This window comes from Bombus huntii, chromosome 6 (assembly GCF_024542735.1).
Source record: "Bombus huntii isolate Logan2020A chromosome 6, iyBomHunt1.1, whole genome shotgun sequence".
Lineage (NCBI taxonomy): Eukaryota > Metazoa > Arthropoda > Insecta > Hymenoptera > Apidae > Bombus > Bombus huntii.
In genome coordinates this window covers 7,632,254-7,759,775 of record NC_066243.1, presented here as the reverse complement: position 1 = coordinate 7,759,775, position 127,522 = coordinate 7,632,254, and the positions used below count along the sequence as shown (strand labels likewise).

Here is a 127,522-nt window from a genome sequence, read left to right as displayed (position 1 = left end):
CTTTATTAAAAAAGAAGAAGTAAAGAAATATAAAATACAATGTTGTAAAAATTACATACACCTGTTATATTTACATGAAAAATTTTTAAGTAATAATAAGCTTAATATTATATTTAATATGTTTTAGCTTCCTCCTCCTTTTCCTAAAGTAAGTACCAATAATGATCTGCTATTTCTTTCGTGTTGAAAAAATTAAAGGTTTTGTGATTTTTGATATAACTTTATCCTAAGATTTTTATGAATTAAACGTTTCAACTTTTTAAATTCCTTTTTAGTGTCTCTGGTTAGTCAGATACTCAAAATTCCATAGATGTATGTGAACTTTCGCGACTGTCTGTAATAAGTGTTTAGACTAACTTTTATTTCAACTACAAATAAAAACAAGATTAATTTTCTAATTAATTTATTTTCATCTTGAACTCACAAGGAATTAGACAAGAATGCAATTGAACAAGCTCTGTAGTTGATCTTTTTAGTTCGATTGTGTGTTACAATCTCATTAAAAACTGAAAAATAAGAGGATTTACTTTTTTTAGTTTTATCTCTAAACTTATTAGGTATAACCCAATGTTTATATTTTATGTATAAATTAATAACATGAACCAAAGTATCAACAAGCAAATTGATATTTTTAAATATTTTCTTTGAGCAAATACTTTGTATTAATTTGAGTATAAAATTAGAATCTTTTTAAATTGTTTCTCTATTTTGAAAAAAATTTCAGGTGAAGACGATAGAATTTGTAATACGATAATTTATTTATGATAAAGTCTGTCTACGACATATATGTACGCTAGTTCCAGACATCGCAGTTGAACGGATTGCAGATATGTAGGCGCACTGGCAATGAGTTAACGTGAGCAACGCAAGAATATACGTATTGTGATTAAAGTTGATATAATCTCTTTATATGCAGAATAAGTTTAGGTTGTGACGCGAAAGCTGATACGAAGTAGTACATTCTAATACGATCTTCATTAAATGACAGACAAGGTTGCTTACCTTATCTAAGGAAAAAGTTAAAAACTTCTAGAAGGAGGTTTATAGGCGGAGATGGATCAAAGTTTCCAAGTTTCAAAGAACTGTCGAGGTTCTCTAAGTTAAGTTTTGCGGCGCAACGAACTTAATCGCAGAACGTCCTGATTGGCTCATTATAGGAAAGCTTTAAGCATAACGTAAAGACGATTTATCGAATTTCCATTGACGTTGAACAAAATAGCTCTTAAGGTATTGCGTTACCGAAAATTTTCTCAATAAATCGAACTATTCCTCTCTATTTCCACACGTGATTCGAGCTCTTTCGATAAAGTATGATTGATCTTTGATCAACAGTATTTATAAAATTGCACTCTCATCTAATATTATATAGAAAACATAATGTTCCTTTACCATTGCAAATTTATACTACAGTACGCAAATCATTGATATTACTGAAAATAAAAAAATAATAAAATTCTCAAAATGGAATAATAAAAGATCACATTATACAGAACTTAAGAAATTGTTTAATTCTGCAATTATCAAAAAGATTAAATTTACGATTGCCACATATCGTTTTCATAACGTATCATCAAGGTATTTAAGTTAAAACTAAATTCATACTCACAACTGCCTGATCCCTAATCTAAAATTCTAAATTTATAAATTTTTAGTGCAGATGGTACGAAAAAGTATAGCATCGTAAGTAATATCATCTTAAATTAAATCGTTATTAAGGAATTTTACTAATGTACAATTTAAACAATACAACTAAAATACAGTTTAGACCACGACAAGGTGTTTTTAATGAGGCCTGTCAAAATTATAAGAGAATGTGATGGACAACATAAGAAATGTGGTGGAAATAACTCTCGATTTTTATTAATAGTATGCAATTCAAACTGTATCAAAACCGCGTACATTAAAATATATGTATATTAAAATATAATTCCACATAAAGGTTGATTTTACTGATTTAATACCAAGGTCATTCCATAAATTCCTATAATTCTCATTCATAATGAAGCAATAAAAAGATACGATGTTGTGATTCATTTCAATCAACGATATAGCCATTCGTCATTATTTTATGCAATTCCTCTGCATCTTGATAACAGCAGTTTCATTCTATCTTCTTAAAATGATTTTTATCACTCACTTTTTTTTAATAAGCCTAGAAAGGTGCATACAAATTTGTGGAATGATTTGATACAAGTATATATGTATATGCATATCGTAGTATCTATATTATGCAGACACGTCAATGGCTTTAACGTAAATTAAGAGCATTGAATCAATTCAGTTCTCCAATTCACTTTGATATATCTACAGTTTAGCTACTTTTCCCTTTATACTCATATTGCGATCCTCAAATTTTATATCTGAATCAGAAATAAGAGGATGTTTAATGTAAATATAAAACTCGTGCAAAAAAGATCAACTTGAGAAATTTGTTAACGATAAAAAAATGTGTTTAGGTTGTGGGTTGACGAAGTACATACACATACTACACATTAGAAATTTGTACGTAATATATAAATATACAAATTTATATATAACGACATAAAGACTCGTAAAATAAATCCTCAATTGCTTTTAAGTAGGTATATAGCCTTTTGTTTCTATTAACCCTTATCTAAACACTACAAAAGTTTATCTCATTTTTCCCTCTTTGCCATAAAGAAGATACATTCTGTCAAATCTGCAAGAGATTTAAACTTAGTCGCTAGTGCGTGCTACGTGGCACGAAGGAGCGAAACCGTCCATTAAGGAGCGGTACAGAAGTAAAGATTACATTCGTAACGTTTCGTCGGGTATTTTCTTGTTGGGGGTGTGAGAAGCAGACAGGACAGCCGCTTATCGCGGCAATAAAAAGCATCGAGCAAGATTGGCATGTTGCCTGGCGTAGACGACGCAATCTTTTCGACTCTTTAGGCATATTCGGATGTACACCGGTTCTCAGATAGCGCTATGAAATATGCTCATCCACGAAGAATGTTCTGACATCGCCGCCTCCTTAGCAGGAGAACGGTGTGACGATACTTAATTTGCACAGACATATACATAATATTTTTGTTATCTTTCATCGCTTTGATTTTAATAGCATGCTAACGATATTTAGTTTGGACAGTTCTAACGAGACAGTATGTTAGAAGATCTATTTTAATACATCTCGTTATGCTTGAAAATTTCAACACCAATTTCACGACTGATGTACTATATAGTGGAATATGCTACAACGAACGAATACTATAGCGAACGATTGTTACGAACAAAATCAAAGTGCGGAGAAGTAATATCAACCCTATCGATTTTCTTACGCCATAAAAGTTCCTGCTTATAATTAAATAGAAGAAATTATCAATCTTCATCGTTTGTAAAATAGATTAATAGTTTATTTATTTGTTCTTTAAAAATGTCCTAATCTAGTCTAAACATATTGTTTATTTATTTTGTTATATAATTGTAACCACGAGGAAAATATAGTAAGAAAGCTAATTGGTTCAGACATAGATACGACGTGTAAACAATAAATAAATTAATTTTACAGCATTTTTATAGCTATGTTTCTCACTTTTCGTTAACATTTTCTTGTTTAGATCTCGAAATATATAGTGCGTATTTCAATGTATTCTAGAATGGAGGAGGATCAAGAACGAATTAATTCGTTCTAACATAACAATTGTGGTTTTATTTAGTGACACCAATATTTCGAAAATGAATTAGCATTTTTCACTGTTTGAGACGTTGTTTTAACCAAGTTTTCAGGCTTTATATCTTGTATATTTTACATAAGTTCGATATAATAACACAATCAAACGAATCTGTATCTTCGAACTTTTTAATTCAACTACTATAAATATGTGTGAACCTTTCACGGTATGACAATTTATGGCAAGAAAATGCTACAATGTTAATTGTCAATTTATGGAAGTCACCAGATATAACATACAACAAATTTTTAGTGAACAAATTTTGAAATCAACATTCCAAGTAAATATCTTCCTTGAAAAAACCTTAATCTGAAAAAGTTAAATCCCGTATCTCTTCTTATTCGCGCAGAAATTGATGTATCTGTAAACTTTACCTGTAGATGTTTACCTTGTATCTGTATCATTTCATGTATATCATATATATTGTGTGTGTGTATGAATTACATATGATGAATGTTACTGGTAGTTTCTTTGTACATTTATATTATGTTAACAGAGAACTCTGGCTGACATTAATCACTGCTTACTTAATTGTTCTATTAGTTTATGTAATTATTTACTACTTATATTCCTTTCACAATGAATATACATATAACATAAAAAATATCTATATTTTGTTTACTAGCATTTCTCTTCTTAAACAATAAATTTCATCTACTTTCATGAAACAAGACATTTTTTACGTATTCACATAGTAATAATATAATTACTTCGACGCAAAGATGATAACCCAAATTAAAGTTATCTGCAAAATCTCCTAAATACACCGCGATGTGATTCGATATTCTATCTTCTTTAAATTTTTCCTTACTTACGTTTACACCACGCGAAACGATTTATTACCCAAATTGTGACATCAAAGTCTGATTTCCCTCGAATCTTAATTTGCACTCTCCTTAACGCGGCGCTTCTTCCACCTACGACCTTTAATCGTCACTCGCTCGAACAGGATCCTGTTTCAGGGTTACAGGCTTCGTGCGGAACTCCAATACGGATTTACATCGTCTGAGAGCAGGGAGACGAACGTAGGAAAGAGAAGGCGAATAGAAACGACAGCAAACGAAGGATAGGTCCGGACGACGATTAAACAATGCTACGGAAACATCGAGGATGCCAAGGTTTGGCGTGTCCTTCTCTTTCTCCATAGTTTGGGAGCACCAACAGATGTGCGCGGTATCACGGACCCAACGTATATTTTATAGACGTGTATACGTAGACGGAGACTCAAACACACGCGTATCTTGCTGTGTACGTTGCACCTCATCCTCGCGAGGGTCCCGCACCTCAATGTCTCTGATCTTGTTAAAGACGCACTGAACCACAAATAGCCGGCATCCATTCAAATATTAGCGAGAAATCTACCTACATACTTAAGCTAGCTAGTTGCACGGCAATAACAACTTAGTGGTGGGTGATATCGCAGCAGCAAAACAGAAAACGTATCGTTGGTTAACTTAACAAAGTGATAAATATGACAAAATTATAACGTAATCTGTTTGGTGTCTAATCAGAGTCTGGTAAAGATAGCTGATAAACTAGATAAAAAAAAACTTGACACTTTTGTAGTTTTGCGTATATTTCACGAATACTAGCAAATTGTTGTACTACGTAATGCAAGAAGTTTACTTACGATGTCTAAATGTAGCTAGTCTAATTACGTACATGTCTGCTATAGGAAGGTTACAAGGCTCAAATAAAGTTTCTTATATATTTACAATATCGATAATATGTGATATAATTAGATTGCAATTACAGATATTTTATAGAAACATTTAGTAACAGGTAAAGTATTAAAATCTGTCACAACACACACACGACTATACTAAATACATACGAGCTAAACAACTCCATTTCCTGAAAATTCCTTAATTTTAGTATCAACACTGGTGTTTAATTTACCTACAACGAACTAATTAATCTCGAAGGATTTAATCGGTATCACTGTTGTACGATTCGGATGTGAAGCCCGAAATTTAAAAATTTTATATATTAATTAAATTCGCATATTTTATAATTTTCAATCCACTTTTTCTTGCTGCAATCAACAAAAAAATCTTAAACTTTGTATATTACAACTTTAACTCTTTCTGTACTTATCACCTTCTGAAGAACACAAAAATAATCTATGTATATACATATATGCACACATTATCATCGAAAGTTCGTATATTATCAAAATATAGGTAATATATATATCATAAAACACCTATAATTTCATACCTTCAAATGAAATAATTTTAGTGTTTTTTATTTTTACTTGCAATTTAATTGTTTCTTTACCCCTTTCGTTAAAAAATCCTTGCATTTATTATGTATTCCGACTCCACTAATTTTAATAATGCATCAACACTTGGAATTACGATAACAATCCCAAACATTGGAACGTAGGGTAAACCCGTAGGACAAAGCCACGTACAGGATACCGTAAATCTGTACGTACAATCTGTGCATGCCTGTCGATGCGGAAAGACCACGACAAACCGCTGGATTTAATTCAGATACATGCCACAGCAATTACGAGTGCACGTTCCGAAAGACGTCTTCTTTTACGCGCCCCCTTACAAGGCATAAAAGGTGGTGGGTAGGGTCGTTCTGAGGAGTGGAGTTTGCCTTTGTACAGACTCGCAGTGGCGTTGAAGCCGACAAAAGATAAGCCGTTATTTATAACCGAGCTTAGAGCCATTGCGTGGCGGGGGTGGCTTTAGGGAAAATAAAATCACTCCGGAATCTCACAACTCGCGTGTATAACCCCCGCAAAAGTATCTTTTCCCCGTTTCTAATGTCGAAAGGTGATAAACGAGTAAGTTAAGCACGAAAATTACCTTAATTATAACAGTCAGTGCTTTTTGTAAAGAAAAAATAGTTTTGCATAGAACTTTAGGATATTTGTTCCTAAACTCCCGTCGAAACTAGTAGCATAAACTATACGTAAGTAATTAGAGATCGGAGAGATATGTATCTCTAAGATATATGTATATGTAAGTAATTTCAATTTACGTATCATTGTACTTTCGTATGAATTATCAAGGAATTGGCAATTAATACGTAGGATTTAATAGAAGACATTCAACGAATATGACACTCTCTTATTCGTATTTGATATCTACGAGTCAAATTTCCTGTCAGCATACTATTTTACAGTATACTTTGTTCTACGAATAGATAAAACTAAATCCAATGCAAAACTATTTGCCATCTTCTTTGCAACATAGAGTCGAAAATGATAAAAGTTCCTTGGAAGAGCAATTTTTTCTCAGGATAAATATGTAATAAGCATAAAAAGCGCGAGTTCGACCCTCCCGTCAAGCTTCCACGTCAGACGACTCTGTGGTTCCAAGCTTATCACGTTCGAAAAAAACAACTTGGATCTAACACGTAACTACGTAATTCTCATTAATTCGACGAAAGAAATATCATATTAAACACAACAGCAACGTAACATTCTGAAGAATTGCGGTTTAATCTTCAAAGAAATTCCACGTCGCAGTATTTCCAATTAAACGGTCCATAAAGTAGCTGTGGCAAATCCTGAAACGTCTCCTGAGAAGAAGCTACCGTGCAAACGATACCAATGCAAACTCGTCCCCGTTTTATTTCCGAAGAGCCTACTGAAGCGTAACCCGAAGATCCGAGCGGAGACGACGGCGATATCTAAAGATTCGTCTTCGATGGCTCGTAGCTGGGTCGCAGGGGATGGAGACACGGTGGGTGGAGGGCAGTTGAAACTGCAGGTTGGCAGAGAGAAGGGGATGGAGGTGGAGGCGGATGGGGGCGTCACGAGCGACGCCGGTAGCCGGTGGTGAGGGTAAAAGGGAGGGGGTCGGTACAGGGGTCGAAGCTTCCAGTCTGCAGAGGGTGCACCCCCACCCGCTGAGGGTGGGTGGTACCCAGTTCTCGAACTGATCAATACCTGAAACACCGCGAGGTATCGTCCCGCTATTTCCGGTGTCCCAACGTGGCCGGAAATGAAGGCGTTAAAAATATATAGAGAGATGTATATAGTATATAGATATATATATATATATATATACCTACGTAGACATACAGGACAGAATCTACCAGGCCAGATAGTAGCAACGTAATATCTTCTCCAGCAACTGTTTCGTATAGCTGGCCTCAATAGCGAGTTTGCCGGATGAATTTTTGTTGTCTGGGTGGGCAGTGCCTTTACGATAATGGTAACCGCGGCTTTGCCAGAAATACGCATAGAATACGTTTGTTACCTTTTGATTCTGTTACTAAACGGCTGACAGATGAGAATAGATATACTTGTTAATATTCTTCGAGATAACGGGCAAGAAGTATGTATTTTCTCTCTTGATTTGTCATACCGAGACGATACATACTTCGGTCTCTGCAAGATTACATATTTTTCAAATGAGTATCGACGCGTTGATTCGAACATTTGCAGGGAAACAGTTTTTCACCTAACAATGAAACGTAAAAGAACTGAACAATATTACATATAGCAACTTTATTGAGAATAGAAAAACGTTCACTTCAAATCTGTCGTGTTCGTTCGATTGAATTAGAATTGTCTATTTCCGTATATTCCAGTGTTTAACTAAGAAGTATATAAATTTTAAAATTTATATATGGATTGTCGCTTAATAATTTGTTAAATACTAAACACGGAATCGTGTCTTTGGACACCAAATTTACTTTTAATCAAATTTTATTAATCAACGCCACTTCACATTCTCCGTATTAAAGAGCGCCGATTTTTTTTTATTACAACTATACGTTGCAGTATATCCACCGGTTGTGACTTGAAATTAGAAATAGGAAATCGATACAGGCTTGATAATCAAACCCATACAGAAACCATTGAATAACCATCATCGTGATGCAAAGTACTCTTCGTTCCATAACCCAATATTTAACTTTTGCTTGGCGAATGCGTGGCGTTGTTCTAATAACGTAATGTTCGGCGTAAGATGATTAAAAGCTCGTAGCTTCAATGTTTGAAATTCATAGAATCTGGTTATAACGAGCCGGAAGAGTAGGTGGAAAGTAGCAGGTACAAGAATGCAAAGAATTCGTGTAATCTTCAGGTTGGAGGGCGTGACCAAATGTCTGGTGTGGAACTGTGGATTTGCAAAATCTCCACGAAGGGGTTGGTTTAGTATATCAACAGGTAGAAGTAGCGCGTCCTTGTCCCTACTGGATAAGCCGTCGGCTAAGCGCCGGCGCTGGCTAAACCGGTTGCACCCTCCCGAGGGTGTGACCTATCATCCCCATTGGACCAACCGGACGTGTGAAAAAGAGAGAGACACAGTCCTGCGCGGATAACGACTTTTTTAAATCTATCAACACGAAGGGAGGAGCCTTTATCGGTGCATGTCACAGCTATCTAACTTTAACTAAATTCTTATCGCATGCATTGATTCACACGTTCTACATTGTAGGTACTTGATAAGTAGCGAGCATTCTCTTTGTAAACTGTAGCTATTATTTTATTATGCTAGGCTGTAATCTCGGTAAATTTCTATACGTTGGTCGCTATTTGTTTCCTTACAGCAGCCAAGGATATGTAACGAGGTACGCGAATGAGGTGCTTCACTGAAATTAGAACTATCTTACGAGAAAGTTAAAATCGAATGGCCATATTCAGATACCAGTACTAACTGAAGTAAGGCTGTGCGATTAGAACTTGGAAATGAAAATGAAAATAGCAAGGAGAATTTTTATCCTTTTATTTCTTAAATACCTTATGGATTAACGTCCAGCTCATCGCATTCTTGCTACTGTATTGTATTGACGTTGGTTATCGACATAATTCCGGGTTGCGGTTGTTCCAGTCTGCAGAAAACCTTAGATGCTGCCCTGTTGGATTGATAAAAAAAGGTTGTAATACATCGACAGTAGTTGGGGAAAGGGGAAAATATCCGCATGGGTCAGCCGAAAGAGACTTAGACTGCGGAGATGGCCGCCTCAATATCGGCTTTTCGGATGCTTGAGGTACTTATCTAATGTCTTATATTTTCCACTGGACTGCCCATTCAAATTTCAATTCACAGACGATTCACTGTATTCTTCTGTCAGAAAAAGTTTCCATAAACTAGTTTTTTAAATATACTTCCTGTAATAGTCCCATTAATATTTCTCAAGTATCAACGATAATTAATCTTTCTATACTTTCCTTCATCACAATAAAATGTATAGAAGAACATGATATATTTGTAACAATAGGTAGTAGTACTTTTCTAATGATTTTTTAAATATTCAATTTTTGTACTTAACACTCCTCGAATTTTACCACCTCGTAATTTGTTCCAGTAAATGTAAATAATTCATATATAACGATGATCGTAATTTTTTAGACGAATAACAGGTGCATTTGTCGATATATCACTTGGATTTTTTTTTACTATCACTGGAAATAATGCTCTCCACACCTCGTTGTACGCGCCAGTTATCTTACAGAGATATCATGTGGCATATCCCACGTTACTTATCAAAGATAAGTACTCAGTAGTTTTCAGGACGGTTCCGAGTACTGTTGGCCCACTCATTGATCCGCAACCGTTCATCTTCATTCCACGAAACTTCAAAGAAAAGAACAGTGAAAATGTACAGTCGAAAGTTGACATAGAAATTCCTGCCACGTTTCTATTAACAAGAATCTGAGTCCGCTTCCGAATGAAAATGTGATTTCTATGGAAGTTCACGCGATCGCGTATGATAGTAGACAATATGAAGGACCGGATAATGTCGCCTCATGGTTTGCTATCTTTGTTAGCCACGTACTTAGGAATTTTCTCGATTTTCTCGATCACGATGTGTCAAAGTACTTGCCCTACGAGATGTTTGTGCCACCTCAGCCAACAACCAAGAACTGTCATGTGTTCAAAACAAGGCTTGGAAGTGTTTCCTGAAAATATAAGCGACGTGGTAGGTGAATTCTCTCTGTAAGATTAAGCTAATGACGAATTCATCTTCGTAGTGTTGGAAAGAAGAAAAAAAGTGTTTGCGAGTGTTGGTAATGGCGGTGTAACAGACATTTTCTATGCTTTATCGCGTTAATGATTAAAAAAGCAACTAAGAATGAGTCATTACTACAAATGTACCGGTAGAGAAAGGAAATGAGTATCTAACGAATATCTTGAAGAGTATTGCATATGTAAAAATATGTAAAAGTACTATATATGTCGAACTATGTAAAAATAGCAATGCCAACATACGTAGAAGTACTGCAGTATGAAAATATGCATGCATACACATGTACGAAATTTTTCGTTCGAATCATTAATACGTTTTCGCTTTGAGAATCAATCAACGTTATATAAATTGTATTCTGATATTATAAATATCATTTCACATGAAATTTTATATTATCTGTAATAACTTTGGACACAATGGATTTCAATCTTATGAGATATGAGCAATAATCTTTTATAGATTGATGTCATGTATTGATCATAAAACGTTACGTACAAGAAATGATGACATACCAGTTACAAGAATGTGCATTCGATATTGGCAACGTTTTAAAGAACGATTTATTAACTATTTCGTGACAATCATCTTTTAATTATGTTTTAGGTAGAACAATTAAATTTATCCAACAATCTATTAACGAATATCAGCGATGATATTACGCGACTCACAGATTTACAATATCTGAATTTAGCAAGAAATAAATTAAGTTCGTTGCCCGAGGATTTAAGGTCTTTGAAAAGTTTACGACGATTGGATCTAAGCGACAACAAGATAAAAGACGTCGTTGACATCAGATCCTTAGGACAACTACCATCGTTAACGGTTCTACACCTATCCACAAATCCATTATCCAAATTGGAGGGATTAATGAGCGCCAGTATCGAAGCTTTGGATGCTAGTTACTGCGGTACAATTATATTTCATTAATTATATGAATATTTTCATAATAAACTTGTTACGTACTCTTCAATTATTCTTTGTTCATCGTAAACATGAATTTTCCAAGGCTTTTATTTCAAATAAATTTTCAAAGATATAAAAACCGAAATTCCAAATACAAGTACCAATTAAATTTTATTTAATATTCGGAAGATTTATTTGTTTAATTCTTTCATTGAAAGCGACAGTAGCTAAATAATATATTTAATACGTATAAGGACACCGTAAATTTATTCCTCGATGTAAATACGCTTCTGAGAAGAAACTTTAATTGTTAACCATCGAGTTTGTTTTTAACGCCTTTTCATTTAACAGAGATACGGGAACTCACTAATACATCGTTGGATAATCTACCAGCACTGACTATGCTTACGTTAATGGGAAACCCACTGAAAAACATTGACAAAACATGGAGTCCAAAATTACAGTGGCTCGATATGTCTGACTGCCACTTAAATTACTTAAGACCCGATACTTTCAATGGATTTCCAGCGCTTGAAGAGCTTCGACTGTCCAACAATCCTACCTTAGTCTACAGCACGAGGTAAGCAATCGAAATTCTAAGCAAAGAAACTATTCCTTAAGCCGAGGACAACGTTTGAGAATTAATTGTAATACGAAAGATGATTCAGTTTTGGTTATGAAAAAATATCCAAAACAAAAAATTAAAATCATAGTCTTACATGTATAACTGTTTCTGCAACTCTGGTTGCGATATCAATTTTCGTTTGTATTATCGTACAATATGATCGTTACGTCGTTATTCGCATAAAAAGTCTATTTTTTACTATACAAATATGAAAAATATTAAGAACATGTGACATTACAGGATGACGTTGAAAGGAATAAGAAACTGTAAGAACGAAGCCAATTACTCGCAACTAATTAAATTTGCAGCCGTTATTCTAATTTTAATTAGAGAATGAACGAAATTTTATAATTTCCTCTTCAAATTAATATTATACGATCTAGAACATAATATTTTCTAAGAAGCATTAGATTCTTTTCTATTATTACCAGCCTATCAAGTTATTATCTTATTATATACACCAGTCTTTTTCTATTCTTTCTGTATTCTTATTATACTACTGAAGCTATTAAATTTAGAAAGATATTACATCTCTCTACGAAAAAGTAACACAAGTAAGAGGTAGTGAACCCCATAAGAAATATTGATTTTGTGTAAAAATATAAAAATTGCTATCCTTACAACTATTTCGTCTTTAACTTTTAAAAATAAAAAAGAAGGAAAGATAAATGAAACCCAATTTAATATTTTAACAGTTGAGTATGTTAGCCTATTTTACACTTACATAAACAATATCGTGAATATTTTATTTTCAGAAACTCGACATTGACACACTCGAAACTAAAGAAGCTGGATGTGTCGAGATGTAATCTGGATAGGCCAGGTCTACACGGATTTCCCTTATTGACTCAGGCTCGATTATCCCGCAATATGATTCGCATGCTGCCAGATCGAATCTTCGCTAAAAATAGAGAACTCGGCTTCCTCTACCTTAACGCGAATGGAGTTGAAAAATTGAATATGAGCACGTTCGAGGGTCTAGTGAAACTGCAAGTATTAGATTTGTCTGCCAATTACTTGGAAGTGATTCACCCATTGACATTTCACGAAAATGTTGAACTCAAATTGCTCAACTTATCCTACAACGTTTTGCACGAGCTTCCAAACTTCACGTCAACGGTAGCAACGTTAGACGCATCGTCAAACTTGATAAGTGATCTAAATGGAAATTTCTTGGCAAACATGCCAAAAATAAGGAGCGTTATTTTGAGTGATAATCGACTACAAAGGCTTCCAGCAAAATTAAAATCCACATCACTGAAGAATTTAGATTTAAGGCAAAATAGAATAATCGAGGTGCTCAACGATACGTTTCTTCAGTTACCGCAACTACTAAGAATCGACTTATCAGGTTTGATTTTTACCAGTTTATCGATAGATCTGCTACCATACCTATCTTGAGATCTTTAAGTATTTTTGAAACGTATCTCTTTAATGATTTACCTGCTCGTGTATCGTGTATAACTCGACCAATCGAAATACATCGTAGACGTTAATTTTCAAAACTAAACAACCGATAAATTTTTTTAACGATTAATGTTAATTTTAATTAGCATCTTATCACATTAAATTTATGACACAGAGGTAGCGAGGAAAATTAAATAACCGATTACTAATTTGCTCAGACAATAGTTGTTAATCAATTGTTTTGATAACGCTTAGAATTATTCGAATTTTTTTAATGATAGCAAACTTTTTAAATTTTTAGGAAATCGTTTGACAGAAGCTATAAATCCAGAAGTTTTTCGAAACAATCCAGATATAAACAACATAAAATTAGAGGATAACCCATGGCGTTGCGACTGTGAGGACTTATACATGTTGTATACTTTTCTAACTGAACGACCAGCAAAAACTGTGGAACAAACTTTGCTTTGTCAAAGTCCATCGAACGTATCTGGTTATACCTGGCTAACTGCTTGTTTCAACGCATGGAATGGATCTGTTTATTACAACAAGGACAGAACCTGGGGATTTGTGATGCTCGTTATTCTTACAATCATTGTTTTATGTGGAACTTTCATATCTATCAGACATATGATGAGGATTAAAAGGAGAGCTATCGAACAAAGACAACAATTGGAAACTTTAAGACTATTAAGGCAAAGAAGGTGAGGAAGACTCTTTTAAAGAATTCAGACTTACACGATTTATAAACTTAACTACACAAGAACTCTCTAAGAATAAAAAATATTATATTGAAATTTTTTATATACGATATTATGAATATCTAATTTGAAACGATTACTTATCCATTTAAAAATGACGATAATAATCACGAAAGTATTTCAATTCAGACGGATTGCATTATTAAAAAATTATTCGACTATAGCAAACAAAATAACTATTCTAAAAAAAGTGTTAAAACTTTATAAGCGATCTGTTTTAAATGAACAAAGTGTTTCCCCAAAGATAAAACAGATAGTAAGGAATTTTCTTTTAAAATTACGAAAACGAGAACTATACAAATAATTCTTTGCAATTTTTTCGATATAGTGATATTAACTACAAAATTTAAAATTACAGTTCAAGAACATTTTCATCTTTTCTTAATTATCATTTTATATCTGTCAATCTGTACAAATTACAATATTACCTATGTACAATAAATTAGAAATCTGTTTTACCTCAATGAAATAAGTTTATTTAAAAAGATCAAAGTATAGCTGCGGTTATAAATTAACGATTGTATACTTAACAATCCTTTATAAATCTCATTTACAAAAGCTAAGTGTCTCTTTTCGGAAGTTGTATTCTTTTAAAATCCATATTATTACAGAAATTTCAATGACTTCAATAGAAGTTATCATGGTGCATTCAACATAATTGATGAAATCTCTTTTAAAGTTATCAAGATAAGAATCCAAATATTTAATTGACTTTATCTATTCTCATTTCAATTATTTACTCTCAATTCAATTAAATCGTTTTTATTAAATATCTTTTTATCATGAAAAGAAAAAGTAATTGTTGATTGTTCAACAGAAACCAAGCTACGCAACAACAGCAACAAGAACATTTGGAACGTGCACCAGAACCAAGAATCCATCCTCTCGAATTAATAGGGCCACCTAGTTACGAAGAAGCAGTACAAATGCCGAGACTAGCCCGGTCCTTAGATAATTTGGATGAAATTTCGGTAGAAACAAGTTCTGCGCGTGTTATGGGTTCTGCTGATAACATAAGATATAAATATAGAAGAACAAGGAGAACAAAGAAGAGAATTCAGAGTGAGGATGATTTGCTTAGAAGGGAAGAGCGACGACACGAAAGAATCAGAAGAGAAAGAACTACCTCCGTCGATAACAGCGAAACCACTTTACCACAGAATCAGAAAAATTCTAGAGCCTATATGGCACGTAGAGCCAGAAGGCAAAGCGTGATAAGTGATTCTGTAGAATCAGGAAGCGGAAGAATTCAACCCAGACCGCAAACACCGAACTCAAAAAAAAGGCGACGGAGGTACACAGTTTACGACGGGCACTCGACCGATGACGAAGACTCAGATATTCAACCAGTCGGTTCTAGTAGATCGATTGTGATCAGAGAACTTCGAAGAGAACCTAAGAGCGGTTACAGAGAATCTACCGCAGAACAAGATTCTTGAAGAACTATCTGTTATCAATTTCATTAAAATATTTTTTAAACGAAATGTTATTATATTTTGATATTTTTAATACCTAGTTTTTACGAAATGATCACATTCATAATCATTAATCTACCATCGAAAGATATTAAATAAAACTGATTACTGTCAACGAAAAAGTAATTTTGTAATAACGCACTTGCATTATTCTTCAGAACGATCAAACATGTTGCCAAAATAGTTAAATAAAGATGAAACGTGCAATTAACCAGGATTACGAATTATTAGATCACGCAATAAAGGTATATTTCTCTCGAACGTCTTTTATGCTTACCTTTTATTAAATTTTATTAAATTCATATATTTAAAAAATTCAGTGGTGATAAATTATAACTGCTTAGGAGATTTATTATTTAAAGAAATTTAAAAGTTAAAAAGCGACGAACATAATGTTTTAAAGATCATACAAAATGATATAATGTGTAGCATTAATAAGTCCAAGTATTTATTAATAAAAATCAACGAATTAACACGACAAAGTTAGGATAAGGTAAATACAAGGAATCTCTTACACACTATGATTATTTTATATTTTTAATTGGAAATCTTTAGATTACGTTAAGTACTTAATTTTTGCACGTACGTATATCATATCACATTTATCTTATCTTTAAGAAGTCGTCATTCTCAAAATTGCAATATTTCTTTGTAATCTGCAATTAATTTTTTACACATGCTACATGATATATTAGAGTGGATCTAAATTTTTCGTAAGTAATAGATAATATTAGTTTAACTTATGTATGTAATAATAATTCAAATGTCTTAATAAAGAAGTCAAAATATTGTATAAAAATATTTTTCTATGGTTGGATGTAAAGATACATTCTTCGTTTAACACAATGCAAAAGATTTAAAAACATTATATATATATATATATGTGCGTGTGCGTATAGAATTAATAACGAAATGAAACTTACAGCTGATTATACTTTTACTCACGTGAAACAACATATTTCATTGAGGGATTAGGATTTAATCAAGGAACTGTAAAATTATAGTAATTTCAGATCAACTTGAATACAGTTAGAGTCAGCTTGGCACCGTAGCCGGTAATTTGAGCAATAAACGTACCATTTATCGTAACACATGAAGCGAAGAAAATTCCAATAGTTGTTCAGAAAAATGTAAATCTCTTAAATAGTAAACAATGATGTTAAACAGACATTTTGTATCTAGGAATGTAACGTATGTTGTCACCAAGTTGTTTTTAATATTCGTATAACAATCATTATATACGTATAATAGTCATTTTTGCATATTTTCAATATCATTTCAATTCTTAAATATTTCTGTTTTTCACAAATTTAAGTTATTATGAAAGAGATAATTATACATACATATATATACATACATAAAAAAATTTATACATAAAAAATATTTATATCCTTTTTCTTATCATTAACAGTTACAGTAGTCAATAAAAACATCATCATTATCCTTTCCGCTACTGTTTTATGTTATTTCTCCACATTTCGTACGTTGTTATTTATTTCCTTATGAATTATAGGTACTATGGATTAAGCATTTATACTTCATTATAATTAAACGGTACTTTAACAGGATTTATATAATACTGACGAAAACAACCATGTATTTTATAAATATTATCATTTTATTTCGCATCCATTGTTCAAAATTATAAACGCATGAAAAATATATCGATATGATTGTTTCAACTGTATATTCGCTATCATACAATTTGTACCTATATATATGTAACAATGTATATTTCATAAATGTTGCATGGGAAAACTTATCTAGGGAACAAAGTTAATGGCGAAAATAACGATGATATGTCGATGATAAAACGAAGGATCGAACATTACCTTCTCTTAGCGTTTCAGTGATAATCACAGTATCAATGAGATAATTCTCTTTGCTACAAGTTCAACTGAACACGCTTAAACGAAATCAAAACGCTTCGTGTTTTGCACAAATAGTTTGCTGCCATAATACAAGGACGCATAGGTTTTCTTTGGAAATAATTTTTACAAGGAGATTTGCGCTATCTTAATGGCAAATATTTCAATATTTTACGCATTTGGTTTGCAAAAGTTAATAGAAATTTGGTATAGAAGAATAAATATGATCAAAGCTACAAGTTTCAGAGAATTATTCTGAAAAATATTTTTTCCTCGTTTGAGAGGAAACCCATAATTTTTTTTAGCTGAATATTATTATCCAACAATTTTAACGATAATTCTCATTACTTTCAATGCACCGTAACAAATGTTTAAACAATATTTAACATTAACACTTTGTAATGTTGATTTTCATAAATAGATTATTCGCATTTAATAATATTTATCCTTATGGAATTTTAAGTGTAGTAAAAAGGTTGTTCAGCAGTTGAAGAATTGCTAAAAAATGCAAATGTTGAGTCTTATGCGAACTCGTGCGGATACAAGACACACAATTGACATTTTATATTTGAAACGTTGAAGTTTTAATTTCCTTTCCAAACAAATTTCAAATATACTGCTTGTCTCCAACTATAAATTACATATACTCTATATTATCTTACTTTATATCAATATTTTATTTAACATCATCGGTTCGATGAGGATGATATGATTAACTTGGAATGATTATTATAAATACATAGGATATAGATTTTATATAAATTAATTTTTTAATTATTAAGTGTTAAGTTTCGCTAGCGAAAGTCAAACTCTTTTGTATTCTTCCAGAAGAACATTTAATTTTTTATTTAATATCACAAAACGAAACATTCGTTTACTATCAATATATTATAATACATCTCAAGAAAAATTTAACGAAAACCGTACGTGTAGTATCATATAAAAATTGAATCGAATAGAGAAAGATTTTGACATTATATATGAATATTCTTATAGTTTTAGCATCACTCGTGTTATATTGCAACAATAATGGTATACTTCGCGTATAAAGAATTCTAATGGAACTTATCGTATTCAAATTCCATTCGAGTTTACACAGGAAGGAAGATGCTTAAGAGAACTGACTAGTGTGCTAATATTGCATAAACGTATATAAAATGTATCAAATAGTATCCATCCACAAACTTTGTTCAAACAGCGGAAGTATTATAATGTACGACTATTATTTGCAAATATGTACAAACAACATTTCGCAGAATCGTTCATTCCTCCTATTAACTCGATTAAACGAATCGTCAATAAACTGTACGTTTACAAAGCTGGACTTTCACTTAAAGCAATCCGTTTCTTAGTCAAAACACAGATTCGATGATAGTATAATTGTGTGTCTCACAGTATCTTAAAAATCCATTGAAATCAAGGCCCATTCGGCATGGATTTAGGAACACTGGTGGCATTATGAATCCGATAATTCGGCACACACGAACATACCGATCTCTTCTTCGTCTTCGTTGATTCTCCTGTGGATTCAAGTTTTTCATCCGATTAAGGCCCTTCGAATCTACTTCATGGCGTCTTGACTAGATTCTCACCAGCCATTGTTCTCGTGATGAGTATAGGGGTCCTTGGCACGCTGTCAGGATTTTCTTGCAAAGTAATCTTCACTCTCTGAGCACCGGGACTTAAGGGAGGTTGGATCTTTTCTGGTGAAATCGGGCTGCCATTAACTACTGGATCTATAGAATCTGTCCGTAACGACAACGTATCATCTTTCAGAGAATTTCCATCTTGACCGGTTGTCTCTTCAATTCGTTGATCGTTTTGCGGAGTAATCGCTCGCGGTGGTTTTACTGGTTCTGTACGGTCGGAAATACCGTTCGGAGATCGCGGTATTTCTGCCGTCACTTGGTAGTTATTCGAAATCCTTATCTCATCATGATCTGTCGTGTCTGCGACCAAAGGTGTGCTTTCCACGCTTCCGTTCGAAGCTATCTTTGGTTGCGTTGAACTTCCCGTTTCCAACAAAGCTTTCTGCATGTCTTTCAATTCAGTTCCATTTTCAACATCATCACGTTTTCTTCCTTTCCTGCAAAAGTCACCTTTGTAAGCTGCAAATCCTATGAGAGTCGCCAAAACCGCCAATAAAACAGCTAGAACAACGTAAGAACCCATTCCTTTCTTCGATTGTTTCGCTGGAGATACCGTCAATTCGTTATCCGCGTCTTCCTCGTTCACTTTAACTTTGCCTAATTTCGTCATCTCGTTCAACTTGCTGTCGAATAGCTCAACTCCATTAACAGGTGTCGTTACATCAGCTTTGGTACCGATGTCAGTAATACCTGGTACTGCTTCGTCGGAATCCTTTTTTGATACACCTACTGCAACCGGATTTGACACAGATTTGTCGACTAATTGTTCCTCTTCTTCCTCGATACCTTTAGTCGAAGACGCGTCGATAAATTCTTCCTCTTCCAAGTTAGGTTCCTTTTTCGTTTCTAAAGACGTCGTTGATCCCGTAAATATATTGTAGAATCTCTCAAAAAGAGAAACTTCCTTTTCTTCGTCGTTTGTTTCAGGTTGGTAACTTGTATTCCAGTCACCAGTATCCATGCCTGTTCCAGATCCTTCTCCAGAACCGTCTTCTCCATCGCCTGAACTTTCTGTCGGATAAAATAGACCATCTTGGTAGACTTTCTTCTTTTCCGTTGTCATATCCACCGTAGTAGGATTACTTTTTTCTTCGGAATCGAAAAAGATCTCATCGTCGTTGTTGTTTGTCGTTATGGTAGCATCTGTTGGTTTGTTAGCATCTGTTGGTTTGCTAGCGTCTGTCGGTTCGCTAGCAACTGTCGTTTGAGTCGAAAGCTGTAATTCAGTTGTTTTTGATTCAAAACTCGAAGCAGTAGTAGCAGGAATTTCTGGGAATGGTGTTTCAACTGCGATTTCCTTCGGCGTTTCGGTGGTTGAAGCTTCTATCGAATATTCCATGCTCTCTTCCTCTGTATCAAATAAATCTCCAGAGCCATAATCTTCCTCCGAATACGTAGATGCCTGATCATTTTGCATCTCGCGATCTTGTTCCTCGAATTCACAAATAATCGTGGTATCTAATTTGAGCAATGATGTTCCTTTTACATTTTTCGGACTAGCGCAGAGAACTTTCTTCGAGATTTTCACGCCTCTTTTTACGATTAGATCTTTTACTCTAAGTGTTGCACAATTACATTCCAATGGATTGCCTTGAACGTCCAGATGTTTCAGAATTTTTAAGCGAGCCAAGGCCGGTGGCAAGTGTCGAAGATTGTTCTTACGAAGATTTAAACTATGCAAATGATTTAAACCATCTAGAGAAGCTAGTTCCAAATGTCCAATACGATTATCCGCAAGGTTTAAACTTCGTAAATTCGTCAATTGGCTGAAACTTTTTGGTTCTATTTGTTCGATGGCACTTCCTGAAAGATCTAAATGCCGAAGACTGGTCAAATTGACGAAAAGATTTGGCCCGAGGGTAGATTTCTCCGTGGAAGCTTTCAGCAAATTAAGGGCAGAAGTGTCTATATATTTGACATCTTCGAGATCGTGGCAACGAGCTATTGTACCGTTCTCCAAAACGCAAAGCCCGCTGGTCCATCCTGAATAGCTCAAGAATGTTAAGAACAATGGCAACAGTATTCTTTGCATCTTTTTATCCGATTCACCTGCTAAAAAGAAAAGAGAATTTATAATTAGTTTATTTATAATTTTCATCGTTCTGATTTTGAGATTAATAATGGCAGATGTTAGAAAAATCATAAACAGAACAGGAGTGTGTTGTTATTAGTTCATATAAGATCATACATGTTCAGAATAGATAATCAGGATGATAAAATCATAGTAATATTTATAAAGTTATTTAATTTATCTTATTCTATAGCTATATTTCAATTATTTTATTTGACATAAATCTGCGTTAAAATTATAAATAACGATACTTTTTTATAAAACTTTGATAAAATTCTGTCTTAATTATAATTTTATCATAATATCATTTCATTTATCAAAATTGTAATTTATAAAAAGAGATCTTATAATCTTATAATCGCACACGTGAAACACTCGAATCGATGACATTGCTTCTTTAACGATTTCAATGCTAATTGATGTTTTAACACGAATAACTAAGAAAATTAATATACAGATATCTTGAAAACTTTTATATCCGCTTTATTATCGCCGATTATTTGCGAAGAAGTTGGAGTTCAGAGTTATTATTTTATGCAACAAACTTACATTTTCAGCCTCAAAAATTACCATAGAAAGCAGCCTCCTCAGTTTAAATTTTTTCAAACGTATGTTGTTTAACGAATAATGTTTGTGAATACTGGATATGCTTTGCACTATAGTAACTTTATTATCTACTATATTTTATTATTTACTGATAAAAAATTACATAATATCGTTATATATGTATGGATATTTATATACTGCAGTTTTTCAGTCTAAATTATCATAATTTCTTCTATCAATAGCTTTTTAAGAATAAATTGCCAAAACATATAGAAGCCTATCAATTCTATGCTAGAAATTATTTTCCTTCGGAATAAATATACATATCCTTGTCGGTAATTTATTCTTAATTGATTGTTTAAACGTAAACTGATTTTAAAATTAATAAACATCTCTTGGAAAAACCATAACTCAAGTAGGTTTGCAATCGTGAGAAACAAGCAATAAAATGGCGACTAGTTTTGTAGCCGTAAATGCCACATTAAACCGCTAAATCATCGTTCCAGTCGTTCTATAGATAGATGAACCAAAGGTGAGTCTATTACTTTCGGCATTACTACGTTATTCGCATTATTTTGCATGTTGCCCACGTTGACAACATTACGTGCCGCCACCAGTAATTACTATATACACACATCATCTTCTTCAGATGAAAGGAAAGGAAAACGTTGTTCGGTATGCGAAGCTCTCACGAGAATGCACAAGCACTGAACTTCTTTTTTCGATTATAATCACATTAATTTGCGACCACGATTGCACACACTACGCGTTCTTTGTATGCCTTGAAATTTCTCTGACTGCTAATATGCATATCAAGTGCCCTTTAATATCAGGGCGATAATTCAAATAATTGTGCCATTGTTTGCCTTTATTTTGTCCATTGTATATCATGCAAACTCTAACGTGAATTAAACGAATATAAAGATAAGGAACGAACGTTTTAAGATTAGTAAAGGTTAATGTATAGACTGGATTCTGAAGATGTTCAAATATTACAGAACTTTAATATAGAAATGTAAGATTATAGCTTTATTATATAAATCTAAAATTTCTAAATAATTGTTAAGGAAATAAATCAATCGAATGAATAACTTAGTTCTAGATAAAACTACATGATAAAGCTATATAAAAATACGTATATGTGCCGATGAAGTGTACTTTAAAAGTGTGCGCTGCCCATTGGATAATTCCATCGATTTAAAGTCCAAGTGACATGTGTGTGGGTATTCTTATGACAATTTCTGCGCCTGATGTGCAAACAGACGCGATCGGTTAATAGAATTTAAGTAGTTACGTACTGCGCAAAGCAGTCTCCAAGTGTTTTGTTCGGACGCGTGGGTGGAGATAGGTCATGGCCAATAAGATAAGGAGATTTTAATACAGATTCTGCAATCCTTTCTCGTAAGCGGTATAAAATTCAAGCATCTGTAGGTCCTACTATTTATTGATTCGAGAGTGTTCGTTTTTAAAATAATTTCGAGCACAGCAAGAGATATTTATAATAAAATACTCACGATATATTTGATCAGATGTAGCCTTAGCAGGACTGTGGTTTTGAAAGCATCTGCAGCAAAGTGAAAAATATAAGAATAGAATTGCTACGTGAATATAATTTATATCAACGATTATCAAATATACGGTGTTATAATAAATAGTTATAGGCATTAAGGTAAAGTAAGCGGATCTCATTAGTAGTTCAAGAAACTTTTCTCGGAAATGTCATCGTAAGAGATCAAGAGCCAACAGCTAAGAGAAATTCCTGTCGTTTAGTTTACCTTGTCACCAGCTTCATTATACATATGTTATACGACAAATGGATTCTTCTCGAATGACGTAACTTTTTGATAAAAATATTCGGTCCGCGGAAAAGTGACGAACAAAAGTGAGTAGAATCGAGAAATAAGTAACAGAATCGCGTTATGTTCTTCTATGCTGAACAAAATATTATAACAAACGATACGTTTGTATAACACCAAGCCACCGCTACTTTTATTTATCGTATTAATTTGTCTTATTCCATATCTCAAGAGTAGCTTATATTATTAGTTCTTCGTAAAATAATATTTATGAATCACAAATTACGTTTCGCTAATAATAAGTTATATACAATGGAATACACGAAAAAGAAGAAGAAGAAGAACAGGAGGAGAAAAGTAATACTAGTCAGACTCGCATTATAAAAGCATAAGTGAAAATAGTTGCCTCATACACATTCAGTAAAAGTTATTACAGGGGAACTACAATTACTGAACAAGTTAGTTTCTCTTAATGTTTTACAACGTTCTTACATTCTTTTATATTACTCAATTCTTACCGCAAGACAACGTTAACCGTTTTGAGTTCAAAGGATAACGTTATTATGTCTGCAACCGCTACTTATATACCGTACATGTTTAAACCTACTTATTTATATTCTCATGCTATACTCTAAGTAAAAATCCTTTTTTAATAAGTACCTAATCCTATTGAATTACACTTATTACAAATATTTATTGCAGTTAACATTGATTACAAAATAGTGAAACAAGAGATATAAATCAAACCTGTTATTGGAAATCATTCTATGATTATTAAGCATATGTATTCTACATAATGTTATGTAAATTTTTGTTGGAAATATTTATTGGACACCGAAAGGTAATACTACATCCTACTTAATTAAAATAAATTACGATACAGTTGAAATTTGTATTACTGTTACGCAAGCTTCTTTCGTTTCTTTTATTGCTAAGAAATTTATTTAGATTCACTACAGCTTCCACTTTCTGAATTATCATATAAAAAACTGATTTCGTTAAGAAGTTTATTAGCTAATACAATTGTTCAATTTAAAACAGTTAGAAACAGTGGAAAAGTATATAGAACGCTATACACGAACTATACTCCTCAGACATTATTCCCAGCTTCGAAAACCGCACTGAAAGCCTTCATCTATTTATTGCGATCTGTCGCAATCTTTTCAATATTGTTTACAGTTCCGAGATGAACAGTCCTTGAGATCAGCCCTAATATTTGAAAACAAGAAAACGGAGATACCTTTCTAGAAATCACATAGAGTGTGACAGAGAACGTTATTATGATACTTGGAACCTATTTTGCATAAATCTTCCTCAGTTCAAATTACTATGAAGAGCTAGCACGATTCAAAACATTATTTAGATTTAATGTACAAAAATATATTTAAGTGAACATAAGGTATTTTAAATTGACGTCGGGAAATTTCGAAAATTCTTAGAACTTTACGCTAATTTTTCTTTTTACAAAGACGACAAGCTTAATACAAGTTAAATAAAGGCTAAATATAAAGGTTAAATAAACCAAACGTCAGCATCTATTTTTCTTCGAAGTAGTATTATTTTGTTCACGTTCGATTGAAAAAAGGTATTATCGCGAACAAAAGAAACAACGAAGAACCGATCCATCCTAAATTGTACAATACGAATACAGGAAGTGACAATGATTCCAATAGGGCTGACCAGGAAATCCGAGGTTGTAATGAACGTGGCAACGAGCATACACACCCGCTTTGGTCATGCCTCTACTTTTTGCCGGTTGCGCGCTTAACGGTACCTTCGCGGCCTCGTGGTCCAGTTCACCACGTGCTTCTAACAGAGTCGGCAATTCCAGAAGTCGTTTCAAGAGGTCGTGTACCTTTCGATACGAGGAAGACGAAAGTGTCTGTGAAATTCCATCTGAACTCGTCGACCTCCATGATATCGATGAAAAAAAGTTATCGGCTTCATGATTTAATCGGCTATTTTTCTTTGTTAAACGATAATGTCTTGTCTACATCAATGATAAAGCGATGATATGGATCTTGAACAACGCATGCATAAATTACGCTAATCTGAGATTACATTCCACTTTATACCGAGACGTAGAATTATTGCTTTCCGAAAGATAATAAATAGTACGTAAATGAAGATTTGCCAAATTAGGATAAAAATTATTTATGTATATGTGTATACGTCGTTTCAGATCTGAAGCTACCAATAGTCGAATAGCCCTACGATGGGAAGTAATCTTCTCTCTTGCTAATGAGCATAGATTTCTTGTTGTTACCAATAGCCAACAAAAACTAGCTTTTTGTTTCTGTATCGTTTATTACATACTACTAAACAAAAAAAAACAAAAAAAAATAAATGTACATGTATCGTATCAAAAAATCTATTAATCTACAAAATTTCAACTGCCATACGCCATCAAACACTAATGAATCTAACCGATTTTTGTACTAAACCCTTCAATTACATATATAATATGATCTTTAACACATAGCTTATTCTTTAATTGCTTGGATAGTTACAACGCTAACGATTCTTAAAATAACCTCACGAAGATAGAAACCATACCAAAAAAGAAATACTTCTACAGTAGTATGTAATTAGAACGTGCTTAAAGCGTATCGAAATTTGTAATATAATCATAATGGGATACAAAACTCATTGACTATTTTCTACTGCTGCTATGTAATAGAATTACACCCTATTAAATAAAGCATAAGGTTACGTGATGATGTGGACGAGCAAATTATTGGACATAATGTATTAACTTAGCGGATGGAGGATGGAATGAACGCACCTGTATAATTATTACGCGGATGTTGCACGTATAACGTAACTACAGATTTAGTATCTGCAGTATCCATTTAAAGGAATGCCAAGGTGTTTCACGGGAGCTCGAAGACATGGTAGGACCCTGGCAGCGTGAAGCGCAACGAAGAGGTACAGAGGGGAAAAAAGGAACAGAAGCGGAACCGAGGAAAAAGGAAAGCGGCGCGAGGGAATGCGGGTTGGTATAAGTCAGGGGGAAAAGAGAGGGAAAGAGCGAAAAAGAGAGACGCAGGCCACACAGGGAGAGTGTCTTAACCACGCAGGTATCGCGGTATCGATGGCAGCCGGTCGTGCGAAACGATTAGCAAACCGTAACGCACCAGAAATCAGGATCGAACCATACGTCAGGACAGGTCAATCAACTCAAAGTAATCGGAAATAACGATTTCATATGTGCTATTCTAACGAGCTTTCCTATTTATGAATCGCCGCTTTCGATTAATCATTCGGACTCCGTGATTGCCGGCAAAAATGTAACGACGAGAGAGTTGTAATGTTTTCCATCGAATGACGGTACGAGAGAATTGTTTAAACTTGTTTATTGGTTTTTTGAGCATTATTAAGTAGAAATTAAGGAAATCGATAAGATCTCTGTATTGTGTCAATAATTAACGTAATACGTAATATCAAAGATTATAAGTAATGAAAATTAGTTGTAATTATCCGTTGACAAACGGCATTAACTTCAATTCGATAGAAAGAGTATTATTGTTGCATACGATTAATCAGACATACAATATAAAGACTAACTTTTGGTTCTTATCGATTGGAATCTTTATTATAATATATATCGAAAAAGAAGTCGAAAAAATATTACAGAAAAAAGTATATTCCATGATGCTTGATAATAAGTGAAAGTAAGTGAGTTTGCACATATTTAGTGCTCAGAAGAAACTGAAAAGTAAGAAAATTATGCCGAGGGAATGATTCATATAATTAGCAATATCAGTCATTTACTTCTACTATAAAATATACAATTTACAAAAAACAGTTTCTAAAAATAAATACAAAATGAAAGTACACGAGTGCTTTTGCAGCAAAAGGTAATGCGTGGATATAGTACATATTTCCACGAGCAGTGCTACCACTTGTAAAGTAAAATTTGTTTCTATAAATCTTAGCTACATCATAAAACCATATTAACATAAAATGTAGATAACACCGGTATAGATAACGATGATAAGGATAAATTAGCCAATTACCTAAAATTGAAACATTAGCGCTATCTTCAACTGTATAACGGAATATTAATGACATCTCCTATACAAGTACAAGATCAACAGCACTTTATCTTTTGTAACAAGAAAATTGCACAGAGGCAAGATCAAAGCCGATGGAACTTTAATTTCTCTTATACGAATGTGCTACTATGTAAATTAATACTAAAACTAGATTCTCTTGCATTCATATAGGCATGCAACATATTAATTATTAATTTTACGATTATCATTGACCGTTGACAAGTTGTTTGTAATACAATGAAAAAATAATCCCGTTATCACCATGAAAACTGGTTTTCCGTAACTGATGAAAGCAAACCAAATAGTATATTACTTGGTAACGTCAAAATTTTCGATAATGCTTTGCGGTTACACCAACGTCTTCAAATCTATTTGAATTATAAGAATCACATGGTCAATACTTTTGAAATAGTTCTTATTGACAACCAATGGAAGCAATTAAGGACGATATCTTGCTGCTGACATACATTTCGTAGCGAAGCAAGTGGTGTGAATGTCGCACGTGTCATTCGGCTAAGAGAGCAAGGCGAATATACCAAATATTTTTATATCTTTTTTCACCTACTAATAATAAATATGAAGAATTACAAAATAACGATATGTGATCTGACCCGTTGAAACAGTAGTTTTAAATCATAAAAAAAACGTATTCCATGATGATCGGTATATGTGTAAATTGTTTAAACTTTTTTTTGAAAGTTATCGTTAATAATTATTTCTTGTGTATATCTATGTAATTTCGTTTTCAACATTGAATTTTCCCAATGTTTCAGAAAGAATATAAGTTCTTAGGCATCTAATCTGATCAATTTAAACAATAATACTTGAAAACAGTAGATACATCGATGAATCTCATACAAAGGTATATATCTGTTGTCGATCAATTTTTAAACAAATAACTTTACTAATGCTCATATCCTAATGCTGTTACTATAAATCGATTGAAGTGTTCGGATAGTATGTATGTATAAAATACGGAGAATGACCATTTCTATATGTAAAATAAATAAATCAGTAACACAATACTAAAAAAATCAGCAAGAAAAAGAATGGTACTGAAAATTATTCATAGACTTAAATAGAAGATGTGAGTCACGACACTTTTTATAATAGAACAGAGGTCAACTCAATTTCCATACTATTTTAAGAGGTATAATCTAAGAACAACATCTTCAACTCCCTCTCCCCCACATAAGCCCGTTATCATTCTGATAACAATTTAATGTTAAGATCTCTTCACAATTATATTTAAACAGTTTACTAGTCGATCTTAACTCTCTATTTATTTGCGTGGATCAAACGTAATAAATCCGATGTTAGCAATTACCTCAAATATTAATGAGTGTTTACCATTGTATTAAATATATAATCATACTAAAATCAGCGGAAAAACGTAATATTATATATAAAAAAAAATAGTAAAAACGTAACAGATACTCAATTAATAAACAATACAATTAAAAAATTCAATTAACTACGTGAAAAACATGATATTTGTAATTAATATCCCTATAAATGGTAATGTTATAATTATTATCAAACGATTTTTAATTTTCAAGATTATTGGACTTTTTACTGTATGCGTTATTTATGGTAAAATGGAAAAGGAAATGTATTAATTCAAGATTCTATTTAAAAAAAAGTGTAAAGCATTCTCTGTGATATCTTTTCTTTCTCGACTGCATCTTTCAGGGAAAAAACGTCATTGGATATGTATAATGTACATACTGTTACATAAATACATACAAATTCGCAAAGCATCAAGGAAATACAGATATTTTATTTAAACTTTCTGGACGTCTTTGAAGTCTCGGAAAGTGGATTTCTTTGAAATTTTACATGTTAAACACAAATCGACAGAAATCTAACTGCATATTAATAAAAACTAAATTGTTCGCAGTTAAGTCTCGAAAGCTGATACATGTGTATGTATGTATATCGCACCTCATTAAAATCGATTTTTATATCACAGTAGAAAAGATCGTGTAACAAAGTCAAATCAAACCACTATGAACCATTTACTTCATTTTACTTTCATTCGTGACCTGTACAGGAAGAGATCCGTTGATCTCGTATACATGTAGATGGTGTGTTTTGGCATAAAATTAGATCTCAAAATGTTATTGTAACACGTCGATCGTTTTTCAGCTTGGCAATCGGCACGCGTCTATATCAAAAGGTTATGTAATTTAATCTGGTTAAGAAAAAAATATAACTTTTTACAGAGAGAAACAATGAAAAGTAACAACTAATATAATAGATATGATACATAATAGTAGATAAAATACCAATAATAACTAGTTATAGTTTTATTAAAAATTATTCCATTACTATTACATTATTAAATCACTAAATTAAGTAAAAATATTACATTATATTAAATTAAATAAATATTCAATCAAATAAAATTAGATCCTTATAATCTAAAATGCACTATAAGGAAATAATTTTTTTTATTTTCTATCTTAAATACTACAAAAAAAATATTAGAAAGCATATATTATCTCAGTAGAAGTGTTTAGAAGTCAGTGAATAACTGTGAAAGAATTTTATATACACATCTAAGGAATTAAACATTAAACACTCTATTTTATTTTTTACGATTATACGAAAAGAAATATATTTCACTATATTTTCATATTTATATTATTTCTTATCTATATTATCTTATATTATATGTTATATTATCTATATTATTTTTTTTCAACTCGAAAAAATCGTTGTATAAAATTGTTTTGTTAATTCAACAGCGAAATTGTAAAAAAAAGACTACATAAGTGAATATCGCGTTATATTGAGACATCTTCAAATGAGTGAAAAAGAAGTAACAGGCAACATAAGCAACATAAAAGTTATCTTATCTTATCTAATGCAATCTTTGAAAAAGTTGCCCTTTAAGAATAGTTTCTAGCACACGAGGTATCTGAACAATGAACCATTTCTATTAATGAATTATTTCCCATACATGTAATATTAACGCAAATAGTACACAGTTTTGTAAAAAATATCAATATGATGGAAAAAATATTTTATTTTATCTCTTTTGTTAATAAGCAATAATTTGTTAACGTGCAGATAAAAATTCAAGAAGAATATTTTCAGGATAATATTTAACATCTCCGTTAATATCATGTGATATAACACATCTATGTAATTTATAATCGTCGATTAAATGACGTCGATGTTCGATAACTCATAATATGTTTACTTCGTTTTTATATGATTTCGGTTTTTCTCTACTATGGTGAAGTATAATATTTGCATAAATTTCAACTTTGCACATCTTGATCCTTTGTGCTGAATAATTGTCACTTTATATTTAAATCAAAGTATTTTATTTATTATATCTAGACATATATATAAAGAAAATTTATAAAACACGGTCAATACATTTTGACGGTATTATAAATTTGTAGGATATATCTCACTTCAGATAAGACTATATTGCAGATTAGTAAACATGTAGTTACACTTCAAAGCTTTCAATTGTAGTAATGTAATACCTACTGTTCAATAATCACGTTACGCCTTCCTCATGTAACTGTAAAATTTTGAAAAGGAAGTTCCGCCAATAAAATTTTTCATAACTACATTGTTTATAGCTACATTTTATCAAACGAAGTATGTATTCTTAAAATAATTTGTTCTTTAGTTGCTTATAAATATTAAAAAACTAAAACGTATACACTTGCCGACATTCAAGTATAAACAATTATTTGCTTTTAAAATTCTATTTGAATTAGAGACTTCAGCATTCATATTATTTAGTATACTTTTAATAAATAATTATAATAATTTCGATATTTCAACTATAATACTTTCTGCCAATAATAAAAATCTACTAAATGTAAAAAACATATATCATTCGGAGGATTAAAATATTTTTAATTATCAAATCACTCTTTTGATATTACATACAATCGATTAATATTTCTTACTGTCTCTATCGAAGGTCAGCAGTACAGAATTTCGTTATCGTTCCCGATTCTTGAGAAAAATTCAAGGTGTTCCGAACATTTTGGCACGTTACGTGATTCGTAGGTTGCACAACATACTGTATCATGATATTACATCAGAATTTTGCTGTATACACTATGCTTTCGTTGTTCACTAGCGATTTCGTATACCGCGAACGGGAACGGCGAACGTAATGTGGATTGCGCACAGTGCCGCAAACGTTTGGAACTATGTAAAACACGAATACGAACAAAATAAAAAGAATGAGACCGACCGACAAAACTAAAATAAATATGCAGGGGTCGTAGGTCACTTTGTCGACTTCAGTGTATCAGCATTGCTAATGTCGTCAATAACGTCTATCCCTGTTTAGCCAGCCAAGTAGATGAAAATACACTATCCTTTTCCTTTCTGACATCTTTTACTTCTTACAATTACTTACGTAAATGTTATACAATGGGTATCGATGACTATTAACCTCTTCGACATGAGCGTTGGACTAAAGTCGACAATTGCAAAAAGCATACAATTTACCATTGCCTTCAGGCAACTGTTTATATCCTTTTGTTTAGTCATTCTGATCGCGTAACTATAAGTAATCTGTCAACTTTTGTACATATTACATTTAAATAATTATTACAGTTGCCGTCAAGTGACACTGAGCGACGGACGAGCGTCGTATGGAAGAAGTTAATTGGCATACGTTCGTTACAAAGTTACTTAGGTAGGAAGAATCTGTTTTACAATTATCTTGTATAATAAGCTTAACGCTTATTGCTAGGATGTTGTACTTTAAATTATTTTCGCAGAATATATTTTACATCATAAATCTACTTGGCTTAGATTATATTTTTTCACCATTTACTTTGTACAGAATGTATTTCAAACTATAAAACTGCTTAATTTAAACTGTACTTATTTCACTTATATTTTTACTTGTTTTCGCATATAGAATAACTTCTTACTGATTGTTTATTCATAGCTAGTCGGTAATTAAGTTTAAGCATAAATTGACGAGTTTTTAAACTCGTTTTTCTCGAAAACTGAGATTGGGACAAAAAAATTTTCTTCTATATCCTCTCCATTTTTTTTTCTTTTTTTTTCGTAAAGAATCGTCGCATGCTCGCTTATACATACTATTGAGCCTGCCTCTATATATTAAGCATTTTTAGTACAAAAGTAAATACATATTTAACTACGAAAGCAAGAGTCAATGTTGTTTTCTTTTCTTCGTTTAACATATATTATCAAATCCTTAATATTTCTTTTATGCACATGTCCATTATGTTATGGACTATTTTTAATATAAAATTTTTCATATGATGTTTAAATTTCTGACCATTATTATATCCATTCCTCTCGCTTGCTTTCTGTATTTTATTCTTCCTTTTTATTCTTTTTCCAAATTTCTTCTTCCTAATTGTATTTCAACATACTAGTTATTGCGGGCAATGTTTTCTTGTTCAAAGGCACATAATCTTCGTGAAAGTTCACAGTAAATGACACGTGCGTTGAAAGATCAGAGAAAATCATGAATTAACCAAGATCAACCGAGAAACAAGCTCTACAGTTAATTGCTTCCATATTTCTGTGTAGTTTGAGGTGTTGAGTTAACGTTACCTTTGACGGAGTATATAACAGATAAGCGGACTTGCGGTTTTGTGGGATATGTTTAATCGAGGATTTGTAATTAATATCGGAACGAGATTTCGATAAAAATGATAATATTTGAGTAATTTCTATATTAATTATTTGTAAATTGAGAAGGCATGTAGATCAAACATAAAGTCTTTAAGATTTTTAAGACAATATTTACAGAAGAATGTAGAAAATAGGTAGATACATACCCATATGTATCTATGTCATGTATAATCTAGATTTAAAACGATACTACTACTACCACCTTTTGAAATATTTATTACATTTATGAACTAAATTATTATTAAAATAGAATATTAAATATAAAAAGAATGACTATATGCTGCATTACATATTACAGAGTCGACATTACATGTATGTTACGTAACTGTCTTTAAACACTTGTTGTGAAACTAGAACATTTTCTTTTGGGTAACTCTAGAGTTTTGTAAGGTTGCTGCAATACGGTACCTCAAATCGCTACTATATTTGGCTGTATCTAAGAATTACATAACAGAATTACTTATATACATTTATATATAATTATTTATAATTTTTATGCCACCTTACGCGGTTTTTAAATAGCACTACATTTGAAAAATACTCGATTTCTCAATGAATTTTCAATCATTTTGATTATATAAGAGATATTAAAACGTTTTTATGTATGAATACCGATTAATTATTATTAATACGAATTATGAATCAATAAATTGATACAGTAACTGATTACACAAGTAGATATTTATGTTTAATGATTATTAAAAGTAAAGTTTTGCATAGATAAATGTCTGGAATTATGAACTACATTAATAATAGATTTTTTTATTTGTGAGTTAAAATCAGTGAACTTTTTAACTCCAATTCTCCATTTAATATTATGGACATATGTACAAATGGAGAATTTAAGGTTAATAAGTTATCATTAACACGAAGAAATAACATAACTTACGTGTGAAATTTTATAAATATCATATAAAATTATTGTAAAAGGTTATAGCGAATTAATCGCTATACTATTTTCTCGCTGAGAATTAGACAAATGTCTCGAAAATGACTATTCCTTTGTTATCTGTATATTTGTTTTAGTCTTAACAAATACAATACATACTAACACATATTTCTATATTACATAAATGAAATTGAAAATTTGTACTGTGAAAAAAGAAGATAAAAGTTGCGGTATTTTATGTTTATCACATATAACGATAACACGCATTGATAAATTTATGATAAAAGGTACGTAAAACCTGCAAACGTTCCAAGAAAGCCTCAGCTCGTTCAAATTATGATAATTACGCATGATGTCACATAACGATAAAAGTATGTTCGTTGGAAAACTTTCAATTTATCACCTGCAAGTATACATGAACCTCCATTAAATTAATAGCAACGCATTACATTTATATGCTTTCCATTATTATGCTTTCTAATTTCTATCACTAATTTCTACATCACACCATGATTCCGTCTACTTTTATAAATGTTATATTAAATTTTATGTGCGTATGTCAAGATGAGATGCATTACTCCCTAACTGACCCTCCAGGTCATTAACAAATAAACGACAAGAGAAACGTAAAGCAGATAATCATGAAATCTATAAGATTGTAACTTGCGTAATTATACAGAATATTACGTTTTCAAGCAAAAAAAGTAAGGTAATATACGCATTATCTTAATACATATTATCTCTTTACGTATCACAATCAATGAGTTGCAGAATGTACTACTTTGACAAGCTTATCGTAACAGCAAAAGAGCTGTATTACTTAGATCGAAGTTTTTTTGACGGAAGTAGTCACGTAGTCAGAAGTAAGAAATAATCGAATAATTGTTATCATATGTTGCTGCGATAAAACCTTGAAATTCCAGTAACATAACTGCGTAAGTGTGTAGATATTACATGATACAGAATGAATTCGTTTCAGAAGAATTTATCAATGCTAATGTAGTGTGTAAATATAGGATAAATATAAAATATAAAACAGATTAACAACGCAAGATTAATAACGCGGAAGTACACCAGAACATTTTTTTTGTTTCTAAGATTTTTATATTTTATATCACGTTTTATATTTTAACAACATACATAAGCAGTATTACATTAATAAACAATTTTCTGTAAGGTTATACGTTTCCTACATGCGCGTACTTGGAAATTTCCGATAAGAATAATCAAGAACTAAAGGGAAACACATAAATAAAAAGTAAGAGTAAAACGTATCGTACGATACATACAAACATCTACAAGGGGAAGACTGAAGTAATAAAAAACTGACTTCGATGACGTTGTTTGGTTTCGTTATACACACCTGAGAATTTATCATGATATCATAATATGGACATACTCTGAGTTACGTCAATTGGACTTCGAGTCAAGACTCCTTCAATTCGATTCGTTTTTGCAAATATTATTCGCACAAATCCTTACAAGTCGAAATGAGATAAAAACCAAATAATGCCATCAATGATTTGATCTTCACTTGTAAAATAGTTTCTCTTAATTCTTATTATATTATACTATATTCTTACTATATTATGTTATATTCTTATTATATTATATTATGCAATATATTATATTTTTCTTAATAAATTGAAGCTAAAATGCAAGAACTTCTCAACAATATCCGTCACATAACAAAATAATAAAATACTCTAAAAACATTGCAAAATATTACGATTGAACTTTATTTGTTCTTTTACAAAACATTTTTATTGACTATGACAACAAATATATTTATCGAAATATACTAGTATGCAAGGTGCTCAGGTATCTTCCGCAAAGCGAAGGTAGCATATTCTATGAATAAAAATGGAAAAAACGTTGTAGCATAAACATAGGCTCATAGATGCTCCATTAAATTCTTACAATAATAATACAAAATGGCTTGTTCTTTTGTTTGGGAATTGTTCCTCGTCTAACTCAAATGATCAAATAAACATCTATCGATCCAACCTATGATCGGGAAATCATTAGATCATTAGATTTCTCTTACTATGTAATTTAAAGAAAAGAATACACAAAAAGCATTAACATACGTTGTAGGAGTTAATATAATTGCAGTTCATTTATGAAAATTGAAGGACTCAATAAGAAATTCGCAGTATAATGAATTTAATTCATTTTATCCATGAAATATATTAATTTTATTATGCTGAAAAAACCTGGAGCACCGAATACAATCTAATTGTCACGTATTTTCATTATATGTACATATCAGCGAACGTTCCACGATATTATTTTATGCGTAGATATGGTTTCTTTAGATTTCTACTTGCTATAAATTCTTAATTGACCTATCGAAGTAGTGATTGCAAGGAAATTGCCCATAAAATATTTATAGTCGTGATAATAGACAAAACATTCATGTTTAATTTGAAAAACTCCCCCAGACGCAGCTATAAATATTTCTAAGGAATAAAAAATTGATTTACTGACAAGTTTACAATCATTACAAACATTAAGCTATTAAAATGAAAATATAATAGCTATAAATCTAACTAGACTGTGGATATTTACGCAAACTCATATTTTTCAAAATACAGTAAATATATTTTGTACAAAAAAGCAGAACATCGATAGGAAATTGTTTTTCCTACTAAGTATTATAGAAGGCACTATACTTTGGATATTTTATTTATATCTTTTCATATTATTCGTATCGTGAGCAATTTTGTACTTTCAAATTTCTCATAAATACATAAAAATCCGTATTGTCATAATTGTTATATTTATATATAATATATATGTATACTATATAAGTTATATTTCTGTTACAGTATTTAGCATCCATTATAAGCCAATTTACGCGTCACTTATATGAATTTCTATCAATTGTCGATCAATATCAGCAATCATTTTCAATCAGTATCATCCTAATTAAGTAATGGTATATCGATGCTTTAAAAGGGTTGAACATTTCACTCGTAGGAGAATATTTGCAACATATAAAGCTACATTCCCTTAATCGAACATATTTACAGTGGGATAAAAAGTTGATAAGATATTGTAGATTCACATATGAAAATAGCGATACTTCGCACTTTGGTTTCGATACAAATAATGTTTTTTTGCAATGCATTTTACAAAAGTATTTTAGCAAAAAAGAAATGTTTTATGAATTTTGTATAATCTGCAACTAAATTTTTTATTTACTTTTATAACTTTACTATTACAATAAGTAAAAATCTATTTTTCTAACAGATTTTTGTGATATTTTATCACTTATATTTTATTACTTTATTATTATTTTATATTATTAAGTTCTAACACAATATAATTAACATTAATGTACGTACAATATTGACATTAATATGATTAGCTAATTCCTGTTGTTTAATATTATTATTACTATAAATTATTAAGGTATTATTTTATAATTATGTTATAAAATATATAGAACTTATGTATTCTAGGGAAAACCTATATGGAATTGTGAAAAATATTTGTTTATAAGCATAAATAATTTTTTGTTTTACAAATTGCTAAAATACAAATTTCATGAAGAATATACATCTTTTATTAACAAGAACCAAAGAAGCTATATCCATTGGACATGAATACAATTTTCTTTCCATGCTTAACGTTTTGTGGAATATTTAAATTTTCGTCTATATAAATTTGGAAAGAGAAATTATTGAATGAAGCGATTTTACATATGTAGATACGTAGTTGCGTCTTCGGCATTCATTATCTTTTAAGCCTGTACTTGTACGACCTCAAGTTCTTGTTATGGCCTGAATAAGTATTGTGCAACATGTTAATCAAAAGCAGCATATAATCCTGAGCCTGCCTGTCTACAACAAATCCAACGTCATCGTATTCTCACATAGGAAAATGGAGAGTTCTAGCCTGTTTGCCCTTGAAATGGAATATTCGTATCTTTAGTGAAGCTATTTAGAACCAAAATAACTCACTATGGAACAAAACCACTACAAGTTGGGTGGCCTTTAAGGGATCTAATAATAGCTACATACCTTCGAAGAATGACAATGCAAATTTTCATACGAATTTTTATCGAGTGGTTTTGAACGGAATAGTACCGAAATTATTATTTATTTGTAATACAACTTCAGTTTTACTTGCAAGAATACATATACATTTAAAAGAAAAATAACAAATTGAACAGGTACTTGTACAAATCCAGGAATGCAATGTATCGTGACATAAATCCAAGATGATAACAATTTTTTTAAATTGCTTGTTTCCCAAGTCGAGTGGAAAGTATGCTTCGGTGGCGTGACTAATCATGACGTACGTGGCAATCCAATCACGCATATACCTGTTAACCCGTCAGTAATATCCCAATGTCGAAATAAAAATAATTTCCATTCACACGGTAAGAAAAAGTCATTAAATTCTACTTCCACCATCATTTCAATGGGAGCCGTAACGTTCGAACTGAAGAAACTATCAATCGGTGGATAACTGCATTTGTTATATTACGTAAAAATGACGAACGGAGTCAATGTCTTCAAAGAAGAAAAGTAATGAATGAAGTAGTTGTAGGAGTAACGGAGGTGTGTCAACCATCTGACATCATCATAACAGTTTTCCTTTCTACTACTGTAATTTATATATAAAGCTAGGTGTGTTAACAATATAGAATCATTTCGCAAATATTGACACTGATTCAAAGCTATCTAGTTAATATTAAGAAGCAATGTGCACTGCGTACAGTAAACTACTACAATTCAGTGTTCATAATCTATGGCAATTCACTGTAAGATGCCCTGTACATATTTTGAAAGTAATAATCCCCAGTACAACTTGGAGTACAACACAAATTCATTACAGGATTCAGTATGATTTTGATGATAAAATATAATCATTAGCCATTGAATATGAAATCGCTCATTTATTTTTTTAAAGTGTTCAGTAAGCATCCTTTAATTATTTAAAAACGTTACTTTTAAGGTAGAACATTGCTGATGTAGAAGTTTCACGTCATTATTGACGATTTTTAAGCTTGTGATACGAATCCAATATCAATGTGTTGAACATAAGAACTATGAATATGCTGATTTATAAAAAAAGGAATGAAAAATGGATCATTAGCATTTATAATTAATTTATTATGGAATTTATGCAAATGTTCATGTATATCGTGTTGAAAAAATGTGTCTTAGTAGTGTTCATATTTTTATATACATTCTGTGTTTGTATTGTTCATGGAATTAAGAATGCTTACTGAAATGTGCACGATTATGATGTGCGCTGGAGGCTTTTAGATAGATATATTAAATTAAAAGTATTAAAAAGGTAATTATTTTATTATTTTGAACCAGGTTTTTAAGTGTAAAATATAAGAATAAAATGAACAATATCTTAAAGATATTCAACACTAAATAAATTGTAGAAAGTTTGTACACTTTTCTACTTGTAAACGATTATGGGAGTAAAAGGTATATGTTACATAAATATTAGTTTTAATGTAACAATAAGCTGCAGGTACTTCTAATAGAATCTGGATAATAAACTTTTTCAAACTACCTTTCTATACCAAGACTTATCTCTTTATTTTATAAAAGTATTAATACGATCAAGGTAAAATCAGGAAGTACTGCACTATTACTTGTGCACAGTTGAATAATTTTAGAATGAAATAAGGAAGTAGAAGTAAAATAATTATTAACGTTGCTGTTTTAAAAATGTAGATTATTGGAACAAGTATTTATGCAAAAATTTAAACTAGGATAACAATACAAAGTAAAAGAACTCGTTGTTAATATGAATTAAAATCTTATTCAAACAAGTCGAGATTTATTAAGATTTTTATTAATTAGTTTAAAGTAAATCTGTTAATTTTGTAATGTTAAGACACAGAACCATAGCCTAATAACCTATTATTACCTATCATAAATCAAAATACGACCGAACTAGACTTCATTGACCGACCCTGACTGTCTCGAGGTTACGTTACTTGATCTCTAACGATTTATTCTAAGTTTAGAAAAATACAGCTCGACCGTCGATGCCGGAAATACAGTCTTACAAAAATCATGAGATGCAAGATAAGAATTGAATTTAATCTACACAGGACACAGGTATAAATAGCTATTCATTTGGGTTACAAAGAAACCAGTTAACTATAAAACTAATGGCTATGTTACATACGTATTATCAAGGAACTAGATTTAGATCACAACTAAGATTATTAAATTTATAATCATAGATCGTGCTCACGATAAAAGCGCCCGTTGGAAGTTCCTTTATCTTCTGAATTTTTCATGTCTTTTAAACTTTACATTTTTGTCAAAGGTTCCATTTCCGCGAAGCGTTCAGTCGATGAAACATTCAAATACGCTAATACGAAAATAAAAAATGAATTTCATCGTTCATTTCTGAGAATTTGCACAAAGCTGTATTCGTTACAATCATATTACATTCTGCCATATACGTACATACATACATTAATACCAACACTACTCGAAACCTGTAGCCGGCAAATGACAGAAAACTGACATAGCAAAAAATTTTAATCCCAAATTAATTGGATGTCACGATCTACTTGGAAACGCGATCTTCCATTCACACTCGATTTCTCGAATTGATTCGCTTCCAACTAAAATGAGGTTTCTCACAAACGAAGGCCAACTTCCCTAGAAGTCTTACGAAACCACGTGTCCTTACCTCCTAAGTTCCAGTCTTTTGGTATGTTATCCTACCAAAGAATCCTTGAGACAGCAAAGTATCCTTGAATAATTGAGTTCACCAGCACTCGGAAAAGAAGAGGAAAGAACCGTTTCGGCGGAACGTTATCGACGCGAGGCGCGATAAAAGGAAGGTATCGGTAGAGTTTCGATGATACTTGAAGGTCTTTCGATCGGTCGCAGTTGAGCGAAGAGGTCAGTCAGGACCGGAACAAGCTGACGCGCGCAAGATGAATTCGCGGCAAGATCGAACCGACGTAAGATACGATCTATCGTAGCCTGAGGCCGAGTTAGGACTGTGGACTCTGACAATCCATGAGCGAGAGAACGTAGTCAGCGGGCAGGCCTACCAACTCTCCGCTTGCTCTCTCGGCGGCCCCACCACGATTCACGATGCACACTTGGTAGCGATAGGTGTGCGCGATCTGTCTCGGGGAACCGGTGAAATCGTTTTGAAGAACGCCGATCTCCCAGGTTTGTCCTTTATATATGTATGATGAAATACTAAACAACTGCGAAATCATGTTCCCCTGTTCTTGTATCCTTTTTCTATTAATCGACATATAATATATGATTCAGCCCAATTTCTACTTAATCAATGTGATCAATTAAACTATTATTTTTATTTAGCTCTCTACCTTATTGTATAAAGTTACTTTATTTATCTTCGTAATTAATGAAACAGAGGAAAAAGAATTTAAGCAATAAGTTAGATTTGTTTGATTTAGTAATTGTAAAAAATGATGGGAATAAGATTTAACGTGAGTGAAATGTAAAATATGATGTATTAACTCAACCGATATTTACAAATAAAGGAAAAATAAAAGAAACATCGAATAATATCGAATTACAAATTCTCATCTTGTAATTTCAAATAACGGGAAAATATAAGTATGAAGATTCTGCATATACATAGCTACAAGTAACGATTCACAATAATTCTGATCAATCCATTACCTGGAATACCTTTAATCATTCAGTTACTGTTAGCAACCCACGCTATTTGCAAGACTGAAATTGCGTAACCCTAAATCATAGTGATTATAACATTCTAACGGTACAATTACATTTGACATTAATGCTAGATATATAGATATATCTGTATACACCCTCTTATATATGAATTATCTAGGCCATGTATATGCATAGGTACTTTATTAAAGAAGAACAACTGAAGAAAACAATAGCTATTTGAACCTGATAAAATAAAATTTCTAAATAAATTTTCTGCACGAATACAAAAATGTACTTAAAAGTGCGTGCAACTAATGCATAACGAGATTCAATGTCCATTTACATGTGTAGTATAAAATTCATAATAAAATCTGAGAAAATAAAGTTAATTGCAGCAATGTAAAATAAACAAGCAACATTTTTGTAACTGTGGAATAACACGTCTTCAAATGTGTGAGTGAATAAAATAGTAAAAATTTATATCTAATCTATTATACGTAATCCATTATCTGTAATTTCTTATACCAGAGAGTGAAACTTATAATATCGTAATTTACACAGATCTTAAATATAGAAATAAATTCATTGTGTTGAAAAAAATTTCATGAAAGTGACAAATATAATGATCTATTAATATTAATTATTTATCGTTTTATCTATTTTTGCTAAAGAAATCGGTAATATACTCTTAACTACGTAGAGTACAAAATATTTTATTCTAATTCAGGCAATACATTATTTATTCTAATTATCAGTTACAGGTACAAAATATAACATTCCAAACAATCACCGAAATCGTAATAGAACTTCAAGATACGATTAAAAGGAATAGTTCACGTCGCACAGTAACCATCCTAGTAGGATTCGCATCATCCACGGGCAAACTTCATAACATCCTACCCAAGATAAACTGCTCGTGCATAAAACAAAATTGGCAACGAATGAATCGTAACAGGACAACTTTACGACAAAAAATAGAAAAGACGTTAATTTTTCACACTATCCTCGGTAGTTTTGGTTCGCAATGACTGAGCATTCGAACTTAGGATATTCGATTATCGATTATCACTTATTCATGTCTCCATCATCTCAAGCACTGGCACAGCAGAGAGAATTCTCCAAGGTGGCTTCTGGTCTATGACTTATTGTTAGTCATATCGACCGACACTCGTCGTATATTTTCTGACCCAGAAAGAGATTCTTACGAGCGGAGAAGCGGAGTCGAGAAACAAGTAGTGGATCGAGTCGACCTAAACGCCTAACACGTCTATTGCTTTACTGCCGGTAAGCATACGGTTATTACAAATCAACGATTAAGGCGTTATTGCAAGTCAAACATCATTACGATGTGAGTAATCACTAACGAATTGCTTTTACGTCCAATATTTACTCATATTTTTTATTATTATTATTGATACTGAAACGTAAAAGAAAAATCAAAATTTTATAAAGTACTATCACCTGCACGCTGATATCAAATATCTTATCAATCAATGTTTGTTTAGTTTATTTATTTAATTTCCACGTTTAATTTCCTGTGCACACATGTGAAATGTATACATACATCCATTTCTTAAAGTATTTATATTTTAAATATTTAATATACATGTATTTCATACATTTTATGTCAACACCATTTAATATTTTATATAAATATTTTTTATTATTATATATTTACCTTTAAAACGTTATAATTTATTATCTTTATTACATAGAATAATGATACTGATAAAATATATCAGTATTATAGAAAAAAAATAGTATAAAACGAGTTAACCATCTTTATTTATTTTATACTCTTTACTATATTAGTAACACTTTTACTACTTTAGAAGAAACTTACAAATATCGTATAAATCGCGTATACATACATATATGTAGATGTCCGAATGTAAGATTTCTTTTATAGAGAACTGAGGAAATTAAATACCTCATTACTGCACAACTTCAGAATTCCTATTATTTAAGATTCACAATTTACATTACGAACATTTGGTCATAATACAAATACTAATGCAAATACTAATATCGTTTTGCGTTACAACCTTGGCATGTAAAGCAACCAGTAACACAGGTGCGAGCGTGATATAATATCATTTCCTTTAGCATCGCAACCTACGTTTGACTCACGAGATGATCAATTATGGTTTCTGTTAAGAGAAAACGAATACAGCAAGTATATATTCACTGACATCTGCTTGTTAATTTAATTGACAGATTATCGGAAGAAAAGGAGAAACAGAAGAAAAATATGGAAATATCTTTTCAAATTATACGACAGAATATTGTAATTCAAAGATTAAATTTTTTAACTGTATTTATTTTTTATTCTAATTTTAGATAGTACCTATTTGTCAGAATAAATATAGTAATGCAGCGTAAATACACATAAATAACATCTAAAGAAGATATTCTTATCCTTCCTAAAACAGCTCATAAAAAAATTACTTTTGTAAGCTGTTTAAGCGCGTAACGCGTGGAGCAATCATACTTTTAGAAGGGTTAGTTATAATACTTACAATCCCATTAAATCTACATGCAACCGATTACACGATAATGAGCATGAGTTTGACAAAGTTAGGGGAACTAGCAATGATTATAGTTTACTATATTACATATCGGGTATAATTTATTTTAGCTTTTTGCTATTTGCAAAATATTTCGGATTAACACTAATAACGTAGACTTTACAAAGTATTTTTTCCATAAAGAAGTTTTTTTTGTAAAAGAAAACATCTACTAAATTGTGTCTTTTAATCTAATAAACTAAATAAATAAATTTTAAAATCAACCTAATTTCTATATCTTCTACTTTTACAATAATCAATATATATGAAATGTACTAAACATGATCTTAACTTCGTTTATAATTGCACATCGTTGAAAACAAACTAACCGTAAAAATATCATTTTTATTTAAAAGCGTGTTAAAAGAGAAACTACAATACAAATGTAAGTTTCTTCCGCTTTCTTATTTTCTTCTTTTACGCGGAGTCGCTGGAACTTCTGAATACAGACACAGCTTGTACATTTTAGGCGACGTGTAATTGTGAAAGGTTCCTTCTGTGTTACAGCGTAATGAAATCGAAATAAAGAAATCGTTGTGAGCACACCTTTACACAGTGTCTTAGAGAGAGGAACCACTTAGGTAGAGCCATAGTAACTCTATAACATAAGCGTGCCAGTTGGTGGCAAATTTGCGGATGCGTGCAATTGGCATTGCCTATGCCCTGCGTATACCTATATGTTGGCAATGGCAAACCGGCTGTCCAATCGGCAGCTATGAAGCAGTTAACTTAATATAGGCGCACTCGGAATGTGTGCCATCGACGACCTCGAGGCCTTCCCTAGGTCAGTGCTAATTCTCCAGAACCGACCACCTCTTCCGAATTTCCGGTCAACCTTCAAGACGTCGCCGACGTTGATCAGAAGCCACTATCCTATTATAACCGATCTCTCTATCTTTCTTTCTCTTTTTCTTTTCTATCTTTTCATCCTATCTCTTCGAAATATGAGCAAGAATTTCTTCTCTAGTAATAACTATAATTCTATGAATTGATTTTCTATCGATGAAATCCGTATTTCATAGTACTTTATTATTCATTCATATTTTTCTCTGATAAATAGAAGTGGTAACTAAAGTGTAATAGTACAGAGCCAACGGTGATTGAAGAAATTTACTTTACACAGCGTAAATAGAAATGATAACGCGGAATATAGTGATTCACTGATTCCTGAATTAAAGTTTTATCAATAGCTGTTTATACAATATATGGAAAATATTATGAAAAACGCTTGTTCTGTAAATATCAAATGAGTATCAAAACTATTATACAAATATAGGTGTAAATTGTTACGTACGTGTAAAACTACATATATTCGTTTTTAGAAAATCAATGAAAGTTTCCAGATATTATTTGGAAATATGAAACATGCTACGATATATTAATTTTTCAAACAATTCAGTCCTCTGAAAATGTAGATGACGAAACATATACTATATGAAGATAAGTACTTTTCTTTGCGAATAGTGTCTCTTAGAAATGTATCAGTCTCCAACGTATGAAAAGTCGCGTTGTCTGATTCCAAGAATATTTCGTATTTATCCACCTACCTACTCCCGATATCGATATTACCAGGCAATCCAGGAAATTTGCAGCAACATATTTGCAGTACGAACAGTAACTAATAACAACGAATTGAAGAATGTAATTTCAGTCAAAGAATTGATGAGTTACTAATGAAATTTTCATGAAATCCTACAACAATTTCTGTACAAATTCTTTCATTACTATGTAAAATTGTATATATATGTATGATGTTAAATTGGTACAAGAATCGTTTTTTTCCTTTTCTTTGATCGTAGGTGTTTCTTAGCCAAGTTGCGTGTTATAACACCAAGAGGGTCAATTTAGTCGAGACCCATGTTTTCTCAGTAAATAGAATAATTGGAATAAGTGCAGATTTTTGTACGTAAAATTCAAGCTAATGTAATGATTCAATAGAAGATTTATAATTCGTAGAAATACACAAATGATAACATGATACAATACTATTACGCGTATCGTAAATTGTTTTCATCCAATCATCGTTTAAGTAAGTATAATTTTATACACGCAAATGCTTACAACACAGTTATTTAATAAAATTCATGAATGAGATTATCTCTTTGTTACGAAGCTTGCAATTCCCTATTTTATGTATATGTATTATCATTTTTGCTCAATATATTTTTACTGAATATACGTGTCATAAAATTGAGTTATATCATTGTTTTTGGCTTAGTGATTCATAAATCAATATGTATTTTGATATGTTCGAATACTTTACAGAGTTAACGATTCAAGGTGTGATAACAAAAATGAAGATAATATTTCAAGAATATTGCTAAAAGTTGTATTTATAAAAAATTTGAGGCATTATTGATATTATGATAATAATGTTTGAATAATTTATTTTCGAATGATGAAGGTAATATAGAAATATGTCAATTTATTTGAAACTAACTTTCACCTGACAAACCACGTTTTTAAATTATTACATAGCTTAGGCGAAGTCAAGATCAATTATCTTTTATTACTTTCCAATCTCTAACGTACTACCAATACTTCCTTACTACTAGTCATTCTTGACATCCTTATTGAAAATTTTTAATAATGAAGTCCCACAATTTATGATATACTGCCCAATAAAGATATCTGCGAAAAGAATTTTTAAATAATTATATTACATAATAGAAGATAGTAATAATTTTTGTGCATAATCATTTTCTATTTTTGATGTACAATGATGTGCAGAAGTCTTCGATATTCCTTCGAACTAGTTCTGACAGTCTTCTGCATATATACATATGCAAACATATATATGTATGTTCTAATAACTGCTTCCGCCTTTCTATCATAGGTCCAAAAAATTTTTAATTCAATATGAATTAAAATTTTTTTAATGTTTGCTATCGAGAAATATAAACGATTGTATTTATTACAACATTCATATACTAATTAATTACGCCCAACTATATTAAAAATTGGTATCGTTTAGTAGTAAACAATTATTACTGTATTAAAAAATTATTACTGTGAATTCGTAAGTTTATATCATCGTCTACAGAATGTTTTTTAAATAAAATCTAAATTGTTACTTTTTGATACTTTTTAAATTAAATTAAACTGCAAGCTTCTTCTCTTATAAAATTACTTAATATTTAATTGCGAAGCACGTTGTAATCTAAACTTACTTACTTGTATACATCATCGTACTGATTGCGAGTATCATTTACGTCAAGATTAATGACAAAAACATTACCACATGTACACAAATCATTATTAATCTAAATTATCGTTGTGAATGCGAATCGACTTTTACATAATGCAGCGTTCAGTCAACAGAAATTATACTCTTCAATTACAGACACATGTGCCATTTCGGTACAAAACATTCCTTAACAACAAATCCAATTACACGACTGGTCAATTAAAAGCAACCAGCGAAACCAAAGCAGCGAATCACGTCGGAAGTTGATACGTTAACTAAATTTTATTAATAGTACATCTTGATGTTGTTGTCATGCAACGAATATAGGAAAGATTATCGTGCCTTTTCCTATAGCCTATTTCAAACCTCGAGCCGAGAGAAGACAAATCAAAGGGAAATCTAATCTATCGTCGAAATTGCATTAGTTGTCCGTGGCGGTTGTTATAGATATGTCTTGCGTAACACTGTATCGCAGACACGGTGAGTAAAAGAAACTCGGATAGAACTCTAATTGTAAGCTTTAAAAGTAATAATAAAAAAAGGGAAACTGATAAACGGAATTAAGAGAGATAGAGAAAGCAATGTAAAAATAGAAGAATAAGATTCGTTATACTTGTTGTACTTTTGTTTGTAATGTTATACTTTTCATTATATTATTATTTGAGTTTCTCGATGCTGTATCTACTTTATGAAATAAGCTTTTATAATATGTATACATATATGTATACATATTCATTATTACACATAAAAAAATAAATGTATGTATATATATTGCATATTTGTATTACACACATATTTTACTAATTATATACTTGTTTCCTACGAATATTATTTTTATCGTATATTCTAATAATTATATATCTTATGTATTAAACTATTTTCTATTTTATGTAATTAATTTCAATATCTTTATGCAAAACAAACTGATATACATATAATTTTATATTTTAAACTTTCATAAGATGACATATTTGTGGTTTTTCGAATTTCAAACGTATCAGTAGTATATTGCGATTTTGCGACGTTTTGTGAACATTGCGAAATAAATTTTGAACAATTGAGGCCCGAAGCATCAGAAGTCACAAGTATGTTATGTAATTATTTTATATGAAATTAATATAAAAAATCATTTTCAAAAGTAATAAAAATAATAAATTTGAGAAAATGACATACCATTAGCTGGGAACAAGAACATGATAATTCACTCTAATGTTTAAATATCTCTACTTACAATTAGACTATATGAATTATTGTATTTAATAAAAGAAACAATGCTGCTGACTTAACAACAATCTTCCGTGTATGCGTCATGCAGGTAAGAGTATTTCACTTAGTATAAACATTTCAAGGATTTCGACTTTCTCCTTAAACATTTCGCGCGACATATTTTATCGTGTTGCTAACCGAAAATTTGTAAGTGTATCGCTTACTGCTTTTACTTGTATGAATGAAGACAGAATTATAATGATAATGCAATTGCAGTTTTCTACAAACAGAAACTTTAGTATTAAAATAAACTATTTAGATAGATGTATTTTACATGGAAGATGTTTATGACACCCTATCCCCCACAACCATGCATTTTATTCATAAAAATTATAATAATACTATGAAAAAAATACGAAAAATGAATCTCCGTAAAAAATATATCGTATTCTAAAAGTGTATGTCATAAAAATGAATAAAACATTGATAAATTAAATTTAAATAACAATCTAGAAAAGAGGAAAATGTATATTTTCTAAGAAACTTCATAAATGTTCATTTTCATATATTTTTACATATTTCCGTAAATTCGCTCACAAGTGTACATTTCACTACAAAACTAGAAGAAAAGAATTATAAAACTGCTCTTCATGAGATACTAATTATAAAGCTTCACGTAGTAGAGCAAACACTAATTGATAGAAAAGATTTAATATCCCGTAAAAGAAAAAAGATAACTTTAATTTGTCTTTCCATAATACAAAAGAAACATAGAATGGTACAATGATACAATAGTTCAAAGTGTTCACTAGTATTAGCTATTATGGCAGTATAGATATTTTTTAGAACTTTCTATTACGCGGCCATGATCATTTTGATTTAATGAATTCTCCAAAAAAAGAAATAAATTATTACTTACTTCTATCGGATATCGCGACGTGATTAAGGTGCAGAACAAAATACAGCTAAATGGTGCAAAAGCCTTCGAAGCTCCTTCTAAACGCTCGAACATGGTACCATTACATGACCTGAACCCGAAATTTCAAACAATCAATCAGTTCCGTGCTAGCCACCTTATAATATATTATGAGGAAACGAGTAATTTAATTCTGAAGAAGAAATTTCTTTTAGATATATTTTATACATTGATTTTAATATCAAATTACAATTAAGTAAGATAAACAGATAAACAAATCCAGAATCTGAAGTTGTGAGCTTTTACATGTTTTATCACTTGGTTGCTGACAATTCCAATAATTGATGTCGTAACGTCTACTTAGATACTTGGAAGTATGTGCCGTCTGATAAAATGGTCCACGCGAAGGTATTACGTTACGCCCACGTAATAAACGGCGTTAACGCGAGAATGTTAAGAGCTAATGGACCAACTTCCCGGACACGACGAGTTTCAACGGCCGCGGCCGTAGCGAATCCTCTGGCAATGACATTGCCGTCTGTCACGTCGTCGACGCCGAACAATTCCTCGTTATCATCTTACTGCGTTAACTATTTATATCATTGAAACCATAATATTTCTTTGCACTCTTATTTGTCAGCAAAGAAAACAATATCTTTCTGTTGCAAGAATAAATACATTTCGTTCTATCTTATTCCTAGCAGGCAATTTATATATCTCAATTTTTACTGCCTACATGTATATTTAACTGTAATGGGCATAATTGATTTTATCAAGAGATAATAAACTACAAATTTTAACTCAATTGAACTCAAAAAATGTGCTTTAATTATAACTTTAACCACCAGGTTAATTACAGCGCGAGTTTCAGTCAAAAATACTTTCAAACAGTTTTAATTGAAATTAAAATACAAATCTCCCAAAACAGCAACACAAAGCATTTTTTGATATCTCATAAATATTTTTTAATAACACCGTTTTTTAGGAAAGTTAAGTTCCCGTTAAACTGTTACAAATAAGGTGTACCTTTGTTAATTTTGAACTACAACTCCTTCCACGATTATGATTCAATAATGTAAAATAAAGGGTATGTATATGACATAGCACTATAACTAGCAATCATTTTCCTCACAAATTTAAACACGCCCGTGACTTACAATTTTACTATCACTTACCTTATTTATTCGTAAACTAGAAAATAGTTTTCTAACCACTTTTGAATGATTTTCACTAAATTTCGAGATTGTGTGTCTTCAAAAATATATGAAAGTGTACAGCAGTGTAATAGGACAAAGGTGTCCTTAATATGACCTTACCTGATGATACCGTTCGATAGCTCATCAAAAGAAAACATACACTAATTTTCAAGCTTTTACCTCGATCGGAAAGTTAATTACAGAATAAATTCTGATTGTCGGTTTTTACCTTACTTTGCCTATTTAATGGTACGCAAAAATATTGAAAAAATTCGGGAACATCGTAGAGGCAGTAATCCAAGCTAGAGAATCTTTTTAGATTTTTCTTTGCGAATTCTAAGTATACGAAATAGAAAACTCTAAAAATGCTGGAAAATACAGATTTCGCATTAAAGTTTTAGAACGATCATCTTTTTATTTCTACAGTAGCGATATATTAACACGATTATTATCCTCAAACTTCTTCAGAATTTTTGATAGGATGCGCCGTAATTAAAAAGATAAAAAACCGGCTTCCACGATGTGTTTCGAGCAAAAACGTGATCAATACTTTCGATTTTTGCATTTTTTTTGTCTGTATACTTGACTACATTACATAATTTTTAACATTCTTGCATTCGAAAGGATATTTATATAAATGAAAGAAATCAAGCTGGTTTAATCAATCGAAAATGTATCCGTTTGACGTTGTATCTAGGAAAGTACATTAGTTAAGATATCCGACTGCGGAACCGCTATGAACTTTTTTCCTCGTAGATTCGATGCAAAGCATCCCAATAAATCTCTTAGGAAATATGTATCTATATTTAACACGATGAGTCATGACCTTAGTCGATAAGAACATTTCCATTCTTCTGTGTATTGAATCGCAAAATATTCTACTATAAACCGTCGTACGAATCGAATTACTTAATCTATTCATGAAATATAGAGCGAAAAGGTATTAAATTTGTTTCTTGACTTTCTCGTGCATCGTGACATTTCGTCATACAATAATTGATATTAAACGTATATTGAATGTAATTTGATTCTCCACAAGTAACTTTAAATGTATAGAATTACATTACAAATGTACGACATCGTAAGATCTTTTGATTCCAGGAACCAAATATCTGAGAATTCGTTAAACAATTAGAATAGCATATAATGCATAAAATTAAAAGCATATAGTTAAGATTGTTGTATTTGTTGTAATGAATAATACAGAATGTCCATTTAAATCGAACATCTAAATAAGAAATAGACCGTGGATGATTATGTATCTATAAGATATTTATAAATATATATATGTATAGAATGCTACATGAAATATTCAAAAATATATAATATATCGAAAATAAAATACCCATTATAATATTTATTTGATAAAACAAACTTTTGCTTCAGTTCCATTTTTTGAGCTGTGTATATTCATAAAGCTAGATACATAAACATCCGCCATCTAATGAGAGAAAACGAATAATTGTAAGAGGGATTTAAATGGTTTCAAAGGGTGTATTTGATAGTAATAAAGAGTCCAAAGTCGTCTTAAAAGTTGCTCTAATGTTATTGACATTTTTTTACATATTAACATCTGCTTTGTTTAGCAAATGCTTTGTTCTCTAAATTTTGTTGTATTACAATGTTCTCAGACGACTGTGATTCGAACAGTGTAACGATATAATTCAAATATTTGGAAAAATGATGATATTAGATTGATGAAAAATTGCGTGGAAGTTTACTGATGACAAAATATATCATTATAGTGAAGAAGGAAAAATAAGTACCTATATATCAAGTGTATTATCGTTATCGTCTTCATAATTTGAAAACAAGATGTGGAGCACCAAACTCAAATTAAAGGTATTGTGTGTGTCTACAATATACTCTCATAACTCTAAGACATGAAAACAGAAGATAAGTATGAGAAAAGGTTTAATGTTAAAACTTAATTATGTAAAATCATTATTAAAGGAATATAAACAATAAGCAGACTAAAAAATTGATGAAAGCCATTCCAAATCATCAGAAATAATACAGTCTTTTAAAGAGCAATACAAAAGTGGTACGAAACAGGGAAAACAATAAGCTCATAGTTGCGAAGAAGAGATAATCTTCCACGAATGGTAAATGAATCATGTCACCAATTAATATAATATGATCAGTAAAATGTATTGTATCTTGTTTTTTCTTGCTATTCTTTACACTTAATCATTCTTTCAGTGGAATAAGCACAAAAATTTTACTGCAATCGCCAATCAGTTAACTTTATATATTTAGAAGAAAAAAAAAACTATAAAAAATTTCTTTGAATATTTTTTTCTTCCTGTTTCATATATTTTATTTACATATTTACTTCAAATGCAAGACATTCACGTGAGATATGTAAATTATTTATAGCAGGTATTCTGCATTTAATCATTAACCCAAACTAAATCAAGCCGAAATTAGTCGGTTAAAACGATTACATATTTACTCCTCTATACGTTTACCGATCAAGTTAATTTAAATTAACGTTGTACTGTAATAATATAGAGTTATAGGATACATTGTTTATCGTATACGATTACAGGAAATGTATAAGTTGGCCTACTTTGTAGCGATATTCAGGGAGAAGCAGGGTTTGAAAAGAATCTATAATGACAGTTGAATTGAAATTGATCTGACGTTAAACGGAACCCTTGGTAAAACTTGTCACGTTAGATTAAGCTTTAGAATTATGGATATTGTTAACTAACGAGAACATTAGCTTCAGCGATACCCGCGCTGGAAACGATGATTTGCGAATAAACATTCTAACATATCCGTCCGTAAAAAATACAAGCGGCATTACACAGTTCTATTGTAAAGTGATCCACCGTATCTGTGACCACTGTCTGAGGCCAGGTGTTTGTAAGTAATCCATTCCCAGACAAAAGTGCAAAATTCAACCATTCAACCACTCGAAAGAGACAAATTGAAATTGATCCTCGATTAGTCACGATATTTATTATTTTGGTTAACATGAATTTGTTACCAATGATACAAACGCTATTTTAAGAAATGCTGTAGTTTTGCACTTTTTTTCATCAAATACACGTGTTCCACTGCAAGCCTAAATATAAATTGCGTTATCTGATAAGAATCCTCGTGATATCATATACAAACTAGATAAAAATCTTTTCCTACTTGCCGCTCATATGACGAAAGAATACCAAGGATAATGATACTTTATCGAAAAGTTAACTTCAAAACTAACTCATTTCAACGTACTGTACAATGCAATAATATGCATTAAAACTATTTTTAATTTACCTTCCTTGTGTTGAATTCAAATACTTGTTAATGCTTTAACATCAAAAATTTAGAACGCTATAAAAATACTTATGTCAAAATAACAATATTTTACTGCATATAAAGAATATTAATAATATTAATACAGATTAAATATCAATGAAGAATCTATGATATTAATTTCATTAACCTTATCGAAATAAAAGTATCAATAAGATACGGATTAGATGTATGGTAGTAGATAGGTGTGTATAAGGTATTTGAGACTCATATGGGACTTTGTGTCATATGTTCTGAAATACCGATCGTGCAAAAAGTCAGAAGTGTTGTTATACCATTAACTAAGGATTGGATAGACGTGACATTAAATGGGACTTTGTGTCTCACGTTCTGGAATACCGACTTCGAAGAAGATTAGGATGTTTCTTGCGCCCTCTGAATTTGCTACGAGGAGCACAGAAATTATGTATATTCAATTTAATTTTCAGCTGCAGTTTAATTCTAACTCAAACGAAAACGAAACCACTAACTATAAAATTATCATATTTTCATCACTATAAAATAATCATATTTTTAATAATTCGTAAAAGAAAATTACGACATTAGTTGTGACTGGAATTAAAATTAAATTTTATTACAAAATTGTGAAGAATACAATTGCAATACGAATACTTCTACATTCATGCTAGCACATAATTAAATGTAGAATTTAATATATTGTAGGCTAAACTTCAAGAAATATAATGCTAACTTTTGAAATTTTTATGGATAATATTTTACACTACCATATTAGTGTGATATTGAGCATAATGACATATTGTTGGTGAAACTGCATCAGATGGTCCAGGAGCTGGAGCGTACTTCCACAGTTCAGTGGAAGAAGATTGGGCATGATATAGGCGCAACACTATTTTAGAAAATGCGAAGTTCATCAACGCAACTCTAACTAGAAAACTGATTAAAACAATCGCGATGTCATAATTCGCAACACTAAAATATACAGGAATATCATTTTTTCGCAGCACTAAGATATCATTTTATCAGAACTCCAATTCAGGCCGTAATTAATTTCTCGCAACACTAATAAAAAGACCGCGACTTGCCCAATGTAATGGAAGGACGACATATAGTACATAGTATATCGGCAAAAAAAAATGAGAATGACCTTCCATTCTCTGGATGGTCCAGAAGATAGGAAGCCATTAATAGTTGCTCTTTTCTATGGCAAACTTGCCGGGCCAGTTACCCGTATCGATTTGGACCTTTCATCCTATGACGTGGCTAAGTAACCAGAGGAACAAAAATGCATGTGACTCACAATTAAATGCGAAGAGCGTTGTCAACAATATTGTTGTACCTCAAGGGAAATTACCATCAAGCTACCATCAAATCGAAATCATCGAATTCAATAGAAGAAGTGAAGACTGGAAGAGGCCTAATAAAGCATAAAATATAATTATTCTCAATGACAATGCTAATTATTTTGAAAGTTTGAAATAATAAAAGACTGATCTCCACTAAATAGAAAATTTTAATAATAATATTCAATTCAAAAATGAAAGGTTTACACTTACCAAATTTTCAATCAGATTCTACCTTTTAATTAATAATAATTATTGTAAAACACAAGAAATAGAATTAAATGAAATACAAAATAAGAAGATACTTACATTTTTTACTTTTAAAGCACCATTAGGTCCTTTCCGAGGATCGAAAAGGAAAGGAAAGAGTGACATTCTTTTAACAAATAATGAATTATTATAATTTGTTCCCAGAAACATTAATCATTGTTCAAAGAATTTGAGGTAATAAAATATGAAATTCTATATAAAAATATGAAATATGAAATATATAAAATATGAAATTTATTTTTTAATAATAGATAATAATTACAGCAAAATATAAGAATATACAAATATTCTTACATGCTTAAAACGGAAGTCTTAATTCATTTCGACAACGAGTACATTTCTTTTATTCTAGTATAAAAAACGACAAATCGCGATAAATTGTATGAAATTACGAATACAAAGTTAATAAAATTAAGATTCTCACTATTTTGAAGCAATACTTTGGTGTCGTATATTAAATTTTCCATATTTATGACGAACTCTCTACAGTTGCTTTCTTTTCTCAATATGACGCCGCGCTAAATGATGTAATTTCAAATTTTAATCTTAAAATTTACCACCAGGGTGCACTTGGATCAGGAACGTATCACGTTCTATTAATACCCGGATATTGTGTGATTTTTTAAAATTTATTTCGATATTCGTCTATTTACATGGAAATACAATAAATCACTATAAATTATGTTTGCATGTTAACATATTGCGGATTAATCGTTTTTCCTACTCAAGATACAGTTAAACTGTTCTTTTCTAAAAGACAACGATGAAAATATGAAAATTTTCGTGATCGGCCTCAAGCATCGGAATAAACACAACAATTCTCACAAACATGATTGGTCCTTAATATGTTAATAACCGTAAATACAAAACGATTTAAATTAAGTTTCTCACCGTTTTGAAGCAATGTCATGTCGATGTGTATTAAATTTTTCACATTTATAACAAACTCTCTGCAGTTGCTTCCACCTTTCAGTACGACACCGCTCGAAATGATGTAATTTCAATTTTTAATTCCTATTTCTGCCACCAGGGCGCAGATGATTCAGGTACGTATTATATTATTATCAGTTATTTTATAAATAAATTAATTTAAGTCATTTTAATAGTATATATGGCTGTTACGAACAGAAGAGGTTGGTTCACTTGTGTTGATTTTATTAAGTTTGGCGGTTAGATGTAATATGATTTCACTAACCGCCCTAAATCATAGATGGCATAACAAAACCTGTAATTTTTGCGCGATCGATATTTCAGAACACACAAAATTCCATGATGCTGTCAGATTTATTCTGTCCTTGATCTATTATTACATTTGTTACTGATACATACATAATATAAACAAGAGAGTATTTAAGTAGTAAAATAATTTTATGCTTCTATCATATCTTATCCAAATAATTTTGTGAAGTTTATTTCTCGTACTTATCTAATAATGTAGAAGAATGCATAGTAAAAATGTTTACTATATAATGAAACAATCATTTTTCGTTAAATTATTGCACTACTTAAATGTTAATTTTCATGTTTAAAATTGTCATTTAACATAGCATTATGTATATACATTTTGTTGTTTGTACATATATTTTTAAAAAATTAAAATCTCATTTAATTTCTTCTACGATTTTTTAGTTTTCTGATGCAAACATTTAATTATAAGAAATATTATTTTTACGCTCTTATCAAAATAAATACATAATAAAATGTAATGTTTAATAGAAGATTTTCCAATAAAAATGATTAAATTAGTGTTTAATTAACGAAAATTCAATGAGATTAGCTGTTATAATTTCTCAATCATTCCGCACACCTTTATAATTACACATTTTAAAGAAAGGATCCAGATGTCTTCTAAAAAGTTTCAATATCAACTTCGCTAGATGGCACGACGACAACCACCTGTTACCTGACTTTTACCTGAACAACTTTAACATCAGGGACCAATTGACCAATCAGTGACGCGACCCTGGGGCCTTACTAATCCCCACTCTCAGCCGCCTGGCTTGAGTGCAACAGGCTACGTAGTCCACATATTAAAACCGTCGTAAGCACGAAAGAGGAACGTCAGGTTTCGGTGCTCGTTCCATTGTAGTTGCATTGTTGCATACGATCTTACGCGTGTGTAGTTTATCCATGTCCGTGGAGTACCAATAGCGGAAACGAACAGGTGAGTGATCTCTTTATATCTGTTAATGTTTTTCCAACTGCGAAGTATATCCAACACCCGTTCCTCATTGAATCGGTATCGAATCCCCGCTATTCGACTGCAAGAGGAATTTCTCCAGTAGCACGCCAACTAAGGACATTCCGTTGAATCGTTCCTTGCCATCCTTCAGAATGTGAATACTCGTGGGTGTATTTCCATTAGCTACAGCTTGCTTCTTCAATATGCATTCTTTCTCTGCATACAATCATCTTAGCTGTATTTTTCGATTAAGGTCATGTCATTCCTCGTATATTTATTGCTGCCATGTTTGAAGAACAAACTTGCACGAACCATGCTACCATGTTCTCCCTGTACCTTTTTTTTCACGGCTGTTGAAAATTTCATTTAATATTCTATTATTTTTTACTATATCCCTGACAAGTTTAATTTAAGTGAGTTCAATTTCCTATTTATGATCAAAGTACAGTTGCAATATTGTCACGATACACATATGTATATATATAATACAGGAGTTAGGAGTTGGTACACCAAAATCTTAATTCAAATTCATTGGATTGGTATATTTTGAATTGCTATTTATATTCTCCAATTAATGTTTATTAAATTAAAATATCAATTATCAATCAGATTATAATCATAATAATTTTTATCATTAAAACAATGTTTCAAATGTCATCGTAGGTCTTGTTCACAAATGCTGACGCGACATTAAAAAATATTTTTGAAATGCAAAAGATTTGTTATTTCTGCATATTTAAAATTTACTGTATATTAAATATAATTTTTATATATAATTTAAAAATGTAAGAATGAGCTTTGATATTCGTTTTATTTCGTAAGTTTAATGCTTTGCTTTCATTTTTTACGGTTGAGTAACATTTTAGAATTATTGTAAACGTATGCACCTTCTAGAATTATCTAAACTAAATTTTATATAGTGATTATCAAAGGCAAAACAAGAATAATAAAATTTCATATATGTAGTTATTCGTATTGCGCAGCAGTTTGCATGACAAAATAACATTTATCAGCCAACATTAGCCAACATTAACAATAATTTTAGGCAACGATTTAGTGTCGATGAACGCATTTATTTATTCATCTTATTAATTACTTAGTCTTGCATCTAAATAGCGCTTACTATTCATATTATTGTTTAATTATCATTTGTTGTAATCCATGTTTCAGAAAAATCTTTTTATTGAAAACAATACATTCATTTCTAAGTAATTATATGATTACAAAATTTTATCTTAAGCATATGGCGATTTTTATGTTAATATTTTCAATTTCATGACTAATTTTTTAACTGATTAATGTTAACTAATCAGTCGTGGTGGAAATGCAAACGCATATATAAGTAAATTGATAAAAAGGACAACCTGGTTACGCTTTAGTTTACATGCTACCTTGTTCAATTTAAAATAACAGTAACGGCATTGGAATAGCTGAGCGTAGATTTCGAACTCGTGGGAGAGTTAAACTCTAATATGACTAAATACAGATGTGCGATTGCTGCTATATACATACCTTTGCGTATGTATCGGCAACTATAGATTAACTCATATTTTTGTGCCCTCGTTGGCGCCATCCAGCTTTGAAACAATGAAGCCGATAAGAAACAAAAGACAAGGTAACGTGTTTGTAGCAAGAATTTGAGTCATTCTTGAAGTTTCTGTCATGGCCATGGGAAATGGAATTTCCTTCATTTTTTAGATCTGTGTACATAGTTACTTATAGAAAAAGAAAATATATATATACTAAAAGTATGATGATACATATATATGTATGTATAACATGTAGGTGTATATATTATAATGTGTATATACATATGCATATATACCTGTCTATGTATTTAGTGCAATAATCATGAAATATATTCCGTTTTTATATTATACATATTTCAAATGGAGATAACAGTGAAGTAGGATTTTAATATAGATAGTTATCACATAATTCTCCGTTCAAAATACGTTCAAAATAACTACGCAATATTGATGATTGGTTACTACAATTCAGTTAAATTCAATTATGTTGAAATTAGAAATAAAAATTCTGTGTTATTTATTGTTTGATGTAAGATAATAAATATGATTTTCAATAAAGGGTGGAATACGCGGATACCTTAATAGAAGCTTTAATTGAGCTTGAATTCAATATTTAGGTTGACGCCTACTTTTAGTTATTTTTATATTATACAATATTTTTAATTGACATTTATCAACTCTAAAAATTTGTTAACTAATTAAATATTATTTAATATTTTGTATTATACAATATGGTTCAAATTATAAGTTCACTTTTATTTGTTACGTTTTACAACTTACACAACATAAATTATTTTCGATATTATTAGCGATGAAAAATGAAAATGTATAAACTCATTAACTAAGATTTATACCTCGCAACTACCATGTTACACATGAATTACAAATGCAATAGAATCCTGTATTCATATAAGTATAATGGAAGATCACAAAGAATGAAGAATTTTTGTATCATTTAAATACTACGGTTGATTCAAAGAACATGCGTAGTTATAGTAAAGGACATTAATATTAATATATGCCAACAATATTTTTATGTAAGCAATGAATACGTTCTGTCGTCGCATAGTACGCACACGCTATGCGTACTCTGTATATGTTAGATTACGATTCAAGAGCTGACTGACAGTTACTGCACGTTGCTACAATCAAGAAAACAGATCCATCGCGCATTCTTCTCTATAATGTTTGTGATAAAATTTTGATTTGGGTAACAAAAATTTACGAAGATTGTGGTGAGTCTTTATTGTTTAAAAGCGTGAACATTCAAGTATTCAAAAACTTATTTTATTTATTTTAATTGACTTCTTTAACAAAAGCAAATATGGGACAAGTTAATAAATGCCAATTAAAATAGCGTGTTATGCAGTACAATACAGTGTTATACAATTCAATTTGTGAATCTAATTTTTATTGTTATGTTACGGTTACTAAGTCTATTTTTAATTTTATTTCTATTTTCATTGACGAGTCTAAATATATCCTGTCTAAGAGAAACATCAACTTTGTAGAACATAAAATGACACAATAGGTCAATCGTAATGAAATGTATTTTAAATCTATGGCACGTAATTGTCACATGTCATTGTCTCGTCATTGTAGAATGTTTTTACTGCGAAAGTTTAAGTATCTAAATACTATACATTTAGTTATTATTTGTTTCCATAAATGTTTACAATTAAAGTTGAATGAGAGTTTCCGTCAAATTTTATTGTAATAATTTGCGTCGCATTTATATCAAATATTTTTAAACGGAAAGTAGGCTATGACTGAACATAACTTCTCTATTGGATCCTGTGTTAAATATTTTAATTATATTTCAAACATGACCAAAAAATATAATATGGGAAATTTCGTTTATTGGGCGAAAATAACATCTTATTTACTTTCATAAAATCTGATGTCACCATGTCCACAACAATGGTACCTATCGGCGGAAGAATGCTTGCTATAATAATATCTCGCATCCTAGCGTCGAATTGTTTGATTGCACAATAGCAAGGTCAGTGTCCATTTGAATAATCTATTTTTATCCAAGGGAAACACTGAAACTTGGTTTATGCCTGATCGACGTTACTGATTGTGAAAGCTGGTGGACTGTGCGGAATGACGGTCAAGGTAGAAGCGCCATTCCGTCATTACTTGCAACGATTAAAGATGCTATTCTGTTAACGTAACTTGGTATCCGATTTTTTCTTATCTAAAAGCTAAGCGCTAACTATTTTCATAGTAGAATTAAGAACCTCCCAAATTAATGAGGAGAGGCAAATTGTTTTATCAGTCGAATTGATGATATATCGAATATAATTCTTGTTTATTTAGGGACTCCCTATATTTTTACGTTACGTTTCATTCCTGTTAAAAATTAATTACCTATGTCATATTTATATGTGTGAAGATGTAAATGTTAAAATCAGCGTAATTGAAATAAATTTACTTTTATTAATTTCCAAATTTAGTTACATGAAATTTGATATGTTTTATAATATATATGATGATATACATATATGTACTTATTTCGTGTTCGTAGATTGTACAATTACATATACTTTTTGCCTTTTCGTTAGCATAATGTTAGTATTATATGCAGGGCAGGGTACTCCAGGAGGATCAATATATTGAAATAGATTATTCATTATACGTAAAAAAATAAGTCTAAATAAGGAGTAAAAAATTTTTTCATTGCATGTTTGAGAAATTCAAGCTTAAAATGAAGTTTTGACGACACGTATTACGAACTGCACTTTCTTAGAAACAAGCCGTTAAACAAAAAGAATTTATTGTACTTTTATTAAGTATTATGTATTAGGTGGATATAAACATTCTGTGTTTGCCTGCATTATCTACAACTAACATCTATAACTATCTTTTTATTGGGCAATCATGAACTTAAAAATAGAAGCTTATACAATTCTGTATAATAACTACAAATGTCCTACTTTAATAATATATAGGAATATAACCTTTTGCTTATTTTATGCCAACAATCAAAGTGGAGGATATCCGAGATTAAAGTTTATATATGACATTGTATCTAATGTGAGTTTAAGTTTAAGAAAAGTAACGCTATAGCACAAACCTGCAAAGATATTTATCAAATCTCTGAAGACGGAGCTATAAATAAAGAAACATGCCAACAATAGTTCGTTTTGTTTTAAATGGTCGAAAATTTTTATATACAGAGGAAGTCAAACTGATAATTTCATAGATTCTAAGGAACAACAGTTCTTTGTACATAACCTTATAAATAACTTGTTATATTTTTATTACGTAAAATTAACAGGACTTTTACACTCGCTCAGTGTATACGTAGATTGGCCTCCACTCAGGGAGTGCCTTCCGACTTCGCTTACCATATGTATATCTCAATGTCAAAAATTCTTTCGTATCGATACGTCACTTAGAAAAATTTAACGGTATTAAAATCTTCAAAATAATAGATAATATCATAAATATACGGACACAATTCAACATAATGAACAACATTTATTATAACAATAACTTATACAATACATGTAGTACATACAATATATATTTTTATGTTGTAATAGTTGCATAAATTGATACATATTATGTAAACAGGAATTGTATATATAATGGATCATGAAAGTATTTGAACATTTACTATAGATTTTATGAAGAACGTCGATTTTATTTGAGCAGTCAATGACTGATTTGGTTAATAGGCTAGAATATTTCTGATGAGGCTATTTTTAACACTAATTAATGCATCTGTTTCAGGCCATTATTTATACTACATACTGGGATCGTACGTTTGCAATAAATGACCTGTAATCTCTACAGTGGTCTACATACATATCTTTTCGTACTGGCTCCTAAATTTTATTAATATAATCATTATAATTACGTGTTATCATAATGCTAATGAAATTTTACAAAATTTGTATATAGCACACATAGAATATTTTATGTTAAGTATTCAAATACTTTCGCGAGTCACTGTACATTCTCTGCCGGTCAACAAAATATTAGTTCTCGAATGGAATTTTTAACTCTTTGTAAATCTGCAGTATTTTATACTCTACTCTTATGAATTATTCTTCCGATATTCCACGAAATATTAAGATACTCCCAGACACAATTCGATCTTTTAGTTAAAAATAGCATCATCTGGATTACACTGGTATGATTTTGCAATGGTATGATTTTTATTATTATGATAATGATTCTCGACTATAAAAGAAATCGAATGATGTCAGTTATCTTCTTAGAGCATATTTCGCTTCGTAATTTTGCACTGCAATAGACACAATATAAATATTGATTTATTATTCTATTATATAAATATATTAGAACCCACTTCATCATAGATAACAGAATGTTTCACCACGGGTAAACATCAATTTATCAATTGATTTGGGGTATGAATCAGAACAGTAAATGTTACATAATATGTCCATGCAAGTCAATGGTTAAGAAGATGCTCTTAATGAAAGTCGCCAATTGTTGATGTAATACCAATTACTTTTAGATGAATTTTCAGATGTATAATAATGCAGACTTAATGATTTATTGCAAATAATTTAATGTCCAACTGGTTTATGTATAAAAGATTAACAAAATCTATTATAATAGGAAATTATTAAAAAATGTAATACTTTTCTTTATTTTTCTAAAGTAATATTTTACTCAACAAACCAAACGTAACTTGCATCTGGTACAGACAGCGGAGAAGTAATTTTCTGTGTTATAAGTTACCAACGCGCTTTATAATCAACGTTCGTTAACTAAATTTGCTTAATTATTACTGAGCCTTCACGGCCCATATTCATATAATGTTTTCTACTTGGAATGAGCATAATTTGAACCAATTGGCAAGTTTCGGTTCATCCATAGTAAAGTATACAAGCTGTCTCATTTTAACTTATAAATGCCCAATACCCACGTAACCGTTAAGTGTAATGAAAAATGTTTGATTTGCAAATTAAACGGTTTCCACATGGAATGTGGTTAATGGTTCCTTTGGAGAAGCATGTAATTATGTGTAATTAATAATTCTTTTGAGGTGAAAAGATATAAAGACCAACTTGGCTTTTTTCATTTTTTTAATCCAATTTATCATTTCCTATAAAAAGAACGTATTAAACTGTTTATGCCGAAAAATTGTTAATTTGGAAGACACTTTATACTTATATGTTTTAAAGACGTGGTATTTGCTTTTATAAAAGGATAATGGGGCGAATTCAATTATTTTAATATTTTGTATGATTTTATTTAAAAAGTTTGAAAACATACTTTCAAGAAGTAATGTTATTCATACATAAATTGATCGGACGAATTGAGAGCTTACTTTTAAAAATATGCATCGTCAGCGTTCTGGATAAGCTCAAAAAAATTGTAAAAGTCATATACAGGCAGTCAACTTATCCGCCTGCCGATCTGTCGTCAGCAGTATTATACGAAAATTCTTTTGGATCACCGATTGATTGTTCTATCCAAACCAACGTTGGTGACGCGAATAATAATTTTTTAATCGATTCAAATCGTGAAAACCATTTGCTTTATTTAAATTGAAAATTGTATACTTTCCTATTTGTCCATATTATTTAACATAAATGAGAGAAGAATGATTTAACAATAAATACATACCTCTATTTACTTTTCAACAAACATTTTGTCTAATAACTTGAATATACATGACTCTTGTACAAATCATTTTGCAAATACTTTGTGTACTTCAAACAAAACTGTTTGTGGAAGATCATCTGGTTATTTTTAGGGATGTTTATATCCTACACAATTAATAAAAACTGTTTCAAAAACATATTTGTAATTTCAGCACACCTTAGTTATGATAAATTTATTTTCTCACCTGTTTAAATAATCAATAGCTCCAATGTATTTCTGTTTATTTATATCAATTGACAGCAAGTTGTTAAAAATAAACAATTCATCGAATAAATTACACTTTGTAATAAAATAGTAACACGTATGTTCCAATACTTTTTAACGAGTATTCTGTTTACAACGTTATACCGTTTGCAAATATAATTATCGAAACAATTGACATTAAGTTTCTGATATTTCGTTATTCCAAAACGATTTCCACGCGATCCTATACATTTTTCCAATAACTTGATTACTCTAGATTTAGAAAATTGATCAGTTTAAAAATTTTTAATTTTTGTAGGCATCTTTCTTAATAGCCTTTTTTCATTCCGAAACATGGAATTAAATTCTAATGGTTACAAATATATTTAGATATTTGAAAACATGGGAGAATAAGGAAAATGCAGCAAAATTTTATAGTAAATCTTACAATTTTCGTATAGTTATTTTTTCACTTGTGTACTAATGCAAATAGTTTCTTTGTTGACTATATATTATATATATGTCTCATATATTGTTCGTACTTTTTAATATTATTATACGTCTACATTTATAGTAGGTGGTTACAAATAATAGGAAATTATAATGATGAAGTTCTACCTGATTGTGCGGTGATGCACAATCTGTTTTGAATAAAGCGATTATTTCAACATTGGTTTCATATATATATATATTTATCATTTTCAATCCATTGTTTCGAACTTTTCTGTTTGTCACGAGTGATACGAGACGATATGTTTTAAAAATGGATTCTGTTTCTTTCTTTGAAATAACGAGGTGGCTATCTCCATTAAATAATTGTCGAATGACTTACTTTCAATTGAGATAGAATCTCACTTCCTATTTGTTTTTGGACTATTTGCAATAATCTTTCTAAATAACTTCACTAAATAATAACGCTATTGTCGATGGAATTTTTTTCCCGGCCTTCATTTCTTAGTGGAAAATTATCAGTCCAGGATTTCATAAACAAACTGTTTTAACATTTAATTAACTAATTTATGGCTTTGGCAACTTTTACAACGTCATCTAAATTTAAACTGATAAAAAAAAGTTAAACGAATATGTCAACAGAAAATAAATTTCTAATATTTCTATTATAAACCTTACATTTGTTTATTTAGTGACTATGAATTTTATGTATGTCATCTGATTTAAAATGGTTTCAATTGGAATAGTTTTAAAGATATATATGTATATATATTTCTTTTAAAAACTTCACGGAATTTTCGCACTATGTTTTATTCCCTAGGAGTGATTGGATGTTGTTAGATATTTTATATTCTTCCTTCTGTCATAAATTTTGGTAGCATTTAATACACGTGTATTACAGTAAATCTAAATGATGTTCCTTTTATAATAATGATTAACTGATCTTGATTAATCGTAAATAAAATGCATAACATTTAAGTATGTAGATTCTTAATGAAAATAGACGTTGAGAGATATAGCAGCATAGTGTTAGAAGTTATTATTGCCAAAATATACTTAGGTGATTTCGTAATAAATTAATTTAGTGTCCTCTTAACTATATACTTCAAATATTTAAATGGCGCAACTATTATTACATTTTTGTTTACTATTGCATGTTCGTAACATAAATTTTATTTATTCTGAACATTAACATATCTCCGTTAATTTTAATATAATATAAAGGTATTTAATTTAATATGGAGGTACCTATATAATATTATTATTATATTGCGTAAAATTACTGGAATTTAACTGTCGGCTGACACAATATCTTTAATGACAGTAATCTTTTCACTTAAATTACTTCTTTAATACTTTACAACATGTATAACTTGGAAGATACATTTTTAAATTATTTATTTATTTATCATTGTATTTCATCAGTATACCATTACATTGACACACAATAATCTGTTTATAACAATTACTACTGCCTAATTTATTATCACAACGTGAACCTACAATTAATTCGAATTTCTAGTTTCATAAACAAGCAAAATTCCATAAAGTATAGAATTATTAAATTAACTTGGATAACTAAGTTTGATACATTTTCCTGTATGTACATTTTCCATTTTACTATAGAATGATGCAATTTTATATTAACATGTTCAATATTTTGTATGTGTAATGTATGTACAATATACATACGGACAATCATGTTTTGCAAAGAATGCACCACTTCTATAGATGCACTTGTTGATTATCTTTGATGTCGAACAATTTTTATTTAGTCCTTATATCGTCTAAATCTTTTTTTTTTCGCTGACACAAAGCACGCTATTTTAAAATATACATTCTCATAAATATTGTTGAGAAAAATTTGATCTTCTAAACGAAAAAATCAGAGAAGCACAACATTTCAATTTTTATCTCATAAACTTAGCATAATTAATTTGTACATGTCTCTATAATTAAATATTTACATTTTATTATATTATTACTTTAAAACATGTCTATAATTTAAAGATAATAGAAGTGCTGATATCGGTAAATAATACTAAGTAATTATTCAAGGAAAGTGACTAATTAAATGATTAATTCGATTTGTAACTGTTTGAAAGGTTTACTTAAAATGACTAATGTTCAGATTATTGCTATATTCTTCGTAACATATCGTTACGAAACACTAAATATATTTATTTTGTACGCAGATACCTATTACCACTATATACGCGTATACAGTGGTAATATTTCACATTTCGATTATTTAAGCGAATAGCATAATAATGCGTATCAATGAAAGTAACATTAGAATGCGATACATAATAGAATTTTACACTTAAATCACTTAACACTGCAATTGTTTTGTTCTAAAAAAAAAAAAAATACCTACTATAACTGTACTTCGTAGAAAATACACGAAACACGATTCCTAAACACGACTGACATACTTGTACGAAGGATCGAGTTCGGTTAAAATCGGGCTATTGTATGCTCCATAATTTCATTCTCCTGCTGATACTTTCAGTCAAGATCAGAAACGATCGTTCCCGGTCCCTGAATGAATAAATTCCGAGTGGAAGAGCCGGTTCGCCAGATGCCTCGATTATCTTCTTTTTTTCCCCCTCTTTGCTTTTTCTTCCAGTTATAAACACGATACTCTTGAATCATGGAAAGTGGAGTACTTTGTATATACTTCGAAGTTCATACTTCATTAATCATCGTTGAATAATTCCACAGATATTATATATTACTTTTTAATATTTATATTAATATATATATATATTTTACATATAATACTACGTATAATATTTATATTACTATACATATATACTACTATATTTATATTACTATATATATAATATTATATCATATATTATTATAACATGATAAAAATCCGTGCTGTAGTTAAATACTACGCAATTAATTTATAAATATGTAAAGAATATTGACATATTCGAAATGTATTAAAAATTCTATAATATCATTTGAATTAAATTTCTTATAAAGAACTATTTAAATTATGTATTCTGTTTTGTATAAAAATGCATTTGTAATGACACGTATGTGCATAGTATTTGCAAATTCAATTTTGTTCATATACATTTATTACTATAAGCGTTTCTGCACGATATATTATATAATAGCACACATTTAGATATATTTGTGATAAAAATTCTTGGATAAGAGTCAATTATATCGTTATAATTTTATACAGCAGCAAAAATGTTTTTGATAACTTATTTAACAAAAGACTGGTTTCATGAATTTCACAAATTTCTGATATCATTTAAATTAGTTACATTATCTTTTACGTCTACGATGTTTTACATAATGTAGCATCATCTTTTTATGTAAATTTTTTCTCTCTATTTAGGAAGCTAAAAGTAGATGATATAATTAATCGCGTGGTAATTATTTATAAGATAATTCAATAATGAATAAATGATTATATGCCGCTTCTATTTCATTATAACCTTTTGGAAATCTGTTGTTTGTTCGTGCATGTGTTGCATTGTAAAAAGTTGTTGTAATTGACAATAATTAAATCATATAAATGCATGCGTATAATGGAAAAGAACTTTACGACACAATTTACGATTTCCTGGACATTTTATTAGTATGCAGTTTATTCGTGCAATTAGAGGCAGAAAATCGTTAATTGTTCAATTCTTTATCAAAATTGATAAGAAATTCTACAGTTTTCTGTCATAAGCGGAGATCGATAATTATAATTATAAAAAACTTGTTCTAGGAATGGGAGTGTTTAAGGCATAATAAATTAATGCATAGTAAAGTCGTATTGTCACATTTTCCTTATGCTGAAACGATCTTTGAAGCATAATTTCCTTATTTATCAATTCGAAGGAGAACTGCAGAAACTCCTTCCTAAGCAGCAAAGCTTCCAGGAAATCATTGTAAAGTATTATCTTTCCATGGCAAGACTTGTATGTGAGTTATATTATAACATTGAGGTAGTTGCGACTTAAATCCTTATTTTTAAGTTTTTTCGTTTATCCGTCAATTGTCACTTAATCTGTGGAATATAAATGTTTAACTAAATTTCTGTTTCGTTTATAAAAGTTATTTTCGATATTGTACAGCGAATATATAAAATTCTAAAGATAGAATACATGATTGGATGTTAATTTTAAGTTAAACGATTTACAATGTGTTGAGTTTTTCATTGCAGATTGTACATACAGGGTGAGTTCTAAATACAGTCTCAATAAGAAGTACTACGTAAAATAACTCGTTACCTATTGGTTTTATCGAAAAACGTCTTAAATGAATTATGTTGCATTTCGAGAGGCTCATCGGATGGATGCAATTTTATCTTCTAATATCATATTTTCTGAGATATCAAGGTGACCTTGAGTTTTTTAAATCGCACCATATATTTTTTATAACATTAATCGATACAGCTGGACATTCTTTGCAAAAAAGTATTAACCTATTTATGCTAGAAAACTATTAGTTTGGCAAATATTTTAACTTTCATTTGCCAAATTTAATATATGGAAGACTAGGAAAGAAGCGAATCGGTTGTACTTGTTAGATGATAACATCCGACCACCCATTCGATGAGTCCCCTTAAATACAACATAATGTATTTAAGACGTTTTTCGATACAATCAATAGACAACGAGTTATCTCAAATAGGAGTTCTGATTGACTTACCCAGTATATAACACACAAAAGTAAAAAAAACGATGTTTAAAATTTTCTTCTTCATCCAGCATTGTAATTCTCTGTGAGAACAGATTGTAATGCGTTCCTGCTTCAAAAAAAAAAAAAAAAAAAGAATCCTACATTGTCTGTAGATATGCAGTATAATCTCATTTTAATTGCCGATCTCTATGTATGCAGTGCGCGTGTTTATATATGTACTTGCATTGTAACACATTCTTCTGGATTGTGCTAGAATCTTTTGAATCTTTTGTGCTATGATATAACATGATATTTTTCAACTGTTTTCCATTTCTTCCCGACAAAAATAAATATTTGCGTCATAAATGAAAAACTTAGATGGAAAATATTTCGATAAATGTTGATGATTTTGATCTTCTATTGAAGATTTATTTTAAAATTAACCCAAGCTTTCGTATTATTGAGATTATTATATTGGAATATGTATGAAAGCTACCTTTTTCTATTATCTGTTTTTCGGTCTATCCAGAGATAAACTAGAGATAAACGCTAGCTCGCTCGTTTTCTTTCTTTAAAGATAATTCGATAAAGAATCTGCGTAACAAGATTGCAAATAATTTCACTTTGTCAAACATAATGTTAAACAAAAATTTGTTACTAAATGGGACAGCTGCAAGCTTAAGAAATCCTGAAAAATTTGCAAAAATTGCATTGGGTACATATTTACAGGTGCAACAGTATCACAGCTTCAAATATAAGCTATAAAGGCATAAAAAAGCAATGGCGTAGTCTCAGACAAAACAAATATATTATCAGTAGGTATAAGATAAACGCAGTGATAAGATACACCGACGATAAAAACCTATGTATATTGTGTGATAAAATGGTAACAGCGTACTAGCCAGCAGATGAAATGAAATTTAACGAACGTTATGCTGTTAAAATGAAAAAGGAAATTAACGCTTACGATAAACAATTCTGCCGCACTACTTTTAAAAATTTTATTCTTATAAAGATTTACAATTTTGGGACTCTGTGAGTAACGTTGTAACCTTGTCTATACGGTTCAATGATTAACAATGAAATACAACAGAGGAATAATTATTTCCTTGAAACTTATTGATAATATGTTAACGACATTTAAAGGCACTTTTTAATCTAATCGAAATGCTTCTGATTCGTTCGGACATTCATGCAAAGCAATAGAATGAAAAGAGCCGAGTACATAATATATATATACAAGCTGCATGCCCTTAATTTCACATACAACAGTAACACATTACGTAAGTGACTATTATCACGCAGAAACATTTATACGGTGAAACGAGAGCAGCACGATTAACTAAACCAAAGGAGGAAATCAGGCGCGCCTACTAGTCAGCAACTCCTAGAATCTGATATTTTCAAGAAGATATCGCAAAAAAAAGAAGTAGAGAGCAAAATAATCTTTGTTTCCATCAATTCCGTGCTAAGAATTCACTTGATATATCTTGTCACATATAAGGAAAATATCTCTTACCTATTAAAGAACAACTAGAATATAAATTCTCCTTATAAGCTTTCATCGTGAATCATTTCATTTGTCTTTAATTAGATGTTTGATATTTTTTGTTCATCGCGAACAATAGCGATCAAAAGATCCAAGAAACGATAAGTATGATTAAGTACGACGTCGATTGTACGTGACGATCAATTAAGAAATATACTGATATTTTCTTGAAAGGTAATTCGACGAAGTAAATACATACTCACTGATGAAATGGTTAGGTACTTTTACTGTTATCGACACCAGATTGTGGCTGTTATGTTATAATAACGCTATATAATAATGTTGATCTGTAGAGAGTGTCATTTGAGCCGGTTTATTTCACAAGAAGTCGCCTTACGGTCATACGACGAATTAGTAGCGCAGGGATTTAATCGAATCGAGATGTAAATCTGACTAGGAGAATGCTTCGATAGAACACCTCCTCGAAGGACGCTACCATATAATAATTATCCAACGCACGTCCACAGAATATTTTCTACGAGACGAAACGTTTTATTCGACAGACGCGATATTTTAATAATATTTATCTGTTGGAAGAGTAATTTCTTTTTGTTTTAATTTAAATGGTCTGCTTGCTTTAATTTTTTTGTTTTAATTACACAACAAAGATTTTGCAGTAACCAGAAACAAGAAATAATAAGTTAAGCGTATCGTTCTACTTCGTTTAGAGTAGAAATTTTTATTAGAGATTTGTTAGAGATTTAGAGATTTTAATTTAAATGATCTGCTTGCTTTAATTTTTTTGTTTTAATTACACAAGATTTTGCAGTAACCAGAAACAAGAAATAATAAGTTAAGCGTATTGCTCTATTTCGTTTAGAATAGAGATTTTTCTTCCGAAATATTTTTGTACATGATCTTGCGTTGATAATTATCTATTAATCACAGATGCAATAATAAGATAGAGATTACAAATCTTTTTTTGTAACAACAAGAAATCGTATATTTCACGACGTAATAGAATACGTAACTTTTTATTATAACTACGAAACAACGATGCATTAGCGTGATATTTTCTTCATAGTTCACGTGTAGCAAAAATTGCATACTTTTAACCAATTTACATTACGTAATGTTGTTTTTATACATCGTGATTGTGAAAAAAAGTTCCAAGAAGTCGCTTAATTTTTTTCATCGCCATTTTTTTATTTCAACTAGATCTTACAATTTTATAGAAAAAGATAGAAGTACTATGATATTGTTGTCATTCATGACACTATTCTTTATAGTCACGGAAATTTTGTTTCTGGCACTAATTTAAAATATCTGTACGATAATTAGATTTCTAAAATATTTATCGCGTCAATAGTTCATTTGTGTTCATATAATAATACACTCGCGCAATTCTTACGCTTTACTTCACAGCTAGAAATTTCCTTGGAGTAAAAATAACAAAAGATTATTACACGAAATAGTATTTGAGCATTTGTTTGTACAAAATATATCCGGATTCGTTTATGTAGTCCCATGTCGGTCCATTTAGATTCATCACCGACTGCATAGGTGGGCTAAAAATGTCAATCCAAAGATTTACAGACTCCCTTTGGGATAAAGTAGCTGTGGCTACGCCTTTTATGCGTGTTTGTTGCGCCCAAATTGAAATGGAAAAGCAAAAGGGACCACCTGCGTTATGCACGAAGACAGGTAACTCTACCTGGTTTTAACCGCTGAGATTTTTTTAGAGTCGAACAAAGAACCCAACTGGCACTCGTGCACCCTACGACCTAAACCCACCATCCACCTTTTAAGGCAACATTCACATATGCCCGATCGTATATACCTGATCGTTTTGAAGCCCACCTTCCTTAGATTACATTCCATCTCCGAAGACTCTTGCCGTCTGTTATTTAGACATACCTACATTTCTAACATGCCTGTCGATGCACAAAAGATAAATTTTCCTCGATTAGAAGTTTGCTTGGAATGTAGCTTACAAAGCGCGTATATATAACGTGACCTTCCGCCTACGACCTTATATTGTTAAAGAATTATTTAATTCTAATAATGATGACGCTTATGTACATGCGACTTGTCCAAATATAATAAACTGTTTAAGCATTTTTAATTTAGGTTACAAAAGAATGAAAAGGAACAGTTTAAAAAATACAGTTATTACTACTGTTAGCTCTATTTAACAAATTGCTACATTTTTCTTGGCGAACTGATCATTCTGAAAATACAATAATTATTACATAGTAAAATAGTTGGGCGTTATTAAAGTCAACATATGAAGAGAGCTATTTACGAATAACAATGTATTCGAGTTACATCATACATAGATAATAATTCGCTTACGTCAGTACGCTTTACCTTGGTAATATAAATACTATTGAATATATTCAAATACACCATGAATTATGTTACGTGGCTGTTTTATTAAAAAATGTGTGTCTCCCCAATTGATAGCATTGTACGTTTGAATATTAAGAACAATATTTCGAACTTTATATAAAAAATGTGACTGAAAATTTAATTATATCGTACGCTATTTATACAATTTTATAGTTTGAGCTAATTGACATTATTATCACTGAAAGAAACGCTTCAACTGTAATTGTGTCTCTCTTCGAATAAAATGATCTGTCTCGTTACGAATTGAATTATAGGTTAAAAAATGATTGTGGTAGTTGAACATTGAACACGGTAATCATACAGCACTGACAATGAGACGCGCTCCACGATAACAATGGCTATATCAGTAATGTCACGGTGTAATGCATCTACATCTACAAAACATTATTTTTATGGATCTCATTAACTCTTATCTCACATTTTAAAGTGATATCGCGACAAATTAAAGTAATTAATTTTATTCTACTAAAAAGTAATAAATTTTTTAATTATTAATTAGACCATTATTATTTACCGTCGAAATTATACCATTAATAATTAATTGCATTTCGTAAACAATGAAATGAGTGATAAAACAGAATGTTTCATATATAAAGTGTATTTGAAGATTGCAGCATCAAAAATCAGTTGTTCAAGTTCTCCTTCACAATGTTTCCGTTATAATACCTTGAGTGTTCTTCCGTATTCTATAATCACTAATTAACACTATTTAATTTACATGAGACGTATTTTCAATGCTGTAAACAGTATCATTTTCTTTTTTAACACTAGCTAAAGCAGGAGAGATGCAATACGTATTAATAATATGTATTATTGATCGTGTGCAAGTGATATTGAAGGGTTGGGTTTGGATACCGATGCAAATTGAAATATTTTAAAATTCAGGCGTCGATACTGGCAAGTGACGGAGATATTAGTAATGATATTAACTCTATGCGATCAAAGTCCGATATTTTTAATGAATATTCATAGCGTTGACTGGAGGAACATTTGAGTTTTGTGTCACGATGAATACTCGCTACACCTTAGCTACATACGAGACATAAACAAGAATAAGTCGAATCGAGATAGTGTCGTACCTCAACTTTGAAAGAAGGATGTTCAAAAATGGCCATTTTTGTACCTCCTCGCGGACGAACAATTCATTTATGACATTAAGAATTTCTCTCAGGCAACGATAAATATTACTAGTATTTATCAGAAATGTGACGGGAGAATTGAAAACGTTGAATTGCGCTTAATCTTCAACTTCTTTATATGCTGATCCATCTACGAAATAATTATCCATCTATATCGACATGATAGTTCTTCAATCATTGTGTTGACGAATCATTGAAGTTTGATGTCGAGCGTACTGTTATAATAAATGTATCAAAGTATCCGGATGCTTTGAACACTAGTGTACTGATTCAAGATCGAAGTACAAGGTCAAGAGAGTAGAAACTTTTCTTGGTTCAATTACCCGAATGCATTTTCTTTTTTGGTATAGATAAGTACTTCCTTCAAAACCGGTTGTAGTTACTCGAACTTACCTATAAAACATTAGGTACATGCTAGGAAGCATTTAGTACGAATGAAATAAAGAAAGAAGCTATATTTCTATTATCTTTACTATTACCTACATTATTATAATATACGTCTATTGTTAAATTTACATTTTATATCTATATACAAATTTCTAATACTATCATTATTTGTAATCATACAATTATTCTGTAATATATGAAATAGAAATGAGAATATTTGTTTTATGTTCCTTTTTTAATCCATCTACAAACGATAGATCCCTATGTCATGACGCAGTGTTCATGCACACTATAGAACTTGTAATATAGACGATATATTTGTAGTGTGTATTTTTCAACTGTAAAGCCTAACTACCATTCCGTGTAGAAGACAAATAAGAGGAACTTTAGGAACTTCTTCGCTTCTAAAAATATAGCACAGGTATCCTCCATTTAACATTGTTAACGTCTTCGCATTCATCAACGAAATGTGTCGGTATCCGGATCTATTGACAAGATGTTTCGCGTCTCAACGAGAAGACATTGTGAAATACATATTGTGAAAGTGACGCACAATGATATCAAAAAAATTGATCATGTAATTCAAATTCACTAGAACGTAATCACGTTTATGTATTAATTTCATTGAGACACTTCGTCAATTTGGTCAACATACTTGTAAGCGATATAATTATAAACAAATTTTATTTTTTTCTCTTGATGATTCAACGCTCAGATATCGCCAATATCAAGTCGAAGATATCGCGTCCCTCCTTCTGGATTGTAAATTTTATCGAAGGTGATAGGTGCTTTGACGTATTCTTGTTTTGAGTACATATTGAATACCGAATGAAAGCAGTGAAAGCAGTTGTAAAGTAGGAATAACTCGGCGAACACGACTGAACGCGAAGGATACTATGCATAAGTATAGGATCTAATACTGATTATTATATAATTTAAAGTTTTGAGAAACACCATGTAAAAAGAAAATATCAGACAAATGATATTACTTGATCTAAATGACTTTATTTAAAACATTTTTTATACAAACTATTCATTTTTGTATATAAAACAAGCAACACCTGTACATAGAGAATTTCTTATCTAAGTTGTGATAATAGTCGTCATCATACAAATTATAGTTTTACTAATTAATTAACTTCTAATCTATGATCGATTTATGTTAAATTTTGCCGATAAGCCGAAGATTAAAAACAAAATGACTTTTTCAAATTATATCAAAAAGCATGTCAAGTCTTTGAGAAAGTAAAGTTTTCAACATGCTATGTGTATGGTATACTAGGTATATATGTATACAACGATATTTATAATTCAAAATATATTTTTTATATATTTTTATATAAAAATGTTTTTATTTATAGATTATAAAATGAAGACTCTGACCATTTTGCTGCTTACGGTACTCGTATCTGGAGTGGTTCCTCGAAGTAATTCTCCATCTGATCCTAACGACGCAATATCATCTACAGACGTATCGTTAAATCGTATAGAAGATTCTGCAGAATCATCGAAAATATCTTTACTTAAGACAAGCGATACGTCCGGGAAAGTGTCTTATTCCACTGGCGCAACAATAAATGGAGAAGCGAAAGACAAAACGTCCATTTCGGGTGATAAGAGGGTAACTTCAAAATTAAAAAAAGATGATCTACAAGTTTTAAAACCTTTCCTTGGTCCTAAGGATTTACTTTTGCAAGAAATTCATACTTTAGACGAAGAAGCTTCTAATTCTAAGGTGATTTGTAAGTTTTTACATACAACTGACAATCTGACAGTGACTGAAATGATAAGACAAGAGAACTAACGGAGATACACAATATACATATATCCGTTACTTTATGATATTGAGATGCTTGTGCGTAATAATAATTTTGGCATATTGAAATTTTTATTAATCCAATTCTCTTATAATAATTAATAAATATCCTTTCTTCCTTCCTATTTTCGTCTCTTTTTAACGTAAAGATATTGGAATAATCGTAGCTAAAGCCATCTGATCATAATTTTATAATAACATTGTGATGAAAATAATTGCAGACTCAAGATGGAGCCAAAATGGAAGTTAATGGTGAGAAACGCGTAAATTTAACATCCTCCTCAAATTCATTAAGGACAATCGGCGATAATAGCATAACCGGAAGCAGTGCTAAATCAAAATTAGATAAAGATGAAGACGCACCCTACGAAGATGATATGAACGAGGACGAAGAATATGAAAACGAAGACGAATATGACGATACTGATGAAGACGATAACGAAAACGACCAAGAGCCCGAAGATGATGAACAAGTGATGACACAATGTCCCGATTATTGTAAATGTAGTGGAGAGTATGCAGCTGTATCGACTGCAACGTACGTTTCTAGTTTTTGACGATAACATGATATAAATTAATTATTTCTTTTATGCTAACAACAGATGAATACAATATTAATTTAATAAGTATTACATAATTTGATAATTTCTACAAAACAAAGAATTCAGATATTACTTCAAATTTAGAGACTTATATAACTAAAAAAATTTTCCATTTGTTCTGTATTTAGATGCACCAAACTCGTGGAACATCAATCTTTTGACAGAAATATTGTACATTTGCGTATAGAAAATGCTGGTCTAATTAGTCTTGGCCCTCATGCATTTCAGTCACGAGGTTTCCAACAATTGGAATCTATTGTGATTTCTGACACGAGAATAGTCGAATTAAATCAAACTGCGTTTGATGGAATACCGTACTTATTTTCTATAAATTTAACACGTAACGATATTCAAGACATTCATCCGAATACTTTCCAAAGCAACAAACAACTATCATTACTTGCTATTTCTGGAAATCCGTTAAAGCAAGATTTGAAATTGGCAAAACATGGCCTGTTTGACGCTCCATCAGTTACAGAGTTTGATTTCTCCTTTAATGGTTTGACAAAACTGAAACGTACAGCGTTTTCAAAAATGAATGGTCTGACTTATGTTAATTTAAAAGGTAACAAATTAAGGGAAATTGACAGCGAATCTTTTAGCACGTTGGAATCACTTCTGGAAGTGGATCTTTCGAACAATATGTTGAACGAACTTCCTGTTGATCTCTTTTCTAACAGTAGGGTTCAAACGCTTCGTATTGCTGGTAAGATTAATATAGTTAATCGTACACATTTTACTATTTAATTGATGCAACATATATGTTCTTATGAGAAAATTATTTAGTAGCATTCTGTTCAGTAACAACGGAAGAAAAAATTTATTAAAGAAAACATATATTAATTACGGAAAGACAAAAAAGCACGAGTTCTCTTTTTGTTTCAGCACGACAAACTTGAACTAAGTGATTAATATCTATAATCATCAACGTTATTATAAATTAATATTAGTATCTAATGACTAATAAATTAGTTTATATTAGTAGTTAAATAACAATTTATCTTTTTTAATCAAATTGTATGTATTCATAAATGTTCATTTAACTTTTAGGAAATAATTTGACCAATTTGAGTACTATACAAGCACCGAGAGTGAAATTATTAGATGTATCTAATAATAAAATCAAGATAATAGCAAAAGACGACTTTTCTGATGCAACCCTACTGGATACATTGACAATTAAATCGAATGGCCTCAAGAGAATTCATCAACATGCTTTTACTAATCTTAATCAACTTACCAATCTTGATATTAGTGATAATAAACTAACTTCTCTGACGGAACACCATTTAAGAGCTAATTCGATGTTACAAGTTTTATTAATGAACGACAACCCCGAATTGGAGACCTTACCAATATTCAAAACATCTGGACCTGACTCTAATACATTCAGGTAAGACTACTTTTTTTAAATATTCACTATACATATATAATATTTATTATCATCGTAAATTTTCTAATAAGTAGATATACATATGTATATGTATAATCAAGAAACAGGAATAAATTATATTTGAGAATTAATTTCTTCATTAGAATAACTTTGTTATTGGTAAATATTCATAAAAAGGGAGCCATCTCCGATTTTGATAATTTTTTAATATGTTGCCAAGATCGTCATCCTGAGTAGTATTGTAAGGATCTTCGTTATGGATCGCCATTTATTAAAAACATATCAAAAAATCATTTTTTGTATTTTGATGCAATAGTACGTCAATAACTAAAAGGTGATGATCTTAAGATCACATTCAAAAATTATCGAAGCAAGGGGTGGCTCGCTTTCTGTAAATCTTTACCTTTTTATACATAGATATAACTATATATAATGTTAATATACATATAGCAACATGATAAAAGAATTTTCCGAACAAATATGACGTACGCGGTGCAATAAATATATTTAAATAGAAAATTTATTATTTAATTTTGCCAGCGTAATTTCCTTGGTACGTCATATATAGATTTTTATAAAAGTTAAGTCATAATTTAAATGTATTTAATAAATGCTCTAAACAAGACTAATTTAATTAATTTAAAATTAAATTAACATAAACACAATATCTCTAAAATATATTCTTTTATCATCTCACGATCTTTTATTTCTGTGTTAATTAAATACTTTTATTTTTCGTAGAATTCTCTAATTATTGTTTTATATGCTTTTTTTAGTTAAATTCTTTACTATATTTTTAATTCTATCAAGAATTTTATTATTTACAGCATAAACATATGTACACCCAGTTCATTTATATCATATATAGAAATAAAATTAATTATTTAGATAATGATTAATTATTATATAATATATATGATATACTTGTTATATTAATTGTATATAATTAATTTTTTACATATATAAAATCGCACTTATAATTGAATTCATTTTTACAGTGTATATCGATTTGAATGCTCAAATTGTGGTTTGTATTTTCTCGAAGAAGGTACTTTCAACGCCATGCCAGCAATAGCACGATTAAATTTATCTAGAAATCGTTTGACTGGTCTTCCCGACGGACTTCTGAGTCACCTCTCGTCTTTGCGAATTCTTGATCTTTCTGACAATATAATTAGTACTTTAGAAAGTAATATGTTCCGTGGTGCCACTAGTTTAACTAAAATCAATCTTGCGGGTAATCCTTTGACAGCATTACAAGTGACACCATTCCTGATGACTCCCAGTCTTAATAAACTCGATGTAAGCAGATGCGCTTTGGAGAGAGTTTGGTCTGAAGCTAGACTTCCACTGAATAGTTTACGGTATACATATTTTTATCGCAACAAAAATTTGTTTTTATACCTGCATTTACAAAACATTTAATCCTTTTATTCTTACTGACCATTTTATATATTATTTATTTATTTTAAATTTGCCTAGTTATATTTCTCACATAAACTAACAATACAAAGATAACAATTCTAAAATAAAATGAAATAATATTGACATTACATCAAAATAATTGTAATAATATATATATATTGCATTTTTAGATCCCTGTCAGTTCGGCAAAATCTTCTTCGTCGGATTACTGTAGAAGAACTAAGAGCAATGCCAAATATTGTTGGTTTGGACTTATCATATAATCCTCTTGATTGTGATGTTGAGTTTAAAGATGCTGTACAATGGCTCACGGATCATGGTGTGACGCCACTTGAATTGTCAAGGTATTTATTCATTTTATAACATATAGTTAACTAATATTTAAAAATTTATGATAATATCTATTTTTCACATTTCAATTTCTATATTTTAATATAGACTTTCAAATAAGTTATAATCGCAATATTATCGAAGCATATAAGGATAAATTTTTATATAATAATTCAAGAAAGTAAATTTAATTATTGAAACTTAGTTTAAAAATACGTAAAAATGAAATAGTAAAATCACTATCAGCATCATTTTATTTCGTATAATTTACTACTAACCATAAACATTATGCAATATTATCTTCACATATATTAAAAAGGATTGAATAGATATTAATAAAACTAAAATCAAATAAAAGTTTTTAAAATTATTTTAAGCTATTCCATCATAAAAAAAGGTAATAGCCTTGTAGGACTTTTAATGATTGGTCTTTTTTTGGAATAGTAAAACAGAGAATCTTTTCTCTTTTAAATAAAGCTTTATTTTTGCTGATGGTTCACATGATACGAAGTTATAAAATTTTAAGCAAATTCGACAGTATTGCTTTTCTTAAACTATTTCAATAGAACCATATATATGGAAGAAACTTTAAATGTAAAATATGGAAAGCGTATAAATTAAATAGAATACTGTGCATTTGTATAATTTACAGTTATATCAGCAATTATGGTGATAGTGACAACTATCAAGACTCGGAAGGTATCAGTCAATGGACGGATTTAGCAAAAATAGTTTGTGACGGCATTAGTTCTGGACCACGACCGAGACCAGTTCCTCATAAAGAAACGAAGTTGAAAATTTTCCTTGGTGGATTTGACACGTCAGTAGATTCAGACCCTCTACTGAGAAGCAGTGTTGAAAGTGATGAAGTATGCATAAATTTTATAATTTTCATTTTATAAATTTCGGTTTGATTAATGATAGAATATGATAAAGAAATTTATACAAAATGGTCTACAAATCACTTTGCTATTTAAAATTTGTATAAATTTTCTATTGCATAGTTGTAAATATTTGTTTAAAATATTTAATATTTGTTTTTCTGGAAATTTACAATTAAATATTATAATAATAATTCACAACAGAAAAGTTCACAACAGAGCAACGAGAAAAAATAATAGATTTTTATTCTGAAAACAAATACTACATTATTTTAATGCTATTCTAATGGTATACGAAGTCCACTTTTATTTCAATGGATATGTTAATAAGCAAAACACAGCAACCACATTTGGGGTGCTAAAGGGCCAGGAGTTCATCATCGTGAGTTGCATCCTGTAAAGATTACGATATTACAGTTTGATGTGACGTTATATCGCACAGAATAATCGGGCCTTATTCCACGGATTTTTACTTGTTGCTCCGTTCTGAAATTTTCAATTATACATTTCCAAAAACAAATTTCAAGAATTTGAAACAGAAATTTGGAAGTATACAATAAGAAAGAAGTTATATAGCTTTTAAATGTGAAAGTAACTTATAAGCTACCCTGTATAGACAAGTTTAATATTATCTTTTGAGTTTTGTCAATATTGTATAAACTAAAATGTAATTGTAATTATTATACTTATATATACAAAAATTATTTATCTGACACTATGCTTCTAAGTCTACTATAGCATTTTCAATCATTATTATATTTCGTTAACAGATACTATATGTTAAGAAACATTTTGTATAATGATTCTTATACACTTCTTTGTTTTTTTTCTTGTCAAAAATATTTTTAATAATCATACCAAAATTTGAAGTTATATTCACTTTTATATATACAAGAATTATACAAATTTCTGGTTCTAATTATTATCAATCAAAATTAATTGATATAATAATGAATATAAAAATTATAAAAAATTATATTGCTTTCAAGAGTTACAATCGAATACAGTTAACATTATGAAATTGTATCTGTATACTGTACATACCTTCTACTTTTTAATCTCAACTTCTTTTAGAAAGCGCTAATTATATTTTATTTTATAAAAACTTTTTAACAATCATAAGGATACTTTTATATAAAAAATTACTTCAATCACGAATAATAAATTGTTCTTTTGTATCAGGACTTTCCTAAACTGCATAACTTTGATCACGGAATAAAGTCAAATGAAGAATCTGAGAAAGCCTGGACAACTCAAGATCAAGAATACGAAGACTTTGTTGCCTCCGAAAATATGGAATATCATCCTTGGTACACTAATGCACTTTGGCCTGTAATTATTGTGATTATCATAATTTTGTTGATTCTTCTACTAACGACACGTATTGCAATTTATTTGACCAAACGGCGAGGTCAGGGACCTGTTATCAGGCCACCAATGATCCTTCGACAAGGTTTAATTGACAATAAGAACTGCGGTTTAGTGTATAAGCCGCTTCAAGAAGAAATTGCTACACCGCATGTTCCGAAACGGGGAAGCTTTTACTCCAGCAGCACATTCCATTATGACAAAATCGTGCCAGAAAGTGTTTAGAATTCGTCATGAATTACAGTTAAATAATTAATTATTTAACAACCAATATATTTGAATTTAAAGAGGGTAAAAAATATTTAAAAAGATAGAAAATATTCTTAAATATCGATGCGCAATTTAATTATACTCAGAAAAACGTGCCATGTGCAAAAATATTATACTTTTAATAGTAGACACAAAGGGAACATATAGACTTCTACACTTAATATTATAAAATATTCGTAAATAATGATAAAAGTACGGGCAAATATTTTTTAATATGATTAACTAAAATAATTACATTAGGATGAATACTAAAAAGCACGTTTTTCAGAGTGCTTAATGTCGTTGCATTTTCCAAGAATTTTATAATACTTAATAATATTTTGAAAGGAAATTTATACATTTTATATGAAACTCTTACCTGCATAAGTAACTAATATTCTTTTAATCCAAATAAACAATTTTTATTATAAATTGGAATGTTATAATAATAACTCAATTAGACGAACATTTAATTAGTAGTACATAATTACCATACTTTTTTTTGTTGATATTGATAATTGTCATTTATAGATAAATAAATGAGTTACTGTAAAAATAACTGAAATTAGAAAAAACAAAAATCGGCAAAAGTTAAAGCAGGATTTTAAAACACAACGAATGTAATTTTACATTTTAAATTTAGATAATTCTGTTCAATCACAGTAATATATACAAACTATAAGATACACGATTCATAATTACGGTGATGGTAACAACATCACTTGTAACATTTGTTTAAGCCATAGAAAGTTAAGTATTTGTACCAAGTACTACATATAGTACCAAGTGAACTAATTCCTCGTAGTATAATTAGTACATTATGATGTGCTATATATTATGCTACATGTTGTAAATAATGTATAACGTTTTAATAAAATTTTGATTATAATAAAAGATGACAATAAATTTCTTCCTTTGTAATATTTCATTATGTCTGAATAGAGATAATAATCATCTTAATTTGTAAAAACAATATGATACTTTTACTGCAACCTGTACAGGTATTATAATGATATGATATATTAAAAATGCCAAATATATTAATAGATGAATATACTTCACATATTCTAGAGTAATAATAATATTATTTTTTATATGTATATGTATAACTATTCTCTACTGTCATTTTTTACATAATATTTACTATATTAATGTATAACGTATAACATGAAATCAAATATTAATATGCCTAGTGCAAGAATATTTTAATCATTATACTTTTACACACTATACTTATACATATGTATATGTGTATGTGTATTGTTACACATTTGACTTTAAATATTTAAAGAAAATTCAATTAAATAGTAAATATAATATATCTAAAAGAAATAAAATTTCAAACTATAAAATAATAGAGAACTTTCAAAATATTGTAGATTTGAAATATATCATGTACATATAAAATTTAATGGTACATACCATATGATGTACGGTTCGTATTCGTGAAAATAATCTCAATATGTAGTTAACATGTTTTGATCCTATTATCAGTGACGCTAACTAATATAAATAAACTGATAACATGTATGTGTTTTAAGCAACTTGTTACCTAACTATAGTTACGATATAATAATTTTCGAATATACATATTTTGTACCAGTTTATACATATAAAATTCAAAGAATACTACGTTATTAATTAAATGTATTAATTTCAATTAATAAACGGTATTGTATGTATCATGATATGTATCTAATGTATCATTAGAAGTTAATACGACTACATTGTTATTAAACATTTCTTGTTAGTGGGAATGTAAATGATAATATTAATACGGCACTGACTGTTATCTACGTAATATTATGTCACACGTATGTGTATATATAGTAGATAACTAGAAGAGAATAATATCTGAAGACTCAGTAGAAAACAACACAAGAGATCAAAGGATACTTAAAACATATGTCAATACTTTTGCTTTAAATTCTCGTTTTATTTATAATTATATATTATATTACGAAAAGATGATTTCCAAAAAACGTATCACAGATCTATTGCGAGTTATTTCTTCTCAATCGTGAGTATATACATATATGTAATATACATACACATGTACATATACATATGGATATTGTTTTCATAATGTATTCGTACTATAAGTCGAAAAAATTATATATATATTATACACTTAATCTATATTAAAACAATTTCACATTATTTTTTATATAATGCTTAACAGGATATTTAATGATATTAATATTTACGCAATATACTAAAAGATTATAGATTTTACAATATTTGTTAATTCTATAATATTGACATATGATATAAAAAATATAAACTAATTTATACTAAAAATTTTAAACAATTATATATTTATATATAATTAATGTGTCTGATAATAAATAAATAAATAAATAAATAAATTTGTATTATTTAACAAAATTATTATATTGAACATAACACATTCAATTATATATAATAATATGTGCTTAATATGTATTTAATATACTTATGTTACAAATGTACAAATATTACAGATTTTTATATATTTTGAGATCAATAATTTTGTTTTTTCATTGGCATTCTTATTGTATTTTAAGTTAATTTTAATTAAACATTTTTGGTGAAAATTTAATTGATGAAAATTGTAGATGTAAATGTCCAGCTCATGGAAATCCAGGAGGTACAACTATACATGAATTAAGAAAAGCTCGTAGTACAGTAGCTAATGCTATACCAGCAAAAGAATATGCATTTGAAGTATGTATTTTCACAATTTCATGACAAATGACCTAATATTGAAGCTAAGTCTGTTATTGATTAAATAATTATAAAATGTAAAGAAGATCTTAATTCATTTAAATATTTTTAACACTATCATACTATGCTGTCATGTGAAATTTATAATAGAATCCATCATATATATTTAGAATTATTTTGCTTTTTCCAATAGTCTGTGATGTCTATATGATGCTTTTTCCTGAATTTTTAAGAAATAGAAATTTAATAATAAATTCAATAATTCAATCCTTTATTTTACTCTTTTGATTCATATTTCTCAAATAAAAAGTATAAAAAATAGCATTGGAGTTAAATTTATACATCTTTTATTCATTAAACTTTGACTAAATATTAGTTTTATTAATTTCATCTTGATTAAAATAATTGCAGATGGCTTGTTCTACAGTGCGGTATGGCATTGGTGTTACAAAAGAACTCGGTATGGATATGCAAAATTTTAATTCAAAGAATGTGTGTTTGATGACAGATTCCAACTTAATAAATTTACCACCTTTTAAAACTGCTATGGACAGCCTTACTAAATATGGAATTCAAACTACAGTTTACGATAGTGTACGTGTAGAACCCACAGAACAAAGTCTGAAAGATTCCATTGAATTCGCTAAACGTGGACAATTTGATGCTTTTATAGCGGTAAGAGACAAATATATGCGCAAATCTTATTTGAAAATTATCAGTCTCATTTTTCTAAAATATGTTTAGGACATATTTTTATGTTTCTTAACTAGCAAGCAGCAATTCTGCATTTTGAGAAATAAAGAATTAGGAAGATAATTAGTTTTATCAAATCTGCATTGTAAAAAGAAAAAATGAAGATAATTACTCCTATATTTTTAAAATTTATAAGATTAGCTATAGTTTTAATTGCTGTAGCTATAAATTAATAACACATTAATGAAGTATGAAACTATGAAGTTTAATATAGGTTTAATATTATTATTAGGTAGGAGGTGGTTCAGTGATGGACACTTGTAAAGCTGCAAATCTTTATAGTTCTGATCCCCAAGCAGACTTGTTAGATTACGTAAATCCACCAATTGGTAAAGGAAAACCAATTACAGTGCCATTAAAACCATTAATAGCAGTACCAACTACCTCTGGTACTGGTTCAGAAACAACTGGTGTTTCTATCTTTGATTATCAACCACTTAAAGCCAAAACTGGAATTGCTAATAGGTAACTTATTATCAATGATCTTATCAAGGAAAAGGTACTAATATGATATATAAATAGCAATGTTGCAATATAATTATTATTTAATTGTGAACAATTTACATTTTGTGTATGAATGAGTACATGTGTGTTATATATTATTAAACGTTATTTGTAATTCAAATTATTCAGAACAATTATTTATTTTGAGAATTTTAATTACAACAGAGCTCTGAGACCTACCTTAGGTCTTATTGATCCAAATCATACATTAAGCATGCCAGAAAGAGTCTGTGCTTATTCTGGTTTTGATGTGCTTTGTCATGCTCTTGAATCTTTTACTGCAATACCATATACAGAAAGAGCTTGTCCTTCCAATCCAATTCTTAGACCAGCCTATCAAGGTAGCAATCCTATTAGTGATGTGTGGGCAAAATATGCTCTTCAAATAATGTGCAAGTATGTAATTGTTTGTTGTAAAAAAAGTATATAACGATTATAATAAACAAGTAGAATATCATAAGAATATAAATTTTAATATTTTTAATATGGCCTACATTAACATAATTTGCTTTCTTTTTATAACTTTCTTAAGAACTATTTATATTTGTATAGTTTTCATATTGTATCTCTATTACTTCCAATTACAAAATGAAATTAGCAATAAAGTAATAATTGTATAAATTAAAAAAATGTTTTTAAATATAATATTTATGCTTTCTCCACATAGATATTTTAAAAGAGCTGTATATAACCAAGATGATCTTGAAGCTAGAAGTAACATGCATCTTGCAAGTACCATGGCAGGTGTTGGATTTGGTAATGCTGGAGTTCACCTTTGCCATGCACTTTCTTATTCTATTAGTGGAAATGTTCATAATTTTCAACCAGAGGTATGTACATTTAATTTTAAATGATAGAAAAGATAATAATTTTATCAACTTGTTCGTAAAAACAAAACATATTAAATGCATTATTACACACTTTTCTGTACTTAAATTGCTACAATATAAAAGTGTAAATTTTTTTATTACACAAAAATGTAAGAATTAAGGAAAATGTTAATTATCAAAATTAAAGTAGGTATGATTTGTGACATTAAAATCACATCTTATGCCATATACAAAATAAATGTACATATACATTAAACACAACAGATAGTTATTGACAATTATTGTCATTAAATTATGTTGCTGAATATACAGGGTGGTTGGTAACTGGTGGTACAAGCGGAAAGGGGGTGATTCTACGCGAAAAAAGAAGTCGAAAATATAGAATAAAAATTTTTTTATTTTCTTTTTTTTTTTAATTTTCCATCGAGACAACGATCTACAGTGAGATCCGTTATAACGAGACGTGATAAAGTGCACGCATACCGAGCGAAAATTCAAAGTCGATTTTCTCGAAAACAAAGCCTCAAATGAAAAATTTTTATTCTATATTTTCGACTTCTTTTTTCGCGTAGAATCACCCCCTTTCCGCTTGTACCACCAGTTACCAACCACCCTGTATAATTATATAGGGTTAATTACATTTAATATATCTAAATAAATATTTGTTGAATTATAATATTGATGCATTGTTTATTATAGGGTTATAACAAAGATCATCCTATAGTGCCACATGGTCTTTCAGTTGTTATATCAGCACCTGCTGTATTTTCTTTTACTGGGAGTGGATGTGCAGAAAGGCATTTGGAAGCTGCTGAATTACTTGGTGCTGATATTAACCGAGCTAAAAAAAGTGATGCTGGCAAAATATTATCAGACGTTGTAAAAGAGTACATGCAAGTGATGAAAATTGAAAATGGTTTGACTGAATTAGGTTTCAAAAAGGAAGATATACCTAATTTAGTCAAAGGCACACTACCACAAGTAAGGTTCATTATTACGATATGGATACGGTGCGTTTTCTGACGAATTAACGTTTTGACATTATTAAGGGACATATTAAGAGATTAATAATTCAATGAATTATTGTCATTGAATTAGTATTAGATAAAATGTGACATATAATTATGTACAGTGTCCTATTTAAATCGATTCCTGCGAATATTTCCAAAATGCATTAATCGATCTGTCCTTGAATAGTTTCAAAGACGGATCGATTAATGCATTAAAACATCCCATCTAAAAAAGCAAAGCTGACCTCCATATGTTTTTTCTAGTACCATAAGTAAATTCGGAGATATTCGCAGGGACGTATTTAAATAGGACACCCTGTTTATAGTTATTATAGCTCAATTCGGTTGTTGCACATTTTTCACTGATTCTGTAAATGAATTCAGGAAACAGAAATTTTAGACACATATTTTCTGGTTGTTAAAAATTGTTAAAAAGGAAAAGTTATAAGCAATTAAAAATTTAGAAAACCGAACGTCTCCGACTACATACCGAATGTACCCGAAGAACGCGTAATGTTACACGTCTGCGAAGGCGCCACACGTGTACTGCCATGCATGAAAGAAACGGACTCGTGACGTTACAAAGGAGGCAGCTAAGAAACGCGCGTTTCCACGCCGCTCAAATATCAGCAAAGTTTTAATTTAATTATTTTGATTAATAAGTAAATGTATGTAACGAAAATGTAAACTAATTGCTTCTAGGAACCAAAATTTTTGTCTTTAGTAACTTTCTAAATGAAAACGGCAATTTTAAACAGATAAACAGATAACAATTTCTTGCAAATTAAAATATTTTTCTTAATTTCAATAATTTCATTAAATCGAACTGTTTAAAATTATCTCTCACCCAGAAAACATGTGTACATATTTTGGTAGGTAGAAAAATCACAATCAATTTGCAGTAGTGATTTATTAGTCACTATACATTATGAATTATGACAATCAAATAAATTTGCCATATTTTTGAAATTTCATACTGCTATATATGACGAATTCATATAATTGTTACATAATAATATATATTTTTACATTTTATTATTTGTATGATCATACAATATTTTTTTCACACATTTTAAAGCTATAAATAATCTTTGAGCTTATTTCATTACTAATCCAGTTTTACATTATTTTCAGCATCGTATTACAAAATTGGCACCACGAGAACAATCAAAGGAAGATCTCACACAGTTGTTTGAAAACTCATTTACAATTTATTAAAAAAATAATGTTTCTCAATATGTACTGTATGTATTTTCTCAAAGACAACATTTGATCTATTTTTTAATATCTACTTTTTCTAAATGAAATTTTGTTATTTTTAATATATTTTATATACAAACACAAATGTTTTTTTAATGAGAATATATAATTATACTTAATTAATTGTTACATAATTATTAATCACTAAACTAAGTATCCAAATAAACACTATCAAACTAAACACTAAATATCCGAAATATTAAACATACCAGTTATATTATTTTTAAAGTCATTTCATCAGAAAATCCTTTATAAAGCACTCATCATTATGATAATGATGAAAAGGATTCCTGAATTTAATGACTTGTAGTCTGCGATACAATTACTTATAAATTTTTACTTCTATTCTAACATTGTACATAATTTTTGTTTGATAACACACAGAATTTGATTACCTACGCCAAATACATTGCATATTACCATTTTATTATCAACAGTAAAACTTTTATATATAAGAAATTAGAGATTAGCTACAGATTAATATTCATTTGAAGCAGTCAAATTCTCTTTTATGAATTTAACTAAATATTTAATAAATATTTTCAATTATTTATCATAAACTTTAGGTGGAAACAGTTCGTCTTGTTTACAATATATGTCATCGAAAAATGTAGGACAGTCATAAGGTGAGTTGACCGATTTTACACACTTAAATACTAATATTGCATCTATAGCGCAAATGAAACATTTTATTAATTTCTTTTTTATTATTTAATATTTGAAAGATGACTTTTAGTTATTATAAGAAATGTATTGAGCATAAAATTTATTAGTACCAATTTTTTTAATATATAAAAATTATACATGTAAAATATACAAATTAATATTAAGTCATTAAAATATAAAATATCATTTGTAGTGTACTGAATAAGGTGTTGTAAAATATTTTATTTTAAAAAATTTAAAAGTTGAAATTAATTATTTACTGTAGCAATTATTTTAATGTACAAATGATATTTCTAATTTTTAATAATATTAATTTGCATTTAGGAACATGTACCATGAATTTTTATATTAAAAAGGAAGATACTAATAAATAATTTACTATATAATTATATACATTTCACAGTTCAAATGGAATTAAGGCATTGTCTTTATTGTATCAAATATTCCCTTCCTTCTGTTTTGTACTATGACGCGACTTCATTTTTCATATGTAGTGCAAAATCCGTTTGATATAATAAAGATGTATGAACAAAAATAGAATTTTTTCTTGAAAAATTTGTCTTTTATGATGAATGTTATTAATGAAAAATATTTCTTTTAATTTACGAATATCTTTTTCCGGACCGAAGTTGTTTAAATGATACTGAAATTTATGATATTATTTATGAATATAGGTATACGTAATATGACTTATCATATCAATATAATTCAAAGTTAAGTATTGCAACAAATTACCTTTAACATTTTATTAGAAGGACATTTGTATCTTATTTTTTCTGTAATTTCCTGTAGTGAATCTTCCATGTTTAATTGGTATTAGAGTATGTTACATTTTATTTTAAATTATGAATTATTCATGTCTTCTTCGAGCTACAAAATATTAGAAATGCTTCATAATTTATTTATTCGTTTTAATAATATGTATCGTATACACATTCTACTATTACAATATTACAAATTTTATCAAAAATAATATTAGTTCACTTACCGTCGAACCTCCTTAAATAAAGTCCGTTCTGATAATAAATATCCATTTCGGTATTTCACAGCTTGAGCTGACTTCCTTGACTGCGAGCATGTGTAATACTGTTCATCGAGGAACGTCTTGGGATTAATTTGCTCTTGTAACAATGTTGATGTTTGCTTTCCAATATCAAACTATTTCACATTTCATAATGGTCGTAGTAGATATGTATGGGCAAAAAAAAAGAAGATAATAATAATATTACTACTGTGGTCTCTCTACGATATTCGTTCAAATGATATTGAAAGGATGATTCCAAAATACACATGTATACATATATATACTATACTGTGTGTATATTCAGAACATTTAATTCACATTGCTGTTAATATTTAGAAATGTTGATATCGACAGAAATGACCGACTATGAAATAGTACACACATTTAATTAAATCAACTATATGAATATTTGACGAATTTTCAAAATCTGCTTTCTGTTACATGATGCTTCGTACTGAAAAATTTTAACCTATTTTTACATGAATTTTTAAATTAATTTTCCAAACATAAGTTGAACGACTTTGAAAACATGTATTTCTATAAATAGTATTACACATATACAGGATATATGTATGTATGTGTGTACTATGCTATTCTTGTTACGATTTTTCAAACCCTTACTTTTACAACAAAAATATTTTGAATAAAAGTTAAACAGATTTCAACTGGCTATAAATTGCGATATAAAAAATTCCCAAAAAAATTATTTTTCGACAAAAAGCCCAGCTCACTTTGACTTCTGTAAATGACACTACGTATTTTCAATGTCATACTGTTGTACCTGATGTTAAGACGCATTATATATATACTACTATCATACAATGCCTTTGAAATGACCTTGAAATAACCTTGAAAGTTGAAATGTTAACTTAATCAGTGCCGTATTTTTATACCAACAACCTTAAAAATTAAGTTTTATACACGAATATTTGTTAATATTTCTTACACCTCGATTAAAATTTATTTTATTCTTGAGATATTATTTTATACTTTCAAATTATCAAGATGTTATCTAAAATTCTAAACTATGATAATTTATTTTATAACCGAATTTAACATTCTTTCATTAAATTTTTCATTAATCATGATATGACAAGTTTATATTATATATTCTTTCCGTGTATCGTAAATGTTCATTATATTATGAACAAATTTTGATAAAAAAACTACTTTCCGATATGTCTATTTCAATTTTGTATACAAATTCGCACTATTGACTTTTTGACGTTTCGGAACAACTAAAATAAGTACAATACAAATGCGGTATATAATTTTGAAATATTATAAACTGATACTAGGAAACATTTTCGTAAAGTTATGGCATTTGTAGGAATTAATGGATTTGGAAGAATAGGAAGAATGTGTTTACGTGCTTGTCTTGAAAAGGATGTTACGGTAACGAATTAGTAAAAAATTACTTTTACATGCAAATATTTTTATATCAAGCAAGTGTAAAACAAATATATTGTATTAGGTTAAGATGATAAATGATCCGTATATTTCAACCGATTATATGATATATTTATTTAAATTTGACTCGACTCATGGTCCTTATCCTGTAAAGCTGGAATGTGAAAATGGATTTATTATTATCGGAGGTATATTTAATAATTCATACATTATATTTTACTTGAGTCAATTTAATTAAAGCTGGCGCTGCACAAACTTTGTATTTAATACTATATACATATTGTATTAATGATATAATGAAGTAAATATATCATTATAATATAAGTACAAAAGATCGATTAATAAATTATAGATTCACAAACTTATGAAATTAATACTTAATAAATTTTTTCTTTTGAAGACAACAAAATAGCTACATCTCAAGAAAAAAACCCATGTAAAATAAATTGGAGAGAGGCAGGTGTAACATATGTAATTGAGGCCACTGGGCTTTTTACTACCTTAGAAAAAGCAAGCGTAAGAAAAGAGATTGTTCCTTCATACCTATTATTTATAATTTTGTTGTATTTGTTAATAGTTGTATTACAATCTCGATTTAATATTTACAATCGTCTATATTATAATGCTACTTAGAAAGCTTTCGTTTATTATCCAAACTTCGTAACTCATTATAAAGAGTAGAAATTTTTCTATTTCATGAAAAAACTGAACTTATATGTAATACATACATAAAAAATTTATAAAGATATATTTAAATTCTATTACATAAAATAAATGTTTAGAGAATAAAGGAAACATCTGCCTCATTTTAGTTACATATGGACGGTGGAGCTAAAAGAGTAATTATTACAGCACCTTCTATAGATGCATCAATGATCGTTTATGGTGTAAATCATGCTTGTTATGATCCAAAAAAAGGTAAAATAATATCAGCTGCTTCTTGTACAACAAACTGTGCAGCACCTATCATTCGATTGATGCATGATAAATTCGACGTTATTGAAGTAATGATCAGTAGCGTACACGCTTTAACATCGATGCAACGAACTTTAGATGGGCCCCTAGAGAGAGGAAAGGTATTTACGAAATATTTTATCAAACTCTCTTTATTTACGAAAACCCATACTTTTAATAGTTTTAATAGTTATAATAGTATTATTAATGTGTTACACAAAAAATATTACAGAAATAAAATATGCTACTTAATAAGAAAAGTATTACGTTTCTAATATAGCAATAAAAACACTCTTTAATAGAATAATATATTTTTTGTCCTTAGTATCGCAGCTATTAAAATAAATCAAATTTTGTCGTCGAATCTAATGTTTACGTTATTTAAAAAACAATAATTTTATATTATGTATTAATAGAGATAGTAATTAGGAATTGATTACGATTAATGATTAACTTAATAAGTTCTTTTATTTTCATATAATATTAGAACGAACAAAACTAATTCGAACTTTAACATTTACTGATATAACTTGTGCATATTGATTTGTTTTACTAATTTAAGAAAATACGTTATAATTGTATCTGTATTGTAGTTGTGGAGAGATGGTAGAGGTGCTCTCCAAAATATTATTCCGACGTCTTCAGGTGCTGCCAAATCATTGGACAAAATTATCCCTGAACTGAAAGGCAAAATATCTGCTATAGCCTTTAGAGTACCAATTCCAAATGTTTCTTTATGTGACATGACTTTTCGGTAATGCCAATTACAGTAATTTATTTGATTACAGTAAAAATTTTATTACATTATATATATATATCACATATAATATTACAAGATTTCAAAACAAAAAACATTAATTTTAAAGAACAAAGTAGCTTTATATCAACAGTAATTAACTTTCCTTAATTTATAAAATTAATACAAACAAATATCAAATAGCAACATGTGTCATATTTATACAGTTTTATTAATGTTAGAGTTAATAAACCGACAACGTATGAAGAAGTGAAGGAAGCAATGAAAACAGCGTCAGAGAATGATCTAAACGGTATATTGGGTTATACAGATGATGATTGTGTGTCATCCGACTTCAATAAGACAAGCTTTTCGTGTATTTTCGATGCCAAAGCTGGAATTCCTCAGACAAGCACATTCATCAAAGTTGTTGCCTGGTAATTATCAAGTCAAATTATTTCATAAACAATATTTTTGACTTTTGTGAACTTACCGAATCATTCCTTCTATTAATATAATAATCAATTTAAATAACAACACAAGCAATATAAATTTTTCTTAATTATTTGTTATTTATTCGTATATGTACATAAATTACATTTAAATGCATTTGAAATTTATATATACAGATATAAATACTATTATCAAATTCTTTTTGAAATTGTAAAATAATAAATTTTATGTTCAACTACTTTAGATTATTTTGTAACAAATTTTCAAACTGATTAATCTTTAAATATAAATACATAACAAAATATAACATGAAATAATTAATGAAGTAAATATAATGTTTGTTAGTTAATTAACGAAAATATAAATATTTGTAGGTATGACAATGAATATGGTTATGCACATCGTATAGTGGATTTGATACAATACATGTATCAAGTTGATTCCGGTAATATACCAGTACCTGTACAGGAGTTAGATGAAAGTGAAGATTAATTATTTCATTCAGTAAGAAAAATGTATTATAAGATTACGTTTTATGCAAAGTAATCTTAATATGTATTCTATTCATATCTCCTATTAATTTATATATCTCTTATAAGTTTAATCCCTTATTAATTTTAAACAAAAGATCACTATTGCATTAAAGTTTCATTCATTGCATTTTGTTGTATGTATGTATATCTTGTTTGCTAAATAAAATTGTTAAATAGAGAAGGTTTATATATTGTATAAATTTAATGAAAGTAAATCTGTATTAATTTTATCTATCTAATTCATTTTTTAAGTACACAAATGTTACACGAGAACAAATTTATATCTAGCGGCTTCTGAATACGTCAATAGGAACGTGTACTCACGTGATCCGAGAATAGCCGATGATGTGCGAAAATAAGGAACGGTTACAGCGCATACGCCTAAAACTGGTACCGGTTATATTAACGTTGCCTGCCCTTCAAATGACACTGCTTTTGCGGTAAGCGTAGCGTTCAGATTGTTTTTTCACGTAAGTACCACTAGTTTAGAACTAACTCTTAATTTATCGTATGTTTTCCTACAATTTAATTTTTCCACTACGTCATATTTATATACAATAAACTACAGTCTTTCAATTGATGTTAATAAAACAATAATAAAATTCAGAATTTTGCTTATATCTAGGATTACATAGCATGTTCTTAGTACATGTACGTTTTATTCACACCGGTTGATATGACGTCATTCAAACTAAGTATCTTTCTATAATAATTTTTGCGGTAGTAGATACAAAATCTGTTCCAGAATCTCTGCGAAAACGTGTACTGATATCTTTCTAATATGTCTGAATTTGTCTTTTCGTCCAATCACATTATTTCAATTTTTATTAGCGTTGGTTTTATTATATTTGTTACATATATGCTATGTATTTCATTCCTACTCACGTAACCCAACTTTTTTACATACTACGAATTTGTTCGATTTCGACATTGTACAACATTAATTATTTAAAAACGAAATTCAGAATTCACGAACTTTATTAAATATGAAATTATTTGTGAAAGATTTTGATTTTATGAAAAAATCTACTTTTATGCATACATATGTGCTGTTAATTTGATATAACATAATCTTTTACAAAATAGATTTTGTTACCGTTACATTAGTATTTTTATATGTTTTGAAAAAATTTAAAAGCTATATATTAAAATTCAGACAATTATTAAAAGCTACTAGTTTTATTTTAATATAAATATAAACATAAATTATAGTAACGAATTTTTAAATCGAATAAGATAATAATACGATTCATTCTACATACTAATATACATTCCGCTACATACATTTCTTTTGTAATGTTTCAATATTATTACAAATAATATTGAATATAAAATATGTGTATGTACATACATACATCATCGTAAAAGTCGAAGCATGAATATGTGAAAAAGGTCACGTTCGTCTTTAAGTACAAATTGGCGTTGAGAGATCTTATTGACCTTGAGTGACCTTTAATATTAAACCTTGTTTTATAAGACAAATATCTGAATTATAATATTATTTCTGTTTGTAATAAATTATTTAATTTAATAATGCAGACTACAGAAATTATTTTTAATACTAATGCAAGAATATTAGAAACATCCAACTTTATTTGATGTATCTATGTTTATACATTAAATTATTCATGTTTTCGTTAGAGCAGTAATATTTACAACAAAACACAATTGAATTTACAATAAATCAAAATATGCATATATGTGCATTTTACATGAATTATTTATATTTCAATATTTTTATATTTGTAATCTAATCAAAAAAATAATGCTATGCTTTAAATTTAATTATACCAAATAACATTCTGAATATAAAATCATTATAAATCGAAAAAATATATTACACCTATTTGAGGTTATGCCGTTATTATTGGGATTAACTTCACTTATATCGATCACACAAAAATTACTTTATAAAAGCAAATTGGTATATGCCGAGTCAAAAATATGTTATCAAAAGATAAACCGCACATTTTCCAGTTGCATAGAAGAAGACGACGACATGAGCAAAATCGGAATCAACGGATTCGGCCGCATTGGTCGTCTTGTGCTTAGGGCCTCTCTTGATCGTGGTGCCCAGGTAAATAATTTGTTAATTTCATATGCTTTTGTACTTTCAACTTTTTTCATTATTATAATTTTAATAGGTTGTAGCTATTAATGATCCCTTTATTGGTTTGGACTATATGGTATATATGTTTAAATATGACTCCACTCATGGAAGATTTAAGGGAGAGGTCAAAGCCGAAAATGGTTGCTTAGTTGTCAATGGCAATAAAATTGCTGTGTTCAGTGAGCGCGAGCCAAAAGCTATTCCATGGGCAAAAGCTGGAGCTGAATATGTTGTAGAATCTACTGGAGTCTTCACTACCATAGAAAAGGCTTCTGTATGTACAAACCTGTATATTTATTTTAAAAAGAGAGAGGGAGAGAGAGAAATGTATTCATATATAAATAATTATTTTAATCTTTTAGGCTCATTTGGAAGGTGGTGCAAAGAAAGTTATTATTTCTGCACCGTCAGCTGATGCACCTATGTTTGTTGTTGGTGTTAACTTGGAAGCTTATAATCCAAGTTATAAAGTTATCTCTAATGCTTCCTGCACCACTAATTGTTTAGCTCCTCTTGCTAAAGTTATTCATGACAATTTTGAAATCGTCGAGGGTCTTATGACTACTGTACATGCTATTACTGCTACTCAGAAAACTGTTGATGGACCTTCTGGAAAGGTATATCAAATTTTTTCTAATAATATATTTCTTCACTCTATAATTGGTTTTTGTTTCATCATACTTAATGTTTACTATTTGGTTTTATAACAGTTATGGCGTGACGGTCGCGGTGCAGCACAAAATATTATTCCAGCTGCAACTGGTGCAGCTAAAGCTGTTGGTAAAGTCATTCCAGCCCTTAATGGAAAACTGACTGGTATGGCATTCCGTGTACCGGTACATAATGTATCGGTTGTTGACTTAACGGTTAGACTTGCCAAACCTGCGTCCTATGATGCTATTAAGGCTAAAATAAAGGAAGCTGCTGAAGGACCCTTGAAGGGAATTTTGGGATATACAGAAGATGATGTAGTATCTTCCGATTTTATTGGTGATAACCACTCCAGTATTTTTGATGCTAAAGCTGGCATACCTTTGAATGATAACTTTGTTAAGTTAATTTCGTGGTATGATAATGAATATGGTTATTCTAACCGCGTCGTTGATTTAATTAAGTACATACAAACAAAAGATAACTAAAATTTTACTCATATTTATGTGTAACACATTTCGTAAACTGTTCTATATGATAATGTTATATGAGTTATATATCGTTATTTTATAGATACTTCAGATTAAATAACATTCTAACCAGTAGAGTTTCCAACCAACAATTGAGAATGTAAGATTGAGAATATTTTTAGTAAACCGTTTCTTTCGCACATTACATAGTTGTAACTAATAATATTTAGGCAAAACAAGTACAAAAGGAAGCTGGTTTTAGGGTTTGTCACATTACTTAATTCGAATTTCTGTTTATGGTTTTCAAATATGTTCATAAATATATTCAAGTGCAAGTATAACGCATATTTATGAGAGTTATGTAGTCAACCGTAACGTAAATTATTCTTGGATCATATATAATATTATCTAAGTAAGAGTAATGTATGTTACATTCAATTACTTTATATCATTTTGTTCATTCATCAACATTCACAACCAAGATTTTAACATATTTGTGATTTCTTCCTGTAATATTATTTGACATTCAAGACATTGATATCAATAAAAATTGTTATGAAACTAAGAGAATGTTTTATTTAGTCTTTGAACATTTCTTTATCTTCTTATATATTGATACATTTTTACAGCATTATATGAATAGTAGGAATGGAATAAATCAACAGTTAACTTCCGGTTAACTTACATAATAGTTAACTCATATACTTTCTGTACAACTTCTGTACATTTACAAAAAGATATTTTAATATGATTATTGATTGGAATATTTCTAAATAACTTTAACAAAAGTTCTGGCCATCAGAAGTGGCTGCAATATTAATTACAATATTCTTAAAGTATTGTATTATATGGCACAAGGAATAGTTACTTTATATTTCTCATTTATATTAAATTAGTTTTTATAATGAGATATCGAACAAAACATTTTGCAGAACATTACGTTTATATACAAATTAAGTCATACGATTTATGATGTAATATTTTTTGTTCCGATTGAAAACAATACGTTGAATAATCTATGTAGAACAAAAGTAATCCATAAAAATTGAAAGTATCAACGTTTCTTTTTAAAGTATATTTATTCTTTGAGTGTTCTGTTCCTGCAGACTTCATTTTCTCTCATTCCTTGTTCTAATTCTATTTGCTATGTACAATTATCATCATGAAATGAAATACATTGTTACACTTTAGGAATACCAATTTGTTATGTCATGCTGTGAAAAATTTGATAGTACAGCAATACGAAAATACAGTTTTATTTTGTTGTCGTAAACAATAAATATCTATCACTCGCTTTTATAGTATGTTTTTTTTGTAGTTTTGTAGTATACAATAATCATCAAGCTTTCACTATAGCTTGATGCGATTATTCAACTTTAAAAACTTTGTAATATATAAAGAACTATTTCTCAGCAATTTAGTACAGTACTATGCATAAAAAATATAAGTTTTTAAAATTATTTGAACGTTAAAATGCTGTAACATTTGAATACTAGAGAGTGGCAGATGTTACTACAATATTTGTACCCACGCTTCTATAATGCACACTGGAATTATCTGTGAAAGAGGACAAAATGTGAATAATAGCGTAACCACAAAGAATTTTCATTGATATTTCTTCAACGTTTCTGTTCTAGAATGAAAGAAATATCCATTTCCTTTCAATAATACAATTATTCAAGAGCAATTTAAATATTTCTATTAGTAAACCATACATTATTAAAACATGGAAAATATATAAAGGGACATTTAAAATCTAATATTTTACTAATTAACGATAGAAATAGGTTGAATATTTAACATTGGATAATTTTTATTACTATCTGCTCTGTAATGTTATTTTTTGGTTACGCTAACTGTTGTGGATGTACGAAACTTTGCAAAAGGAAATACTCTAGACTAGCATGACACATGAGTTACTCGATTTTACAACAAATTTAGGAAAAATTAATAATTCATAGTTTGGAGTTTTTACAAATGATAACAAATTACATCATGTTAAAAGTAAAAGCTTCGCACGAAGATTTATACGTTCCTGAAGTGCGCTAGCTAATTCTCGTGTTAATTCTTCACAAACTAATCGCAGTTCGGCATTTTTCTCTCGTAATTCTTGTAATGTTAATTTCTTTGATTCTTCTAATTCATCCTTGGGAGCATCTTCATCTCCTTCTCGCTCTGTAAATAAAGCAAAAAGTTAAGAGATGATAATACTCTGTACATTGAAATTCAAATAAGAAAAATAAAGAAAATGAAAAACTCACTTGGACTGGGTTTTCTATAAATATGAAATGCACCACAGACACCAGTAAATTGCTGTGATTGTGGAGTTTCCAGAGGTGGATTTTCAGGTAGTTCGCTCTTTGGAGAAAAGTGAGAAAAATCAGCAACAAAACCTTGACTTTCATTTAAGGCTTTTTGTCCTTCTCCCTCACTTTTTTGACCAACCAATTTTCGAGGTGAAGTCTGTAGTAGAGATACATGACAAAATTTTCTTTATAACAATAATTTTGCCTACATATTTTAACTTTCCGAATCCATAACATTGTTAACATCTAAAGTATCTGAAATATCTACTGTGCGGATCCATAAAAAGCAGCTTAATTAAATGTAGTTCTCATTATTAATAATTTTAATCTAGGTGTTTGGTAATAGAATGATTAAAAAATGGATAAAAGTACTTACAATTCCAGGAGAGATTCTTGGTGGAACTAGCGGAGGTGCTCCAAGGAAACTTTGACCATTTTTCCCTACAAGAACGCGCACAGTTTGAAGCGTAAAACTTTGCTTTCTCAGCCACAGATGAAAAGTATCGCAGAGTATTGGTAGCAACATATACCTAATTTATTAAGATCAAGACTAGAACTTCTTGCATGTGTTCTGTATGGTCTGGGTGGTGGTGGAGGTGGTGGTTCCTTCTTTGGAGTTACTATAATAGCTTCTTCAGGAGGTGGAGGTGGTTTTTTTATGAGAGGTCGTTGCACCAATGCACTTGCAGTACGTTGGAGATCGTCATCTCCCAACGTAGTGCAGCTGCTACTGTTACCATTTGCTCCAGAGGCAAGAATCGCTGCTTCAGGTGTTAAACGTAATGGTACCGGATGTAGAATTTTAGGATCTTTTTCAACAGCAGATTTTTGAAAATCAAAATTCACTAGTTGCAAACCTGGGCTAGTTAAAGAACTGCTAGTCCCAGTTGGTGAATCAACAAATTTTGTCCATTCTTTATTTCTTTCACGAGTACCAGTGGTATTAGGTGGAGTTTTTTGAGTAGTTGTAGTTTGCGGAATAGGTGGTGGACCAGTTTTTTGCTTAAGCAAAGGAATTAATAAAGGTGGAGGTAAGACATCGGGTAGAGGCACATGATTTCTTCGTAACACAACAAGATGCATAGCCACAAAAAATTCTTGTAAACTCAATGCTCCATCTCTGGTAATATCTGCAAGTTGCCAAATGCGACTAAGTTCTCCTAAAGGAAGTCCAGACTTTTCAAAAAATGTTCTGGCTATGGGTCCGTGTAAAAGCCCCTCAGGATCAAGTTGCAATTGTGTAAATTGAGCAGCATAATATTCACGCTGTTCATCACTAATTATCCATACTTCTTCAGGTGGAAACGAGCCATCACCATCTCCATCACCCTCATCACTGCTATGACGTTCTGAACTTTCTTCTTCGGTTCCTAGTAATTGCCTCTGCTCTTCAGATACCAACAATCCTTGCCAACCTCCAGATACAGAATCTAATATAGTTTCACCACCTATGTCATTGTTTCTTTCCTGTATTATACTATTTGTTGGAGTAGGTGAATCTGTACTACCGCCAGTTTCCCTTGGAGATTCTGCTTCACTTTCACTTTCTGTGGTACTCTCAGGAGCATGTCGATGACTTTTTACAGCTCTGTTTGAATCTGAACTTCTTCTATCATCTTCTTCCCCAGATGCTGGCCAAGTAAATCTTGGTAAGGTAATAACATCCAAGGGCATAGTAATTATATCTTTACGGATACTAAGTCCTGCTTGATGAGCTGCTACAAGTTTCAACAGTACATAAAATTGTTTCTTTCCAAGATGTGTACCAATGTGTGCTGCTTCAGTTCCAAAACAGATATCCAATATCTATAAATCAGAAAAATTTATTTTGCAAATAAACATAATTAGTATTTTATTTAAATTTGTCTAATTTAAATATAAATATTCTTATATCTATAGTTGTGCATATCTATAATACATTATTTACAAATAATGAATATCATACAAGAAGCAATAAATTACATTAATATATGTATAACAAATACTTACGAAAGTAATATAAAAGTTTCTTATGCTCAAATAACATTTGACAATATTTCTCAAACAATTCATACTTTTATTTTATATTCTACTTTGTTTATCAACAAAATAAAATATCTTAAATATTATCATCAATCTACTTTATTTGAAATAAACTATTAACATAAGGTTCGTTTCATGTATTTTAAAAATATTGTTTAAATTTGAGAAATTTGAAATTTCTCATTACTTTATTATTTTGCAAAACTTCGGAGAAATACTGAAATTGATGTATTCTTTAAACTAATTTGCAAATGTATCTTCATACATTCGATGATCATTGTAATTTTCATTATTTAATTTTATACTAGAAATTTTTAACATATACATATTGAGAATAATAACATAACGGTATTGACATTGTGACAAAATCGATCATTAAACTATTGTAAAAATACTGACTGATTTTTTTATTCGGAAATGTAAGTACGTAACTGTTTAGTTGGTCATTTAATTAGGATACTTATAATCACTTCGTAACAGTTCCTTAATTCTAACCTTCATAAGCCTTTGTAATTTGCCGATATCACGTCACGTTCGACAAATTAAACGCCCACTTCTATATGATTAAAGAGATGTTATGATCTCAATATTGCAATCGCGTGTGTGACAGAAAACCAACAGCTGACAGACTACGTACAATGAGTTGATATAATTTACCTTCATCGTGACAACCCCTGGTAAATTCGCCGAGCGCAGTAGTTCGGCAACTTTGATCACCGGCACACTGTCGCTGTCTGCATTTTCACAGCAATAACTAAAAATATCTTCATAATATTGATGTTCGGTCATCGTCAGGTGAAGACTCGCCATCGTAATCGACTCCCAATCCATCTTGGCGACAAGTCAGAGCGGAGCAATGAACCGCTTCTACACTCGTTCTCGTTACGTACAAACTGGGTCCGTTCTCTTTCTCTACTCTCCTCCTCTCTCACACCTTTTAGCTTTTCTTCTATCCGTCTCCGTTGTTGTCCTTCCGTTCTTAACACGGTCTGCTTCACAGGACGGTCGTCTCCAGTATATAGTCACATTGCACGATGATATGATGATCTTGACGAATCCCTTGGGAATGTAAGGCACACCATTTGTAGACTACACCCCATGCATCACAAAATTACCGCTCGACCGCCATCTTTCTGTTCCCTCTATGTTTGACATTATTATAATCTATGTGCGCATACTACCTGAACTGACATTTCTACAGTATGTGCGCATTAACTTTACTGGAATATAGAGGCTATACTGCGCATGCGTTTTCTTTCATCGCGATAACGCGGGATTTTCCATTTTTTTCAACTATTTTATTTGGTCAATTTTTTATTTGCTTGACAGTACAATTTTATATTATAGTAGTTCTTTTTTTTTCTCGTATAATATATTTTACGCATATTGATCACATTACAAATGGAAAATTATTTTATTCTTATAATATTTCAATCGTTTTCACTATTTTCGTTTAATGTTTTATGCCTCAATCTGGATGAAGAACAAAATGCTCAAATTATTTTTCTTTTAGTGATAATTGAGTATTCTCAAGTTGTGGGCTATGATCATTGCAACGTTATTAAGTAATTCGTATTACTATCTTTTTTCATATATATATATATAATATCAATGATATAAAAAGAGCAAGTAACTATCGTCTTGTTTCGCATTTAAGATACATTATCTTATACGGAGGTATGTACCAGAAAACAAAGCGTTTAAACTTTCACTTGTTTGAAAATAGACGAAAAATGTTTTAACGTAGCAAGCTGCATTACGAAAGAAAAACCGTAGAACGCTTACGACGCGACAACAATACGAACTGATGCGTGACTAGAGCGTATTATTATGATCGATCCTTACAGATATACTTAATTTCGAATCTAACAATTTTACATAAACTCCATGTAATCAGTTATCTGTTAATCTAATAGTAATATGAATTATAGATGCACAACAAAATGTCACCACGAATGATAGACACGATAATTCTCCAAGCGCAGTTTGATGTCGCAGAAAGCACATACTCTAATGAGCAATATTATATGTTATTGGTAATCGAAGAAGACAGACATTTCTTCGTGTTGCCGTAACGTCCAGTTACCGGTTTTTGACCAGCCGTCTTAAAGCGATGCAGCACTGGCGAACTTTCTCTTGGACTACCGCTAATATTATCGAAGTCCCAACTCGCAAAATGTTCCTCGAATAGTTCTTCGAGTTTCTTCGACAGTATTTCAATTGTCTTTACTCGATCATGATCATCCTGCGATCAGATGATTAAGGGAACTTTATAGTCGTAGTAGAAATAAAAGTTTTCGATAACACATTCGAAGATTACAATAGGTCTTGCCACTTTATTCAAATTCCTATGCAATATTGACTGCATTATATCCACGATGAATATTAAATATTATTTATTTAAAAACTATATTAGTTCAGACCATATATCGTAGCTCAATCATATTAATTTGATTCTCTATATGTCTAGCAAAGATTAGAAAATCGATAAATAAAATAGCCTGCTTACCTTGTGATATAATTTTGAATTATAAACGATACGACGAAAGTCTCTAACCACGTGTTCTACTTTATGGTAAACTCGATTCTTTAGTTTGTATTCAACCGTTTCCAGGAACATCGGACTTTTAATAACTTTACAATAGTCTTCGATCTAAAAGAAGATTATATAATTATCCATTTACGATTTAAAGAAATGGGCATATGCAAAGAAACTAACCGTGTGAGAAGAAGATTGTTTTCCATTATTGCTTCCTGAGGATGGACACTTGAAAATTTCTGCTTCTTCCATTTGCCAAACTGTTTGATGTATCATTTCTAATTTGCTAAGGGCAAGCGGACTGAGACTTTGTTTTCTTTTCGAGCTATACCATACGGACCAACCTCTATCACTGGCTTTCCCACCAAATTTCCCGTCTAAAAATTCGATGCATCCAGAATTCTCTCGTTTCTTCCCGTGTTTTGTTGCGATTGTAGATTTCGACGTTCCCTCCACTTGAGTATCATTGACCTCGAAATTTTTCGTAGCTTTCTTCCCAGAACATTTACGAGATCTATTATGCAAGAGATAATATGATTTTTCGAAATCTTTTCTTTGACACTTGCGTCCAGGGATCGGTATTACAGTGCTACAAATCGTCGATACGTTGGCAATGTTTAATTTGCTCTTCTTGCAGAATTCTTTCTTCTCCGAGAAGGATGTACTTAAGGATGCGCAACGTCGAAGAGTCTCCGAATAAGTTGCCTTCCCTATGACACGCTCGGCCTCTCCCAACGTTGTTTGGCCATTGTTTAAGGAAATGCACGAACTTTTCCTCGAGCAAATAGTCTGTTGAAGATTCTTCACCGTCGTAGTTGTTGCGACTGTTGTTACGGTACTGTTGGTCACTAACGAAACAACGGGAGCCGGCTGTTCATTCTCTGTTACGGAACTGTTTGACGATTCTGAGCTATGTGGAACGGCATTGTTTTTTCGTCGTTTCTGCTTGTTTGCCATGTTAGCGTTGTTCAAAGTTTTGATTAACCACGAATCCGTTTTTACATTCATTTTACTAGAACCTGTTAACGGGTAGCTGCATAAAATATTGCGATATTTAATGCTGGAAGAACGGAAGTATTGCCTTAATGTGACATCAGACACATGTTTCCATTTACTTTTCTAAATATTTCAATATTTTATACGTACGGAACAAATACATAGTAAAGCTTGTTTTACTCCAAATACATTATATTATTATTATTATTCTTTAAAGCAGATTTACTCCCCCCCCCTTCTCTGTTGCGGCTATGTTAATTTACAATTACGTGTTATGAAAATCTAAAGTTCTCAAATTTCCGTCCTTCTAGTATTAAAGCGATTAAATTTTATTTTTACTAAACAATTAGAATTAATGTTGGACATTGAAAATAATTAAATACTCTGCTTGAATATCATAGTAATACGATAGTCGCGTAGAATGTATAGAATACGCAGAATACATACGACTTACGTTTTTAGTTCCAAAGCGATATGCGAATGTTTCGAATGAAAATGTTTTTCCGATAGAAGCGATATTTAGAATAAACTTTAAGCGATTATAATCATTACCATTTTTATTACCAGACAACTGTAGAGCTTCGTTGATACTTGTGTTGAGAGAAAAATGATTCGTGGAGCCCGAGTCATCTTCGGACGCTTCGTAGCTCGAAACGCCTCCGCAACCATCGTTACTGTCCTTTAAATTTTTCGAAAGGCTTTCGTCTAATTTTTCACGATCCTGCGCCGCTTGGGACGTTGTATCGTCATTATCGTTCTCTTTCACACTCTCAAACTTTTCGCTAACGTCGACTTGATCGATCTCTGTTTTCTTAAAGTCCGTATCCTCTTTTACGTTCAACGCTTCTAACAGAATCTCAGCGGAAGCGCAGGCTGCTTTCCAAGTAACATCTTCCGACACGGTATAATTGGATGTATCGGATCGTTTTAAAATCCTAGGTGAATTTTCAAGGGAGAAGGTAGGAGGTGGTACGATCGGAGTCGCCGGGAAAGGCACTTTCATTGTATTTGTGCAAGTATTAACATCGCTAGATATAGGTGCTGCGGTAGGTCGAGACACAGGAGTAGACGACGCCGGAGCGCAAAACGTTTTCTCTTTGTTGTTAACGTAATGATTGCGATGATTGTTCGAGGACCCATTGGCAACGTTTCGAGATGCGGAGCTTTCTAAACGACGATTTGATCTTCTTTGATGTCTTTTTTTCGGCACGTTGTAACTTCCTGGTTTCATATATACTCTAACATCTTCGGAACTGTCATATTCTTCGGGTACCTGCTGCACTTGAACGCGATTATTGATCAAATTATAAGCGTTCCAGGGTGTAGTCTGAACGCTCTGTATATTTTGCAGCGTCTGGAACTGACGATTTGCGTCGATATGCAACTGTCTGATGCAGCTACCGAGATCCATCGTATTCTTTGACATTTCTGCGCGCGTCGACCCACGTGGCACAACAGTCTCCGTATTCACATCCGCCGGATTCATAAATGGCATTTGTCTGTTATCAGAGTTTCTCATACTGGCGAACCAAGCTGACAAATTGGCAGTCATTTCTTCCGATGATTTCTCCGGGATACTCGGTTCGATTTGGCTGAGCAGCGTCATCTTATCCTTTGGCACAGCCGCTAGCTCCAATTGACTCGTGGACGATTTGCCAACATAAACCAAATCCATATTCGTTTTATTTCTGTGATTTTGTTCGAGGCTCTTTGAATTTTTACTACCGTAATCTACCGTATACGACGGACAAATAGCGTAACTAGGATAAAAATTTTCGTGGTCGTTGGCGGGTGGAAAGTATATAGATTCTAAACTAATGGAAGGGTTCAAAAACGAAGATTCCACCCTCGATAAACATTTTTGAGCATAATTGCTCTCAGAATTATCATCTAATTGTCGCTGTAGTCTAAACACGGTGTCGGTATTTTCCTGCGGCGGAACTTTATTTTCGGGGAATTCTTGTTTCTTCTCCTTGAATAACCATTGTCTAGAAGGATCCTGATTGTTTTCCGTAAGAATTTTGCTTCTCAGGTGAAAAAACTCTGCGTTCAGGGATTGCGTGGATGTGTCTGTCTTGGCAGAGGACGAGCTTCCTCTCGAACGAAATCTACTATTCGGTTGACCCGCAGATTCCGCGTGCCCTAAGAACATATCAGGCACGGATTTCGTGCTGTCTATTGTCGTTAGGTTCTCAGTAACGGTCCACTTACTTCGTAATTTTGATTCTTTTTGGGACGACTGTTTCTCCTGGCTGGCATTGTACAGGCTGAAATTTCGTAGGCTGCCGGTTGATAACTGCGCACCGTTACTGGAATCTCGATTGTTCTTTTTATTATCGGGCTTCTGTTTCGATGTAATCATAGTTGAAGATGGATCAAACAAGTCGCGATTCGTGTAAACTGAAACGTCACCTGGAAAAGAGGTTCCAAATGATTCTGATCTTTGCTCGAAATTAGAAGCATTGCCGTTTTCTTCGAGCTTTAAGAAGGCGTGGATGATCTGATTCAGTAGCTCGTGTGTGCTCTCTTCCCACAAACGAAAACATCTGAGCAACTCGCAGTCGAATTTATCGTTCAAGCTTGGATAGTGCTGCTTATTCAAATAATTATCAAGAACAAGCCAACCGTTACTAATGCGCAACAAAGCGTTTATCAGATCGCCGACGAAAACACGATCTCCGGCGAAAATTGGGAAACAAGTGGAAGATTTGGTAACTGCTGTTTTAGTGGCGGTAGACAGATTTTTCAACCAACTGCATCTGGCGTTTGTTTTGCAACTATCGTTTAAAACGATTTCGGCTTCTGTGCATCCCCAGTAAACGACTTTTCGCAACAGTTCCGGATACTGTGTCCTATCCAGGCACGGTCCGTCCGTTTGAACAGCTATCGACGTACCACTCCCATAATCCGCACAGAATTCGGTGAACCAAGTATTCTTATTTGACGCAGTATCGCCAGCTCCGCTAAACAACGGCGTCGAATTGGATTTCTCGGTTTTCGTTTCCTCTTTGTTAATATCGTTCGAAGATATGTTGCAAAGCGCTGAAACCATCTTTTCAGCCTCGATCGTAAAATCGAAGCTGGTAGACGATTCGTCGGAATAATGTTCCTCCTGCGTTTTTGTACACACGTTCGATGTAGCTTTTTCCGAAGAACTCGTCTTGGTTTCTCGGCTTGCCTCATCCTCTGTACTCGGTTTTATGTTGAACAAGTCGTTACAGGGAGAGGTAATCGTTTGAAGGGGCCATTCGTCGTAATTTTCAGATGATATCGGGGTAACTCGAGAGGTATCGACTGTAGGTATTTTGTTTTTGCCGACTTTAAGGGGCGCAATGTCAAGTGTGGCAGCAGTGGCTACAGGTTTGTCTCTCTGTAGGCTACCGTAGACTAAACTCGCTGGATGATTAGGATAGATTTGATTAGAGTGTACTGTTTGAACAGGACCCGTGACTTGGCCGTTGGTGAAATTTGCCGTGGCTGCGTAAGGACTGAGATTAGGAAATTGAAACGCTGAATTGCCATTAATTGCTTGCAAGTTGCAAGTGTTTGTAGCTGAGATATTATAATAGGAGCTGTGCGATGGTTGTTCCTGTTGCTGAATATTTTGTCGATCTTGAATTAGACAAAACGTTTGTACATCCGGAGGCTTAAAGTAGGGTTGTGGTATCAACGTAATTCCGGAATTGTTGTACTGATCGCCAGAGAAAGAGCCATGCGTGTACGTCGAGGAAGCAATTAAAAAGGAAGTAGTTGGTGGAAGTATCGGAGCATTGTTCGTCGTTTGATCATACAGAACCAGAGGTTTCGGGCTGTAGGATAACTGCTGTTGAATATGCTGCTGCTGCTGTTGTTGTTGGCAATATTGTTGATTTCGTACGAGCTTATTTTTGGCTGGCCATCTGCTGCTTTTGCCTATATTCATGGATGGGTTTGTACGAGAATCTTAGAAAACTGAAACCATTATTTAACATAAACATTGATACCGATAATTGATAACAATTAATATTTTCCACCAACGGTAATATCATTCTCATTGTACAAAATTCAGTTTATATATCTGTTATTAATTATTAATTCTTTCCTTCCTTTCCAATAGAAAGGAAAAATTCTTGAAATCCCCCCCCCCCCCTCCCAAAAAAAAGAAAAGGAAGTATAATCGATAAACGCAAGATCCTATTAACTCGATCAGTGATAAAACGAATTCTGTGGTTGTCGATAAAAAGATTGCAGTCGGTGGAAGTATATAATCGTTAATTTGGTGCAAATAACAATCACATCTTTTACTTGTTTAAAGATGAACTAATTATCGCAATACTTTTTAAAGCTATCTTTTTTTTAAGTATTCAAAATGTACCAAATTTTAAAAGGAAACGTAGTTACACCTTGTATATGCAAAGGAGCAGGATTAGCGAGACCAGCGTTACGTTGCGTTCCTGGATAAATACACGAAGGATGCAGACCACTTCCGCATGCTTGAAGAGTTAACGTTGGATTAGCTATAGGACCATAAAGAATTTGTTGTTGCTGCGGATGTACGAGGGACGACGGGGTTGATGCGGACGGAATCGAAGATTGTATGGACGATCGACTAGCTCGTGCGGCTGTAGGGTGCATGATCCACCTAACCCCGGCTTGAATACGATCCTCTCGTTGTCTTCTTACTTTTCAACCTCTGTTTAAGGAAATAATTTATTCTATTTATCACACGCGCCTAAGATTCGTAATTTCGAATCGATGCGCGAAGTATTGACACTTTTGTATTAAATCATTTTGAATTAAAATAAAATAAAATTGAAGAGAAATGTTGTTAACAAACGATACGTATAGCTAACGATATTTTATCCAAACGAAATGAACTTGGCTACTATGTCAGCTGTTATTTGACACGTCGTTAACCTAAGCACATTTCCCTTTGATTTATTTTATGCATATACAACGACGAAGAAGTTTCGTTTTACCTGATATTCAGATGCCTCTTTGTTCCTCTTGAGTAAACCATTTGTGTTCGATAAACGATGCAATAATATAATCGATGACGAAAAGAGTGACAAAGTAAGGAAATGTCTTCACGAGGACGACAGGTAATGAGATAAAATCATATCGAGCTTAAATAGGTACAGCACAGGAGAACAGAGAAAGGAAAGGGTTTAAACTCTTAACGAATGAACTTGCGGTTAAATCAAAGAACTCGATGTTAATCCAGGATTTTCCAAAATTGCTCCACTTCTTTCTCGAGTCAACAAATGTACATGTTATCGTTTTTCTCGTCTAACGTTTCTTCTCTCACGGAAACAAATCGAAATTCCTTGCGAACGAGAAATGACCAAACTTATATATACATATTGAAAGGCAAATGGTAATCTACGAAATGAAAGTCAACGAACATCACGAAGAAAAATGGCAGATTACTGGCTGTTGACCTAAAACAAAATTCTCTACGCGGAACAATGAAACGAGCGAAAAATTTGACGTACGGCGTGGGTATTTTTATCCATGAATTATCTAACGTTTTCAACGTACCTGTTAATCTTGTATAAATTTCAAATACTTTCGATCTCATTAAATCACATAAAAAATAGATATGTTTCGCGATCGATTTTAAGAATAAAGTAAATTACAAAATTCAACGCATTAAAAGCGATTTCAGATATAAATAATTCCAACGAATGTCGATTGCATTTTATTGAAATACATGTAACGTAAATTATGCTAGACTGTCTAATGTACCTTTTTTGCGTATAAAAAGATTCTCTCTCTAACGTCTAAGGAAAGCATGAATTTATTCTCGATACGAGTTGTTCGTTATATTGTTTGATAGGATGTAAGGAAAATAAGAGACTTGGTATTCTCCGCAACGGCAACCCTGATATATTTTTCTCGCTTCGCACAAAAACATATCATACAGATGTTTTTTCGCGAAGGTTGTCACAACATATAGACTTTCAACAAGTTGCGTAATTATTACATATGTAATATCATTCTTAAGCTCTATGCAGAAAATTGTCGAGTGAACACAATGTGACTGTCGTCACACCTTCAGCACCTAAATTGAAGATTTTCAAGAAGATTTATGCATGATCGAGGAGTGCTCGCCAAGCTGTTCGACATTTCGCAAAAAGTACCAAAGATCACGCCGTTCCTGAGTCTCTGCACGATCTTTTCGTGAAAGCTCGTCTAAGATATGTAATTATCTAAATTATTTCGTTAAAAATTTATATACGAATATCACTATAGAATGCGTTAACAGATGTGTGTATGCGATACTTTCTCGATAGAAATATCTATTTACTTTCCTAAGATACACTCTTATATATTCTTCGATTATTTCTATAGCGATATTATAAAAGCAATTACACGTAAGAGATTGGTAATTACGTTAATTTTTCTCCTTGGTATATTACACTTGGAAACATCCAGATAATCAGGAACAACGGGAATATCTCGTCTAAAACTACTGTAATCTTGAACCGATGGACAGCCGGAGGCAGAAAGCCACCGCAGTGTGTTTAGAATCTCGAATGAAACGTATCCTTGTCGAGAATTTTTCCGTTCGTTCGAACATTTCGAGGTCGCCAGCGTTTGCTCTCGAGATGCAACGTGAAATTCTAGATAGAAGAAGACATTTTGCGCTTTAAGTGCTGTTTCGATTGTTTTATACGCCTTTTTCTTTCATTGACGACGAAAGTGTGGGAAGTGTGTGAGATATTATTCGCTCTGAAACGCATCGTCCTCTCCACTTTCGCTTACTTCCGATCCGTTAAAATGCGAAGTCGAAGCTGCTTGCAGGTACTAACGATCTCGGACGCATCTCTTCGTCGACTGGTCGAGTGTATATTAATTTTCTCAAAATTAATTACGAATGTATGCTAGAAGAATACTGCCAATAACACACGACAGAATCAGAGACGTCGGTGGTAAAACGTTTGGTGTTGCCGTGTTACAAAAGTCTGTCAAACACGAACAGACTTCCTGACGACCGCCAAAACCGCTTCTTTGGTAACATTTTCCTTTATAACTTGACTCGTCCCATCCGCAACCTCTTATGACTCGGGTATCAGGTGGAACTGTTTCAAACACATAGTAATAGTTCAGTCTATCTTATTTACTAATAATCGATACGATATCATGAAACTAATAAGTTGTATTCGATGTTGTGTACGAAATATCAAATTACTTGAGCTAGTACTGTATCATAACTTGTATTGCGCTAATCACGCTGGTGCGTGACCACGTATTGCAATTTTCTACAACGTAATAAGGATACTGTATTAGTCTAGGTTAATAGTAATAGCGCACTAAAGTTATAGTAGCCCATTAAAGTTACTGGTTCTCTAAAAGATTGGTATTGTCAGCATCGTAGCTGTTACAGTTGCCTTCATCAATTTTTCGTTGAAACGTATCTTAATGGTATCGAAATAAGATAACATAAACGAATATAAATAAAGACGATTAAGAATTTATATTAGAGATATTTCATATTAAATGAAATATTAAAATAAATTGAAGAATATTTCAGAAATATTATAAGAACTATAATTTAAAAAAGATTTTCTTTCTCCAAGGATCTGAATGTCACTTACGTCCATTAACGCTGAACTCGATTACTTGCGTAATCTTTCTGCACATGGTATATTTCGAGCCGTTTTTGAGGTCGGAGCAATCTTTTTTGAGGGCGTCGGGTGGATTATCATCGGCGCATCGACTGTCGTTGTGACTGTTGCAAAGATAGCATTGCATCGCGTTTATGCCTAGAACATAATAATGATTTGCTTAAAAATTCTTCCCTCACAAAAGATTATTCTCTTAAAGCTATAAATAAATTGCGATTGTTCATATATTTATGAGAAATTAAAAGCTGTAAAAATGCACAAAAGGGAACGATAGGTGATGAGATAGTAGGCAAAAATATATGAAAAAAATGAAAAGAAATGAATCTCCGGGTAGGTTCTATCTTTTGCAGTTGTTTTGATGACTTCTCGTCGTATAAAAATATAAACTTGGATAAATAGTTGTGATTCTGATATAACTATTTACATCTTCCATATTAATGAAACTTATAATATTTTCATCAGCGCAGATAAATTTACATGACAATTTTTTAATATGACTCAGTATTATCCGCATTGCGGTAGCGTTGATAATTTATATTCAGTTTCGTAATTACATGAAACACGAGGTTATAAAAATATTATTGGGTGGTTGATAAGAGAGGTCACTGTGATACGAAGATAATGCGATAATTTAAACTTTCATACCAGGGGGATCGTGGTACTATCTTCTTCCAAATGCGTTTTATGTCAGCACAATTGAATAATTTGTTGTCGTTATGTATACGCGTCTGTTTATATAGGTCAACGTTTGGACACTCGGATTACCATAGAGCATCGTAATTTAGCTGTCTTTCATGAAGTTTGTTTTATAAAAACCAGGAAACGTTTCGAAATGGCATACATTCCCATTGAATAAAGGTTCATTGTACTTCCGACCCTACTGATATAAAAATCAATGCAGCTATCTGGCCTGGAAAGGCATAGCTACAATAAGTTTACGCGCTTGTCTTCGCGTTTTAATCTTGTCTCTACGGTCATTCATTTTTCTGAGCGTAACAGGACATAAATAACGAATGTCTAACAGTATAATTTACATAACGAACTATCATAGCAATAAACACCATAATCACTTCAGAGATTAAACGGACCGCAAACTAAGAAATGTTAGAAGCGAAAAGATAATTATAAAAATGTCGAATATCATTTCAATGTTGATATTGATGTAAGTAACCACTTTCTGTTCTTGAGTTTTATATTCCACGATAAACATGAAATTTTATACAAGTGACTTCGAATGTATTGCGTATGTGAAAACTGCTTTGCGCATAGCTGGTCGTCATTGATCTTACTAACGTTCGCACCAGTCCATTTGGTTAAATCAAACCGCGGAATTATAGGTACTTTTTGGAGCATACAATTTCGATCGCTTAACTTCATGAAAATTATTTGATATTCAATTGCTTCCGTAAACAACGTACGGCATATTATACACGCTTATTGTTAAATCAGCTGAAACAGTGACGTCGCATTTAAACGCTTCCCTCGAACGAGGAAGCTAGTTGATCCACTTTTCGAATAGGGTATACCATCACTTTATTGACGAGAGTTAAAAGGAACAGGGCAAACATGGAGGAAAAGGGAATAAGAATTATACATTAAAAGCAAATGTGTCGCGAATTTCGATTAATTTATATTATATTTTTCAATTGTATTTAGGTAGTAGTAGCTAAGAAAGATAAAAAAACATAAAAGAAAAATTATATAATATACTAGCACATCGCATGTACAATCAAATCAAAACAAGTACAGTAATTATTTTTTCAATTAAAGAATGTAAGTTAACATAACGAAGTGTTATCGTAGAGAAACGGAGAACGAACTATTTATCAGTTACGTCACACACTGAACGACGCGATTCAGGAGATGAACTTTTATACGATTATACGACTATAACGTAGTAAAAAAAAACAAACAAAAAACAAAGAGGAACGAAGAAAAAAGAAGAAAAACAAGGAAATGGCGATGAAAGTAGGTCTTTTAGAGAAGGATACGAGGATCGATAGGAAGCAGTCTCGTAAACCCGCCCCGATCGTTGAACCAAAGACAGCACAGACTCGACGCGTAGACGCTTACCATAAAAACCGAGAATGACCAATAGGCAAACGACAAGGATGAGAAAGCGCTTCATGTTGGTTTCGGTATTATCCTGGCACGTCCTTCTACGATTAACGTTTCTCGCGGTCACTGGCGTAGATTACGCGCGACCGAGCGGCGGGAAAGAAAGAGAACGCGGTTAGATCAGGGGTTGACGAGGCCAACCATCCGGCCTCGACAGCTGCTGAAGCACTGTTCGCGTTGGCTGTCGTTCGGCGCGATTGCAGCGCAAGCCCGCAACTAAGGCGACGAAGCTTACACCACTGATAGAATCATGAATACGTGATTGCGCGCGAGGAATACTAAGGTCGACAAGACGAGGCGAGACGAATGGGAAAAACGATCTCGCCGCAACGAATAATCCAAGGACCAAACGATCTAGCCACGGTCGAGGGAAAGCTTCGTCGCTTCTTGCGGTCCGCGATTTGGATTCCCGTTTTCCACGTTGCGTTGCACAGATTTTCTATCGTTACTGCTATACGCGCCATATCAAGAAATCAATATTTTTGACGAACGGTCAGTAGAAGGATTGCTGCTACCTGGGATTGATTTTTACTGTGTTTCAGTGATTACACACTTTTTATTTTCGCTAGAAATATCGCTAGTGACGATAAATCTACGTACAAAATACTCCATATTCTTATCAATGGTAACTAATAAGTACCAGAAATCTAATTGAAGCATTTTGTTACAAGAGACGCGTGGGGTGTTTTGGAAAGTGTAGAATTATCAAACAGGGTATGATTTCTTATATATATAAAAAAAAGATTGATTCGTAACAAAGACCAACGTTCTCTTAAATAAGGGCTGGTCCTCGAGAAAGTTGATCTTGAAAATGTAGCAAGTACACCTGCGTTTTATCCGATATCGATAAACCAATTCAAACTGATAGTTCGTATCGGCAACTGGTACGATGGTAAATAACAATTTACATTATTCGTGATTATGAACGCAATCGTGTACAGAAACATAGGCGAACGTTGAAATCAACACTCTAAAGTTAAATTTATTTTGTGAAACATCCTGTATAATTTTTCTTCTTAAATTATCATGAATAACGAGTTCACCTATGCACACTATGTTCACTTGATTTGATAGTCTTCCTCCGATACGATTTTGCAATCTCGTCGTTTATGTCATACAAATGGGTGGTATTACAATTTTCTAATTTACTCAAGATAATTCGTTAATTTTTAAAGTATACGCAACATGCGATTTTGAAATTGTCCGCGAAATCTCTTAAAATTTTGCCAGCGTATATCATCTCGTCGTTTCAAAGGTTCAGAATTGATTATCCTTGGGATGAACCATACAAACGTCGTCTGTCCTGTTTCAATGAAACTCAAATTAATTTTTTAAGAAGTACCAAAAATTATCCAGATATAACGTTAAATATATCTATGTATGATAATAAACAACAAATATCGTTGGAATGTTCTTACTTCCTCCTAGAAAGTATAATTAGAATGTTAACTCTCTGTAGCAATCTAAAGCCATAATCGTTGATGATAAAAAATACGATTGTTTTGACGGACAAGGCAGGGCTGGATGTTAAATAGGGAAGGCCGTGGGCGGTACGAAGAGCTTTATGTTCAAATGGAGCGTAAAGTGGTGGTTTGGAACACGATAAGTGGATAATATCCCGTTTCCTGTGACACACTGAACGTCATGAAATGTCATGGAAGCTACTGTAATAAGTTGCACGCGAACAATACGGAAAGGAACGTGAAGGATATCTTTCCACTCTTGCTATTAAGCTTCTGAATCATCGTTCCTTATGACCTATTTTTTTAAACTCGCCAGCGGAAGTAATGAGAACAAAATACTTCAGTTTATTGTTATTTGTCCCATTTGGATATAAAGATAAGTCCTTTATATGTTGCTAATTAAAAACAAATAAAAAAAATTGGCAGTAATATATAATAACAAATAATTAATAACCTTAATATCTTACGCTCCAGGGAAATACTGATTAGAAATATTTCTGCTTGTATAACTAGATTGTTTGACATTTTTTATGTGCGTATTATTATTATTTAATGTTTGCATTAATTTAGAACATGTACATGTTTCTTCTTAAGAATATGATGTGGCTAATGTAAACAGTGAAATTATTTTCGCAATAAAATCTGTGAAAATGATACAGAACTGAAACGTATTGAATTTACTGAAAGTCATATATGTGATCTGATTTTCACTGCACGTTGCTCGTCGCAGTTAGTATTTAATTTATTTAGCAACATAGTGAGTCCCTGACACCACTTCGATGATTATGTTCTAAGTGATAAGTATTCTGAAATCTTTTAAAAATGTAACAATGGAATCACTTTTTTACTAATAATGAGGAATCTGTTACTGCCAACGAATACTCTTCTCAATTTTTGCACGTTATTTCAAGAATTTATGTGTAATGATTTATATGCATCATAAATTATAAATAAATATAATATAAATTATAAACTATATGCATTCTAAGAGATAGAATAATTCCAATAATTTCCAAGTTCATTATTAACTCAGCTGTCGTTTAAGAAATACATTTCGTTTGAATTGTGTAAAACATCGCGTGTATCTTAATAAACATAAAACTCAAAATAAAATCTTTCTTAGAATTTGTATTTACATTGAACTCATATAAGGACATGAAATAGTGTGCATGATGAATATTTAGTTAAAGTTTTTTATCCATATTCGATAATCTTACGTAACGATGTTGAAAGAAATATTTCATATCTTGAATATGAAATACGTATTTCTCTTAAAACAACTAGCATATATATAACGCGTGCTGTCAACAGTATAACGTTGCCCTATTTTTAAGTATTTAACAAATTTATACATTTCATCATCATATTTGAATCAATTGGTAATTGTAGATATTTCATATATAATATTATCAATGTTATAATATACCTAAATATACTTATATTAAAAATGAGATTACACGAATATTTATACCACACAAACATGTGTTCCTTAATGCGATATTACCTCTTCAAGTAAGAAATAAAATAGGAATTTACTTCTACGTTTTTATTAAGCATTTAAATAATTCTCAAATATTAATTTACTTGCAAATTTTTCCACGTGAAATTTTTATTCCGTAACAGTAACAAATACGTTATTTTATATTTCATCTAAAAGAATGGAAACTGTCCTATGATATAAATATTAATATTTAAGATTTTGCAATTTACTGTTGAGCTAAATTGTTATAATTACACTTTTTTGTATGAAGATTTAAATTATAATAGTTTGAATTTATTCTTTAAAAATAAGTAAAACTATAATAAATTAAGCTACCTCCCTTTCTAAATTGAATATTTCTAATATTATTATTTTTGTTTCAATGAAACTTTATAGTTCCTCTTATTATTTTATAGTCTTTTTTGTATTTTAAGGCTGTAGTGGTAACACTGTTTAGTGATGACATGAAATTAAATTTAAAGACACTTTAGAAACAAATTTTTCCATACGTCACGAAAATAGCTATGTATTGATTTTGTCACGTTTATGTCTAAGAGGTATTTACTAAATTTTTATGTCAAAGTTAATGAAAAATTGTTAAATTAAATTGATTGTTTCTGTTTCGCTTGGGCAATATTTATTACTGTATAAGTTAATATATAGAAAGTTATATAAAGCGTTGCAATACGTGGATAAAAGTGCAGAAAATAAATTTTCCATTTCGGTCACATTTGTCATGGTATGATTATATAACCTTTCAATCATTATTATTATTACTCTCAATAGTAATATTCATTCCCATCATTCTTTTAGCTACATATTAGGATAGTCGAATAAAAGATAATGTCGCAGTAATTTAGATAAAGTGGCTGTAATTTGAGAAAATTCGACAATTGGCGAACAAATGTTAAATACATTGTAAATATAGAAACGCAAAAGAAAGTTTAAAATGCATGTAAAAATAAATGCATTACATGTACTGTTGCTTTTATTTGTATTCCAAAGAGGTAAGTTTCATAAAAGAAATATCATGTTTATCAATTGTAGATAAAGCAGAATATATGTTGATCAATTATGCATAAAGCAGAATACAAACAGATATATACTGACTGTTAGTATAATTGAAGCAATAAACTACACAAATAAAGCGAACAATACTTTTAGAATAAGTTTCTTTTTGCATATTTTCTTTAATGCCCTATTATTCGTTTCGATTTTCTTTATGGCTATTATAGGAAAAATTTTCAAACGTTTCTTTATTCCAAATTTTGTTATATTCTGTTTTATAAATATAAGTAACAAACAAAATGACGAAGCGCGTAAGAAGTATGCTATATAAAATATGTTATTCATTAATGATGTTAATACTACCATACTTTGTATTAACCTTATTATATACGTAAATTCATATCTGATACGTTATTGACACGTATAAGAAGAATCGAAAGCTATTACGTGTTATCAATGTAACAGTAAAAGGGATCAAGATTGCACTATTAATACGGCGGATATAAGATATTTGAAGCCATGCTCCTCATCACAAGCATTTTGTCGTAAAGCTGTGTACATATGTGAGTTGATAATCACAATTTCTCTTTTACATTTCTCTTCTTATTTATTATAATTATTTCTTTCTGTTATTTTGAAAGTTTCATTATCTTTCACTTGTATCACGTACATTAAACTATTATTTCTTTATTTTTCGAAATATCTTTACGATATAGAAGATAAATTGTAAACTAATTGTAAACTAATCACATAATTTTTAGATTATTTTATGAATTCTCACGAGTACATAATAATACGCGAGTGTGCAAAATGGGGAAGTGCTGACAACGAATGTTATAGAGGTCGTTACCCACGCGATAGTTATCAATTTGTATGCGAATGTAAGAGTACAGGATGCAATCGATCTACGACATTCTCATCCATGACGACCACAGTTCTGTATGTTCTGTGTCAATTTATAGTTTTTCTCGTTAGAAGTCCTACCTGACACGAACATATCGTTGGAAGAGAGATATTTCATTTCAATGATATCGTCACAATGAAAGTTACTCAATTTCACGAATAGAGTCTGGAAAAATGGCATTTCATTACTAATATATTACGATAAAGTAAATAAATAAATAGATAAATCTAATTGATCGTCCGGATAATATAAAATGTAATAAAAATAAAATATGTATATTATTCGAAAGAGTATCTATTAAAAGATATAGCAAGTGCGTGAAAACGATAACATTTAAATTAAAAGGAAAATAGAACGAAACAAAGTGGTTTTATATATATTATAAATAAAAAAATACTGCGTCACTGTACATTTTTGCAACTTATGCAATCTAAAGTAGTTGGTACATACAGTCGTCCCGGAAAGTAAGTTGACGCTTCCGCTGGAAGTTTAAACGTAAGATCGTTAACTTACTTTCCAGAGCGGTTGTAAATAGATTTTATTATTTCTAGCCCATCCCCTGGCACTTTGCTTTCATTTTGCAAGAAACCGAAACCAAATAAGTTATTCTATTTATTTAATACAAAATAATATAATTCTTAAAATCTAATTAAATCTGTGATATATTCGCAAATAATCTATGATATATGTATTAGGTTGTCCGGGAAGTGTCTCTTTTTTTACAGACACGTCTTTTACAACGATGCATCTTTATACAAACATGAAACCTAATCCATCAAACGTTCTGATCTTTATCTTGATAGAACAAAATGGATCATATGTAATTCAATAAAATAATATAAAACGGAAAATGTTGTGCATTCATTATTTTCTTATAAAACGAAAGAAACTTTTCAGACGACCTAATATATAATAATCTAAAGTAAATTGTTTTAATTTTATCTCAAAAGAATAAGAAGTTCATAAAACCAAAACCATGAAGTGAAAATTTTTTATTTCTTTTATCCTTTAAGTTCAAAATACTAAATACAAGCATTACAATAATATATAGTATATATATGTATACATTATAATAATATATAATAATGAATATGCAGTTATAAAAACAATTTTTATAAGCTACTGTATGAAGTTTTGTGGTTGAAATGTTTGCACCAAACTTAATAATATATAAATCATCTTGTAAGAAGATTATTAAGACGTAATAAATATGAAGTAATAATTAATTACGAGTGTTGCAAACGTACAGCACTTGCCAAAAAGAAAACAATGATTACTAATCAATTTTAGTTTATAATTTTTTCAATTATAGGCCATACATTTTTTATTTGTACAATGAAGACGATGGAACAAAGTTCATCTCACAATCAGTATGGATAGGATAGTTTTACACACCTTGCTTGTTTTTAACAAAATAGGAAATCTTTAAAGCACATTCGGAGTGGTTTCGGAGGAATCATGAAAATAAATCTAAGATGAAAGATATGACGAAACATATAAAAATATATAGTGAAAATAAAAAATCAATCTTCTACCGTTTTCCAAGGGCATCACATATCTTTCTCGAGAGAAGATGTGTATTTTTCTATCGCGTCTTGTTACGAATGTTACAGCTGCATTCGAGCATTTACGTATGTACGTATGTCTGAATCATGGCCTCTTAAGACGACTCTAAATATCAAAAAAGGAATGAAATTCCAGGACAAGGCTAAGATGTTAAGAACATTAGAAATTACGGTAGCTGATACACTTTCTAGGATGAGTAATCACGAATTGTAATATCTTCTCTGTTTCTGACATAATCGTCTTCTGCGATGCATCATTTTTTATGGAACAATAGAAAAAACTGGCCACCATATATGTATGTTTCAAATTGGCCACGATTACACATAAGAGGATTATGTATTATTACGTACAATATGTACAAACTATATATGTAAAAAGTATTTCGTTTATTTCCAATTCCTTAAGATTTTAGTTACATTTACTGATAAAAGAGTTGTCTCTGCGCAAAGTTTTTCGATTCAGAACGACGGATCCTCTAATTCGCATTTTGAACTTCATGATTTTCTCAGTAACGTCGCTTTTTTCAAGTTTTCCATGGTATTGATTATTTTTTAAAGTGACGCTACATGTCTCTATTTTTCACGGATCAGTACGCGTGTTTTCTCATCCAGGTAAGAAAATACTAAGATGTCCGAAAAGATTAGTTTGAAAAATATGTTAATTAACTTGAATTTTGTAAAATCTACCTTACGAAGGATGAGAGCAACACGAACACAAGAATACGCTTTTTCCTTATCTTTTGTACGACAAGCTTCGCATTGACATTATTTTAGTTCACATTGCTGATATAGAACAAGAAAAAATTAATTATACACATATTTGCGGATGTTTTGATGCGAACAGAATTTCGATGTTCGTCGTTCAATCAATATAAAATTGTTAATCTGAAACTACTGATAATGAAAATGAATGAAATAATCTGATTTAGGACTAAAATACCCCATAGTGTGCATACTATGATACAGATAAGGCGAGAGTCTATTTTTTATTTATTTCTTATTTAATTATACTAACGATAAGCAAAACTGTTACTTAACAGGTAATCTGCGGCGGGGATGTTCTGTACTCTGCCCTGGGAGCCACAATAGATTCAAATATGTTCCGTAACATTTAATATTTTGCAAAATATTATATCGCACTTGCGCGCATTTATATCTGGATCATTCGCATCGCCGAGAATTTTGTAATCGATAAAATTTATCTTAATCGTTCCAAACGATTTAACGAAACCAGAGTCACCGATGACCATCGTGGCAGTGAACGCGTCAAACGCGAACCTTACGCGTTAGTTGAAAAGCCATCTGATACCGAAATCGATACACGCAGTTGGAATGTGAACGAATTAGCCAATTAGGAATAACTATTCCTGCTAAACTTAACGGCGATCTGTCGGAAACAATCGTTAGACAAGCCGCATTCCGGTCGTCCACCCACGTTGCCCTTATTATTACATCTGGTTGGCGGAACTTCTCCGAAGGAACATTTCGCGGATGTCGTTTGCTGATTTATCAACATGAGAAAAGTTTCTTCTTTCCTCCCTTAATATCTTTCTTGATACAATATTTTTCCGAAAAGCAGGATATCTCTCGCGACGAACGTCAGCTAGCGCAAACAGCCACCACATAATCGTCGATATGCACGCACAGAGATCAGAATTGTTTTTTCCGCTTCGTCGTACGGGTATAAGCGCGTACGTTTGTCATCGCGAAACAACGAGAATGTGGAAAAGCAAACGAGCAACGGAGCAAAGTGTTATCGATGCGATGGCTTCGTAAAATCATTGACTTCAGGCAGCGAATAATAACGTTACGTAGAAGCGGCTCACTACGTCCAAAGTTCAAGCAAATGTAGGTAGTGTACGGTCATTCTTCCTCGTCCTCCATCACTCGCAACAGCGTCTCCGACCCTCCTTCGCCGGCGTTATTATTACTATTTGGGTCGCAGCAATGTGGCGCCGAGCATCCTGACGCTCCCCGAACAGTTTTCACCAGCTATGCTTTCGTTAGTGCGCACCAACGCAACGATTACGAGAATCTTATAATGCATTTGTCTGTACATAGCCGTTTTCTCTTCAACACAACTACGAAAATTGTTTGAACAGATCCTAATAGATTCTAATATATGCAGGTTTCGCAACATTGTAAACACAGTTCTGTAAACGCTATTTGATCTTGTTTCTGAGTTAACTTACTATTTCGAGAATTCTTCTTATAAACAGAGTTGGTATACTTTACTTCACTTATTATCGATACTACTTATCACGTTCGTTATTTGTGAATACTCTCAAGGCGTGAAAAATTATAAATGTGCATGTCTCGGAATTCTTTTTAGGAGAAATGTTAAATATTTTAAACAACAGCAGAAATTTGCTTTTATTAAGTGAATAAACTGAGAGGATTCATAATGTACTAAGGAAGTACGTATTTATGAACAGCGAGGTTGTATCTACGAAGAATATAAAGTATTGATAAGATAATATCTGCAGCCTTGAATAGTCTTGGAATACAAAATTACCTTGTAAACAAAGTGGAACGAAACAAATATTTATAATGCTTTTTGCTGGTTTTTTCTTAGTTACGCTAGTATATTTTAAAACATTCTGTATATCGAAATTAATAATGATAAAGAATAAATCGGTACAGAGTTCTTCAAAGTTTTAGTTATTAATTATAACTTGTTCTTTGCCATTGTAACAATAAATGCATAGTAAATATTGTATACAGGAGATAATCATGCGCGTACCTTTTTATGACTCAATGGTATATTAGGTAATTCTGAATATGAAATAATGTATTTAATTTATCAAAATTTTAGTAAATAAATCAACGAAATTCGTGAGACGTGTTACTTTTCAACGGAAAAAAATTCTGTACATATTCATCCATTAAAAGATTTCATTTAAATGAACAATTTCTAGATCTATAGTCTAACTTTATTAACGAACTTGAACATACATAGTAGCTATATATGTACATATAATAATTTACTTTTTTTTTGTTAACATGTGTGTAATAATTTTTAAGTTTGTCACATTCTATTAGATTTTTAATTAAATTTTAATTAAATATCTTTACTAATTACATATATCCATAACCTGTTTCTAAAATCATTTAACTATTAATCTGAGATAATGAGCTACATCCATTGTTCGAAAATTCGTTGATTGTCTGTGAAAACGATGCTCAACACGCGTTGAACGTATGCCAAGGGCATTATCTGCATTACAGAACATTTCTTAGCTCCGAGGATAACTTGTTACTAAGGTAACGGGTATCATAATGGTGATACGACTTTGGGTTCAAATTTATTAGTTTGTCGTAATGCTTTCTAATATATCACCGAGAAAGGATTCACATGTACACATGTAC

At 30.8% G+C, this 127,522-nt stretch overlaps 9 protein-coding genes and 1 long non-coding RNA gene across 20 annotated transcripts; 5 read left to right on the top strand and 5 right to left on the bottom strand.

The window, feature by feature from the left end:
- The first annotated feature begins 10,194 nt into the window (after nt 1–10,194).
- LOC126867095 (leucine-rich repeat-containing protein 15) lies at nt 10,195–17,253 on the top strand. Its single transcript, XM_050621238.1, has 6 exons — nt 10,195–10,590; nt 11,242–11,541; nt 11,889–12,117; nt 12,918–13,513; nt 13,871–14,273; nt 15,148–17,253. The coding sequence occupies exons 1-6, from the start codon at nt 10,374–10,376 to the stop codon at nt 15,767–15,769; spliced, it is 2,367 nt and encodes a 788-aa protein (XP_050477195.1). The 5' UTR covers nt 10,195–10,373; the 3' UTR covers nt 15,770–17,253.
- A 149-nt stretch (nt 17,254–17,402) lies between these two features.
- LOC126867092 (protein windpipe) lies at nt 17,403–76,323 on the bottom strand. 6 transcript variants are annotated; one of them, XM_050621228.1, is made up of 3 exons: nt 41,025–41,339; nt 23,454–23,503; nt 17,403–21,374 (listed from the first exon to the last, which is right to left on the bottom strand). In XM_050621228.1, the coding sequence occupies exon 3, from the start codon at nt 21,352–21,354 to the stop codon at nt 19,240–19,242; it is 2,115 nt and encodes a 704-aa protein (XP_050477185.1). In that variant the 5' UTR covers nt 21,355–21,374; nt 23,454–23,503; nt 41,025–41,339; the 3' UTR covers nt 17,403–19,239. The 6 variants fall into 6 exon arrangements, with proteins under 6 accessions (XP_050477185.1, XP_050477186.1, XP_050477190.1 ...); XM_050621229.1 differs by having other exon boundaries at nt 17,403–21,371; XM_050621233.1 differs by lacking the exon at nt 41,025–41,339 and adding an exon at nt 31,732–31,938 and having other exon boundaries at nt 17,403–21,371.
- Nucleotides 57,950–84,966, top strand: LOC126867089 (toll-like receptor 3). 3 transcript variants are annotated; one of them, XM_050621227.1, is made up of 9 exons: nt 57,950–58,117; nt 77,370–77,629; nt 78,046–78,362; nt 78,555–79,132; nt 79,477–79,819; nt 80,818–81,183; nt 81,415–81,588; nt 82,227–82,443; nt 83,638–84,966. In XM_050621227.1, exons 2-9 carry the CDS (start codon nt 77,378–77,380, stop codon nt 84,046–84,048), a joined length of 2,658 nt encoding a protein of 885 aa, XP_050477184.1. In that variant the 5' UTR covers nt 57,950–58,117; nt 77,370–77,377; the 3' UTR covers nt 84,049–84,966. The 3 variants fall into 3 exon arrangements, with proteins under 3 accessions (XP_050477184.1, XP_050477182.1, XP_050477183.1); XM_050621225.1 differs by having other exon boundaries at nt 77,370–77,743; XM_050621226.1 differs by lacking the exon at nt 57,950–58,117 and adding an exon at nt 60,768–60,899 and having other exon boundaries at nt 77,370–77,743.
- A 767-nt stretch (nt 84,967–85,733) lies between these two features.
- Nucleotides 85,734–91,254, top strand: LOC126867093 (probable hydroxyacid-oxoacid transhydrogenase, mitochondrial). 2 transcript variants are annotated; one of them, XM_050621235.1, is made up of 8 exons: nt 85,734–86,092; nt 86,670–86,778; nt 87,190–87,453; nt 87,764–87,996; nt 88,201–88,431; nt 88,703–88,865; nt 89,565–89,846; nt 91,010–91,254. In XM_050621235.1, the coding sequence occupies exons 1-8, from the start codon at nt 86,040–86,042 to the stop codon at nt 91,091–91,093; spliced, it is 1,419 nt and encodes a 472-aa protein (XP_050477192.1). In that variant the 5' UTR covers nt 85,734–86,039; the 3' UTR covers nt 91,094–91,254. The 2 variants fall into 2 exon arrangements, with proteins under 2 accessions (XP_050477192.1, XP_050477193.1); XM_050621236.1 differs by lacking the exon at nt 86,670–86,778.
- On the bottom strand, nt 91,009–92,916 carry LOC126867096 (uncharacterized). The gene is made up of 3 exons (XR_007690144.1): nt 92,790–92,916; nt 92,537–92,671; nt 91,009–92,444 (listed from the first exon to the last, which is right to left on the bottom strand). It is a non-coding gene; the product is annotated as an uncharacterized LOC126867096 (long non-coding RNA).
- Nucleotides 92,917–94,080: 1,164 nt separating this feature from the next.
- Nucleotides 94,081–97,113, top strand: LOC126867094 (glyceraldehyde-3-phosphate dehydrogenase-like). Its single transcript, XM_050621237.1, has 7 exons — nt 94,081–94,220; nt 94,300–94,423; nt 94,636–94,751; nt 95,048–95,311; nt 95,783–95,943; nt 96,168–96,362; nt 96,753–97,113. The coding sequence occupies exons 1-7, from the start codon at nt 94,143–94,145 to the stop codon at nt 96,868–96,870; spliced, it is 1,056 nt and encodes a 351-aa protein (XP_050477194.1). The 5' UTR covers nt 94,081–94,142; the 3' UTR covers nt 96,871–97,113.
- Nucleotides 97,114–97,222: 109 nt separating this feature from the next.
- LOC126867105 (glyceraldehyde-3-phosphate dehydrogenase 2) lies at nt 97,223–100,712 on the top strand. Its single transcript, XM_050621264.1, has 5 exons — nt 97,223–97,381; nt 98,889–98,988; nt 99,056–99,295; nt 99,384–99,638; nt 99,732–100,712. Exons 2-5 carry the CDS (start codon nt 98,911–98,913, stop codon nt 100,158–100,160), a joined length of 1,002 nt encoding a protein of 333 aa, XP_050477221.1. The 5' UTR covers nt 97,223–97,381; nt 98,889–98,910; the 3' UTR covers nt 100,161–100,712.
- LOC126867104 (ralBP1-associated Eps domain-containing protein 1) lies at nt 100,279–105,632 on the bottom strand. Of its 2 annotated transcripts, none has more exons than XM_050621263.1 (5): nt 105,128–105,632; nt 102,979–104,254; nt 102,825–102,889; nt 102,404–102,500; nt 100,279–102,317 (listed from the first exon to the last, which is right to left on the bottom strand). In XM_050621263.1, the coding sequence occupies exons 1-5, from the start codon at nt 105,299–105,301 to the stop codon at nt 102,136–102,138; spliced, it is 1,794 nt and encodes a 597-aa protein (XP_050477220.1). In that variant the 5' UTR covers nt 105,302–105,632; the 3' UTR covers nt 100,279–102,135. The 2 variants fall into 2 exon arrangements, with proteins under 2 accessions (XP_050477220.1, XP_050477219.1); XM_050621262.1 differs by having other exon boundaries at nt 102,404–102,605; nt 105,128–105,630.
- Nucleotides 105,633–105,926: 294 nt separating this feature from the next.
- Nucleotides 105,927–113,699, bottom strand: LOC126867103 (uncharacterized). Of its 2 annotated transcripts, none has more exons than XM_050621261.1 (5): nt 112,388–113,699; nt 108,558–111,917; nt 107,190–108,028; nt 106,980–107,123; nt 105,927–106,715 (listed from the first exon to the last, which is right to left on the bottom strand). In XM_050621261.1, the coding sequence occupies exons 1-5, from the start codon at nt 112,617–112,619 to the stop codon at nt 106,494–106,496; spliced, it is 4,797 nt and encodes a 1,598-aa protein (XP_050477218.1). In that variant the 5' UTR covers nt 112,620–113,699; the 3' UTR covers nt 105,927–106,493. The 2 variants fall into 2 exon arrangements, with proteins under 2 accessions (XP_050477218.1, XP_050477217.1); XM_050621260.1 differs by having other exon boundaries at nt 107,190–107,857.
- A 151-nt stretch (nt 113,700–113,850) lies between these two features.
- On the bottom strand, nt 113,851–117,962 carry LOC126867106 (uncharacterized). Its single transcript, XM_050621265.1, has 3 exons — nt 117,689–117,962; nt 115,586–115,753; nt 113,851–115,069 (listed from the first exon to the last, which is right to left on the bottom strand). Exons 1-3 carry the CDS (start codon nt 117,741–117,743, stop codon nt 114,855–114,857), a joined length of 438 nt encoding a protein of 145 aa, XP_050477222.1. The 5' UTR covers nt 117,744–117,962; the 3' UTR covers nt 113,851–114,854.
- Nucleotides 117,963–127,522: the final 9,560 nt, after the last annotated feature.

Bases quoted from the DNA above. Each gene is read 5' to 3' on its own strand.
- LOC126867095 (XM_050621238.1), top strand. From the start codon at position 10,374: ATGATAGTAGACAATATGAAGGACCGGATAATGTCGCCTCATGGTTTG. The intron at 11,542-11,888 runs GTACAATTATAT...TTCATTTAACAG, and splicing joins TTTGGATGCTAGTTACTGCG to AGATACGGGAACTCACTAAT. The intron at 14,274-15,147 runs GTGAGGAAGACT...ATTGTTCAACAG, and splicing joins AGACTATTAAGGCAAAGAAG to AAACCAAGCTACGCAACAAC.
- LOC126867092 (XM_050621234.1), bottom strand. From the start codon at position 21,354: ATGCAAAGAATACTGTTGCCATTGTTCTTAACATTCTTGAGCTATTCA.
- LOC126867089 (XM_050621225.1), top strand. From the start codon at position 77,378: ATGAAGACTCTGACCATTTTGCTGCTTACGGTACTCGTATCTGGAGTG. The intron at 79,820-80,817 runs GTAAGACTACTT...TCATTTTTACAG, and splicing joins CCTGACTCTAATACATTCAG to TGTATATCGATTTGAATGCT. The intron at 81,184-81,414 runs GTATACATATTT...TTGCATTTTTAG, and splicing joins CTTCCACTGAATAGTTTACG to ATCCCTGTCAGTTCGGCAAA.
- LOC126867093 (XM_050621235.1), top strand. From the start codon at position 86,040: ATGATTTCCAAAAAACGTATCACAGATCTATTGCGAGTTATTTCTTCT. The intron at 87,997-88,200 runs GTAACTTATTAT...TAATTACAACAG, and splicing joins AAAACTGGAATTGCTAATAG to AGCTCTGAGACCTACCTTAG. The intron at 88,866-89,564 runs GTATGTACATTT...TGTTTATTATAG, and splicing joins TTCATAATTTTCAACCAGAG to GGTTATAACAAAGATCATCC.
- LOC126867094 (XM_050621237.1), top strand. From the start codon at position 94,143: ATGGCATTTGTAGGAATTAATGGATTTGGAAGAATAGGAAGAATGTGT. The intron at 94,424-94,635 runs GTATATTTAATA...TTTCTTTTGAAG, and splicing joins TGGATTTATTATTATCGGAG to ACAACAAAATAGCTACATCT. The intron at 95,944-96,167 runs GTAATGCCAATT...TATTAATGTTAG, and splicing joins TTATGTGACATGACTTTTCG to AGTTAATAAACCGACAACGT.
- LOC126867105 (XM_050621264.1), top strand. From the start codon at position 98,911: ATGAGCAAAATCGGAATCAACGGATTCGGCCGCATTGGTCGTCTTGTG. The intron at 99,296-99,383 runs GTATGTACAAAC...TTAATCTTTTAG, and splicing joins CTACCATAGAAAAGGCTTCT to GCTCATTTGGAAGGTGGTGC. The intron at 99,639-99,731 runs GTATATCAAATT...GTTTTATAACAG, and splicing joins TTGATGGACCTTCTGGAAAG to TTATGGCGTGACGGTCGCGG.
- LOC126867104 (XM_050621262.1), bottom strand. From the start codon at position 105,301: ATGGATTGGGAGTCGATTACGATGGCGAGTCTTCACCTGACGATGACC. The intron at 104,255-105,127 runs GTAAATTATATC...TCTGATTTATAG, and splicing joins CAGGGGTTGTCACGATGAAG to ATATTGGATATCTGTTTTGG. The intron at 102,606-102,824 runs GTAAGTACTTTT...TCTCTACTACAG, and splicing joins CAAGAATCTCTCCTGGAATT to ACTTCACCTCGAAAATTGGT.
- LOC126867103 (XM_050621261.1), bottom strand. From the start codon at position 112,619: ATGCACCCTACAGCCGCACGAGCTAGTCGATCGTCCATACAATCTTCG. The intron at 108,029-108,557 runs GTAATGATTATA...ACCCGTTAACAG, and splicing joins GTTGTCTGGTAATAAAAATG to GTTCTAGTAAAATGAATGTA. The intron at 107,124-107,189 runs GTTAGTTTCTTT...ATCTTCTTTTAG, and splicing joins AACAATCTTCTTCTCACACG to ATCGAAGACTATTGTAAAGT.
- LOC126867106 (XM_050621265.1), bottom strand. From the start codon at position 117,743: ATGAAGCGCTTTCTCATCCTTGTCGTTTGCCTATTGGTCATTCTCGGT. The intron at 115,754-117,688 runs GTAAGCGTCTAC...ATTATGTTCTAG, and splicing joins GGTCATTCTCGGTTTTTATG to GCATAAACGCGATGCAATGC. The intron at 115,070-115,585 runs GTAAGTGACATT...TGTTTGAAACAG, and splicing joins CGAGTTCAGCGTTAATGGAC to TTCCACCTGATACCCGAGTC.